Raw genomic sequence first — 121,482 nt, 5'->3', positions numbered from 1 at the left:
TTTTGTGTGTTTGTGTGTGTGTGTGTGTGTGTGTGTGTGTGTGTGTGTGTGTGTGTGTGTGTGTGTGTGTGTGTGTGTGTGTGTGTGTGTGTGTGTGTGTGTGTGTGTGTTCATGAGGGCTCTTTACTGTCTGTCTGTAGAGGAAAATAAACTTACTTGCCAAGTTTCCAAGTTGCCAGTTGATGGTTCGTGAAGTGAACCTTTGATCTATTTCAGAAAACTGGTTGGTCATTGGCTGATCTAATGCTTTACATAATTCACTTCATTGGAGAAAGTCAAGGTTCACCAATTATTCATTTTAACTTTTCAATAAATGACCATACAACTTCAAGTTTAACCAAAACTACATGCAAGGAAAACTTAAAGACTTGGTGGATGATCTGAAGAAAAGCTCAAAGTCTTCACTTTATTAAGTTATTGTTATTAACCTTTGCATGGGAGGTGTGGCTTCTGGTATTCTGTGTTAATCTTGTTATGTTCTTCGTGTTTTTATGATCTTTTATGATTTATTGTTCATACTGTGCAGCCTGTCAGAGAAATGTTTTGGAATTAGAATCCTTCCTGAGTTGCTACTGATTTTTCTGTATAACAAAATAAAAAACAACTTCTCAGCGATGTTAAGATGACATGGCTGGTTTAATCCAATACCTTGTGCTTTGTACTCTGAAAAGACACAAATATTGACAAAATGTATTAGAATACACAGGTTGATGAAACGGACTTACCTTGGGTTTGTCATTACTCAAAGGATGAGCGTGTTCAGTGACATACTCACAAAATAAGAAAGTCTGTCGTCTGTTTGCTCTGACTGCTCTTTGGTGTTTGGTCTATGCTGTCATTAGCATGACTGGACTTGCTGAAGCACCTCCTGTTATCTTGACTTCTTTACGACATGCAAATTTCTGTTCATGCTCTCATTTTTCTTCCCCCCTCTGACCTGTCAGGTAGTTGTCTTGGTTTTTTGCCAGTCTGGGATACAGCAGTGCTGCAGTCAACACAAGCTTGAAGACGACTTAGCATCCAGAAAAAGTAAGTCACTTATGTTTTAGTGCAGTTTTTAATCACAATTGAACTTCTTTTCAGCCCAGTTCAAACATCTGACTCATCTGACTCCTACAGGTGTATCTGTTCACCAGCTAACCTCAGACTTACCTTTCTCTCCCTCTTCCTTTGACTTTCAGATCTTCCACATTCTCACCATGTTTGACCCACCAGTAAGCCACCATGAAGAGGCCTACGTCTCTCTGGTGAGAGGTTTAAAAGAGGTGGACCTCTGTGGGACCAGTGTTCCCTCTATACTGGTGCTGACTGGACACCATTCCTTTCCCATCGTGACGAACAAGCAAGGCCAGGTCCTTATGGCTGCTTCACTGTACGGCAAAGGAAGAATTGTGGTCTTTGGTCATGAGAGCTACCTGACCAAATGTCCTTCTTTGGTGGAGAACGCTTTGGTCTGGCTGAGAGGAGATGGATCTGACAACCCGTCTGTGGCACTCCACAATAATGTCCAGGCAGTTGCCGATAATCTCAATAAATCCAGCTTCCAAACCAAAGTTGTGGGGGGCTTTGATAAAAGTCTAGGGGCTGGTGTGTATGTGACCACTGCCTACACTGTGGATGAAGAGGTGAAGGACCTGGTGGCATTTATGAAATCTGGAGGAGGAGTGCTGATGGCTGGGCAGTCATGGTATTGGGCTTCATGTCACCCAAAGGCCAACACACTGCTTCAGTTTCCTGGAAACAAGGTGTCTGGTGTGGCAGGGATCTACTTCTCCAAGCATTACGGTGTGGCAGAGTGCATACCTGTCCACCATCAGATCCCATCCTCCTGGATGGCTGTGGTGTAAGTGTACACTAAACTTTCATTTTATTGCACATTTATAACATGTTACACCATGCAAAGATGATGCAACCTGAAGAGTTACTCACAGAAGTTTTAAAACCATGCCTTAAGCCATTGGTAATGAAATAAAAAAATATCTGGGTTACCCAAAGGTTTAGAGAGTCATCAGACAGTTATGTTTAGGGATGTTCAATAGCACTTTTTTTTCTGACTTTTTTTTTCTGACCAGTACCAAGTACAAATACCATGAGTACTCCTGATGCATAAAATTTCAATTGACAGTGAGAGATAGTTTTAAACAAAGACAGCAAGCTCCCTTTTACCATTGTAAACAACACTTGCTAAGTTTATGATTACTTTTAATAAAGTAACAAAAGTTCAGAATAAAATTTACAACTGTCAGAGTTTAAGGGATTGTTTTGGGATAAAAAAGTTAAAGCGTTAACTCTCCCCACCTGATGCATGTTTGTTTTGGTATCAAACCTTGACAATGTAGCGCCAACTACTGTTGTGGAGGACTTACTCAACATAAGATGTTTTTGCCTTGAGTATCAGCTGATCGTATGGCAACCTTTGGGAGCCCCCGGCACCTTAAAATAGGCTTGTAATGGCCAGATACTGAGGCCCCGCTTACACGGAGACTTCCGCAACAATTCTTCCTTTGCGTTTTCAAAAGCCACTCGCGTTTACATGAGGACGGCGTAAAAACGATCCGCGTTCATACGACTCCAGGAGGACAAGTCTCCTCTTCTGTTCTTTCTTTTTCTGCCATTTTGTTGTGTGAGACGGTCGGCAATCCAACCATAATGCGCATTACCGCCACCTACTGGCTCAACTGGAAATGTGGCTGAGTGCGGAGCCTTCGAGCCTTCACCTGAAACTGCGAGTGCGCATGCGGTGACGTCAGCGTTTCACCCTGAGACGCTCCGCTCTGTGTTTACACGAAGCTGGATGGAGGAACGGATTCATATCTTTCCACTCTGGGGAGCGTTTTCAAAAGTTTGCGTTTTCAATGAAAACGCAACGTGGTCTCGTCTAATCAGAAGGCCAAAATGCAACGAAATGTTTGCGGAATTGACCGTTCTCTGCGTCATGTAAACGGGGCCTGATACTTAGTACTAGCACTAATCCATCCCCTATTATGTCATAGTCACTCATTGATTTATACAAGCTGTAGATTAAAGACTATTGATCAAACAACCAAGCTTCATTAGAAACACACCTTCATGCAAATCAAGTGTAAGCCAGAATGGCCTGAGGCAACTGAAGTCAAGAAAGGAGAAAAAAGAAAAAAGCTGTATCTGTAACAGTAGACTTCAGGGCCGTTTACACGACAACAGTTTTAGGGTGAAACGCAAAAGTTTTGTTGCGTTTCAGCCTCGTGTTTACTCTGAAATGGCGTTTCAGCCGACCTAAACAAGCAAACTTTTGAAAACAGCCTCCAGAGTGCGATTTTTCTGAAACGCTCCCGTCACCGTTGCCTTGTAAACAGTGAGCCAACGTTTTCAGTGGAAACGCTGACGTCACACTCTGCCTCGCGCATGAGCATTCAACAGGACAACAGTAGATCGTCGTGAACTACCGTGTTGTGCTTGTGCTGGTTAATCTGCAGAATCTGCAGACTGTCTTTCAACAAAATGTGCATCTGTTGCTCCACTTTTTAACTTAGTATTCACTAATAATCAGATGATCAGGTCAACTCTACTTCGGTGGAGATCTCCCAAAAGCAGCTTATGGACAAGACAGTTATAGCACCACCTACAGGCCTGGCATGCTTACTACAGCGTTTTCAGTCCATCAGCGTTTCCGTGTAAACGCAGTTTTTTTCACTGCATTTTCACAGCGTTTTAGCGTTTTCAGATGAAACATCGTGTAAACGGGGCCTTCCTCTAAGGGCCTGATCTACTAGAGGTTTGCGTGTATGAAAACACATGCAAATTTGATAGCACTTGCAAAACTGATTTACAAACTGAGTGCACCAAGGATTGCATCTGTCAAATGAGCAAAACAGCACATGCAATACATTTAGCGTGCTTGCTTTCATGAATATGCAGAATATATGCAGATAATCTGAATGTGCAAAATTCTGGGAGGAGGAAATTAAAATCTTAACATTCAGCGCCCACAGAGTGATTTTTCAAACCTGAAACTGTTAGCAGACACTGTTTTTGAATCTATATTCAGCAGGTTTGAAAAGTACAAAATGGCAGTGTTACACAAAAAGGGCTGCTGTTATTGTGGTGAAAAGGAGGATTAGAAAGGAAGAAAATGTGACCAAGAATGTTGTTGTTATGTTTTCAGCCGGAAGTTTTCACTGAGCTCTTGGAATGTTGCAGGATAACATTCTCTCAAAACATTCTAAAAATGTTGGGTGGTATCTCTCTTTAAATGGTTGGTAACAACCTTGTTGAAATGTTAGTGACAACAGTTTAAGAATATTTTGCCCTAATTTTCTTCAGAACATTCTGAGTGGGAAGTTTTCTTGAAGTTCACAGAATGATCCTGGATAACAATCCCTACAAACCTTCTTGCACAGCAAAAAGTTTGTTTGGCACATGTTATGGAACATAAGCAAATGGTCAGCCAGTCTGTGCTATGCAGCACACAAACAATCTGCGCTTTACAGCACACAGACAGCCAGTCCATGCTTTGCAACACACACAGACAACCTGTTCGTGCCATGCAACACACAAACAATCTGCGCTATGTGGTGGACAGACAGCCGGTCCATGATATGTAGAGCAAAGACGGTCCAATGCATTGAGCACACACAGCCTGTGCCCTCATGTAAAGTAGGGCATCATACCCATTGCAGTCTGTGCAGTGTAGTGTAGTTTTTATACAAAACCTTTAAAATTTAAGTTGCACGTACTTAAACCTTTTGTTTAGTTCATTATGACTGAGATCATTTGAGTGTGATCACTTGCCTCAATTCCAAAACAATACAGTTGTAGGCAAAAACTTCAGTTTCATTTTGATTGAATTAAAAGTTATAAGTGGCCCACTCCTAATTTTTAATGAAAGTTGAGACCTTTTACCAAAAAATATAAAAAATGCATTTTGTATTTCATTTAAGGACTTTATTTACATTCTCACAACATCCTTTAAATGTTACAGACATAATGTTTTACCTTTCATCGCATATCGTATCAAAGGGAATGTTCTGGAAAAAAAAACTTTGTCTTCTGAGGCCTTAATAATATCCCAAAATTATTTTCAAAATGTTGCTTTCAGAATGTTCTCCCTTTGATGCCATGTAACATTGTGGGTACTTTTCATAAAATAATTATTTTTATTGATGCATAAAGTACATCCTTGTGACATTTTTTGAATGTTGCTTTAAGTGTTCTTCACTTGTTACAGGTTAACATTGTAGGAATGTTTTAATAATAGCTCTATCTGTTTAAAGGTCAAAGATCAAAGTTAAAGTTACCATTACTCTTTAAGTCTTGATAAACTTTGAACAGAAACCAGTGCATGAGGACACAGCAACTGTATCCAAATTTTGGACACAATCTTTGCTGCTTACATTGTAATTATGTATTAATGCACCAAAGAAAAAAAAACAAAATCTGTCTTTAATGAGTTCACAATTATTGTTTCAGGCTTCCTCTTCTGCTTTTATGAAGCTTCTTCTAAAAATAAAGAAGTCTTTGTTAAAGTAAGAAATTACTGATGTGTGCACATGTTTTTGATTGTGATACTGTAATAGACTGCGCTTCCCCTTTCACAAACAGTGTAGGTAAAGACTTTGAAGATGACCTGGAGTTCTTACTGGATGGGGTTCCAGAGTTTGACCTGCCAGGTGATTCCTTGTTTTCTGAAATTCTGATCCATGGGCCCCTGGCTTTTCCCATCGGGACCACAGAGGATGGACAGGCATTCGCTGCAGGAGCGTACTACGGGCAGGGACGTGTCATTTTGATATCTCATGAAGGATTGCTGGGGCAAGAGGTAAAGATAAAGTTGTTTCATACATTTAGACAAGTTGTCTTTATGCTCTGTATTTGACTGTTCTTCAAATAATCTTTAAATTGATATTGTAACTTTACCTCTAACTTTTGTATATTAACTTTTGGTCACCAGCAATTAAATCTATAAATATGATTAAAATTTACTATCTTGCAATATTTCTCTTATAACAGAGCCTGTCTAAATTCTGGAGCAATGCAGGACGTTGGTTGGGCGAGAGTCGTCAGGGGGTCATTGGTATAGCACCAAATGCACAATCTGCACTCAGAACTCTCAGCAAATCCGGCCTAAAGTGTGAGGTATCTGGCTTCAGACAAGACCTGGGGGTGTATGTGACCACAGCATACAGTGATGATCATGCAGCAGAGATTCAAGACTTTGTGGCAGAGGGTGGAGGTCTGGTGATAGGTGGACATGCCTGGTACTGGGCACAGACAAATCAGGGGAAGAACGTCGTCAAGGATTTTCCAGGTATGATGAAGCACTTATAAGATGTGACTGAGATGCATCCATGACTGAATAACATAAATGCATGTTTATCAAAGTGAAGATGCTTTCTTTTCTTCAGTGTTCTTGCACATTTAAAGTCCTGTCACAATGTGAGATACTCATATAGAGTTAAAATTAGATAGCGTTTGTCACAGGAATTCTACCATACATAAATAAGGAAGAAGGCATAATTTATTCTGCAAACACAAAACAACAAAAGACATACTCATTCAGGCTCAGTCAATAAAACAAGCATTTTAAGACAAACAAAAGCTGGGTCCAGACTCATCAGAATAACACCACAGAGGTACAAACAAAGTAATCAATTGCTAATCAGGTGGATGTATTAGCTGAATCCAAGTTGGAGACCAAAAAAGCAAACGGAAATTCAGGCCGATGATAAAGAATTGCTGGGAGATAAAAAGAAAAAAGAGGGAGAGCGCATCTCAGCAGTTACGTCAGCAAGAGACCTGGCAGATGGACCAATGTGTGCGGGCAGTGCTTGTAGTGTCATAGTCCCATATTGCAATGTATATATATATATATATATATATATATATATATATATATATATATATATATATATATATATATATATATATATATATATATATATATATATATATATATATATATATATATATATATATCTGCCATCAGCCAGTTAACATCCATGGGGTGGACGTGGAGGTGGTGCCAACCTACAAATATCTTGGTGTACATCTGGACAACAAGTTGGACTGGTCCCTTAATACAGATGCACTCTTTAAGAAGGGGCAGAGCCGTCTCTTTTTCTTAAGGAAGCTCAGATCAATTGATGTCTGTGGAAAGCTGCTGCAGATGTTTTATCAGTCCGTGGTAGCCAGTGCTTTGTTTTATGGTGCAGTCTGCTGGGGAAATAGTTTAAAGCAGAAGGACAAGAGGCGACTGGAAAAACTGGTGAAGAGAGCTAGCTCTGTGGTTGGATCCAGTTTGGACTCACTGGAGGCTGTGGTGGAAAGGTATACACAGAAGAAAGTGGAGGCCATCATCCGTCACTCTGATCACCCACTTCACAACATCATAGTCCAGAGGATCAGCAGCAGGGGACGCCTTACCTCTGTGCGCTGCAGGACCGAGAGGTTCCGAAGATCATTCCTCCCTGCAGCCATCAGAGTGTACAATTCTCTGCTTGGAAGAGTGCCCAAACAACTTGAATTTCCCTCCGGGGATTAATAAAGTATGACTTATCTTATCTTATCTTATCTTATATATATATATATATATATATATATATATATATATATATATATATATATATATATATATATATATATATATATATATATATATATATATATATATATATATATATATATATATATATATATATATATATATATACACAAGGGAACATTAATAGAGAAAAATCCCTCATCACACAAACACAAATGAATAAAATAAAATAAATAACAAATAGTGTTTTACAAATGAATTAGCTTGGATCATTTAAATAAGTAAATCCAAGGTCAAGCCTTAAATTCCCTGAAGAAGGTGAAGGTAGGTATGAGGTCGTGCTTGGCCACATACAAGTACAGGTTTAAAGTACAATCTAAAACCTGACTTTGCTAGCCTTCTTTGATGCAATATTGTCAATAACGCCATCAAGTCCAGAGAGAGGCTCCTGTGACATAGAGGACCTCTTCTGTTTGTTTTAAGTGTGTATATTTTGTGTGTGTAAATGTTCTTAAAAGTGTAAGCTGTGTTAAACCATGTGTGTCTGTAAATGTCTGCCTTTGTGTGCAAAAATAGGTCACAAACAATTTTTTATTTTATCTTTCCTTGAGCCTAAAATATGGCCTACATCACAGCATCAGATATCTGTGAATATATGTGTTTCTGCACCTTTAAGTTTAATGATTTATAAGGCCCAAAACCTCATCTATTGTCCATACGATATATTTTATTATTTTTATTTTTCAGATCAGATGTGCTGTTATTTCTTTCAGGGAATCGTATCCTGAACAAAATGGGCCTGACCCTGCTGGGTGGAACAATCAAAGGAGGTGTGTTCAAGACTCCTGAGCCCAGCAAGGCCAAAGAAAACTACCACTTCCGCAAGTGTCTTCAAAACTTTTCTGACCACGTTACTAAGGGGGAAAAACTGAGCAAGGAGGACGAGGAGAACCTTAGAAAGTTGGGCCAAGACTGCTCCAACTTTTTGCACATGAACTCTCGTGACTGCTGCTCCTACTCACAGGTTCTCTCCAACCTCACTGCAATCCTCAAGACATCTGGCTTGCCTCAAGTGAGTACAAAATTGCATTTAAAAGGACAGCAATCATGATACTGTTTTGATGATATTATATCCTTATAATATTATTATTGTTGAACATTGCTTATTATTTTAAGGTATGTGAAAGCCGCCCTGCCAAGAGTCCCAAAGACCACCTGCTCCTCACTGTGGGGACAGATGTGTATAAGGCCAGTCCAGATCCTGATGCCCTTCTGCCCCACCTCATCAAGAACAATCCCTCACTGCAAGTTGTCCATAACCACGAGGTTGTGGTGAATGTTGACACAGCAGGTTAGGAGTCACGCTGGTAGACAAACATGCAAAGCATTTACGAGCTTCTGTCCAAAACTGGATTTATTGTGTTTGGTTAACAGAATTAGTTACACAGAGATCACTGTTCAGAAGTAAACAGTGTGTGTGTGTGTGTGTGTGTGTGTGTGTGTGTGTGTGTGTGTGTGTGTGTGTGTGTGTGTGTGTGTGTGTGTGTGTGTGTGTGTAAGGAGGGGAGGAGTGGGTGAGCACAGGTCTTTACCTGTCTCCTGGTATGAGGACCTTTATGGCGCTCCCAGAGAAGATTGTGAAGAAGGGATGGAAGGTACTGAACACAGACTTTCTTTCAGCATCACCTCATGGGGTTTCTGTCAGGAGGACACTTACAGGGCTGAGAAATGAAGACATTCACATACCATCCAAAAATCTGATCTTTAGAAGCATTAATAAACATATATATAGCCTGGATCAAAAATGTCTTGAGCCTGAGTAGCTCATTTCTCTGTCAGCTTACACATTTTGGAGAAGAATTTTTTTATATATAGCTATGCAGTTTAGAATATATTATTATGTTTGGCCAATCAGAGGCAAAGCTCACCTGACTGGCAGGTGGGCACAGGTGAGGAGGTTCAAAGCCTGCCTCTTTTGACAGCATTTCTAATATGGCTCTCCAGCTTTGAATCTTGATATTCACTGAACAAATTCTCAATCAGTGACACATGACTCATGTCATCCTCAGATCCAGATAGGCTGTCAAACAGACAGGCTGAATAGTGATGTGCTGAAGAGAGCACCATGTGTTTCTGAGAGATTTCCTGTTGACTCAGCGATGCTGCAGGTATGGAACCTGTGGGGCGGACTCATCTACCTGGTGGCTCCACCCAAAACCAAAGAGGAGGGGTTGGAGGTCACCGTGGAGATAGCTGTACCTGCACCATACTATAAATCTGGTGAGTCTGCTGCTGATGTGTTTTTGTTGTTTTAGATTTCAGGTCAGTGTGAAGAAGGCAAACTTCAAGGCTAAACTGTTAAACATGATCTTTGCTCAACCCCCTGGTGTTCTTTTCAGGTGTGACCACAGCAGCTGAGTGGTCAGTCCTGCGCACAGCTCCCTCACCCTGGGCAGAGCTGGAGTTTGCTAACCTCATCATAACAGTACCCTCAGAAGTTGTCCGAAATGTGGACCGCCCTGATGAGCTGGCAGTTCACTGGGACAACATAATGAAGGCCGTGGCTGACCTGGCTTCCATTCCACACAAATTTCCACGCAAAGAGCGCTTTGTAGCAGATGTACAGATTTCTCATGGTGAGCTTGGTTTTGGCTATTTTTCAGGTTTCTTAGTCTAAGTCCTGTTTTTTATTTGCATTTGCTGTAAGGAACCCTGTGGAGATAAAGTGCAAAAGTACACCATTTCCTATTGTTAGTCTTTCAAAACAATCACTTGTCTGTTTTTGCCAGAATCATGTCAGATATTGCAAACTTGCAAGTTTTAGAGTTAAATGTAGAAAACAGAGTTTAGATACCCCAGTGAACCCCTTAAGGTGCTGTAAATTTGTCCGAAGTTACAACATAGAGGGCTCTAATTTCGTAGACCAAGCGCAAGCGCAAGCGCACCTGCCCTGCATCGGACTTCGCCATGCGGACAGGGTGTGACCGGCACACTTTACAAGTTTCCTGCAGTGCCAAGAGAGGCGCAGTCAAGGCGCAGAGGAGCGTGTCCACTCCTCCCTCCATGCAAATGGCAGAGAGGGAGGAGGCAGCCTAACTTCTCCTAGGAGGAAACTGATGTACTGGTCCAGGAGGTTCAAGCCCGCAGTACCAGAATATATGGTACTGGGAACAGACCTCTACAGGGTGATGGTTCAAAAACAGCCTGAGATGAAGTTACAAATACTATTAACCAGTTTTGCCCAGATATTCTGAGAACCACCGCTCAGTGTAAAAAGCGGTTCAGTGATGTAAGGAGACGGGGCAAAAGAAAGCTCAGTGATCAAAGGAGGCACATGGTGGCCACGATGCGCGTCACCATGTCGACCACCTCACGGGACAGATGTAATCTGTTCCTGTGTCATGAATAGGAGTGAAATGAAGGGACAGTTAAATTTGAACACTCAAGTGGGCAAATAGATTTATCGTGCTTGTGATCCACCTGCATTCCTGGTCTGTCATTGGCAAATAGCAGAGCCTTTGTTGATATATCCTCTCCCGGTACTTCCTCCTCCTCATCATCCTCCTTGCAATAATGCACTCCACCCATTTAGATCACGTTCAGAATAAAGATTAATACAGAGATATATTGGCAATCACAGGTAAATCCTTAAAACAAATCTGAGTATCTTACCGTTATTCAGCAAGCAGTCTTTTATTCTCTGAGTTTCATGAGATAAGAGAAGAGAATATACTCTGCCTGGGATGCTGTGGCTGTTTGTCATTGGCTGAGAGATGTGAAGTCGTTAGTTTGCATCTCTGCTCAAGCTAATTTCAATTAAACAGCTTCAATCCGACATCGGATGTGATGGGTCAGTTAATATAGATATAAATGTATATGCCGGTTGAGACAGTTACATTAAATAGTGATTGCTGTGATGGTTTGTTGCATTAAAACGTGCCTGATACTCTGGAAACCTGCCTCTGAGGCTTTGTTGACGTGTGCACTCATGTGCGCCTGTCACCAAATTACGGCTGCAGAGGGTGCCCTTCGCTTTGCACCGAGAATAGACCAGGTTGGAGCTGGCGAGCTTTCAGCGCACTTTCTGCACTGTTTTTGGCATGAAATTGTCACTGCGCCAAAATGAATCTGCCTATGCCTCCCACTGGTGTGCTATCAACTCCCCCTGGTGTGCAGTCACACCCATCTCTGTGCAGACGGTCTACCAAATTGTCAAATCGGCGGCGCATCACCGTGCACTGCACGAAATTAGCACTGCCCGGGGTGCGCCAGGCTTGCGCCCTTGCGCTGCACCACGAAATTAAAGCCCAGAGTGTTCATCACTGCAGTATGCTCACCTCACTCTTTCAGTATTTACTATCATAGTTATATTGTATATTTCTGTTTACATGCACTTAGTCTTGATTGTATCCACTACACAGCATATTTCTGTTTTCATTCATTTCACTGCACATAGCTTTGTTTACTTCTGATTTAATTTTTTAGCCTAACCACTTTTCACTTACTAAAGTCTCTTTACATCCTTTCATATTTTCCATTGATATTTTAAGTTAAGGTTAAGCTTTAAGTGGCACTTAAATTGACACTTTGTATTTGGGTGATATATTTGTTTAATTCCTTGCATTTACTTCATTTGCATGCATTTGTCCCCCAGTGACAAATAAAGTTTTTAGAATTCTATTTTGAAAATGAATCCTAATTGGAAGTGTAAAAAACTGTAATTCCTGAAGTGTCCACTAGAGGCTGGGCACAAAGGCTGAAAATCCCTGTTAGGTCCTGTGTTAAAATGATCTTTACACAGTGTTATCAACCAAGTGAACAGAATGAGTCATTTTGAAATTAGTGATACAAATTCCAGACGATAGAAGAATTTCACAACTCAAAAGAGGTCCATATTGGTCCCACAGTCCATGAGAAACAAAAACAAAAGAAAACAAAACATTCATATGTCACTTTTAGTTTAAATAACTCAATATCTTGTATGTAGGGGAATAAAAACTGACCAGGACTCTTAGAAAATGGATTAAGCATGTGCAAAATGAAGTGTTAAGTATAAAAGTGCATCCTCAGGCGATTAAAAGGCTTAAGCTGTGGTCTTAATCTTTATACTTTTTTGCATGTTTTAAACAGCAGAAATGAAGCCTAACAATCTGTTTCTCCTCCCAGGTTGGATGCATGCAGGTTATCCTATTATGATGCACAAGGCATCAGCAGGTGCACTGGTCAGCTTGGAGTATGATCAGACTGAATACCTGTGGGGTCCCATTCATGAAATGGGACACAACCAACAGAGGGGCTGCTGGGAATTCCCACCTCACACCACAGAGTGTACATGCAACCTGTGGTCTGTGTATGTGCATGAAACTGTGCTTGGAATAAGCCGGGAGAAGGTAATTTAATTATTCAAGTGCATTTTGATGCAACTTCCATATCAACAGAGGATAAAATGGAAAAACACTTTCTTTCTTTATGGTCACATTTTTTGAAAAGTCTTAAATTTTACATGGATTAAATACAGTTGAAATTAGACGTGTAACATTAAATCAGATTAAACTTTTCCTGTTTTAGGTCACTTACAATTACCAAAATTATTTCTATTTACAAAATCCCAGAGATAATGACAGAGATAATTTTTTTTTTTTGACAATTACTGCAATTACTTTCTTGAGAGTCAGTTAACATACATTTCATTAGTATTTAGTAGCATTGCCTTGAAACTGTGTGACTTGGGTCAAACGTTTTGGATATGCTTCCACAAGCTCCTCACAATAGTTTGCAGGAATTTTGGCCCATTCCTCCTGATAGAGCTGGTGTAACTGAACCAAGTTTGTAGGTCCCCTTGCTCACACATGCCTTTTCAGCTCTGCTCATATTTTAAATTGGGCACATTCAGGGCTTTTTGATGGCCACTCCAAAACATTGACTTTGTTATCCTGACGCCGCTTTGTAACCAGTTTGGTAGTATGCCTAGGGCCATTGCTCATTTGGAAAACCCATTTTTGCCCAAGCTTTAACTTCCTGGCTGATGTCTGCTGCCACCCTCACATTTTACAGTTGAGATGGTGTTCTCAGGCTTGCAAGCTTATCTCTTTTTCCCCCAAATCTAACAATAGTCATTTGGCTAAGAAGTTAAATTTCAAAATGAGGTCTCTGTCCCTGTCTGCATTTGGAAACTGTAATCTGTATTTTTTTTGTTTCTTTTGGAGTAATGGCTTCTTCCTGGGAGATTGGCCTTTCAGCCTATGTCGGTACAGGGATCATTTCACTGTTGATAATGACCCACTCTTACCAGCTTCAGCCAGCATCTTCTCAAAGTCTTTTGCTTTTGTTCTTCGGTTGATATACACATTGTAGGCCAAAGCCCATTCATTTCTGGTACACAGAACCCGTCTCCTGGACATTCCCATTGTGCTTATACTTGCGTATAATTGTTTGAATAGATGAACGGCACTTTCAAGCATCTGGAAATTGCACCCAAGGATGAACCAAACTTGTGTAGGTCCACAATTATATTCTGAATATTTTGGCTGATTTCTTTTAATTTTCTATGATGTTACACAAAGAAACGGTGTGTTTCAGGTATGCCTTGAAATACATCCACAGGTCTGCCACTGATTAACTCAAATGTTGTAAATAAACCTGTCAGAGGTTTCCAAAAATATGACATCATCATCTGGGCTTTCCCAGATTGTTTAAAGGCATAGTAAACTTCTGACTCTCAAGAAAGTAATAAAAAAATGTCTAAAAAATTATCTCTGTCATTATTCCGGCATTTAGCAAATAGAACTAATTCTGGTAATACTGACCAAAAACAGGAAAAGTTTAATCTGATTTAATGCTACACAGTGAGAAAAAAAGGTTATGTGTCTTTTTATATGGCGTAGGTAAACATCTGATTTCAACTGTAGCTTCACATAATTTCTTCTTCTGAAGGCTCACGGTTCAATGACTCCTGCAAACCGAACCAAACAAATCAAGAAGTATGTCGAGGGAGGAAGGAAACTCAGCAGCTGGAGCGTGTTCACGGCCCTGGAGACATACATACAGGTGAGTGAAGGTGTAAGGCATGGGTACTTTGTTTGATTTCATTCAGTGAAAAAATGAAGACAGAAATACATGCCCTCTTTTTTTACACTGTGTGTGGGATTTTGATCTCTGAATGAGTTTATTTTGGGTGGCAGTAGCTCCATCTGTGTCTGAGAATGGAGCAGGTTTGGAAATTGGGCTGGTAGCTGTCCCCTCCTCACTTTTTGTTTGGGCCTCTTTCAAACCACTCACCATGCTGGCATGGAGGGTCAGCATCATTCAGATCAAATCCTCTGAGTTTGAGTTATTGTTAAACCACCAACAGCAGGTCTGCACCAAGGGGCAACACCCAGTTTAGAGAAATGAAGCCTATGCAGAAGTGCTAAATATGAATCTGCATGAGGCTGGCTGCTGAAAGACCAGAAACCACTTACACCAAGACAAGCATTAAAAAGCATTTTTACAGCCTCTATAACTGTTAGAAAGGAAGCTTAAAGCCAGCGTTATGTCCAAAGAGGCTGCATCCACCGATTGGCTTCATTTCCCTGTTATAGGAACAGATGGGTGATGTCACAGAGATTGTAAAGATAGAAATGTGTATACGAAACAATAACATTTTTTTTAATCACAGCTGTTGACTAAAATGAATCTTTTTTCCTAAGTTATTTTCTTCAGTCACTTAAAAACATGTGAAATATAATCTCAATCGTATCAAAATGTGACTATTCAACAAGTCTAAGGTGATCATGGAGGGAAAAGGCCAACAAGTCTGTTTTTATTTTCATTTTTAAACCAGATACAATACCTGGCAGGACAAGCATCTTCTACTTAAAACTGATTGCACAAGATAAATCATGTTGATTTAGTCTGGTGAGGATCAAGGACAGTCCATTTAGATTTGATCAGAGATGTGAACTGTGTACAGTGTCTTCAATAAACCACAAAAGGCCGGAGAATTAATCTAGTCAAGCCTTATTATTTCTATTTTGGTCTGTGAAACTTACAACAAAGTGTAAATAAAGTAAAACCTTTTCCTTTAATCTAATCAGAAATATGATGTTAGGATCAAATGGTTGTATCATCTTTCAGGAAAATTAATCAACATACTGAATGTTATACAAACACAGATTCATGAGTGAGAGCAATGTGTGTATCTCTCCAGTCTGAATAACAACATCCACTGAAGGTGTTTAGTAAGAAAAGAGACTGTTGGCCCATGACACTTTTAGCAACTTTAGTTACCTGACCTGTTGAATGCATCTCACACACCTGACACCTGTTTTCACCTTTGTTCTCTTTTTTGTAGCTCCAGGAAAAGTTTGGCTGGGATGCCTTTAAGAAGGTGTTTGCAGCTTATCACAAGATGAGCAACTTCCCACAGGATAACCCAGGAAAGATGAACCTGTACGCTGAGACCTTCTCCCAGACCGTGAACATGAACCTGTGTGGATTCCTCAAAGCCTGGGGCTGGCCAATCGAAATGGCAACAGAGGAGAAGCTCTCAAAGCTGCCCCCCTGGGATGACCATCCCATGGTGAAGTACAACTGAGCTTCAGACTTCTGCAGAGAAAAGAGGAGGAGGAGTTCACTGACAATCATATATCTGAACTTAAGGGGCCAATTCACAAAAATCATGCATGACTTGTTTCTGCCACGTTCTAAGTCCTGAGGGTTAAATACAGTGTAATGATATTCTCATGCACAGACAGATAAATATTTTTCCACCGACAAAACAGAAATATCTTGATTCACAGAGCTTTGCTGGAACTAAAGTATTATATATTTTATGCAACTTTAGCAGCACTGTCTTTGAGAATTTGCTCCTTGGAGTTAAGAGACAAATGAAGTTCAGTGGCCTCTTTTTATTTGTGCTCCAGCTGTACTTATCGTAGTAGTTTAGACTAAGTATGAATGTTCGCTCTGTTGAATACTTTAAAACTGAAAAGGTTTCGAAAACATAAAAAATGTGTGATTAGAAAAAGCAGCTGTTAAGCCTACTGCAGTGACATGAACCTGGACCCTAATCCCCGGCGCTTGAAGATAGATCTGTAGACTATTATAAATCTGAAGTTGTTTAAATACTGATTTCTTTTATTTCCAATGTTTCTTATCCACTGTCTTCCATTGTACCTAGTTTTTCAGCTCCACAGAAAGGCACTTAAAGCAATTGGAGCTCTTATTATTTCACTACCAATATATTTGCATTAACTGACAATAAAAAAGGACATCAATGACAGTTGACTGTTTCACTCTGCTTATTTATTGTGTTTATCGAATGTTTCTGAAATTAGTATGAAAACACGCAGTGACTCAAAGCTGGAAGCAGCGTTGGATGGGTGCTCGCTCTGTTGCCGGTCCCTTATGCTGGTTTTACCTCCACTGCCAAGGTTTCATCCCTTTCTGACCCTCTTAGAGGTATCACTGTTGAGGTGATGTATTGTGTTGCTAGGTGTCGCCCTGTTGGTTGTGGCTGCGTAATGCAGCAGCATTTTCTTCTTTGTCTATTTCTTGTCATTTTTTCTTTTTTTTTTCTTGATCTTTGTATTGGATCATTGCTTTCATATCGTTTGTCTGTAACCATGGCCACATTATTTACATGTGAAATCGGCTGTTAGCAGCCTGTAGCATGTTAATGCTGACTGGTGCAAGGCCTGATGTTTCCCCACAAGGTGAGGAGAAAGAGGTGAGGACAACATACTGGTTCTCAGCTGAGTGCTAAGAAGTGCAGACATCGACCTGTCCTTCCATCCATCGTCATTTGGAACATAAGATCTATCTCCAATAAGATGGACAAGCTACCGAACAGAGGGAATACCAGAAGGCACAGTGGCACTATGCTATTCACAGACATGGCTAACGAAGTTAACACCAGACACCAACGCCACATTGGAAGAGCTTCACCTGCTGTGAGCAGACAGGATGCAGGAGACAGAGACTGGACAGACTGCTGAAGAAGCTCAGTCCTGGACCCTGTAGAGGTGGAGGCTGGCTGAACTGGAGAATGATTGACAAGCTGTCATCATCTATTTTCTTATGGACCACACTTTCTTACTTTTGTCTTCTTGGTTGCTGCTGTGATTCCTGAATTTCCCCTTGGGTATATACAAAGTAGTTTCTATTCTTCATTCCTTTTCCGAATCGCTTAACCTGTTCAGGATTGCGGTTGGATGGAGCCTATCACAGCTGTCACTGGGCAAGAGGCGGGGTACACCCTGGAAAAGTAAGTCTTGTAGTAAATTTTGTCAGGAATCCATCCATGTAATTGTTAAAGCTGTATGACTTAAACGTTTTTTCGTCTAGAGGCCAAAATCCAGCAGCTTATGAGGAGCTGGATCATCGTCTCTAGTTCAATTTAATAGTGGGAGCTGAGAGGGCTTCACCGACTTTAAGTGCTCGTCATTCAAATACCATTTCCTACACAACAAATCCCCTACATAATTATTACATATCAAAGACGAGCAAGATGAGCATTTTGACATTGGTTTGATCTATCAATGACATTCCTACTGCTGTAGAGACATTTTAGAGTGCCTATGTGGTGCTAGAGAGCGAATTCTGGCATTTTGGGGGTCAATCTGTGTGTTGTATTATTATACTTTTTTTTTTTAATGTTTTTTTTTCTTTTTTTTTCTTAAAGAAAATCTGATACGTGAAAAATTCCACTTTGATTTTTGAAATTAGTTTCTTATTTTTTTGGTAGAATATTCCATTTTTTATATTTAAAATAGGCTTTGTTTATGTGACAGAATCCACCTTATTAAAGTTATAAGCTATCCCTCTGCAATTATAATGGAATACCCTGGATTTTAGCACAGTTAATAAAGTTTTATAACAGTTTTTAACCTTTAGATCACTACCTTCAATATTTACGTTTGGTACTATTGATAAGAGTTGTTACAAAAAAAATCACAATCAAGCAGATCAAGGGCACAGGAATTGTTTCATATATTTTGTTAAAGTCTCTATAAAAACAATTTCAGTTATATTTTTCAGCAAAGTCTGCGTGACTCTGAACAGAACCATTACAATCAATTCAATCAGTCACAAATATGTCTCAAACCAGTTCCAAGGTAAGATAAATTTCCTGTTAAACCTATGGCAAAATCAACAGTAGTTGTTATTTTCTAGCACCTTCATCACTGCAATCTTGAAAAATCATTTTCAATAGTAACTTATTCAATGCAGTGAGAATAAAACCCAGCGCCCACACTGACAGCCTCAGATAAACAAGAAGTAATTGTAAATCTTATTAACACCACACAACAGAAAAATACATGAAAATATATACAGCATTTTAAAGTGTATTTTATTTTTTGCATGTTGGGGTAGTTGAAAGTCTACTTCTTGCTGGCCACTCAGAACTTTTGTATGATGACAGAGCTCCTGTGCTGGGCACAAATGACCTCATCGATGTAAAGAGAGTTTGCTGACTTCTCGATTTTTTCCTGCAGGTCCAGCTGACACCGGACCAGAACCCTCTGCTCCTCCTCTGACCGGGAGACTGCCTCACAAAGTCTGAACGCGCAAAGAAGAAAATGTGGCACATCATGATTTATGTTATCAGGTAACAGCTTTACATAACACACCATGGTGAAGAGGTGAAAGGAAACAAAACAATGATTTTTTGGTGGTGTGATTGAAGTTTATCAGACTTATTCTGTTATTGTTGCTTAAGAAAGTGTCTTAAGCAGGTACCTTTTCACACCAAAAGCCAGAGTGTGTGTTTCCTGGACTTACTTGTTGATATGCATGGGAAGCTGCTGAGCCTGGGCAAGGAGCTGAGCCTGTGCTGGATCGTAGCATTGCTCTTTGCCAGGCCTTGTACGGCGCAGAGTGAGCCGGTTCTGGGCCAAAACCAGAGCATGTTGGCTCTCACTGATAGCCAATTGGAGATCCTCTCTGGTTCTCTGCTGACCAACAATCTCAGACAGAGTCTGGTGGGAACAGAGCAGTCACACCAGAGTGAAAACAATGCTTATCTGAATAAAGACAACTCACAACATTTTTTTTTGCCTGTTACTGTTAGAAGTGCTTGGAGTGACCGTGGATGAAAAGTATGCAACTAGTTTTCATACAAGTGAACTCATGAGTTTTGGTATGGGCCAAAAAACTTTTAAGAGAAAATCAGACCAACATTTCAGCCTTTCTATACAACTTTTTCCTGACTTTGATTTTCTTATAGAGGTTTCCTATATATCCCCTTCAACAAACCGACCTTGGTGCATTCCCTACCTTGGCCAGTTGATCCTCCACCTGACTCCTGACTGTTTTGATTTCCTGGATGTTCAGCTGAAAGGCTGTGTTTGTGGCCTGGACCTGCCTCTCCATGTCAGCAGCTGTCTGCTCCAGGATGGACTCCACCAGAGCCTGTAAGGACATAGAGTTGGTCTTCTGCTGCTCTGCTATGGCAATATGGATGTCAGAGATGTTCTCCCACTGCTCTGGAGTCACTGCCAAGCTGAGGTACAGGGATGTTAGAGAAATACAGAAAAAAAACACCACACAAAGTATAGAACAGATCTGGTGTTCCAAGATCTGTGATAGCCACATGGTGGTTCACCTTGGCATGATAGATCCTGTGTGTTTGGAATTTTGCAGCATGTCAGCTGAATGTGTGGTCATTAAAGCACACGAGTTGTCAATGCACTGAGCCTCAAATTTCTCCTTCAGATCCTTCTCCAGCTGATTTTTGGACTTTCGGTTCATTCTGGAACACAAACAAGTGCTTGAGGGCTGCAGAACACAGTAAATGTTCTTAAAAAAGTCCAAATAGTCTGCATGTTTTCATGAGCTCCTTGATCCAGTGAGCATATAATCTCCCATGCTCACCTTATCTGCTCAGCGATCTGCTCTACCACACGCTGCAGGATGCCCTGTACTCCTTCTATCATGTCCCTCTCCTTTACAAGCTCACTTTCCACATCGTCATTATGCCTTTCAGATGGGAAACGTTTAATCCTGCAGGCCATAGGAGACAAAAAGAAAAATTCACCTGCTGTTAATGAATTATATAAGGGGTCCAACCAAACATTAAATATCACACTTTGTTATATTTCATGGGATACATGGACATAGACAATTGCCACAAAACTTTGTGCTTTGGTTGCTATGATTGAGTCATCTTTTATTCTTTTGAACTGATACCAATATTAATGTATTACACGTTTAATTAAGCTGTGTAGATTAGGCCCTGTTTCTACGGCTTCTGTTAAAACCATAAATCTATGACCACCTTGTTTTTAGAGAACCCCCTTACTAAATCTGGTCTTACCTCTCCTCCATGCAGAGAACAGTAACCCTCAGAGGCTCTTTGCAGGCCTCCAGTGCTTTTGCCACTCTGCCATGCAACACCACAAGGTCATCAATCCCCACAATAATCTCCTCCAGCTTTATCTCCAACTCCTTCTTCAGAAACTGGATGTCTCTGACTCGCTGATCTAAACAGCGGAAGAAAAAGACAAACAACAGTCCACTTCTGTAATTGTGCATCATTTTCATTCAGTGCTGCACAGAGTTGAGTTTGTTTTGTCTTGTTTTTTCTCTTACCAAGTCGCTTGGTGGCATCACTTTGTATTTTTCTACAAGCTTTTTCAGTTTCCAGGACCAGCCTCCTGCATTCTGCCCTGAAAAGCTCACAGTGGTTTCGTGTGATCTCCATATTTTCGAGGTTGAGCCCAGTGGCCCGTTGGAGACTGTGGTGCTGGACAGACATTGTTCCCTGCTGAACAGTGGCCCTGCATTGACAGGAGGGGGTGAGAGCTTCAATTAAGAAACAAACAAACAAAAAACTCGAGAGGCTTTAAAACTACATGGAGACTGGCTTATTGTTAATAATCTCACATAATACAAATGTACCGCTCTGAAGTGTCTATGCATTATACATACAAAGAGAGAAAGAGGGTAGGTGGGTATGTGCATAAAACATGACATAGTACAGTGGAGCAAGAGAAAATAGTATGTTACTCTATTCTATTTGTTGCTACTTACAGAGAAACACAAAGGGCTTTAATGTGTGTGTGTGTGTGTGTGTGTGTGTGTGTGTGTGTGTGTGTGTGTGTGTGCAGTGTGTGTGTGTAAAATAAAATAAAATAAAATAAATACAAAAAATGTATGTCTTAATTTTTGTGTTACATACAAAAACACAATATTTCCTCTCGCTGGTAGCTACGACTTCGTACAACTGGAAGTCGACTCTGTTTACATCATTTTGAAACTAACGTCGTGTTTTGAACTCTCGAGCGTTTCAAGCTCTAAACTAAAATATACAATAAAGCAAAATACGATAGATTTCCATTCCACATACCTTAATGTGTTGCTTTTAAACCTGTCGACCTCAATGTATCAGTTGACAGTCTTTAGCCTCTAGCTCGAGCTTAAATGCAACCAAACAAACGGTTTCTGTAGCAACGGATGACACATGTCCAATGCGGAAGCGGCCCGTTGACATCATGAGCCAATCAAATTAACCTCACATCACCTCCAAGTTACTGAGACGAGAGAATGGGAGAATGGGGATGAGAGTTTAACCTCTTGATGCCTGATGTCGAAAATTTGCGACATACCCTGCCAGGTCTTGATGCAGCTGAAATGACCTTTGTGTCTCATTATTGATTCATATTCCACTGATACTTAAGATCGTATCAGATCCACTAGTCACAATATGTTGGTCAGGGGATGAACTTCTCATATATGTAATATAACTTAGTTATTACTATTGTGTGAACTGTACTCAAATTTACAATCTTCACTTAATTTAACATCTGTAAAAATGCAAAGACACATAAAAGCAATCTATTTTTATATTTGTTAATTAAGTCAATTGATTGGGTTTAAGCTTGTTAGGGTAATCAGAGAGAATGTGGCTATCAGTGAGATCCAACATGCTCTGTTTTTTTTTTTTTTTTTTTTGTTATTAAAAAAAGTCCTTCGTTAATTTTGCCGTATGTTTAATAATACTGTCCCAAGGGTTTGCCTTCATAACAGATGAATTGTGACATCCTCTAAATGTGAATTAATTGGAGCTAAAAACATCTTTGAATGGACTGGCCCCTCAGTACATCACAGACTGCCTCCAAATTTACATCCCGGCGCGCCCTCTGACGTCTGAGGGCCACTCCCAGCTCGTGGTGCCTAAGACGAGACTTAAAACCAGAGGGGACAGGGCCTTCTCTGTAGTCGGTCCCAAACTCTGGAACACTTTGCCCCTCCACGTGTGAATGGCCCCCACAGTGAACTGTTTTAAGTCTCATCTTAAGGCCCACTTTTATATCTGGCTTTTAACACCGGATGAGTTGTGTGGTCCTCTGTGTCTTTTAATTTATTTTATCTTATTTATCATTTTAATTCATGTTTTTATTTTTTTTATTTTTTTATGTTTTATTTATTTTATGGTTTTTACTTTTGTACAGCACTTTGGAGATGTTGGTCTGTTTTTAAAATGTGCTATATAAATAAAGTGGATTTGGATTTGAAATAACTATGAAGACATTTTGGTGTCTTTAACACAGTGAAATTGAAGGTAACAGTCTTAAAAATTAATTTGTGCTAGTGCAAAACCCCAAACACCCCAGACAGCATTGCCAGGATCTAGCTTTTTGAAAGACATGTTCTTTTGCAGGTTGGTTTTCTTGTTTTGTTGATATTTTTTTAATTTGATTTCTTTATTTATCGCAGAAGTCTCCATGAATTCACAGTTTTCACTTGTGATTCACGCCCTAAAGTACTCATTAAAGTACTCAGTCACTTCCAATTCCAATTCCACCTGATTAGTCCAGTAGGTGGTGACATGGTTACAGAATAAAGACAGTTTAGGCCAAAAACTCAGGTTCAAATTGAGCAACGAGTAAGGTTTGGGTCACATGAAATTTGATTTTTTTTTCCCATCAGAATTGAAAAAATGATACATTCCTATGTAAATCCAAGTCACAATTAAGGTTTAAAGTAGGTATTCACCAATACTGATCGGTGGTATCGGTTATCAGTGTATCGGTGACCCTCAAGGCTTCATTGGTATCGAGGAAACAGATTCATGGTGCCGATGTAGGCAAACAGCTCTATGCCTTTTTTTTGTTTGTTTTTTTTACCAGCGCTTTTTGCTCATTGATTTGAAATGTTACCTCTGATGCACTTGCTTGGCTTTTAGCTGAATTACCAGTCAACAGGGTATAAAAGTTTACATTAAAAATAACTTTTATATATTCTGAAGAATTGTTTCATAGTTTAAATAAATATTAACTTCAGTAATAGGTAATAGTAAAATGCTAGGCGCTACCCAAGTAGCTGCCTGTTGCAGCAGCTCTCTCGTCTTTGTCCGTTTCTTGTAATTTTTTCGTCTCTTTTTTGTCATCTTTGTATTTGGTGTGGATCATCACTTTGTATGGTTCATTGTCGGTCATGGACACCAAACTTTTTGTGGCTTCGGCGGTATTTTTTACTACTTTTCTACTGTGTTTGTCTGGAGATCCTACATGTAACCATGGCTGCATTGTTTACATGCGAAATTAGCTGTTAGCAGCCTGTAGCATGTCAATGCTAACTAATGTAGGGCTTGATGATTTCCCTCGAGCTGAGGAGGAGGAGGTGAGGACGACGTGCTGGTTCTCGGATGTGAGCTGGGAGGTGATGACGTGGACCTGTCCTTCCATCCATCCTTGTTGGGAACGTGGGATCTCGCTCCAGGGGATGGACGAGCTAGCCGTGCTAACCCAGCGGCATCATGCTGTTCACGGACGTGGCTGACGGAGCAGACATCGGACGCCGCGACACATCGGAGGAGCTTCGCCTGCTGTGAGCAGACAGGATCCAGGAGACAGAGACTGAACAGACTGCTGAAGAAGCTCAGTCCTGGACCCTGTGGAGGTGGAGACTGACTGGGCTGGAGAGTGGTGGACGAGTGGTGGACGGGATGTCGTCATCTAATTTCTTATGGACCTTTTTGCACTTTCTATATTCTTTCTTACTTTTGTTTTCTTAAATGCTGCGGTCACTCCTGAATTTCCCCTCGGGGATAAATAAAGTATTTTCTATTCTATTTCTATTGTATTCTAATTTCATAAACTCATTTTTGCCTTTACCCAAAGCATCACCAGTCTTATCCCACAGTAGGGCATGCAGGTTATAATTCAGCACTGGCATCGGATTGGTATCAGATTTCGGGACCATAAAAGTTGGATCATTGCGCTGAGAGTGTAGCACCATCACTCTGTCCTCTGTAATCAGTAGGGATGGGTACCTTTCACATTTGAAACAATACGGTACTGATGCCTGGTACCAATTTTCTGTACTTTTTTGTGTTTATGTAATATATATATATAAATATATATATATATATATATATATATATATATATATATATATATATATATATATATATATATATATATATATATATATATATATATATATATAATTTTTAATTTAACAACAACATAACCTTGCAATGCTGTGTTCATGTCCAGCATGGAAAATCACCTGCTCTTTCACTCCCTCACAGTCATAAGGATGCATTTAGGTATCTAAACATGGTACTTTTTGGTATTACAAGAATCGGTACCTGGTACTTTTGATAGAATTCGGTCCGTACCTAATAAAGTACCTAATATGGTACACATCCCTAGTAATCAGTGCACGTTTCTGTTCAGAAGTGCTGTTTGTGCACATGTGTATTTATGGCATGTTTTAGAGTGTCCCCCAAGAGGATTCATATATTAAAGTATATCTTCTCAATGGGAGATTAGGAGAATGACTGCTCACTGGACAGTGAAAGCTGATAGTTTGGATTAAACAGATATTCCCCTCTATGACTGGACAAAAAACATGTTCATCCAGTCACTAAATGTCAATATTTTTTGGATTCAGATGCTGGGGTTATAAATCCATTCATGCTAAAGAAAAGAAACAGACAATGAAATGATCCTTGCTGGTCAAAGATATCAAGATACGTCTTGATGTGTATTTGTTTGTATCTATGTGTTTAAGTAAAGCTTCAAAGTATGGAGCTTAAAAACGTTAGATCACTTCTTAGTCACAACACTTTACGTTAATGAGAAAAGTCACAGCGTTTGAAACGACTGATACTGAAATACTGACACAAAAACATTCAATTAAAAAAAAATAAGCAGAGTAAACAGTCAGCAGTCATTGCAGTCTTTTTTATTGTCAGTTAATGCAAATATCTGTAGTGAAATAATAAAAGCTCCAATTCTTTTTAAGTCTGAGTAACTTTCTGTTACACTGTGGAGCAGAAAAAAGGTACAATGACAGACAGCAGATAAGAAACACAAGAAATTAAAAAAAAAAAAAAATCAGAGAATTAGAATTACAACCCTTTTTATCACAAACAACTTTTCAAGTTTTTTTGTGTATTGTAATGAAACCACAAAAAGTTCAGAGAAATATCATCAAGTCATCATTATTCAAGAGCTGGAATTTAACTCAAAGGGTAAATTTTAGCTCAATTCACTCAGCTGTACAACATTTGTCTGCATGTACGTAATAGAATATTGTTACATGATATGCTAACAGATCTTAGAGAGGGTCAAATAACTGTGAGGGATGTGTGATCTATGGTGCTGTTTGAAACTAGATCAAATCTTTTGTGAATTTGCCCCTAAAGTTAAGATATTTGGTTGTCAGTGAACTCCTCCCTCTCCTCTTTTCTCTGCAGCAGTCTGAAGCTCAGTTGTACTTGACCATGGGATGGTCATCCCAAGGGGGCAGCTTTGAGAGCTTCTCCTCTGTCTTCATTTCGATTGGCCAGCTCCAGGCCTTGAAGAATCCACACAGGTTCATGTTCACGGTCTGGGAGAAGGTCTCAGCGTACAGGTTCATCTTTGCTGGGTTGCCTTTTGGGAAGTTGCTCATCTTGTGATAGGCTGCAAACACCTTCTTAAAAGCATCCCAGCCAAACTTTTCCTGAAGCTACAAAGAAGAGAACAAAGGTGAAAAGTGCTAAGAATTTATTTTGCATTTGGTGTATAATTAAGTTCATTATCTCTTAACAGTAGTCTACATGTATGGAGGGTCGTTCCTGACAACTGATAAACTGCCTTTCACCTTCTCAGTGAGTCAGCTCTGGTACAGAGCTGCTTTTAGAGGGTTGAACAACCACTCACACTCAGAGGACTGAGACTCAATAATGCTGACCCTCCACACCAGCATGCCGTGTGGAAGTGTGTCACATGGTGAGTGGTTTTAAAGAGGCACAAAGTGAAGTGAAGTGAATGAAATCAGACTAAGTACCCGTTGCTAATACAGTCAAAAGTCATTCTCTCACCTGTATGTATGTCTCTAGGGCCGTGAATACGCTCCAGCTGCTGAGTTTCCTTCCTCCCTCGACATACTCCTCGATTCGTTTGGTTCGGTTTGCAGGAGTCATTGCACCTTGAGCCTTCAGAAGAAGAAATTATGTGATGTGAAACTGTGTGATCTCTGTAAAATTTAAGACCTTTTGCAAAATCTAACCATAAAGAAAAAAGTGTTTTCCATTTTATCTTCTGTTGATATAAAAGTTGTGTCAAAATGCACTTATAATAAAATAACTCTACCTTCCCCTTGCTCATTCCAAGCACAGTTTCATGCACATACACAGACCACAGGTTGCATGTACACTCTCTGGTGTGAGGTGGGAATTCCCAGCAGGCCCTCTGTTGGTTGTGTCCCATTTCATGAATGGGACCCCACAGGCCTTTAGTCTGAGCGTGTTCCACGCTGACCAGTGCCGCTGCTGATGCCTTGTGCACCATAATAGGATAACCTGCATGCATCCAACCTGGGAGGAGAAACAGATTGTTAGGCTTCATTTCTGCTATTTAAAACATGCAAAAAACATTTTAGTTTATTTATTGATGTACAAGTATAAAGATTAAGACCACAGCTCAAGCCTTTTAATCGCCTGAGGATGCGCTTTTATGCTCAACACTCTATATTTCATATGCTAAATCAATTTTCTGAGATTCCTGGGCCAGTATTTATGAACAGTCATTGAACAGAGTCCTACATTAGTCCTAATGGAATGTTATGGAAAAGCCTGTTTGGCTGCAGCATTAGTCACATACACGGGTGCTAATAATCAGCTAGTTTACTAATTACACCATGAGAGTGTCGCAGGTGCAGATTACGCCATAACTAGAAAAGCAGTTTCTGAAGAAATTGGGCTGTGAATGCAGAAAGCTGAAGCAGCTTGCACTGAACTGCTGATGCAGAATGCTGAAGCTGCTGAATGACTGTAGTTAAGTCTAAATAATGGTTGAATGAGTTGTTGAAAAGCTTGCGCTGAACTGCTGAATGCAGACACTGATCCAGCCTGTCATGAACCCATGGATGAAAGGAAATGAATGGATGAATCAGTGGAGAGGATAAATGAATTGAGAAGTTTAAATGGCTGAATGAATTCAAAAACTAAAGGAATGCATTATAATTAGAGAAAAATCCATAAAAGTAATGAGCTAGCTAAGGGAAAATGGAAGTCTGACCTTGAAAATGATGTTGATGTGTGTTACTTCGTCCTGTTTGTGTTTAATCTGTATAACTAATGGACATAGTCTCCCTGACATCACCCGTCTGTTTTTGAAATGCATATTTGAAGCAAATCAACTGGAACAGCCATATTGGAGGTGGGGTGATCTCTGAGTCTCCAGCCTGGTACAAAAAAAAAAAAAAAACACGCCTCCTGTCTAAATTGCTCATTTCACTATCTGCACATACTGAAAGGGGGCTGAATTTTTTAAAAACTTGGCAGTTTACAAGATATGAAGATCACAAGTTTGGCCAATCAGAGGCACAGCTCAGCTCTCATGACTTTCTGGTGCCCTATAGCTGTTACTGCGGAGGCTCAAAGCCCACCCCATTTCCAATATGGCCACACCAGCCAATTTACTTCAAAAATCTGTTTCAGAAACAGACGAGTGACGTCGGGGAGACTATAGCGATTAATTTTACTGTTCTCTCTCTGCTTTGTATCCTGTGTCTGAGTTTAATCATGTAAATCTGTCAGCTAAGGCCCATCCAAAGTCAGGTGTTGCCATGGCGATCAAAGGTTACCAACTGCCAAAGTTGGTTCAGACTGTTAGTTTCCATGAACTTACCACTGAAATCATAGTCTGAAATGGCCTGCATTGGTAACAAAACCATAGGAGTGACTGGAAAAAAAAATCAACCGTATGGATCTAAAGACCTCGAGGAAGCTGCCCATGTCAGTTTCATGTCTGTAGAGCCAAAATTGTGGCAGTGAAGGTGAGAGAAAAATTAGTGATCCCTCACTGATCTCTGAGAAAGACCATCAGGAGTTAACACGGGAGTAAAGAGGACTGTGCCTGACACTTGGTCATTTTGTGACTCAAGACTTCATCCATTTACTTTGAAAACCACTTTGAAATAAATGTTAGAAAATTTCCTATTCATTAAATTGGGGCCAGAATTGTGAAAAAAAAAAGAAATATCTCTGAAGGTATTGGTGAAACAGCCGTGAAAAGTCATAGTGGCGTAATCCTGAATGAGCTGAATGTTTTGAAGTTTGAACAGTTTGAATGTTGAAGTTTGTTGGAAGAGCAGCGAATAAAAAGTGGGTGGAAGAATACTTTTTTTTTTCAACAGAAGAACGCCTGCTGTGAATGCATTGCTGCATTCATAGCATTAACCAAAGAAACCTGAAAAAGAGCCAAAACCAAGCTCACCAAAAGAAATCTGCACGTCTGCTACGAAGCGCTCTTTGCGTGGAAATTTGTGTGGAATGGAAGCCAGGTCAGCCATGGCCTTCATTATGTCGTCCCAGTGTACTGCCAGCTCATCAGGGCGGTCCAGGTTTCTGACAACTTCTGAGGGTACTGTTATGATGAGGTTGGCAAACTCCAGCTCTGCCCAGGGTGAGGGAGCTGTGCGCAGGACTGACCACTCAGCTGCTGTGGTCACACCTGAAAAGAACACCAGGGGGTTGAGCAAAGATCATGTTTAACAGTTTAACCTTGAAGTTTGCCTTCTTCACACTGACCTGAAATCTAAAACAACAAAAACACATCAGCAGCAGACTCACCAGATTTATAGTATGGTGCAGGTACAGCTATCTGCACGGTGACCTCTAACCCCTCCTCTTTGGTTTTGGGTGGAGCTACCAGGTAGATGAGTCCACCCCACAGGTTCCACACCTGCAGCATCGCTGAGTCAACAGGAAATCTCTCAGAAACACATGGTGCTCTCTTCAGCACATTACTGTTCAGCCTGTCAGTTTGACAGCCTATCTGGACCTGAGGATGACATGAGTCATGTGTCACTGATTGAGAATTTGTTCAGTGAATATCAAGATTCAAAGCTGGAGAGATGGATATCGTATTGACTGTGGTACTTTCAGAGTGAATATTGTTTAGTGGTGTGGCCCAAGACATTTGTCTATCACGCTTAACATCATCAACCATTTGAAATAAAGGAAACAAGACTCTGATATGAAGAAGAAGTCAACACAGAGGACAAGTAACCACACTTGTGTTTTTCTGTAATATTTTTAGTTGTGGAGCAAAGACTGTATAACATCCATGATATCACCTCTGTTTATGAATCAGAGTTTTGAAGCCAATCATCAGATGAACCTACCCACCTAAACCACTGTCAGGTGCCGACCTGTCAGTCAGGTGAGCTTTGCCTCTGGTTGGTCGAACATCATAATATATTCTAAACTGCGTAGCTATTTATTAAAAAAATCACTCCAAAATGCATGAGCTGCTAGAGAAATGAGCTACTCAGGCTCAAGACGTTTTTGATCCAGGATCAGATTTTTGGATGGTATGTGAATGTCTTCATTTCTCAGCCCTGTAAGTGTCCTCCTGACAGAAACCCCATGAGGTGATGCTGAAAAAAAGTCTGTGTGCAGTACCTTCCATCCCTTCTTCAAAATCTTCTCTGGGAGCGCCACATGGGTCCTCATACCAGGAGACAGGTAAAGACCTGTGCTCACCCACTCCTCCCCTCCTTACACACACACACAAACACACACACACACACACACACACACACACACACACACACACACACACACACACACACACACACACACACACACACACACATACACACACACACACACACACACACACACACACACACACACACACACACACACTGTTTACTTCTGAACAGTGATCTCTGTGTAACTAATTCTGTTAACCAAACACAATAAATCCAGTTTTGGACATGAGCTCGTAAATGCTTTGCATGTTTGTCGACCAGCGTGACTCCTAACCTGCTGTGTCAACATTCACCACAACCTTGTGGTTATGGACAACTGGCAGCAAGGGATTGTTCTTGATGAGGTGGGGCAGAAGGGCATCAGGATCTGGGCTGGCCTTATACACATCTGTCCCCACAGTGAGGAGCAGGTGATCTTTGGGACTCTTGGCAGGGTGGCTGTCACAGACCTTAAAAGAATAACTGAAAATGATGCAAGGGGTTGATGGTTTTCAGATGGTTGCTGTACATTTAAATATGGTTTTGCGTTCTCACTTGAGGCAAGCCAGATGTCTTGAGGATTGCAGTGAGGTTGGAGAGAACCTGTGAGTAGGTGCAGCAATCACGAGAGTTCATGCGCAAAAAGTTGGAGCAGTCTTTGCCCAACTTTCTAAGGTTCTCCTCGTCCTGCTTGGTCAGTTTTTCCCCCTTGGTAACATGGCCAGCAAAGCTGTGAAGCAACTTGCGAAAGTGGTAGTTTTCTTTGGCCTTGCTGGGCTCAGGAGTCTTGAACACACCTCCTTTGATTGTTCCACCCAGCAGGGTCAGGCCCATTTTGTTCAGGATATGATTCCCTGAAAGACAATATAACAGCACATCTGATCGAAAAACCCCAAATAAATACATATACATACCATATAGACAATACATTTCAAAGCTGTCTACCTGGGGTCTCTCATCCAGGTCTACACTCCTTCTCACCCCCTAAGCTCTGCTGTGGTGCTCCCAGCCCATTGTGGCTCTGAATCTCTAACCAGACTCTTCTCCTCTGTTTTTCCTAAACGTTGGAATCAATTAACTATCCATACATTCCTCAGTGTTCCTTCCTACTTTAAGAGATGTCTGAAGACTCATCCGCTCAGGGAACACTTAGGCCTTTAATCTGACCCTTCTCCTCTTTGTCTTTAGGGGTAGAATGAGTCAGAGGGTCTCAGACGCAGCTCTTAGTGAATTTTCAGTACTTAACATTGAATGTTGTTTAAGGTTGAACTATACTGAAAAACAAACAAAAAATTCTTGCACTTAATAGCAGCACCTGCTGCCAAACAACTTGTAGCACTTTGTCGAGCTGACTAAGGTTTTACCTTCTGTCAAAATTCTTGCTTGTGTTGTACATTGCTTTGTACAAAAGCGTCTGCTAAATGAAACTGTAGAACTGTAGATAAGTCAATAGAACAGAATGGATTTGTGGTGAATCAAATTGCGCTTTGGGCCTTATTATGAATCAAAGAACTGAAAGGCACAGAAACACAGATATTCACAGATATCTGATGCTGTGATGTAGACCATATTTAAGACTCAAGGAAAGATCAAATAAAAAAAAAAATGTATCCCCCCTCTTTGCACACAAATGCAGACATTTACAGACACACACACAGTTTAAAATAACTTATACTTTTAAGCACGTTTGTTGACTTTGTTCATCTAAAATTTACCCACTGAGGGTTACACTGTCTGCCTTTGATGATGGGACAGGTGAGTTTGTTAGCACTCTGTGTGATTGTGCCTTTATGGATCTGGTTTGATATCTTTGAGTTGAGTTCTCTAGCTGAGACAATAAGCTGTGCTGTCCTTATACCATTCAACAATTGTTGTGGTTCTTTTCTGTTTCACAGCCTTGTAGAATTCTGTACTAACTTCCTTGAGTACTGCTGTGCCATGTTTCTATCTCTGTGTGATGGTTGCCCTGCTTTCTGACAGCTCTTTGGCTTAATTAGAAACAAACCTGCCTGACAACATGTTTGACATGTCTAATGATTAATTTCATTTTGGGCACAACCCAAAGTTAGTCTTCTAAGCTGCTGGTATCTGGACATACATTTGTTGTTCATGTCTGTTGATCATCCCCAAGAATAACCTACAGTTTAATATTTCTTAGTCATATTTTATGATTACTTTATCATACCTGGAAAATCTGTGACAACATTCTCCCCCTGATGTGTCTGTGCCCAGAACCAGGCATGTCCAGCTATCACCAGACCTCCGCCCTCTGCCACAAAGTCTTGAATCTCTGCTGCATGATCGTCACTGTATGCTGTGGTCACATACACGCTCAGGTCTTCTCTGAAGCCAGATACCTTACACTGTAGGCCGGATTTTTGAAAGATTGAGAGTGAAGATTTTACTTTAGGGGCTATACCAATGACCCCCTGACGACCCTCATCCAACCAACGTCCAGCATTGCTCCAGAATTTAGACAGGCTCTGTAATAAGAGAAATATTGCAAGATAGTAAATGTATTCGTATTTATAGACTGAATTGCTAGTGACTACAATTTAATGTTCAAAAAATGGACGTGAAGTTACCATATCAATTAAAAGATCAGAATATCTGAAGAACTGTCAAATACAAAGCATAGAGACAACTTGTCTAAATTTGAAATTTATCAAACAAGTCCTGTGCTTGGATCATCTTTACCTCTCCCCTCAGAAATCCTTCATGAGATACCACAATGACACGTCCCTGCCCGTAGTACACTCCTGCAGCGAATGCCTGTCCACCCTCTGTGGTCCCAATGGGAAAAGCCAGGGGCCCATGGATCAGAATTTCAGAAGCCAAAGCATCTGCCTTCAGGTCAAACTCTGGAACCCCATCCAGTAAGAACTCCAGGTCATCCCCAAAGTCTTTATCAATACTGTTTGTGACAGGAGAAGAGGGAGATTTATTGTCTTCTTGAGACCCAGCCATGCATTGTTTTCTGAAGAGGACAACACTTTCAAAGCCTCATTTAAAAATGTGGTATGTATAGGACATCCTGGGCTTTCCAATGATAGGTGATTTGTTTAAATCTATCCATTAAACAAAAGATTGTATTTTTCAAAGTGGCCATCCTATTGACCATTGTGATTTATGATCGTAAGATGAGAAAGATATCAGATTTTATGAAAATGCTGTTATAAGTTTTTTTCTCAAAACACAAGTGTTAAAGCTCTACTTACACCACAGCCATCCAGGAGGATGGGATCTGGGGGTGCACAGGTATGCACTCTGCCACACCCTGATGCTCAGAGAAGTAGATCCCTGCCACACCAGACACCTTGTTCCCAGGAAACTGAAGCAGTGTGTTGACCTTTGGGTGGCTTGAAGCCCATTGCCATGACTGCCCAGCCATCAGCACTCCTCCTCCAGATTTCATAAATGCCACCAGGTCCTTCACCTCTTTGCCTACAGTGTAGGCAGTGGTCACATACACACCAGCCCCCAGGCTTTTATCAAAGCCCCTCACAACTTTGGTTTGGAAGCTGGATTTACTGAGATTATCAGCGACTGCCTGGACATTATTGTGGACCGCCACAGACAGGTTGTCAGATCCATCTCCTCTCAGCCAGACCAAAGCGTTCTCCACCAAAGAAGGACATTTGGTCAGGTAGCTCTCATGACCAAAAATCACAATTCTTCCTTTGCCGTACAGTGAAGCAGCCATAAGGACCTGACCTTGTGTGTTAATAGCTATGGGAAAGGCATGGTCTCCAATCAGCACCAGGTCAGAGGGAACACTGGTCCCACAGAGGTCCACCTCTTTTAAACCTCTCACCAGAGAGACGTAGGCATCTTCATGGTGGTCTACAGGTGGACTAAACATGGTGAGAATGTGGAGGGTCTGAAAGTCAAAGGAAGAGGGAGAGAAAGGTAAGTCTGAGGTTAGCTGGTGAACAGATACACCTATAGGAGTCAGATGAGTCAGATGTTTGAACTGAAAAAGTGAGTGCGAATGGAGATTAAACATTAACACAATCGATGTTTAATGTTTTGGTGTGAGACGTGTCAACAACGAGTGTTTTGAGTGGTCGGATGTGTAGTTGTTGCAAGCAAAACTTTAGAAAAATCCAGCTCGGTCCAAAAAAATAAAAGCCACAATATCACTCAGCGGAAGAATGTTGCTGGTGTGAAAGCTTGCATTAAAAACAGTGGGTTCGAAAAAAGATAAATAACATGCCAATAACATGCTAATAACATGCCAATAACATTGCGTGAAAAATATGCATCTGGTGTGCACAGGGCTTAACCCTAAAGGCACCAGGCCTGGTTATACGCTCTGATTATTGAATATAAATGTAAACACGCAGGACAAAGATGAAGGAACAGTCTGGTTTCCATGGTGATGGATCATTTTCCATTCAATTTATTCATCTATAAGCTAATTTTTGCTTTTAATGTTAAATATTAAAAAAAAAAAAAAAAAAAAAAAAGTAAGACGGTAAGATATCTAAGTGGTAATCACACAGTTTTCCAGAACATTGTGAACAATCACAATTTGATTGGTGAAAATCTGTAATTAGAAGAACTCCTGGTAGGTAATCTCCTGTTATTTAAACAAAACGTGGTTGTACAGTTTTGTTACAAGAACAAATTAAACTGGGATAAAATAGGTGAAGATTTCAATTATGATCAAAAACTGCTCTAAAATATAAGTGACTGACTTTACCTGGATCCCAAGTCGTCTTCAAGCTTGTATTATTCGACTGCAGCACCGCTGTATCCCAGACTGGCAATGAACCAAGACAACTACCTGACAGGTCAGAGGAGGAAAGATAAATAAGAGGATGAACAGGAATTTGAAATGAGATGAAAATGAGAACAGGAGGAGGTGCTTTGGTAAGTCCAACCATGCTACAGACATTTAATGACAGCCAAGACCAAACATGGTCAGCGCAAACACTCAACTGTCATTCTCATTTTGTGAGTACAGTGCATCCAGAAAGTTTTCACAGCACTTCACTTGTTCCACATTTTGTTGTTACAGCCTCATTTCAAAGGGAATAAAGATTTTTTTCCCCACACCCCATAATGACAATTCAAAAAACGTTTATTCTTTATCATTGCAAATGTTTTTTGTTTTCCTTAAAAAGAAGAGAAACTACAGCTCAAGATTGAGCTCAGGTGTATCCTGTTTCCCCTGATCATCTTTAAGATGTCCCTTCAGCTTAATAGGAGTCTACCAGTGGTAAGTCTGTTGATTGGACATGAGCTGGAAACACACACCTGTCTTTATAGGTTCCCAAAGGTGACAGACTCTTAGAACCGGCCCCCCATCTGAAATTAGCAATCAGGGGAGAGGGGCCATATGCTGCACTCCATTTGTACCCAGAACAGAGAAGTCAGGAGTGGGGATGAAAAACTTGCCCTAACAGCAGTATTTTTGTATATAAACATCGAATAATATTATATATACAGCTGATTAATTGCAACAAACACTAGTCAGAAATTCTAAAATAAAAAGAATATAACAGAAGTTTAATTACTGTTAACCCCTGAATTTGGAATTCCCTACTGGGAACTCAAGGGTGGTGTGGGTGCTCCGACTTACAAGTTGGATATTCCAACCTTGGGGGGCATTCCAGCTAGGTTTCCCCACTCGGCACTCAGACATTCTGACTCCCCGAGTATGAATGGAAAGCAGCATTAGTAAGGAGGTGACCAAGAGCCTGATGGTCACTGTGTCATTGCTTCAGAGGTCCTCGCTGGAAAGATGAGAACCTTCACAAGTGCAACCATCTCTGCAGCCACCAATCAGTCCCATATGGTAGAGTGACCAGACAGAAGTTACGCTTTAGTAGAAAGCACATGACAGCCCAGCGGCAGTGTGCCAAAAGGCACCTGAAGAACTCTAAGACCAAAAGAAAGAAAAATTCTCTGGTCTGATTAGACAAAGAGTGAACTCCTTAGTGTGAATGCCATGCATCATGTTGAGAGGAAACTAGGTACAGCTCCTCACTTGGACCATACCATCCCTACAGTGAAGCATGGTGGTGTCAGCATCATGCTGTGGGGATGTTTTTCAGCAGCAGGAACTGGGAGACTGGTTGGGATTGAGAGAAAGATGAATGCAGCAATGTATGGAGACATCCTGGATGAAAACCTGCTCCAGAGTGCTTTTGACCTCAGACTGGGGCGACAGGTTATCTTTCAGCAGGAAAATGACCCTAAGCATAAGATATCACAGGAATGACTTCAGGACAACTCTGTGGATGTCCTTAAGTGGCCCAGCCAGAGCCCATACTTGTATAAGATCCAATATCTCTGGAGAGATCTGAAGATGGCTGTGCACCAATGCTTGTCATCCAACCTGATGGAGCTTGAGTGCAGCTGCAAAGATAAATGGGCCAAACAGGCTAAAAATATTTGTGCCAAGCTTGTGGCATAATATTCAATAAATCTGCAAAAAAAAAAAAAAATACTTTTTGTGACATTTGAATTATGGGTTGTTGTGTGTAAATTTTAAGGAAAATATATTTATTCTGTTTGGAAGGAGGCTGTAACTTGACAAAAGGGGAAAAGTGAAGCATTATGAATACTCTCTAGATGTACTGTATGTTATCAAACACACACGTTTTGAAAACAGCAACACACCCAGGGTGAGACTGTTTTACCAACCTGTTTATTCTGACACGTGTCAATATTTGAGTCTGCTCAGAGCACTGTGGAAAAATTTGATAGTGGTTTAAACTAGCAGCAGTTTTAATAAAAATAACAAAGATGCTGTGTTCATTATTGTCTCTTTACAACCCTGGGAAGTTTTTTTTTTTTTTTTTTTTCGTGTTGTACAGTTGACAAGTCAGTAGCAACTCAAGGAATTTCAATGCATCCAATCTTGTTTTATTTTGGAGCTATTACATAAAACAATGACGTCTTTCACAGCTGTCTGATGAAAATAAGAAAGCAAAAATAAAACACAAAAAATCAAACAAAACATAAAAGCATGCAAGAGCACAATGACTAAAACAAGATTTAAAAAATAATAGAAGCTATATGACTCTCAAGCTGGGTTAGCTGAAATAATTCAATTTAGGTCAAGTAAAAATGAGGACTTTTAGCTTTTCTTTAATTCATGTTCTTCAGTGTGCTGACTTTGTTTTTTAACTTTTACAAGTGAACCTCCACCAAGGATTTGTAGGACTGTGCGGGCTGCTCAGGCTCCACCCCTGCTCATGCAGCTCCGTCCACTAGAAGACCAGCCACAGAAGCCTTTTCCAATTCCTCCTCCTAGTCTTTAGCTGAGTCAGACAAAATATGTGTCTTGAAAATGTCATCTTGAGATCTCAGAGGTTTAAATAGTTTTGGTTTAACTTCTGATTATGTATTCAATCACTTGAACAATTGAATTTAAAGCGAGTGCAACATTTTTATTGAAACACTTCTTTAATGAAGTCCCAATTTAATGAAAAGACAGATTTTCTCACTTTTGACTATGTGCATATTGAAAAGGATTTCTAAATGTTAGGAACAGGTTACATAATAATAATAATAATAATAATAATAATAATAATAATAATAATAATAATACTTTTTGTTATTATTATTATATTATCATTTATTATTATTATTATTATTATTATTATTATTATTATTATTTTACAACGAAATGTTTAATAAGTGTTAAAAAAAAAAAAAAAAAAAAAAAAAAAAAAAAAAAAAAAAACAGAGAAAAATATAAATGTAAGAAACATTAGAATACAACTAGGAAAACAACAGAAGAGAAACCATCTCCTCTGGCAGGTTGTAACATAATGTTGAAAGTAACACGGGATTTATGCCAGACGCCATTTTTAATGTCGTTCCTACAAAATAAAGCTACGATCTCTTATCGTGAGTCATTGAACACGAGGCCTGACCTTCCTGTTTTGCATGAGTCGGCTTATTCATGATTAACAAGTAACATTTGGTAAGCTGTGAGCTACAGAGAGCGATTACGAACGGGTCGGTATTATTATTTAGAGATAAATTCATAGATTCACTTAGCTTGAACTATCCAGACTACATACTACTTTATGTTTTTTAAATTGTGTTTACTTTTACCCTAATGCTTGTTGTCCTGCAGTGACAGACTGGGTGGAGGAGCTCATAGGTGAGTCACTCTGCATGCACACTCACTGCTCATTGCGTCGTAAACCCAAACAAATATAAAGTTACTTAAAATTTTGAAGTTTTTGCTATTATATGTTTTCTCCAAGATGACCGAGTAGTTCTCTGAAATTCACGATTCGTCAAATGAACATTTTAACACTAAACGCCTTATAGTTAAACAACTGAAACCTATGACTGAAACCCGGAAAAGAAAACAGGAACTATAAAACGAGTGATGTTTCTGAACGGCTGTATTTTTCCACTGGACCCGCGGGTACATTACAAAAATAATACCCCCGGTGGTTTCAGGTCTGTTTGACTTTACTGGAGCAGTTTAGCAAATTGAGACGAACAGGAACCAACTCACTTCGATTAGTGATTAAATTTTATATCTCGGCCTGTCGTATCGTAACACAGGTTGAACTCAAACACCACTAAAGCTGTGAGTGCAGCCTTGCCGCCGTGCTCGCCCGTTCAGATGTCGTGCTCGCTGGTCAGTACCTCCGGAGCTCGGATCCTCCTAGAGGATGGACGGGCTGTGATTTTAGGCCGGGGTCCGGACACCTGGGTCACCGATAAGAAATGCTCCAGGCACCAGGGTGAGGAAGAGTCTAACACAGAGGCAAACGAAAAAATAAGACCCCTGTTTAAAAATACTACAGCTAAGTAGCTCGTTCAAAGACGATTTATAACCACTTGAGAACTGGTCCTTTCATATGCAACTTGAGAAACTGATTCCAAAGAAGTCTTATATTCATTGTTCACTAAGGCAGCACCTAAATAAACATCTGAATCGCAGCTCCTGCTTCGGTGGTTGGTAGGTACGTAGACTAAAGAAACCAGGTCCCACTCCGGAACAACATTGCCAGGGCCGAACATAAATAACCCAAAGTCGAGAATAGCGATGTCCAAACTTTTTTTTTAAAGAGGGATTTGTGCAAAATTGACCAAGGGCCATCAGCTCTTCTTTGACATATTTGATGTCAAAGAAGACATCAAATAAGTTGTGAATTTTAAGTTATTGAATTAACCTCACCTGTTCTCCAATCGTCTCTTGACACCAGTCAAGCAGTTTAACGTGCTTTGTAAACATCACGAAGGCTCCCGAGCAAGGAAATAGTTCTCCATTAGGGGCGATGTGGAGAAAAATAGGTCGGACTTATTTAATGGCAAGATTTTTCATGGTTTAGCTACTATTTTAAACCACACCCAACATTTTCAGCACCACATTTTTTAACCTTGTGCTCTGTCCTCTGTTCTTTGAACTTTGGGTGTTCATGAAGCATATTTCTCCACTATGATGAATTCATTGATTTAAAGACATCAGCTGTAAGAGTTGTTGGATTTCTGCAGAATATACAGAGCTTTGGCTTTGTTCAAGTAGCCAATGCACTGTCCACATGTAGTTATGTGAGATGTTGATATAAACACTTTGTTTTTTGTGACCTTGGCATAAAATGTAAACATACACATAACCTAAAAATAAATTTATTGCAGTGCTTTAATTTATACATTGTAGGATGAAGACTATGGGCTCTAGGAAAATGAACTTCAGGCAACAGTTAGGCTTGACTTTGGACTTTAAGTTGCAGTATTGTGAAACCTTTATTGTTAGAAATGAGAAAAAAGGTAGATTTCACAACTTTTTCCCACATCTACACTCAGGTGGGCTAGGTCTTGATCCAGAACCTGCCCATTCAGAATTGTAACAGAAAGATGAAAATTTGTGACTTATTGAAATTGTGTTCCATCTGGCTAGTTAAGGCATTAAGTGGATCAGGACCTGGTCCAAGTGGATTTAGACAGAAAAAAAAATGTTTTTAGCATTTCAATAAATTGTTAAAGGTTCCACAAAACTGAAACTGTATTCTAAACATCTGTAGCATCCCTGGGATAACTGAGTCAAGGTCTGACTTGTCTAGACATAGTTTTGAACTAGGACCTGGTGCTGGGTCTCTTAACCCTCATTCAGGGGCTGCAGATTGACTTAATAACACCTTAATTTATCATGAACATAAATACAAGATTTAGAGGGTTTGGGTTTACACATCTTGGGCTGAAAATTAGAATATTAATCTATTATTATTATTATTATTATTATTATTATTATTATTATTATTATTATTATTATTATTATTATTATTACTTTTATTATTATTTACCATAGAATGAAGTTGGAACAGATTTTATCAATATGTGTTGAGTCACCTTTGTGCAAAACTTCATATTTTTGTGAATCTGAATCCTAGGATGTGTGAATTTTAACATTTGGAGCTCTTTATATTTCATATCATTGCTCGGTTTTGTAGTGTCGATCCACTGTAAGACATTTAGGTATGTCACATTGGATTGTGTGGCACTTTACTAGACTTTTACTGTTTCCAGGCTCAGTGAGAAATCACAAAAATAAACAGGAGACAATGGAGAAACTAAACAATGCTACAGCCCATTAGCAATCATTTATGTTTTTTTTTCTCTATGGAACACTTATGCTTTAAAAAAATTTATGAGTAAAAAAAAAAAAACAGACACAAAGGTTGCAGCCCTTTTGCAGACTGAAACTTTGAAAAATTAGTTACTATAATTCTCAAATCTTTAGCATCATTGATTCATTTGAAATAAACTTATTTGCAAAGTTAATAATCTGATTCATTAAATGTTGTATGCAAAAAAAAATGTCAATCTTTGTTTAACTTTCTGTAAATTATCCAAATTTTATGTGCAGTCTCTGCCAATTTATTTGTGTACCATGAGTACCAAAAGTTTCAGTTCATTATATACATGTGGAAACGCATGTGTGTATGTGTGTATGAGGGATGGTAATAGACTTTATTCTCTTACAGTGAAGGTGGTGGCTTGCTATGCAGACCAGGATGTGCTTGTTACTCAGGTATGAAATCAAACACTGAGAATCCCTCACAGTGTCATGGGACATATTTTAGCTCATCTCCTTTCCTGAACAGCTCTCAGATCAAAAACACTCTTCCCGTCCACACCCCACAAACACCACACCGAGTAAATATTTGATGTTACATAACAACAATATCTGTTGGTTGTTATGTCTTTAATATCTTACTGCAGCACACCTTTCTCTTTGCTGCCTGGACACACCCTGATTATCTCAGTCTTGTAAAGTCACTATAAAAAATTACTGCAGTCCAATGTCCATGTATGTCCCTTTTTATCCCTCAGCTGGGTCCCAATCCTAGTTCTCTAGACGGTGAGCAGCTGAGCCGTGGCCAGTCTGGAAAACTCACAAACGGAGGCACACTCTACCTGGTTAACAAGAACCATCCATTCAAACTGAACTTCTCTCTGAGCTCTAACGGCTCAGCCTCCACTGCTGCAGAGAAAGGTCTAACGGCTGCAGATAAAACAAGAGGAGGAAGAAACGAGGAGGACAAAGAGGCACAGTCCAGTCAGAATCCTAAACGCAGTATAAAGGATTTTTTCCCTGCCTCCCCCATGAAGGTAACAAACACGCTGTTTAACACTCTTTGCTTTTTGCATTGATTCCTGTTGTTTTATTCACTTCTTCTAAAAGGTCCCATATTCTGCTGCTTTTCTGCAGTTTAATATGGATCATTGATGTCTTCATGAAATGGTAGTAACATGTTTTGGTCCAAAAAGCCAATAAATCAAGCACAGCAGCATTGTTTCCAGGCTCTCATAGCCCCTCTGTTCAGAACGCTCTGATTTAGTGGGCGTGACCTTCGTATGTAAATGAGCCACCGCTGATACCGCCCCGCTCTTCCGCTTCACTGAGAGCAGCGCCACGAGCTCTGAGTGCACAATGTTCAGAAAACAGCGAAGCTTGTTTGCCGAAACATTACAGGCTAAAACAACAGGCTAACTGTAGCTAAAGTTAGCATCCTGAAGCTAACACACAGATGGGGGGACACTTAGGAAAAGCTCTTACATCTGTTCCACAGCACACAGCATTTAAAATACTCACATTTCCAGAGTCCGAGGTTTGTTGGCGGATGGTTGGTAAGGCTCCTGGATTCAGGACCAGTCTATTCGCTAGCTCTCCGTTGTACTGTCCAAAGTTGGAGAAGCAGTCAGCCGTGAAGTGACTAGCACACACATGCACAATTTTACTGAGTGTAGCTGGCACATTTCCTTGATTAATGAACTCTAGCCACTTAGTCTTGTCTTCTTCTGAGATTGGAAGCTTGAGCATGGAACTATGTGGCTGTTTACAGCCAAAAACAGAGCAGTGATGGTTCTTCAACTTTGGCATTCTCCTCCCCTACAGCAACGGGGAGGGGAGTGGGCAGGGAGGGGGTTCGGGGGGTATCTGGTGGACCAATCAGGTCAGACTTGCTCCTGATTGGTCAAAAAAGGGAATCGCTGATGTCGCCAAATCCCTGATTCCAAACCTCCCATCTTAGGTCAGGATTTTACATTCACAAGCACTACTAAGTACAGGTTTTGTCATTAAATATCACATTTTGTGGGCTGGGGGGAAAGACAAAGACCCACAAATATCACTAAAAGACTTAATAAAGTGATTTTTGCATAATATGGGACCTTTAAGTGAAAGTAAACAAAGCTGTTTTGTTGTATTTTCATGTTTAGTCTTCAAAAAGAAAACAGACTCCAGTGAAAGAGCAACCCAAAAGGAAGCGCCGCCGAGGAGATGAGGAGGAGGAGGTCGATGAGGAAGAGAGACTAGCAGAGGAGAAGCTCAAGGAACTGCAGGAGTTGGCAGCGATGACTGCGAAGGAGGAGAGCTCAAGCGCCCAACCTTCATCTTCTTCCTCCTCAAAAGGCTGTCTGAAGAGCAACTGGCAGCAGATTGGCAAACTGTTGCTCTACACTGCTGCTGGTGTCAAAGGGAGTGACAAGGTGAAAAGTGTGGCAATGGAACGCTTTGCCCGCTCATAGAGACGCCCCATTTAGGGAAATCAATGCCAATATTGATTCAAATGTTAGAGATAGCAACTGAGCAGATAGCTGATTCTGATAATATTCTTTTCTTAGACTAGAGGTTTTTAATGTTTTTTTTCTGTTGTTGTCAAGAGTTGCCATCATTCTAACTCAGCTGCTGTCATTTTGAAGTTTATTAGCCGATTTGAAAACAGTGGGTTTGCCTTTTTTTTCTATTTTATTATTCAAAACAACCGACTTATCATCTGGTTCAAAAACTAGTGAGTTTTTGAATAATGGAAGTGTTTTTTGTTGGTTCAGTTCCTGTTGTCCAGATTGTCCCAGGCCCTCTCAACACACTGACACTGGGGCCACTAAGAGAAAAGTACGGTGGCCCTGTGAGCTCACAGCAGTGCAACTTAAGAAAACACATGCAAAAAGACAAAACACAAGAAAATTAAGAAAACATCTTCATCTGTTTGACAACACGTGCGCAGCATTTGGAAACAAGCCACAAAGATCACAACACAACACAACTGAAGCGTTTCCAGAGGACACTTAAAAGTGATGCACATATCCAGACATGCTTGATGTTGACACTAATTTAAAGTCACAGCTCTTTTATAGTTTCCTTCCATCAGTTGTGTTGAAAAATGAGGTAAAAAGTACATGATTTTGACTGAAAATCTGCGTGAACAAGCGTGTCTGGACATGTGCATCACTTTTAAGTGTCCTCTGGAAACACTTCTGTTGTGTTGCAATTTATTTGCAGAATGTTTTTCTAATGTGTTGTGTTGTGCGTGTGTTGTCAAATTAATGAAAATGTTTTCTCAATTTGCTTGTGTTTTGTCTTCTTGCATGTGTTTTCTTAAGTTGCAGCACTGTGATCTCTCAGAGCCACCGTAGAAAAGTCTGGTTTATAGTTTTAATGATGGTTCCTTTAAAAGAAGGTTGGGTTTTTTTTAAGTATCAGAAGATTCTCAGAGCACCTTTCACAAACACACAAGACATCTCACCATGTCTCACTCTCACTCTGCAGATAGCTGGGTTCGACATTGACGGCTGCATCATCACCACCAAGTCTGGAAAAGTGTTTCCCACTGCCCCAGATGACTGGAGGTAAGTCTGCAGTCTTGAATTCTCACTTTTAATTGTTTGCCAGAGATGAAGAATGGGACACATGCTCTCTTTCTTTTTGATCCTGGTTCCAGCTCTTAAATCTTTCATGTTTGATGTCCTGTTTTTGTCCCTCTGCTTTTTTTTGTTCAATGTACAGGATCCTTTATCCTGAGATCCAGCCTAAGCTGGCCAGCCTGCTCAAAGACGGATACAAAGTGAGTAAAAACAACACATTAGAGTTAATCACTTCAAATAATTTTTTTGAAGTTGACTAAACAGATGAACAAATTTCTCTTCTTGAAGGTGGTGTTCTTCACCAATCAGATGGGGATCGAAAAAGGCAAACTGAGACCAGAAGTCTTTAAGTCTAAAGTGGAGGACATCCTCGCCACGCTGAAGCTGCCTGTGCAGGTTTGAAGCTTTGAGTTTTACCTGCAGACTACCTTTATCATATTTCTATGGGTGTGTGAAAACTTGCTGTTGCTGTTCTACACTGGTTTACATCTGATAATAATAATGTGATAATAATTTTATTTATATAGCACCTTTTAAAAACAAAAGTTTACAAAGTGCTAAATGACAACAAAGTGCAGAAACACAAAAACAAAACAAAATACACAGTTCTAAGAGGCTCTCGAGCAGAAAGATACCATTCATGAAGACATCAGGAAGCAAAGTTAGGGACCCACACAATACAAGAACCATACAACATAAAATGAGCCCATGAGGACAGAGATAAAAGCTAAAAACATACAACTCAGTAAGAGAAAGAAGGAAGAGGCAATGCAAAGGGCATTTAAGGTAGTTACAGACGAAATCAGAACATTAAATATAAATATATAAAATTGTTTAAAAAAATATGGACAAAATAATGAAAGAATAATTATAATTAAGCAAAGATATGAGCAAAATATACAACAATTAAAGGCCTAAAGGGTAAAAGTGAAAAGGTTGAAAGTGAAACAAGCGTGAAACATAAGTTAGGTAAAATCAGGATGTAGTAGAAGGTATTTACAATAATGTAAAAATAAAATAGAATAGATAAATAAATACATATAGATAAAAGAGCATGGACTTAAAAAGGTAAAAACAATAAGAGTATAGAAAGGCTAAAAAACAATAAAGGCAAAATAAGAGAGCAAAAAATGAAAGACAAAAGACTTTCCATCTTTCCACATCTGTCTGTTGCCAGCTGTCATCAAGGGCAGCCACGGCCTAAGAACACACTGTTTTACATCTGCTTGACAATTATTTAGACTGTAGTTTCGTGAATGAACATCAAAGAAAATTGAATGTAACAGCTTTTATACATAAAGAACTTTTTAAAACTGAAGGTATAGTTCTTTATCAGGGGAGCAAAACCAAAACAAACAAAATCAAAAACAGGCAGATCATGAAACCAAAGGCAAATGTTAAGAAACAATAAATAATTTTAAAGGATGGAATTAATTTAAAATTATTCTGAAAGAAATAAAATCTGTCTCCAACTCAGCTGACTATCCATTTTTCCTAAGGCGGTGAATCAGTCAAGTTATTTCCCAAACCTTAATACACACAGACTTCCATTTTACTCCAGTGATATATATCTTTTACATGTATCTTCAATGATTAATGTAAAAATGCTGACATTTGCATCCCCTTCTCTCTTGTCCTCAGGTGTTTGTAGCAACTGGTCCTGGTATCTACAGGAAACCCGTGATGGGAATGTGGGATTACTTGTGTGAGAAGGTAGCTGCTCCCACACCCAAACTGTTTACAATCCACACCTGACACTTGCTGTTTGCTTTGAACTCCTGTACGGAATTTATTATGAGTCACAGAAAACTCCTTTAACTGCCCCTCCCTGTATGCGCACTGATGTCTCGTGCTCTGTGTGACAATCATCTGTGTGTGTGCATGTGTGTTTTCTGCTCAGGGGAATGATGGTGTGGCTGTTGACAAGACACAGAGTCTTTTTGTGGGAGGTAAGTGAAGCTTGGCATGATCAGGTGTTGATAGTACAATGCGATCCTGTAACCACAGTTGGTTGGGTGTATCATTTAGTTATGTAATGTGGTGTCATAAAGATGCACCTAAATTAAACTTTACTGCTACCATGTTCCCCTCAACTAAAAAGTCAAACTCAGAGAGCGCAGACCTCTGCCAAGCAAGTGTCATCAACACTTTAGTCCTACTTTAATGTTATACTCCCTTTCAGCAGACTGTCTGCTACAATTTGGTGTTAGTTGCAGGTTTGTACAGTAATTTGATGAAAATTATGATGACCCAGTACATATTTCATATTCCAGATCTTAGTATCCAGAATATTACCAGGATCTGGATCCTACTTTTACATCTGTCAGAAATTATGGTGACCTTGTCTTGTATTGTTTTGCAAAGCAATCTGACCATTTATCATGGAGTTATAAACACATATGGTGAAAACAGCCCTATCTCAAAATGATATTAATGCTTTAAACAAATCCTGGATCCAGACGGTGATCCAGATCACCTCTAAAATTTAATCACTTCTTCCTTATCCCATTTTGAACATTTCCTGAAAATTTCATCAAGATCTGTGTGTTACTTTTTAAGTTATGTTTTTCACAGTCAAACAGACAAACTCCCAAAAACACAACCTCCTTGGCGAAGGTAATCGTACCCATCATAACTCTTTATAATAACTCTTGTGTAACCCTAATAGAAACTTTTGAGAGTGTGATAAGATCTAAAACTTTTAAGAAAAGTAGGTCAATTCAGTTTGTTTATAGGCTACTTGGGGGAGGGGAGGATGCGGTTATCACTGATGGATTTTCAAACTGTGTGCTGTTAAGAACAGCACTTGCCTAAAAAAATGTAGAGAAAGGGAAAAACTTTCAACAAAAGGCCATGGCCAGGAGTTAAACCAAGAATGACAGCTTCAGCACATACACTTAGGCCAGCTCGAAGATGCTTTTTTTTTGTTTTTAAGTTATTTTTTAGGCTTTTATGCCTTAAAATACAGAGGACAGGATAGTGGATAGAGCTGGAAGGGTGAGTGAAGGGAATCAGTGACATGTGGGAAAGAAGCTGCAGATTGATCCTGGCCTGGCTGCTGGAGGGCTAGCCTCATGGGACACACAACCTAACTCCTATACCAGAGCCTTGGAACATGTGCTTTTAATAAATCTACTTTCACCTCCTACACCACCCACACGTCTTACAGTTCAAGTCCCAGAAGACTGTGTGTTAAAGTTCAATTTGTGGAGGAGCAAACAGGTGCAGCTTTCAGCTTGAGCAAAAAAGGATTTGCTATCTTTTATTTCGGGACATCAGATCTGGTCGAAGCACATTCCTAAGATTTCTAAATGAGGCTTGACTTTTATTGAAAGGTGCTCAGCGGTGACAAAAGAGGAGCATGCCAAACCACACTGTCTGAATCAAATTGTAAGTGGCACAGTGGGCTAATTAAAGAGTTAGCTTTACCCATAATCCCTTTGCAGCAGAGAAGACTAAAGGTACCAGGATAGTTAATGTTAAAAAACAGCTTTGTTTTCACAGTTATCATTAAGATAAACAAGTAGCAATAAGGAATCAATGCAGGAGAAACCAGGCTCTGTGTTACTTATTAATTGTTAATTGATTGTTGTACAATTTACTGTTTTTACCCTCATCTTGTTTTTACTGATGACTTATTTTTTTCTGGGTTTTAATGAGGGTTACCCTGTTAGTGAGGTAAGCACTGTCATAACTTTGTCAGGCCTTGCTGTTATCAGCTCTGCCAAGGAGGTTATGTTTTTGAAAGAGTTTGTGTGTTTGTCTGTGAACAACATAACTCAAAAAGTAACAAACAGATCTTGATGAAACTTTCAGGAAATTTTCAAAATGGGATAAGGAAGAAGTGATTAGATTTTTGAGGTGATCAGGATCACTGTCTGGATCCAGGACTTTTTTAAAGGATTCTTTATCATTGTGAGATAAGGCTGTTTTCATCATATGTGTATATAACTCCACTATAAATGGTCGGATTGCTTTGCAAAACAATACAAGACAAGGTCACCATAATTTCTGAAAGATGTAAAAGTACGATCCAGATCCTGACAATATCCTAGATACTAAGATCTGGAATATGAAATATGTATTGGGTCATCTTACTTTTCAACACTGTCAGGTAACAAATTATCATACAAACCTGCAACTAACACCAAATTGTAGCAGACAGTCTGCTGAAAGGGAGTATAACATTAAAGTAGGACTAAAGTGTTGCAACTGTGGGTACATTTAAAGTGACTCTACACATCTATAGATAAGAGATCCAGGTTTAAAGCCAAACCCAAACCCAGAAATCATTCTTTAAAATGCAGAGAAGAAGTAGTTTTATACTGAGGGACAGTAGCACAATAGCAATCAGACAGGCACACACACACACACAGCTGCTGACTCTTCCCTCTGTGCTTAGATGCTGCAGGTAGACCAGAGAACTGGGCTCCAGGGAAGAAGAAGAAGGATTTCTCCTGCAGTGACCGACTGGTAAGACTTTCCACTCTGGATGTTTCTTTTACCACTTCGTGCTGTCTCTCCTCCTGCTCTGACTTTTTGTGTGTGCTCATGAGTATCGTGTTATTCTGGGACATGATGTGTCATTAATAGTCCTTTTAACAGCTCAGTGTTTCTGGGACCAGTCATTGTTTTCCCTCCTGTCGTTGTAGTTTGCTCTGAACATTGGGCTGCAGTTCTACACCCCAGAAGAGTTTTTCCTGGGCTGGAAGAGCGCCCCCTACAACATGCCTAGTTTTGACCCTGTAAGTACAGTGAACTTACTCAGCCATGACGGAGACCAGCAGTGTGAAAGAAACACAGATTTTCTGATTCTTTTCTTCGATCTCACCTCTAGAGGAAGCTTGACGCCAATGCACAGCTGTATGACCCACCGTCTGCCTCTCTCATCTCAAGCAAGACAGAGGTCATCGTGGCTGTGGGTTTCCCTGCGTGTGAGTGAAATGTTTCTGCTTCCTTTTTCTCTTTTTCATCCCTAAAAATAGTTTTCTGATTATGCCTCTCATCTCATCTCCCTGCCCCCCACAGCGGGTAAATCCACCTTCTTCCACACCCACGTCATTCCAAAAGGCTATGTGTACGTGAACCGGGTGAGTGGGTATCCGTCTAGTTCTGCTCCAGATCTCAGGACACCTTACATATGACAAGAATTAACTGATGTCCTGATAGGTGGATTTGGTTTCTTTAAATTATCTATACACTTGTGTAATGATTGGGAAAATGACAGTTTCCAAAGAGTTGTAACTTTTTGTTTGTTTTGTTTCAGGACACACTTGGTTCATGGCAGAAGTGTGTGGCAGCGTGTGATAGTGCTCTGAAAGAGGGCAAGAGTGTCGTCGTAGACAACACAAACCCAGATCTGGAGTCTCGCAAACGGTAAACCATGAGTGTATGAGAACATGCTGTGGAGATGCATTTCTGTTTTTCTTTATGCACACCAGCTTTAAGACACATCAGCACACAGAGGGGTACTCAGTAAAGAGTAAATCCGTGAATACATGAATGTACTTGCAGGCAGGACAAAGACACCGGTCATTAAACCCTCATTTTGTCCACTTCAGAGCTGACACCTGGCAGGAATGTTTGTAATCCTCTGCAACAACTTTCAGCTCCATGTAAAAGTTTGCTGCCAGCTGAAGCTGCAGATCTTGGTATTTCCAACTTTTATCTGCAAACTACAGAAGCCCTAAGATGTCGTGATTAAACATTTTATTTTCTGTTTTCTAGAGATAAGATATTTTCTCAATATCATGAGAAAACAAAGTAATCTGGACAAGAAGATAGTTTTTTGCTGATCTAAAAATCAGATCAGTCGGTCAATTGTGATAATTAGCCAGAGGATGGCGTGTCTAGCTGCCTTTCTGGTGCCTTTCTGAAGCACAGCAATCAGCTTTACTTAATTCAGTCATTTAGGCAGAGGCAGAAAGGCAGATTGATCAACATCTTCTAGCCCATGATATCAATCAACCTACTGAGTTGATTCATAGATCAGCAGAAAATTATTTCCGTACCTTAAGGAAACAAGTTTCAATTTCTCAAGCTAATGAGGTAAATCATCCCATGAAAAAACTAAATCTGGATCTTTGCAAAAAAAAATAAATCTCAAATTATTCACTATCTCAAGGAATCAAAGGAGATAACTTGTTATCTTGAGAAAACACAGAAATGATGTGTAATTTATCATGGCATTTTAGGGCTTCCATAGAAAATAACAAAACTATCTCACCAATATGAAATTAGATGCTCTTTTGATGAGTTTGAGGGGCCGTTTGCACGACAATGGTTTTGGGGTGAAACAAAAGTTTTGTTGTGTTTCAGCCTCGCGTTTACACGGCAATGGCGTTTTAGCCGACCTTAACTGCTAACTTTTGAAAACAGCCTCCAGAGTGGGACTTTTCTGAAATGCAGCCGTCACGGCTGCCGTGTAAACAGTAAGCCAAACGATATCTTCAAACCACCACAACAATCAGACGTGAGAAACATTTTTACAAGGAGTATTAATTTTTTAAAGTTTGACCACAGCCCATCTGGAATGGCAGGAGAGCCGGATTTTTTTACCTATACTGCAGCCAGCCGCCAGGGGGAGCAGTTGTTGTGGTGACCTCACTTAAAGCTGAGCAAGATGACGTCCATTTTTTTACAGTCTATGGTTTTTACCAAAACACCAGATGATTGGCTAAACTCTACTTCGGTTGAGATCTTCCAAAAGTGGCTTCTGTAAAAGACAGTTATAGCATCACCTACAGGCCTGGCATGCTTACTACAGTGTTTTCAGTTCCTCAGTATCTCCGTGTAAACACAGATTTTTTTCACTGCGTTTTAGGGTTTTTAGATGAAACATTATCGTGTAAACGGGGCCCAAGTGCGCCAGTCATTTTCTCTTTATAGCAGATGAAGTCACGAATAAAGTTTGTTCAGTATCTACAAACAAAGATGGACAGATATAAGTTTATGACCATATTAGAAACGGTGCTGAGTATGCAAACTTGTTGTACCTTTGACTGAAGACAAGCTTCAAATTAACACTTCAAATGATTTTTGTCATTTTTCGGTCCCTGATTATCAAGGTCATATGAGTGTAATGGCAATTCCTTTGGCCATGTTAAAGTGATAGGTTGTTTTCAGTTGAGGTCATATGTGGTGCTTTTCAATAGCAAGTGCATGTGTATGTCTCCGTATCCTGGTAAATAATCTGAAAGGCTCCTGTTTGCAGAATCAAGAGGCTTAGCTGGACATTACCCCAGGGTCACACACACCACTGACATTAACCACTCATAAAGTCCCACACAGAGAATTTTTTTTTTTGAGTGCACTTTGTATTTGTAGATTTTTCCACTGTTTTTCTTTTGCACCAGACAGCCCCTCCCCTCCCTCTGCAGTGTCTCCCTTTACTCAATGGCTCTGTGTACTGACACATGCAGCAGCACAGAGTCAAAACAGCTGTTCTGTTCAGTGGCTCTTAGAAGAGACATGACGAAAACAAAAATAATGACAGTTTTAAATGAAGACACAGTTGTCTTTAACAGCTAAATTGGCTGCACTTTTGCAGAGTCAGATTAGTGCCAAACACACAAAAAGGTGTTTTTTAAATTTTATTTATGGTGACATTTAAACACTGTCTACCAGAGTTGTTACCACTTATTTTAAATGGATGAATTACATGTGTTAATACTGATTATATGCTGTGTTTCTTTATACTGTGGTGAGACAATAATTCTCTCTGTGCAGATATTTGGACGTGGCCAAGGCTGCAGGCGTGCCGTGTCGGTGTTTTCAGTTCACCGCCACTCTGGAGCAAGCCAAACACAACAACAGAGTAAGACTGGACTCTTAAACACTTCAGTGTTTGGTTTTAATCCTAGCTGAGATCACAAGTGTGTGTTTTTTTTAATGGTTAATTATCCTTTCCAGTTCCGTGAGATGGCTCCTTCAGACACCAAACACGCCAAGGTGAACGACATGGTTTTCCACAGTTACAAGTAAGAAAGAATCATTTCTTTAAATAGTTTTAAAACTCAAAAGTATGGGCTAGTAGTTGAAGGCTTGAAGATATTTTGACAGTTAGAGCTGGAGTTAAATGCTTAATTTTCCTTGAACTAGTACACGCCCCTGTACCAATCACCTCTCTTTCTAAACAGGAAACACTTTGTGGCTCCTGCACTCTCCGAGGGGTTTTCAGCGATTCTTCTGATCCACTTTGTCCCAAAGTTCAAAGACAGCCAATCAGAAGCTCTGTTCCAGCAGTTTTCAGAAGGCTGATTCTGATTGGACAGCTGGCTCCTCTATGCTTTTGGCTCTTGTTTTTTTTAATGGTGCCTACTCTCTGGCTGCTTTTATGTCTAATAAATATGCACAGTCTTTGGATAAGCCGCTTGATGATGATCAGACTAGCTGTAAGAAATAGTGTTTGCTGAAATTTTAAGAAACAACCTACCATGCTCGAATGATATATTTGCCTTACACCTGCAACTCAGGAGCTGATTATGTGTGTTTTTACATCTTTAGTTAATAAAAGGAGGAAAAAATAGAGGAAACGACTGTTTCATGATTTTTTTTTTTATGATTTGAGTTTACTGCACCACAACTGCAAAAATCAACACTTTTACATTTGATGATCACTTTGAAATGTTTCCTGGATGTAGTCTGTGGTCTCTCAGTTGATGTCCGGCAGGAACTGGATCTCCTTACCCAGATGTTGTTTCAGCCACGGCATTATCTTGAACAGATCGATGTGAAAGTCTCGGGCAGCCGGAGGTGGAGTGTTGCCCCGTCTCAAAGATGGGTTGGTGCATATGTCGATGGTGCCCCAGGTCACTACCCCCACCTGGTGGTAAAAGCAGAAGATTTTTTTGTGTGAAGGCAATCGTTTTCAGTGAGGAAGGAGCATTTCCTCTATTTTTAATGGTACATGTATCAACCTGGAAGAAGCGCTTTCTCTTCTGTAGAAACAGGGATCCCCCAGAGTCTCCTAAAAACAAGAGAAAAGTTAAATTTAATTTGAAACCAAGTCGGTCATCACTGTAGTAGCACTGACTAAGTAAGTTTGGAGTCCTGACCTTTACAGGAAATATCGTGCTTGTGCCCTGTGGATCCCCCTGAACAGAGAAATCTTTCAGGAACATACTCCTCTAAAGTCACATCAGTCGGCTCTTTGAAGGTTTGCTTTGCCTTTTCCACACAGTCAGTCCTCTGTGAACATTAAATCAGGGTAAGTAACACCATTTACTGTAAAAGCTGATTTATTTTTCAGCATGATCAACTGAAATCTTACCCGACTTCCTGTTTGAATATACGTTGCTTTGCGTTTGGCATTTTTATGGATGAAAAATGCAGCAGTCTGCTCTTCAGGAAGTAGTTCTTCTCCTGTGGAGACACATTCATTTCACTGAGATTACATCAGAACACAAACTGTGTTTCAGGAAAAATTCTCCAAACATGAATGTTTCCTGCAGAGAGTAAAGGTTCAAAGTTCACACACTGTGCTGCTGGCAGGTAGAGTTGACTTTCTTCATGGCCCGGCTGGCTGGCACAGTACATGGCAGGCAGATAGGCCTGTTGTGGGTGACACAAAGTACAAACATCAAACTCAGCTCAAAACCTCATGTTCATCTTTTCAGCTTCACAATGAGGGGAATAAAATATGATGTTTAAACTAGGCATGCACTGATCGATTGGTGCTGATTTGCTTAATTTTGGGGGATCGGGGATCAGTGATCGACCTATCTTTACATATGAAACTGATCTTACAGTGGGGAAAATAAGTAATGAACACGTCAACTTTTTTCTCATCACATTTATTTCCAAAGATGCAATTCAAACAAAATTTCTACCAGACATTGGTATTATCTCAAATAATCCACACATTAATAACAATCACAACGTTCAGTTCCATAAATAATGATTATGTGGAATTAATTACGATAACACATGGAAAAAGTATTGAACACACTAATTGAGACTCATCTAATACTTAGTGGAGTAGCCTTTGTTTGCAATGACAGCTTCCAGAAGCTTCTTGTATGTTTTAACCAATCGTCCACACTGTTCAGGTGTGATTTTGGCCCATTCCTCTGCACAGATTGTCTTTAAATCTTGAATATTCTTTGCTGCCCTCTGGTGAACTCTTTTCTTTAGTTCTTTCCACAAATGTTCAGTTGGATTTAAGTCAGGTGATTGACTAGGCTGTTCTAAAAGATTGATTTTCTTTTTTTGAAACCATTTGAGAGTCACCTTTGCTGTATGCTTTGGATCGTTGTCCTGCTGGAAGGTCCAGCCACGTCTCATCTTCATCATCCTGGTGGATGGAAGCAGATTCATATCAAGAATTTCCCCATACAAGGCTCCATTCATTGCTCTGTCAGTTATATGAAGTTTGGTAGTACCATGAGATGAGAAACAACCCCATGTCATGATGCTTCCACCTCCAAACTTCACTGGTGGTGTAGTGTTTCTTGGGTGATGTGCAGTGTCATTTCTCCTCCAAACATGGTATGTAGTATGACAGCCGAAAAGTTCAATTTTGGTCTCATCTGACCAGACAACATTCTCCCAGTATTCTACAGGCTTATCAAGATGCTGTTTAGCAAACTTTAAACAAGCTTCAACATGCCTTTTCTTGAGGAGTGGAGTCTTGCGGGCTGAGCGTCCATAGAGGCCATGGCGGCGGAGTGCATTGCCTTTTGTTTTCTCTGTAACAACTGTACCTGCTGCCTCCAAGTCTTTCTGGAGCACTTTCAGGGTGGTCCTTGGCTCTTCTGACTATCTTTCTGGCTCCCTGGTCAGAAATCTTGCAAGGAGCTCCTGTGCGTGGCCTGTTGATGGTAAGGTGGTGCTTCTTCCACTTGTGAATAATGGCCCCAACGGTGCTGACTGAAATATTCAGGTGCTTTGATATAACCAGTTCCATTCTGATGCTGAGTAACAATCAGGTTGTGAATGTCTTCAGAGAGCTCTTTGCCTTTACCCATCATGAGGTGTGTGGTATTTAACTGCTTGGTGAAAAAACAACCTTTTATCCAAGGACCATCAATTTTCTCTAGCCCAGCTGATGTTGGTTTGCACTTATTGGAAGTTCAAGTAATAATTACTGACAGATTTCAGGTGGTATGGTGCATTTCCTTGCCAAAGTATACAGCCTTTCCATGGAGTGTTCAATACTTTTTTTTCCTGTGTTATAGCATTTAATTCCACATAATCATTATTTAAGGACCTGAAAGTTGTGATTTCTTTTCATGTGTGGATTATTTGAGTTGATGCCAATGTCTGGTAGAAATTTTGTTTGAATTGCAGCTTTGGAAATAAATGTAATGAGAAAAAAGTTGATGTGTTCAATACTTTCTTTCCCCACTGTATACCTCTGCGAAGGTCTGATAGTCAGCCATTGTTGCTTTTTGCTCTGAGATAAAACTCAAGACACTTCATAGGTTGTTTAAGTTAAAACCTAAAGATTTCATTCTTTCACAGGTATTGCTCAATGATTTTCAATAAAATAAGATTGCAACATTGAAGGTATAAACTCTCAGTTATTTAAAAAAAAAAAAAAAATTGGTATCGGCCCCAATCAGTATCGGCAGGTCAGGCTTTTTTAAGATCGGTGATTAGTGATCGACCAGAAAACTGTGATTGGTGCACCCCTAGTCTAAACACATGTTTCAAAACACTCTTAAAATGACTCACCTTGCTCTCCAGGAGAGAGGGATACTCTTGTTTACCCGAACTAGAGCAACATCATAGTCGTAGAACTCAGATACATTTCTGTGTTTGAGTGCTCTGGTGTTGTATTTTGGGTGCATGATCACATCCGTGGAAACTACTGCGTTCTCACCTGGGAATCGACATTGGTTCGGTTTATTAAAATAAGGGCATGAAGTCAGTAAAATGATGATCAAAAGGAAATGGGTGAAAACTGCTGCTGTTCTTCATCTCAACATTAATCCCCTGTATGGACACTCACCTGTTTCAATGAACACCTGTCGATTTACACTTTCTGTACTTGCTCTGGCAAAGCAATGAGCAGCCGTCAGTATCCAGTGCTGGCTCACAATAGAGCCAACACATGACTGGAAGGTAAAAAGGGCTTAGTGTTATATTTCTGAATAGAAATAAAAATCTTTATTGTGGCTTTACTGTTATCTCAAAGGTCTCACCTTGTCAATTGTGACGTGCCAGGGTCTAGTGTAGAATCTTGAGTCAGCTCTTGAGTCAGCTCTTGGGTCATTTGGATCTGAGGTGTCTTCCTGAGCTATCCCACACATTGTTACACTCTTGTCACCTAGAAAGTGAATCATTAGCATTCAAAACCAACATTTGGCCTTTCATATCTAACACAGTATTACAGCTTGTGCTTAATGAGTCCAACAATGACATCAGAAAAAGCACAAGCCCTTTTTGACAGTAATCTGCGACTTACTTATGATGCTGTTGAACATCTCCCCCAGACTCTGAGGGTCTTTCAGAACAAAGACATGCTCCTCATCTCGTTTCTTCGAGCCCAAGGCATTCAGCTGCTCCTTATTTACTTCACTCCCAATGCCAAACACATAGACATCTGAAAACAGAAGAATCCCCATGGCATAAATAACTTTGAAAGCTCAGACTGTACATTACAACAGATAATTTATTATGAGGGGTGATTGAAAGTTATTGTAACTTATTTCACATTGGTATTATATAACATTTCCAAAAGGTGATTTGTGATCTGTTTTTATGTGTTAAGTCATTATTTCTTGCTCCCCATTGTTGAGATATGTTGTTGTTTTCAAATAAAAAAAATCACCCTTTTCAGCCCTGCTGTTACTTCCTGCCATGCCCCTGTTTGATCGCAGAGGAAACCCCTAAGCTGAGCTGAGATAGTTTTCACTGAGTGTGAATCCACAACTTTGTCACTGTATTCAAAGTTTCCAAGTCATAGTATAATTGTTACATTGTTCATTGAGTTTATCTTTTTTTTTCTTTCAATTAATAAGTTGAAGTTGTTTTTACTGATGGAAAAGGCATCACAAGTAATCTCTGTAAATCATTTACCTAAAACTGATTTCTATGAGCCTGCTGTAACATACAGAAACTTGACCTATCTTTATCCAGTTTCAATCAGCCAGGCAAATATAGACCCTGATCAAAATCTTGAGACCATTTGAAAAATTGCCAGAATTTACCTTTTGCACATTTGGATCTTAATGAGTTTTTAAGTAGAGCTACAATGTGCAAAAGCAAGTAGGGGGACAAAATGCACTTTGAAGAAATAGTTTATTGAAAACAACAAGTATCAAAGCAACAAGCCATTTTCACCACTTGGAGCAATGTTACCAAAAGCTTCCTGGAAACACTCACATCAAGCATACCCAAACAATTTTTTGAAGTAATTAACAAGAACGGTGGAGCTACTCATTACTGAGTCCTACTGAGAAAAACTTTTTTTATGAGCGACGGTCTTAAACAGCCTGTTTCAGTTTACTTGTTTTCAATAATTTACTTTTTCAAAGTGCTTTTTGTCACACTCCTTTTTCTTTGCTTTTGCATATTGTAGCTCTACTTAAAACCTCATTAAGATCTGAATGTTCAAAAGGTAAATTCTAGCAATTTTTCAACTGGTCTTAAAGGGCAACTCCATTTTTTTGACACCTGGACCTTATTTATAGGTGTGTGCATGCTCATATACTCACTCAGACAAACATCATGCAGCTCGGAGTCCTTCAGAAGTTATATAGATCCAATCGATTTTAGCCGCATTTAGCGGGGGCCACGGCAAGGGAGCTTCAGCGTGGGACATAATCTCTGCAAAATCGCTCATTTCAGCTATATTTTTTCATCCATTGACAGTGTTATCTTAAAGAATGGATAGCGATGGATGAAAAAATATAGCCAAAATGAGCGATTTTGCAGAGATTATGTCCCGCGCTGAAGCTCCCTTGCCGTGGCCCCCGCTAAGTGCGGCTAAAATCGGTTGGATCTAAATAACCTCTGAAGGACTCCGAGCTGCACGATGTTTGTCTGAGTGAGTATATGAGCATGCACACACCTATAAATACGGTCCAGGTGTCAAAAAAACAGAGTTGCCCTTTAAGATTTTTGTCTGTCAACAAACTCAGCTTTTCATGCTTGTTTTATGATTTTGTGTATATTGGGTGATTTGATTATGTTGTTGCACAGAATGAAACTCAGTCTTCAGAGTGTTGAATGTATCTATGTATAGATGAATGTTAAGATGTAAGGATGTGTGAATGGACAGGTTGTACCTAACATGGTCTCTGCTGTATGATCTGTAGATGAGTGGTGATAACCCAGCAGGTTTCGGATCCTGGCCAGTTCATTCTGAGGCTTGGAGCCCGTGTTACTGTTACCTGCAGACAGAGAGGACAAGAGGACTTTACAAACACCTAATCTTGAAAATTGAGTTTTTTTGTGTTCCATGTTTTAACATTTAATAAGCTGTATGGGATATCTGTTATGGGCCATTTGTTGTATATTTACCATCTGTTTCTATGACGATAATGTTCTGAGTCTCATTAAAACGGTTTTTGGCGTTGTTTTGCTTTAAGAAGCCCATCATCTCTCTGACACGCTCTAGAGCAGCATGAAGGTTGGTGCCTGTTTTTCTTCCATGACCTGCAAATGTACAAAAGATTTTCAGACATGTTCGACTCATGTGGACATCCCCTTGCAGGCCTTAAATGATGAAACACTGTAAATAAATGCAAAGCAACGTGACCAAGCATCCTACTGTTGTAGTCGAACTCCATCAAATTCCAAACGACCTCGTCAACGTTGCCACTTATATCTGAGTCCCTGATGTTTACAATATCTATGGCTTTACTGGCAAATGACAACACATGGAAGTTCATCTTCACCTCGTAGCTCTCCAGCTAGAAAAACAAAACAAAACATGTGGGATGTTAGGCAAACTGAAACATAAATGTGATTCAGTGTTTTATTATATCACAGACCTTTCTAATTAGTGCAATTGTTGCATCCCTGGATTTTTCAAAGTCCTTCTTTGTGATGCTCCCTGATGTGTCCAGTAATATAAAGACATTCATGCGACTGCCCTCAGCCACACGGAAGGTTCGTCCAAAAGATCTCCTTTCATTTCCTTTCACACACACAAAAAACTTCATGTTTTTTTTACTTGATTTCATATCGCTGCTCTTTAAAGGTCCCATATTATGCTCCTTTTCTGCAGTTTAATATGGATCCTTGATGCCTTCATGAAATGGTAGTAACGTGTTTTGGTCCAAAAAGCCAATATATCAAGCACAGCAGCATTGTTTCCAGGCTCTCATAGCCCCTCTGTTCAGAACAGTCTTATTTAGTGGGCATGACCTTCATACGTAAATGAGCCACCGCTGATAACGCCCCGCTCTTCCACGTCACTGAGAGCGGCGCCACAAGCTCCAAGTGTACAATGTTTAGAAAACAGCGAAGCTCATTTACTGTAACATTACAGGTTAAAACAACAGGCTAACCGCAGCTAGAGTTAGCAACCTGAAGCTAACACAGAGACAGGGGGGGCACTGAGGAAAAGCTCTTACATCTGCTCCACAGCACACAGCATTTATAATACTCACATTTCCAGGGTCTGAGGTTTGTTGGCAGATGGTTGGTAATGGCCTTGGATTCAGGACCAGTCTATTCACTAGCCCTCTGTTGTACTGTCCAAAGTTGGAAAAGCAGTCGGCCGTGAAATGACTAGCGCACACATGCACAGTTTTACTGAGTGTAGCTGGCACATTTCCTTGATAAATGAACGCTAGCCACTTAGCTTGTCTTCTTCTGAGATGGGAAGCTTGTGTATGGAACTATGTGGCTTTTTACAGCCAAAAACAAAGCAGTGATGGCTCCTCAAATTCGTCATTCTCCTTCTCTCCAGCAGTGTGGAGAGGAGTGGGCGGGGAGGAGGTTCGGGGGTATCTGCTCCGATGGACCAATCAGGTCAGACTTGCTCCTGATTGGTCAAAAAAGGAATTGCTGACGTTGGCAAATCCCCCAAATCCAAACAACTTGTTTCAGGTCAGGCTTTTACATTCACAAGCACTACTAAGTACAGGTTTGGTCTTTAAATATCACATTTTGTGGGCTGGGAGGAAAGCCAAAGACCCACACATTTCACTAAAAGACTCAATAAAGTGATTATTGCATAATATGGGACCTTTAAGTTAGCAGGCACTGATAGTTATTCCATGAGGATTTTACGAGGAATACAGAAGCACAATATCCACCTGTCCGTTGGGCGTCTGGTGTGAAAACATCCATGACTCCTGCAAGCGACCCTGACATGGCTGCTGCCACTACACTGGGCGAGTCAAACATATGTGGGGCTGCAGTGAACACAAAGTGGTCATACACTGATGTTACGTTTTATTATACTTCCCTGATCTGTTCTTTAAGGGGGGAAAAAAGTGTTTCATTAACTGCAATTAGAATCCTGTTCTTATTTAGTATCCAAAAAGATGTCAGTCTGCACCTTGGCAGCGTGGAGTTGAGCCACTCCACTCTCTGTTCTCCAGGCAGACCCTCTCATCCGACCCCAGCAGAACTGTACCAGCCTGACAGCGGTAGATCACTTTCTCCCCTTGGTAAAAGCGCCCTGATGACCTCTGGGCCCCTGGTGGGATGCCTGGGTCATTACAATCGTCAGATGCATCTAAAGACAAAGAAGCAACACAGAGGAAAAAAAGCAGCCAAATTTACACAATGATTGGAAAAGAGGTATTTTATGAATGCTGATACAGAGTGTAACACCTGTTTTAGACAACTGTCTGGTTTCAACCAGTTTTAATGGCAAAGCAAAATAATACAGTGAGTCTTAGTTTAAAAACGCTGGATGTGGAGTGAAGCAGAATAAATGCATGTATTCATCAAAAGCTGCTTTACATTGTAAACCTCCCTAAGTGTGAGCTTAGCCAGTGCATGCTCACTCTACAACTATATGCTCTAATTCACCCAATGAACCAGGCTAAAGGCCCCGTTTAAGCTGATACTCTCAGTTCTTTGTGGCCTCCATGAGGAAGCATGTCACAATGAAGTGTGTGTGATGTTATCATCAGTGTAATGTAATGTTGTCTGTCCTCACCAAGACTCTGACAGACAGGAGTGATCCCCGTCCACTCCCCTGTCAGGGTGCAGTTCCTCTGTGCTGATCCATGCAAGGTGAACCCATCCAGGCAGGAGAAGCTCTGCGTCACCCCAACACCAAGCCACTGGTCCCTGGGCCAGAAGTCTCCATGATCGAGCTGGAGCTGAGCTGGACACAACATATCTGGGAGAAGGAGAGAAGCACTTTAAGTGTGAACCAGGGACGGAGCCAGGACTTCAATTTTGGTTGGGCCTTTAATTACAAAAGTTAATAAATAACTATTACTATACAGATATAGATATATTACTGTAACTACGTAAAATTAAAGTCGATTTTGTTGCTTGTTGATCCTTTAATACTTGGTAAAATCCAAGTGCATCAGATGGCAATGGCGCTCAAAGGTATTAGCCAAAAAGTCGTGCCGTAATGCACCAATGGGCTGTGCCGCCTCAACTTTCCATGTACTACAGGCTGTAAGAGTCAGGAACGTTAACCACAGTTAAATAAAAGACGAAAATCTACAGTCTTTCTCAAAATCATCCTCTAGTCCTACCGGTTTAACATGAGGCTGAGTGATTCATATATTTTTTACCATCAGGCTGAAGGATTGCCAATCTTGGTTCTTTTTTATAAAGACAGGGCATCCAACAATAACAAAAGAAGCACAAAATGATGTTCGATTTTTTTTTTTTTTTTAAATAAATAAATGAAGAAAAAAAAACAAGAAAAGTTTGAGGTGGGTCTGTCAGAGAGTGGGTGGGCCTGGGGCCCCTAGGCCCATCCATGACACCGCCCCTGGTGAGAACTCAGATTATTACAAGGGCCGTGCTGAGGATGTGCACAGTTCCATCGCTAACAAAAATATAACCTTTGCATGAAGCACGAGACACCGCTCTGCCACTGGGTAACCTCATTACGGACCACTCCCCATCACTGCAGGTCCTGGTGCTGACAGGGTAAGGGTATTTGCCCAGGTCACAGTGATAGGTGAGCACACTGTCCTCCAGCCCCCCCTGCAGAGGAAACACACAGTCACTGGATAAAGTGTGTGACATTTTTAGAAGAGAAGAGAAGAGAAGAGCAAGTTGTTTCACTTTCCTTTCTGTGCAGTTTCCGTTTTTTACCATGACTGGATTTGGAAAGTTTCACTTCAGTATTGTACCTTAAAAGGTACATACAAAGAAAAAAAAAAGGCTTTGCTTCATACTCCAGTATTGTGTCTCGTGTATACATGAAATGACCTTTGCCACTCTTTGTTTTGTTTATTTTGGCAGGTTGAACGTTTTGCAGCCTCTGTTGCAGAGTTTGAAATTTTAGTTTCCATAAACAGTAACTTAAAAAAAAAACTTTCCTCTGAGTTGCTTTTACAATTCATTCATGCTTCATAGAGCATCAATGTATCTGAAGATTTCTCTTTTCTCTATTTTTTTCCATCAAACTGAAATTTTCTTATATTCAAACAATCATTTTGGGGGGGTGGGGGTAGAGTAGTTCATGTGAATATTATCTCACCATCAACTGTATTTTTTCCATTGTTGCAAGATGAACCTGGTTTTGATGGTTTTGACAGACAGTATCTTTGAGGCATCTGAAACATTTTACCTTTTTGCCATCAAATAACAAAAAACCTGTGACATCATAAAATTCCAAATAGCATGAGGAACCATAAGTGCCAGATGAAAGTAAAACAGCTGCACTAAGAGACTTAGAAGTTGAGAAAAACAGAGATTTCTGCAGCTCCAATTTCTAAAAAGAAAAAATAGACAAAATGAGGTTAAGTACCACTATATAAAACTATAAAATAAACCCAGATTACATCCATTCATATATTATATCTAAATTGTCTACAACAACATTGCACATTTACCAAATAGATCTCAATCTCCTAATGTGCAGGTGGGACAAGGAACTATTTGATTGATCTGCAAATAGTATTTTTATTTGAAATACTCATCAGTACCCCTTATCATCTCTGTTTTTAATACCTTATATGACTTTAATGAGCGTGTTCCACTGATATTACATAAATATTTGTTTATAAATCTAGACAGCACACGAACCGTCAGAGCAGCGATTTTTTAAATTCACTATTATTCCTGCCTGCGACCGTCACACTATACAACTCCTTTCTTCTGCCTTTGCGTTTTACGGTACTTAGTCTAATTGTGCTATTACTGTGATATTCTTATTTATTGAGTATAAGGGCAACTGTAATAACCATATTTTGCCCTGTGATAATTTAAGTATTCTTGACTCTGATTAAGAACCAAGATGTCCTTGTTGAGAATATTTGAAGTAGTAACCAAACTCTGAAGACCCAAGTTCTGTCCACCGGGGAAGTCAAAACAGCAAACAGAAGTGCTTTTTCATTGAATGACAGATGAATCAAACATTAAAATACTTTAGAATGTCCACTTGAAATTACAGCCCCTTAAAGGTTTGATTTGTTTAAACAAGCTGACCAAAAATCTTTTTAAAAGTGACAAAATAACAACAGAGAGAGAAGCAGCAAATCACTTTGGTGAAACTAAAACCAAAGAGTAATTTTTTTAAAAATTTTTTTAAAGAAGGCTGACACATATTTATTTGACGGTGATTAAACTACAAACAAAACCTCCAAAACCCTAATTTGGTGATAATATTCTGTGTATTATCTTCACCTGTGAGTAGGTGACATATCCACCTCTGATGACCTCTGTTGTCGAGCAGTTCAGAGGCTCTTGGTCGTCATATGTTTCATAGTCATACTCCTCCTGCAGAAACACTGGAGAACAAATAAAAAAATTGTTGGAGATTACCATGCATCTCTGCTAAGAAACTCAGGCATAGATGCAGTGCCAATAATCACACTCCAAAACGGAGAAAATGCTTGAAGAAATCAAAGTACTCACCCTGCTGCAGAGAGCTGAAGAAAAGGATCCAAATTAAAGGTTTGACATACATGACCAGGCTCTATACGAGCGGGGTTATCTGTGTTATGGAGTGACAGAAACAACAGTACGTGTATCTGTATCGACCAGCAGTCAGCTGCTTTATTTGATGACCGATTACCCATTAACACAGCAGCAGAAATCCGGGAAGGAGGAATTGAGAAATTCTGGACAGAAACCAAATTTAACTCACTTTCGTTTCTGTCTGCACTCATTTTCTTCTCATTCTCTTCCTGCTAAGGAACCCTTTCATTTCTTTGGAGACACTTTTATAGAAGTTATCAGTTTGATTTTTATCTAGGAGCTACTCTGAGGCTTTGGGATGAAAATCTAATCAAATATTCAATTACAGATTCATGAGCCACTTTTGGGTAGCTGATCCAAATCTGGTTTGCACTTGTGGCTGTAAAATGTCATTCTCAGACCAAATCAAATTCAAACTGCGGTTTATCCAAGCCAATAAAAAGAGCCAGCAGTGATTAGGGATGGGAATTGATGAGATTTTGTTGATACCGATGCCCTTATCAATTCTGCTTATCGATCTGATTCTTTATCAATTCCTGTTGTGAATTTTCTTGGTACAAAAAGTAGCTTTACAGTTTTTCTGTGTCAACATTTAATTGAGTTTATACTGTGAGTGGATAAAATGTAATTGGTCCCTGAGTCTGGACATTTCTGGGTATAATTATACAGAAACAGGTAAAAATTGCACACAATGTGACGTTGATGTACTGTGTTGTAATATATTAATAATTCAAGTAGGCCATCTAGTGTCTCGAAGTGGTTATAGCAATGGTTTAAGCTGTTTGGAAGCTTTCCGTAGTTATGAAGTCAGCCATGAGCCTTTCAACTGCCTGTTAGCTTTTTACATTTGAAATTCTCAGTATTTTTTACCAAGACTTGATGTGATATGTTTCTGTGATGACAGTTGAAATTCTCTTCAGGAGCTGAAGTTATACTAATTGCTATACTTATGCTAACTGCTAGCAATGCAGTTTCCCCATATATGTTAGCATCAAGCTTGCGCTATTTCGTTATTTTGGTAAATAAGGTGATTCATAGGTGATTCGAATGTACTGAATATGAATCTCCTGAGAGAGTAATGTACATTTCTTTATGAAGTCAGTTCTTCAGTAAAACTTCAAGCTGAAAATCCTGATTCAGAGTTTTCTTAGGAAATGTTATCTAAAAGCTAAAATAGCTGCAGCAGACTATCAATCAATCAATCAATCAATCTTTATTTATATAGCGCCAAATCATAACAAATGTTATTTCAAGACACTTTACAAAAACATTTACAGGTCTAGACCCGTAAATGTTAATAAAATTTTATTAGCAGAAACCCAACATCAAGACAAGATAAGGAGTCTTATCTTATCTTAATCCACCATGAGTACAGGACTTTGCAGCATTTAGCAAGTTACAATGGCAAGGAAAAACTTCCCTTTAACGGGCAGAAACCTCGGACAGAACCAGACTCATGTTAGACAGACATCTGTCTCGACTGTCTTCTTCACCGATCCCCAGGAACCTACAAGACAAACTCAGACCCTCCCAGAGAGGTGTATGGTCTTCATTACTTTTGAATTCTTGCTGTCGGATTTCTCACCTGCGAACAAAATCATCTTGTCCAGGAACTTGTCTGACAGAGCTGTAGACATTTTCAAGGAAGCTATTCCTGCTGACTAGTTGAGGTAAGGCCTGGCGGCTCCGGCACAATGAAAATAATTGATAAGGGAATCTTTAAGCACAAAGGCTAATGATAACGATATCAATGGATTGAAACATTTCTTATCAATTCTCAACAGGAACAGGTTTTCGATTTCCATCCCTAGCAGTGACTCAGTCTGCACTCTCTGTGGTACTCATTTTAAGAGTTGTTTAGTGCTCATGCGTGTCTGTATTTGTATGTTTGTGCACCTGCTCGCTCAGGTTTTGTTCATGCAACAGTGCGTGTGAATAACATCTCATGAGCTTAAAAGATCATTATGGAGATTATAGAGATTTAACAGGGACCCCCACCTACACCCCCACCTCCGTCCTCATCCTCTCCCCCATTCCCCCCTCCCCTGAGTGGCTCAGTCCTCTCAGCTGACTCGGCTTTGTCCAGCACTGTGAAGGAGTTTCTGAAACTCTTTTGTAACCACAAACTTAGATTCAGAAATCAGGAGAGGTGCAGTTAATGCTGCTCAGTAAGAGCAAAGGTAGAAGAAAACTTGGATATTTCAGTGATTCTACTGTTATTTTTTTCATTTTTATCAAGGTTTTGTTGATGGATCTGCAACACAGGGCTACACTGTGTCAGAGGGTTGAAGGCCTGAGCACCCGAGAAAGTTTCTACTGGCAGGAAGGATTGAAGAATGGCTTAAACTCCCTGTAGACGTCTGTTTGAACAGTTTCAGATGAAGAATCTGATCTCTTCGCAATGCTGCCACGGATATATTTCTTCCATCTGACTGTATTAGAAGAGGAGCAGTGAGAGGGGGACGGCAGGCTGAAGATGACTGACCTCAGCCAGGTTGCAGTGTACTCAGACTCTACAGACATTTATAAGGTGAGTGGGCCAACTTTTACAGAGGACGTTGTTCTCCTGCAAGTATATTTGTTGCCATTAGTGTCTTACATTAAAGCGCATGATAATGATTACTGAAATAATCTTCTCCTTAGTTGGTGAAACTTTTATTTACAGTTACAAACTCCTAAAACTACTTGTAAATCAGGGTGTACAGACCTGGAGCCATGCATTGTCAGTGAGTTCACGTGTTTTGAATCTTGAAGCTTTGTCTTCGCTTTTCACTGAGCCCAGTTTTACATTAATAGTGCTACATCAGTCACTCATGTCAGTGTTAATGTTTTGGTTATGTTTGCTTGGCAGGCTATGTAGGTGTAACGTATTCAACAATTGATTTTTAGCTCTTTATTTATCCATACAGTTTCATTAAATCCATCTGCTTATATTATTTCTATCCATTTATAATGCTCTTATCTCTGTGCTGTCATCTTTTAATGTTATCAATTTCACTCTTGTCTCATCTTACTGTATAACTCTCCTCTCTTCTTGAGATTCCTGGTCCCCTTGTCTCAATTCATGTTGTTCAGTTCTTGTGTTGACAGGGTTTCTGGGTCCCTGTGTCAGGCCAATATGTCGCTTTGGTTAAAATTATTAGGGTTTTTCTTTATGTGTCTGTTTTCTGTTTGGGATTTCAGGATTGGATTCCATCTAAGTTATTTTGTGTCTTGTTTTTTTTTTTTTTTTAATGTATATTTTTTATATCATTTTATAAACTGAATTTTAAGGGTTCTGGATAAATGAATGCATTATTATTAATGTATTATTCAATGTAATGTTATTAACATAGCCACATGCAGTACATGTAAGATGACAGAAATTTTAATTTCACCTTAATTTCCCAAATTTTTCCCCTGTCAGCTGTTTAAAGTCTTTTCAAATAGAATGTTTAGCCCAAATAGCAATGGATCGAACCCAAACTTACAAAGAATCTGTGGTGCAGAGACTATTATTTAAACCAATAGGTCTCCACTAAGCTTTACAGTTTGCTGCAGGGGCTAATTTTCTCAGTATCACACTTGAACTCTTGAAGTGTAAACATTATGCAGCAGACACTTTGAAAGAGTTACAGAAATCAAAACTGAGCCTAGAGGATGCAAAAATTGATTTGTGTAACGCAGGCAGGTTTATAACGCTCCCTAACTCCAGGATGTGTTAAAAAAAAAAAAGCATCATTTCTCTACAGTAACTGTTGAGAGTACTGAGAAGACTATGCCATTTTTAAAAAATAGTTTTCAATGTCTCAAGGTGGTCAAAGAATCTATTCACAGCCAGTTCAGACACAAATCATCGCACTAAAAAATTGTGTTCACAAACTGCCTCAGTTGTCATTATACAGGAATACTATTAGAAAACTATAAATCTTAATCTAACAGAAGTAATAATAAGCCTCTGGTTGTGAAAATGGTTGAACTGCTACAAAAAATAAGTTAGTCAAAGGGGAAATAATTGTATTTCTTTTGTGTGTGAATAAAAGGACAGTTTGCAGAATGATGGATATTTCTTTGAAGGTTGCAGTCTGCTAACCTGTTTCTGTCTTCAAACACTTTCTCCACCTTTTCTTCTCATTTTTCCTCTTCTCTGCAGAATGTGTTCTGTAACCCTGCCTTTGAGCTGGAGGGGGAAAGAGAGGAGAGGGTGGAAGGATTCAGGACGACGTCATCAACCCCTGAACCAATCAAACCTCCAACAGCAGGTGAGTCAGCCAATCAGCCTGCAGCACTCTGTTCACCTCTGTTAACTGTTCAATAAGGAATTAAATTCAGTTTGTTTTGAAAACTTTTATATGACTGAGTTTTGTTTTCATCTTATAACCAAAAAGTGTTTATAGGTAATCAAACTCAAAAGTGGTAAGCTGAAATATAGTTAAATAATAATAGTGCAAAAATGTTCTAAGTGCAAAGTCAAGAAGCTGATTGTTAGCTCTATTTGATTTATTGTAAAGAGTGAGAGAGGGGCATTTGCTAAAGGGGTTGCAATTGTTTTTTTACCCTTAAAATGCACCTCAAGCCACTTCCTTTAACACTGAATATTATTTAATGCCCTTGATTAACAGCAGGTCAGTCAGTCAGTCAGGTTGAACAGTGTTTTTTTTATACCTCTGCTCTCTTTTCCAGGTCTTGGCTGGGGTCTGTTTAGTGTGTGTGCGATGCGTCTGCGGGGCCCGAGTTGTGGCTGGGGGGTGGTGATGATCGCTGCTGCCACCGTGCTCCTGGTGACAGCTATCGGACTGGCGCTTGCTCTCATCCTCACACGTGAGTTTCCACAGCTCCTGGGATCATCTGATGTAAAGGGAATACAGTCTGATTTTTTTCATTCCACACATTTGGATTATTGAATCACAGAGTGTTATGCTTAGAGAAGAGAAAGTTAATGGAATATATGAAGTTATCACATCTTGTGTCTTGAGTTTAGAGATTAAAGGCCAAGAAGTGGACAATCAGTCGTTGTCCACCAGCCCTCCAGACCCAGTAAGTGCAGGAGATGGAGTGACCCTTTCTTTACCCACAAGCTCTACAAACAGAAGTCAGCAGGAAAGTACACCGTCACCGCAGCCAACCAGGATCCCACCATCAGACAAACGTATGAGACACAGCAGAATGGTCTTTGATATGATGTATTCTAATGAAGTCATCTGCAGTTCACATGTTATCTGTGGGTTTTAGTCTAAAGCACATGAAGTTTTTCTTTCTTTCCTCAGGTTGTGGAGGAGTTTTGACCGACTCTGAGGGAAGTTTTAATTCTCCAAACCATCCCGGCTCCTACCCTCCAAACTTGCTGTGTGTGTGGGTGATCAGGGTTCCACCCCCTTCCCTGGTCCAGATCCACGTTTCCTCTCTGACCATAGAGGGTCCATCTCCCTGTTTGTTCGACTGGCTCGAGCTGCAGGAGCAGAAAGAGCAGAACTCTGTGGTTACCAGGTTGGTTAGATCTCTTCTTTTCCATCCTTTTCCATGCCTTCTGGTTGATAAAGTTTCTGGTGGCTCACTGTGCAAAAAAAAAAACAACTGCCTAAAGTTCCCATGCAGTGGAAGAAATCTGATTAAGTTATGTTACTGAGGAGGAAATATGACAAGTTTCTGCTAAGATGTTCATCAACGTGATGTCCCACTGTGTGCTGTTCCACAAGATTTCATGAAGAATTGTTTTTCTTACACGTCGAACCTTTGGCAAAAATATGGCAAAGTTCCCTATATCTAGTGTTGTTCTCATAAAAATGTCAAACTTAATTAATTTACACCCTTTCTGGTGGAATAGGCGTGTTTTATTTTTTTTTTTTCAACAAAAAGATAGTGATGAAGTTCCCTCTTGGCTGCCTTGCAGCTGAAGAGTGACAAAACAATTTTTTTATTTAATTCAATGTATTATCTCCACCAAGGAGGTCATGTTTTGAGAGAGTCTGTTTGTCTGTAAACAACATAACTCAAAAAGAAACAAACAGATCTAGATGAAATTTTCAGGAAATGTTCCAAAGAGGATAAGGAAGAGGTGATTAAATTTTGGAGGTGATCTGGATCACCGTTTTGATGCAGGACTTTTTTAAAGGATTCTTTATCATTGTTATATAGGGCTGTTTTCACCATATGTGTTTATAACTCCACCATAAATGGTCTGATTGCTTTGCAAAACAATACAAGAAAAGGTCACCATAATTTCTGACAGATGTAAAAATATGATCTAGATCCTGGCAATATTCTTGATATGAATTATGTACTGGGTCATCATAGTTTTCAACACTGTCAGGAAACAAATTATCGTACAAACCAGCAACTAACACCAAATTGTAGCAGACAGTCTGCTGAAAGGGAGTATAACATTAAAGTAGAACTAAAGTGTTGGTGACAATCACAATATGCTTTGAGGTCTGCGCTCACAGAGTGCTTTTCTAGTTTATAAATGGACCACATACAATATTTAACATAAATGTCATCATTTAAAGCATTGAACTAGAGTTAGCTTACAGCTAATTAACATCTGCAATCCCTTGGCAGGTCACATTGTTTCTATAAGGTGTCCTTTCAGGGAAGAAAAAAAATGAAAAATTACAATACTCCACATCCTCTTTTCCTTTCCTCTTAAATAGGCTGAGTTTGCCACAAGCATGAATCTAATACCTTTACAGCCTTTGGCAGTTTTGATTCTTCTATTCATGCTGCAGTTTCTGGTGTCGACTTCTACAGAAGCTTCTGTTGCAAAACAGCCTCAACTGTGCACTCCATATTTTTGGTCACTTGAGGTTTAATGTTGTGCTCACCATTTCTCTCAAGAGTTACAGAAATACTTACAGTGCAAACTTAATAAGTTGTGTTTTACTTGCCCAGTATTGTCAAAGTTTAGAGAACTTGACTATTAAAGGAGAAGAAACATTTTCATTTGTGTTCTTATTTGGAAATTAAATCTGAACTTAAGGGTTAAAAAATGTCCAATATGTCAGTGACGTACCACATCCAAAGTTTTGTCATCATTGTGCTCCATGTGGTTACCTCAAACTATCAATAGATGGCACTAAAGATCTGCTTATTTAGAAAGTACTTCAGGGGGTCTTAGAAATTTTCCAGAGCACATGAAATAATTGAACCTTTGGCCTTGTTTCATTCTTAGAAAGTTTTGTAACATGATTCATGGGATTCAAAACTTTAACTAGCCCACAAATCCTTTCAAAGACTTAACCACGCAAAGTTCAACATCGAGCTGGAGCTGAGTTTGAGAAGGATTGCCTGAATAAAAGATTATTTGAGATCTTTCCTTTTCTCCAGGTTCTGTGGAAACGTGGCTCCACCAACAGTCAACACAAACAGCAGCACAGTGTGGGTCACCTTCCGCTCTGACAGCAGCATCACAGGCAGCGGCTTCACTGCACAGTACAAGGCCGTACAGCCAGGGCACAGTCAGTAGTCAACATGTTTGTGCATCTAAACTTAAATTTTCTCTTGTACATTTAAATCAATCTGTGTTCGCTGATATACCCTCTGTGTTTTCTCAGAAAGCTGCTCCAAAGAAGAGTTCATGTGTGACGGTGGTCGCTGTCTGCTCCCTGTGTCTGTCTGTGACAGTCATCCAAACTGCCAGGACCAGACGGATGAGGAAAACTGCAGCCACAAACACAAAGGTGGGAGCAGGTGGACAGAGTTAAACACAGCAACAAACAAAATAAATAAATAAATAAATAAATAAACTTTTCTGTCTGTTTTTGTTTTTTACAGAATGTGGCGGGCAGAAAACCGGGCCACAGGGCTACGTGTCAAGTCCTAACCACCCCAAGCCTTACCCTCACCAGCAGGTGGACATCAAACTGCCAAACACACTTCAAACTGTTTATGACGGGCTTTTTAAATGTGTCTTAACATTTTTCCTGTCTGTTTCCCACTAGTTGTGCATGTGGTACATTTCTGTTGAGGAGGGTCACGTCATTACATTGAGCTTCAGGAACTTCAGCCTGGAGACTCAGGATGTGTGTGAGTTTGATTATGTGGAGGTTCATGACAGCGCCGATCCTGGAGCTGGAAGAGTGCTGGGGAGGTGAGAAGCTCTTCAGATGCTAGATTAAAAATCACAGTAATGAAGAACAACAGAATACATCCCTTTGTTGAGAATGAACTCTCGTTGTCATTTGAGTGAGTTATGTCACCTCAGTGTTGTGGAGCAGCTTTTGTCTTTCTGCTTTTCTCAGGTTTTGTGGAACCAGCCTCCCCACTGACCTGACCTCCTCTGGCCCTCACATGACAGTGATCTTTGTGGCTGATGAGGGAGTCGCTGACAGTGGTTTTAACGCAACATACCAGGCTGTGTCTGTTCTGGACAGTGAGTTATATAACCTCTGTGCTTTTTGTTACTTCTTTTCACTTTGATTCCCCTTTTTTCTTCTATTTTCTGCACGTCCTCCTTTTTCAGTTTTTCCTTTATTTTTCAATCATACTTTTTTGCACATGGTGAAAATAGAGTATCAGACTTAAAGCTCCTGTAAAGTTATTTTACTGCTTTAGAAACAAAAAAAGTTAATACAGACACCTTGATTTTACCTATGAAAGCAAAAAAAAATAGCATTAGAGAAAAGACTGATCATTTTATGTTGAAGTTTTTGAAAGTATTATGGGGAAGGTGCCATAAAGTATCTGAAGAGGCAGCTGCACATAGTGGTAGAGTCTGTTGTCTTACAGTCAGTGGTGGTAGTGGTGGTTTAAATCCCAGGGTCTTTTTTACCATTCCAAAGTGTCTGATGAGTCGCTTTAGACATTGACTGTATATAGAGTGGATTCGCCTTTTACCATTGTACGGTTTTGAAGCCAGAATACCCCCGTCACAGGCGCCATTATTGGTAGCCATTGTGCAGCCAGAGTCTGTGCAGTAGAGGCTACGAGGGACTCAGAGAGAATCTGAGAGGAGACAGGTGACAAAAATATATATGACGTTTCTCTTTCAAGAGTCTAATCACTTTTTGACTCTACCTCCTGACATATTTTACAATCCCCTGACAAAAGAGACAAAAAGACAAAAGAGGACTTGAATACAAGGCAGCCAAGTGATATCTTCAAATAACCACGACAAAAGGATGTGAGAAACATTTCTATGAGGTGTATTCATTTTTTAAAGTTTGACCACAGCCCATCTGGAATGACTGGGGAGATGGATTTTTTTTAAACTATACTGCAGCCAGCCACCAGGGGGAGCAGTTTTTATGGCAACCTTACTTCCACCCAAGCAAGGTCTTTTTTTTTTTTTTTTTTACAGTCTATGGCTTTAGATAGCAGCTTCTGTCATCAGTGTATCCTTTAATCTTTATCAAATGTCCTGGTTACAAGCACAAACTTAAAAGTATTTTATTGGGATTTCAATGTACCTCTAAGGGCTTCACAGAACAAAAGTGAGATAGATGTACATGCAGGTGAACTCTGAAGGCTGTTTGGTTGTCATATATTTTATTTAGGGGTTTCAGACTAAAGGGGGATGAATACATAATCATGCCACACTTTCAGGTTTAAATCGTAAAAAGTCTTGGACATCATGTATGATTTTCCTTCCACTTTACAATTATGAACTATTTTGTGTTAGTGTTTAAAATCCTAATCAAATACATTAAGGTCTGTGCTTTTAATGCGACACAGTGTGAAAAAGCTCAAGGGGTGAGAATAATTTTGCAAAGCACTCCATGAATATGGTGTGAATGGGAATATGTGACACATTATACAATCGCACTCAGAAGATGAGTAAAAGAATCATATACATACAGTCCATTCAACAATTTATCCACAGGGGGCGCCACAATCATGCTGCAAATTTTCCTCTGAGGAGCTTCATGTCATCCTCACTTTGACCACACACAAGATGATTTTTATTCACAAAGTAAACTGACTCAGTCATCAACGACCATATTAGGATGTAATTAACAAATAGAGGGAAACACACACATACACACACATTGCACCCTGCTCTTACAAAAAGCCTCTTTTCTGATGTCATGATGGGGTTGTTGTTAAGTTTCACTGACCAGTAACTGCTGGTTTAAAATCAGTAGATTCACCTGTAGGTCTAAAGACAACAGACGGAGAATACTGCTGTAACAGTAGAGGTATATAAAAAAACTTTTGCACTGTATTTAAATATTTATACTTAGGAACATCCTTTCTGTCTTAGAGACCATTTTTCCTTTCTTCACTGTTAAACTACATTTACTCTTCAAAACTGACGTTTACCCTTGAGCCTCTATTTTTAACCACAGTCTTTTGTTTTCTTCTCCAATCATGACACAAGGTTTCACCTCCTCTAATCCTCTCTTTGTGCTTTATTTTTGTGAACAGGGACGTGTGGTCCCAGCCAGTTTGCCTGCAGTACAGGAGAGTGTCTCCAGCAGCAGTGGTTATGTGACGGATGGAACGACTGCCCTGATGGTGCAGATGAGCAGGGATGTGGCAACTCCACCTACCCAACCTTCAGTGAGGCCCTGTTATCTCTTGCCTGGATCAGTTTCCCTGCAGAGTCACAGATCCAGTAGATTTTATTGCATTTTCTGTGCTGAAGTAACTCGTGATACAATATGCATGATGTGTTCAAAGTGACCTGTATGCAGATACGTCCTTTCTTTCTGAAAGTCATAACGATTACAAAAATGTAAAATGAAAATGGGTAGACTTTCTGCTCTCCCTGCCTCCAGTTTCTTCATGTGAGTCCATTGAAGTGGAGATGTGTCAGGGCCTCAGCTACAACCTCACCTCATTTCCAAACATCTGGCTGTCGATTGCTGATCAGAAAGAAGCTGCAATACTTCTACGACCATACCGGGTGAAAACAATCTTCATGCCCTAACATGCTTACGTTTGTTGTACTTAAGCTTACTTTAAAAAGCTTTCATGCCTGACATTCAGCCTCACGCTTACCTTTTCTCTTCTGCCGTGCAGGTGCTGATGGAGCTGGCATGCTTTGAGCCCCTGCGGAGGCTGGTATGTGGGATGTTTCTGCCCCAGTGCAGCCCTCAGGGTGGTGTCCTGCAGCCGTGCCGCTCAGTCTGCACCTCCGCTCAGCAGCAATGCAGCCATGCACTGGATCTTTTCTCCTTCAGCTGGCCGTTCAACTGCCACCTCCTGCTGGACTCGCAGGACCCCATGGAGTGCTCTCTGCCTTGATGTTTCAGCTTGAGCTGATGGCTCACATGCTGGTTGACTTTAAACTAAACAGATTTACGGAACAAAGACCAAAAAGGACTGCATTTTTCGCAGAGTCAGGACCTGTATGTAGATCAGCATGAAAGAGTTGTTCTGTCAAACGTGGATGAATTATTAAACGTTGCGCTTTAAGGCTTGTGTTGAACGTACATTGTGGAACAGTAGCTGTTTTGCAGAAAGTCATCACAGAACCAACATGGATCAAATCCAGAAATGATTCAGTTACAAGAAACAAAATGAGCCTCCCCGTTTGGCAGAAATCAAACTGTTGTAAATTATATTTCAACACTATTTATTGCTGTGATTTCAAGTGTGCAGAAACTTCATTTCTGACAGAAGAATAAATGATACTGTGAGAGTAACTTAAAATAATATTTATTGCATTGTTTATTATCACTGATGTGCTATAACTTGTGTTTTTCAGTCCACATTTGATCTACAGTGACAGACTGAAATGGTTATGATGAATCACACTGGAAATCACAACATGTTGCAGGTATGATTATAAGTTGAGGTATTTGGTTTAAGCCTTCTCAGGAATTCATTGGCTAAACATGTTAAATATGTCAACACTGTGGTCTACATGATATCTGAGACAGATTTGTAGGATAAAAAAAAGGCAGTTTGTTATACTGACAAGACTGATCGATTTCAGGTATAAATCAAATACAGTGTGTATAGGATTATTTATAATCATTAGTTTAATTGTAACCTCACTCAAGATGACCTCCAGCTCCTGCTCTTTATCAGTAACGTGAATAAAATAATTGTCTCAGGTGTGATGCTAACCAGGGTTGAGTAATTCATCATTTTAATTCATTAAAATGAGTGGCCATAGTTTTTATTTGAGCATATCCTGACTGCAATTTTCGTCACCTGATCTTCAAGTCATATGATTGGTAAGATGTGCTTTGGTAATGTAAATGAACCTCAAACTTCATAAGTAGCTTAACGGGCTGCTAACGTGGGACAATGACATTCAGGGTCTGGTCCAAGGCCGTGGCTGTCAGTCCCCACACTCGGTGCTTCCCGTTACAAAACACTGGGAGAGTGTATCCAAACTTGTCACCGGTGCGGAAGTGTGTGTATCCCCGGTTCTTAGGGTTGCACAAATGAGACAGGGACAAGGTGAAAATCTCCTCCACCTGGAAGGGAAACAGGAGGGAACAATTTACAACTTGAGATTTCAAAGGAAATCAACAGATTAAAAAGCTTTTGCCTCCAACACGTTTATTGGTAAGACTAAATTTTTGGTTGAATATTATGAAACCAACTAATCAATCTTTTTTTTTTCTATTCATCTGTTCTGTAATGTTCTCTAAACATGCAGGCCTAAGGTGTGACATCTTTCACCAGCTAAAGACATTTTGCTTTAATTTGCTGCTTGTTAGAATCTGTTCAACATCAGCGTATTAGGGCCACTCAGAGAATTAATACCTTTGAGTTTTTGAGAAAAAAAAACTTAAAATTTGAGTTTGAAAAGTTGTAATTTTTGAGTTTGCAAAGTTGCAAATTTACAACTTTGTTACTGACAAATTTACAACTTAATACCATGTTATACCTTTTATTTAGAGAATTTGGTCCTGTATCGTTGTGATGCCACTGTCTGAGGTGTTATGTTCTTCAATTCATCCCACCTTTAAGATCAGTTAAACTTGTGATTTGACATATTTTGTCTCGTTTTACCACATCTCGACAGCATGGAGATGTAAATATATATCTTTGTATCTGCCCACTACTCTGAATCTCTGGTAGGATCAATGTGTTGCTTTCTTTGGGACAGCCCCGATGTCTTTTTCATAGTCCAGATGCCTTAAATAATGTGATGATTCTGGGCTAAAATTAGCACTAAGTGGGTCTATGACGCAGTGAAATTGGCAAAGGGCAGCTCAGTATCAGTACTGATTTAAGTTTTCGTTTTATCGTATAACTTAAAAGGATTTTGAATTTGATTTCTCACAGATGTTCATCTATAATTTTCTAAGCTCATAAAGTTGTAAATTCATGACTTTAAACAGTCACAAATTTGCAATCTTACAAACTTGAAAATTTCAGGGTTTATTTCTCAAAAACTATACATTTTTCAATTCTTTAAGTGGCCCAAATACAAAGTCATACTGTAACAATGAAGTTTGAAAAAAAATGAGAGAAAAATTATAGTCTCAATCTTCAAGATGTTTAAACTTAACCAAAAGCAAAAAATAAAAATAAAAAAATAAAAATAAAAAATACAATACCTCTCCAGGATTTGGCTTGAAGGACAGCTCCTCCAAGGGACCAAGGTTTGCCAGCACAGGAGCAATAAGCAACCCAGTCTAGAGAAAGAGAAATGAAGAACACATGAGATTCAAACACAGATTTAATTTTTAAAATGATTTCTGACAGGTGCCTCATACAATGCTAAAAAGTGGACATGACAAGGTATTCTGCCTCTGTACATGTGGTTTGCAGTAAAACTGCTTAAAAATGTTTTAAAGGCCTCAGTCATCACAAAAGTTAAAAATATCTACCACTGATTTAAAATGAGCAAGGATTGAAGACAGCCAAGTGATGCTTTAGTGAAGTGTGTATTAGCTTTAGCTCATTCTTTCATAACATGGCTTAAATAAAAAAATAAATAAAAGTAAAATAACTTTATTCACTCACCCTATCCCTGAGAGGCTTCATGATGCCCCAGACGCTCTCTGCTGGCACATTTATCCCCAGCTCCTCCCTGGCTTCCCTCAACGCCGTGGCCACCACATCTTTATCTGAGGGATCACTTTTTCCTCCTGCAAAGCTGTAAATGATTGAAAATGAGGGGATGAATACCACTCAGGTGACAAAGGTTTCACTTACATTTAGCCAGCTACTAACCTGACGTCTCCCTTGTGTCTGCCCTTCAGTGTGCTGGAGCGCAGAGTGAAGAGAAAAGATGGCTCCCCTTCAACAGAGCAGAGGCAGACTAGGACCGAAGCCCATCTCACCTGGTTCTTTCCCTGGTTCTGACTTTGACTTTTGTTTAATTTGTCCAGATCATACAGTTTCACGTTGGGCCCCAGACGCTTTCGACATCTTTGTTCGTTTTCCAGGGACAAACAATGTTTCCAGCCGTCAGCCACGCGAGGAGCAGCCTGATGAAGAGCTCTGTTTTGGAAAAATTTGAAGCTGGAGGGGTGTGGTGTACCGTGAGAGTGTGTTAAAATCCACAGTGTTTGTGTGAATGAGCTAAAAGGTTTGATTAAGTGTTGTCTGCTAAAAGAATTGATGTGAGGGTGTTTGTATAGAGTCTTACTGGTATAATGAAGTGAAGGCTGGCAAGAATCCCAAGGCCTTGTCCTAGAATGAAGGCAAGTTGTGTTGACTAAAAAGTGTGGGTCAGTGCTCACAGCTTTGATTTTCTGGTTCAAATCTTCCACAAAAGTGCATTTCTGAGAATCAGATGGTTTGGCTTTTAGAGCAGCAGCAACCTGAGCTGGGTGTTGTTGAAGGCTAGATAAGATGCCTTTGGATTGAATGTTTTGAAATGAAGCTTTTCTCAACTGATGATTTTCACAGTACTGACTGCACAAAGACAACCGTGATGAAGTGGATTCAGTCTTTGAGGAAAACGGTGACCTCTCCTTACTTCCACAGATCCTGTCATATCTTTCCCTTTTGAAGCCTTTTGCTGCTCCAGTGTATTCAGACAGTGTGGAGAGGTGGGATTCCCTCGATATCAAAAATGGTCTTGTGGGGCAAGGCCATGTCAGGATCAGAGGCCTTCTAAGCATTCTATGTAGAGAAAAAGAAACAGTATTAAAACTTTGAATATATCATTTAAATCACTGTTTTAACCTTTTTTAGCCACCCATGACCAAGCACCAGTGTTCATCTCAGCCTTGCTCCATCCCTGCTTCTGCTACGGTAATATAAAAAGCGATATGCTTAAAATGGCTTTTGATACTTTACAGTAATCCCATTCACTTGTTACTGTTTGTTATCATCTTTTCTGCATTGACTTATCCTCCTGTTTAGTGTTTTGAGTATATACTGATGTTACATGAAGTACCATGTGACTTTACTCTGTGAAAGGAGCAGTATCAAATTGTAATTCATGGTACTTAAGTTTCCTTTACTTGAATCCCCATTCAAATCCTGTGTAAATCACGTTGATGAAATTGATGGTTTTATACTGGATTTCTTCTGATTTTAATAACACATTTTCTGCCTGTATTGACTGACTGTACAGGAAACTAGACTGATGAATGACAGTAAGAACAACAGCAGGCTCCACTTTCAGAGAAGGGGGTGAGGTGATAAGGTGTTGGTTGAGTCTTGAGGTTCAGCCACACCTAACATGCACAAGCATTTACTAGACAGTCTATGCATACACCACACTAACACTTTGGAATTGTTCCCAAGCGCTCCACTGTGTTCACTACAAAAAATTAAACCGAGAACAGTTTCAGGTCCAGCAAAGGTCAGCTGTTTAGTCTCTGACTTTGCCATTACTTCCACTGCTGTCAAACTTTAGCTCAACAGTTTCACTGCTGGTCGGCTCGCTGTGTACATCCATAATATCTTTCCGGCCTCCTTACAAAAACAAAAGTTATCCTGACTTCTTTGCCACCAGAGGTCTGTTAGTTTTGTTCATGAAGATTTTCTCTGGCCTATAAGTCATTCGTTTAAGTTTAGCAGGCTAACTAGCATGCTAGCACATTAGCGTAAAGATAGCCAAAACAAAGCTAGGTTTTTGTCAACGGCCGATACTAAAAAGCCAAACTGGTGAATGGCAAGGACTCGGTGTGGCCTCCACGAAATGAGAATGCATGTCAAAGTAATTTCATCAAATTCACAGCGTAAAATGAGAACAAGAAACGCTTACCTTTAAAGTTATACCCCTACTTGGCTGGCCTCTCATCCGGCTAGCCGGCTGCCAGTAGTCAATATGGCGCTGAGTAGCTTCATGCGCGTCAGCGTTGCCCTCACTGCGCAGTGTTGCTGTTGTGAAATTCTTACTATTTCGCTTGTATTCACTGCTAAGTAATAGAGGGCTTGTGGAAAAATGCATACACTGTTCTCTGCTAAGTTGTAAAGGAGCCCCCCTGTTTGCCCTTAACTACACACACTATGTAAAACCAACTTAGTTCTGAAATAGCCTCGGACCAAAGCATGTGTTCATGTAATTTAGTTTGTAATACATCTAAACATGAATTTTGACTGATGTAGATATATGGATCTGGTTTAATAAAAATACATTTTTTATGACTCTTTGATGTTTCCAGTACTCTGAGAAACTTAGAGATTTGCCCTTTTAGAAACTGGGAAGCACCTATGACATCAACGAGTGAAACTCCTCACTCCACCTGTTCTACCAGCCACACCCCGAGACCAGGCTGGTTTTTAAGCAGCATGTTAATCATGTGAACTGGCATTTCAGCCTTGCCATCCTTTGGAATATTTTTTTAAAACAGGCTACAAGGACTAAGATATAATCTCTGGTTCTGTGAACCATTTAAGAAGGATTGTGGTCATCCATAAACCCAGGTTACACCGCCTAGAGAATTAGGTACTGAGCACCACATGGCCTCTGCCTGGTCAGAAGAGGAGACCTTTGTCTGCTCAGTATGCCTGGACACCCTGAAGGACCCAGCCACCCTCCCTTGTGGACACTCATACTGCTTGGCTTGTATCCAGAACCACTGGGACAAGAAAGACAGCAAGGGTGAATGCAGCTGCCCCCAGTGTAGGCAGGTCTTCAAACCTCGACCCTCACTGGCCAAGAGCACAGTGCTAGTAGAAGCTATGGAGAAACTGAGAACCAACAGCTTCAAGCAGAGCTCCTTCACAGCCTCACCGTCTATACCCATGTACCTGGAAGTCCTACCGGATACTACAGTGCAGCGACAGGGCAGCATATATCCTCAGATTCCCACTGTGGAACCCAGATCATGCCCTCAGCACAACCGACCCATGGATCTGTTTTGCCATGAAGACAAAGAGTGTGTGTGTGAGGTGTGTTGCCAGCATGGGCACAAGGGACATAAGGTGCTCAAACCAGAGGAGGAGAGGAAGGAGAGACAGGTATGTTGTGGTCAAGGTGAATAACCCCAGGTCAACACTGCTGGTGCTCCTTTTAAGTTTTTCTGTCTTTTGTCATGGTGTATAAGGTGAGGTCACGGCAGTTGGATCAAGAAATGTGTTTTCACAGGAGTAGCATTTCCAAAATGTAGCTGAACTTGAAGTACTTGCGCAACTACCACCTTTGCTCTGTTTTACCATGAATGAAAGTGTTGTTTATCTTATTTAAAGGGATATGTAACGGCAAGAAATTCTTTATCAACAATGATTCTGCGTAATCTCGGGACGTTTCTGCAAAAATAGTCAGCGTTTGATGCCTTCTAGTTAATTTTTCTAGCCTTAAAAGTGGGTTTGTTTTTGTGTGTTTAGAAAGAGCTTGTCCAGATGCAGGCTGACATACAAAAGAGAGTCAAGGAGAATGAAAAACAGCTCAATGTGCTCCCACATACTGCCCGCCAACACAAGGTAAACAACCATTAAGATTTTTGCGTATGAAACTTTAGTATCAAGCTTTGCTTTCATGCAGTTTTCTCTGTGACTGATTTTTTTTTTATTTTCATAATGCATCATTTTGAATCATTTCCTCACTTCAGCTCTTCCTTAAATCCTCTTCCTCCCCTGGTAACATTCCTAGGCCTTGGTACAGGCTCTTGAGCAAGAGAGCACAGATTTATTTTCAGAGCTTGTCAAGAAAGTGAATCAAACAGGCATCCAAGTGGGTGAGCTGCTCAGCACCCACGAGGCCTCCTTGGGCAGTCAAGTCGAGGGGCAGCTCCACAGGATGGAGCAGGAAGTGGCACAGCTGCGCTGGAAGAGTGAGGAGCTGAGTCGGCTGGCTGACATGCAGGACCACATCTGCTTTTTGAAGGTAGTTACTGCAGCTGAGAACAGACTGAAAAAAAAAACAATAACAAGGTTTACTGTCAAAAAAAACTGTAGTGTTTGTTTTATTTGTGGTACCAAAATGTTTCTTTTCTCAAGAATTTCTTCACTATGGAGCCGCTGAGTCAGACAGGTGGGACAGGGGAGTTGTTACTGGAGAAAGCAGAAGTACCGTCCATCCGCTCAGCCCTGAAAGAATTACAAGAAGCAGTACAGGAACAGTGCAAAGCAAGCCTGGCCAAGATCTGCACGTTATGTTAGTATTACTCCTTTTCCATCCTTTATTTTGCCCTGCCCTCTACTCTTATTTTCTCTTCTCCTTTCCATCAATATTTTCACTAGTCAATCAAAACAAATATCTGATTGCAGTGAATCAGGACCTGGTGGCAGCCAACGGCACAGAAGAAGCAGCATCTGACGCTACTGAAACTAATGACAGTGGTCAGCCTAGTGCAAAAACTCCAGGTACAGTGATTAAACTACTTTCACACAAGCACAAGATCAAAAGTGAAGAAAGCAGCAGCCTCAGAAAGCTCTCACGACCCATTCCTTCTTTTCTGTAGTTTATGAGATGATAACAGACCCTCCACCTTTGCCTCCTCCACGACCTCAAGGTAAGTCAATCCAGAAGCTTCATATTCCACATGTGGTTCATGGGGAAAATGTGCATGTCTCATTTATTGATTCCTTCCCCCTTAGAGAATGGGTTATCATCCAAATCTCAATCCCTACGTTCTGCAAGTCCACATGGTAAGAAAGAAAAGGCCAGCTGCAGTTAACTAGACAAATGCTTGACTGATGTTAAAAGGTTTGGTTTAATGGTTTCTTTTTTTGCTTTTCTTCCTCTCTTTCAGGACATGAAGCTTCTGCCCCTCCTGCACAGTACTTCCCTCCTGAACCACAAGGTAATGTACAAGCTTTAAACCCTGGATATCCTAGTAGTGAGAGTAGATATGGTCTGCAGTACTTATGATGAAAAAGGGTAAGCCTGAATCCTTGTACACTACAAGAAAAATGGTGTATTCAATTAAAATTTTTTGCAAATCATTAAGCTGTCAAGCTCCGAAACTAAAGTTGTTGTACCCCTTTGTGAATGTTCTGTGAATACTTGAACATAGGAATACAGAAATATATATTGGAAAAATAGAAAAATCACTTGTGAGTTTAAAGAGAGGGGGGTGGATCTAGAGGGATGACCTGCAGCAACATGCTAACCTTTTGAGATTTGGTTGGGAAAAGATCAGGTCTAGACTCCTTCAATAAAAAGTTTAGATGGATAAATGAGTACTGGCGAATCACGTGCTGCATTCTCTAAAAAAAATTAGAGAAGTTGACATAGATTCATATCCAGATTGGTAATGAATATAACCAAAAATAACTTATAGGTAAGACCCCAAGGTGTAACCAATACTAAACATTTTAAAAAAATATTTGCAATCACAGTTAACTGGTTGTTCAGACCTCTTGGTCTGATTTTAATCATTTTATTTTTGTCCCTGATTCAGTTTTTGTTTGCTCCTTTCAGCAGCTCCTGTGACAAAACTAGGACTTGCTCATCCAGACCCAAAGACAAGAGGAGAGTTACTGAAGTGTGAGTACTTCATTTTTTACAATAAATATGAGAGAACTAAGTGTGAACTCTCAAAGGAAGTTCCAGGGTCTATACTAACTGAATCGTTTTCTTTCAGTTCGCTTTGAACCCACCATGGACCCCAACACAGTGTTTCGCCACGTGCAGCTGTCCGATGGAGGTCGCAAGGCCACGATGCGGGCCGAGAACCTGAACCCACCAGATCATCCAGAGCGCTTTGATTTCTGGAGACAGGTTCTCTGCAGAGAGCCGCTGGCTGGGAGTCCGTACTACTGGGAGGTGGAGTGGACTGGACAGAAGGTGAGCAAGTTCAGCTGAATGACTCTGCCACATGCACATTTTAGTTTTTTTTTCTTTTTCTATTTGCTGTTTTTGCCAGATGATCTGTATAAAATCTGATATTTAGTTCTAGATTGAAGATTTGAATTACTTTAGTGGTTCACTCACTTTTCACTTAAACCATCACGTTTCTATCATTTTTGCTGGTTTGATTAAACGGATGAATTTGATACATCTGAGGATACTTATCTTTTCATTATCATTTAAAAGTGTAAATTTCTCCTATACTTGAAAAGTTATTTGACTTTTTTTTTAACATATTTTTGGAATACCTTTCCACTAGCCTCATTTTTTTTTGCAGGATCTTCTTATAGTCGTCATGACAACCTAACTCTTTGACTATAATAGAAATTTATATAAATACACAAATCTTTCTAAACTCTCAGAAAACACAAGCGTTTACATAACATAGCTAGTGCTTAAAATAAATTCTAATCCCTCACCTCTTTTCCCTTCCCCTCTTTCTTCTTTTTTATGCTTCCGTCCTTCTACACAGGTCACTGTTGGCGTAGCCCTCAAAGAGATGGATCGTAAAGGTAATGCTGATAAAAGCCGCTTGGGTCACAACAATCAGTCCTGGAGCTTGTACTGGTCTGGGACCGGCTTCTCCTTCTGGCACGACAGCAAAGAAAAACTCCTGGGCTCACCAAAGGCCCGACGGATCGGCGTGTATCTGGACCAGCATGCAGGGGTTCTGGCCTTTTTCCGAATCTCCAACAACCAGGCTGATCTCATTCACCGCCACCAGACCCAGTTCACTGGCCCACTGTACCCTGGGTTCAGGTTCTGGGCAGGAGTAGGAGCAGAGGTCACCATTTGTCCACTGGATTGAGTTTCATATGATATTTTATATATATATATATATATATATATATATATATATATATATATATATATATATATATATATATATATATATATATATATATATATATATATATATATATATATATACATATATCAAATCTTCCTGCCATCTGTATTTGAAGATACCTGCTGTCTCATTACCATTTACCAATCTACAGAAATGTTCAGGAAATGTCTGTAATTTAATAAAAGAGCTGTAAACACATTTTAATTTCACATCTTTTCTTTCAACAATAAAAGTTTCTGAAAGAAATATTTCTGTGACTGAAAGAACAATCAGAGCATAATCAGATCTTATCTCTGCTTCCAACACAGCAGTGACCCAGATGCTTTTAGTTACCTCTCCATTCATGTGCTATCTGTGGCATACTCTGTATTCCCATGAGGATTTGAAAAGGATTTTTGACCTTTCGCAACACTTTGTCCAACAGTTACTGTCTCTGTTTTTATATATTTTCCATCAAAGATTTTATCAAAGAAAAGTGTTTATTTTATCTTCCCAATTACTTGAAAGAAACATCCTCACTTTTCATTCCAAACTTTTAGCAGCTTCACAATGTGCTGGCAAACTCAGTAATCTGACTCTTCATGGGAGGACAGGAAAGCTCTCATTTTAGACGTGGCAGTGACACATTAGGTCATGGTCTGATTAAAAGGTTGAATTAAGAAAGAAGATGGAATGGAAAATGCTGGATATCAGGACAAAATATCTACTTCAAATTAAATAATTTAAAATACAGTGTCAGAGTAAGATTGAGGGAAAATGAGATCAATCTGGACACAAATCCTCGCCCTAGCAATAAGCCTCCTGTTAAACCTTTGCAATCAGATCCATGCGATTAAAAGCGTGTTTCTGCATCTGAATCCAACCATGTTTGGCACACTGGTTAACATTTCCTCCCCATGTAAACACAGGAAAGACACTGTCTTTGTGTGTTGTTGGGAGCTGTGAAACAGGTGGACACTCTTCCACAGAGGATAGTTGATACCTGACCTACATCTACGCCACAAAGGTCTGGAGGCCATGTTTTTGTGAGTGTTTGTGATGATAAAGAAAATGTACACCAACACCAACATATACGTATACATTTTGGAAGAAGAAGGCAATACTATAGGTCAGACTGGGAGGAGCTGCTGAAAGCTGGAGGTCTTGAATTCATTGGAAACATATATATACAGGTGTGACCCTGGACCAGCCCATCACAACCTTCTGCCCTTCTGGAGCCAGCATCACCATGAGAGGTGAGAACAGATTTTTAAAAAGCTGCAGTTAGTAAAGTACTACAACTACAGGAGCATTATATTTTGTTCATGTTTTCTTAGTGACACATTTTTATGTTCTTTACTTTTTAGCTATTCTATTCCTGTGTCTGCTGGAAGCAGCATTCATCCATGCTAATGATTACTCCTGGCGTGGACCTGCATCCACAGGAACTGGACCTGTTGATCCTTCTACAGAAAATGGTGAGAGAACATCAAGGAAATATGTGGTTCTATTAATAATTTGTATAAACAAACCCTGATCTTAAACCCCTTGTTATTTTTTTCTGTGTGTTTAGTGTGTCTCACAGACCAGGCGTCATGTGGCTGCTGTCTGATGCAGCAGCAGATACACAGGATGAAGGAGTTCTTCAACATGAGTCTCAATGAGCTGGAGAAAGAGCTGGTGAAAACTAAGACAGCTCTCAATAACGTCAGAGGTGAGAGGCAATGCGAGAGTAGCACAGACAAGGGAGGAGTAAACACTGTTAGGACAACTCAAAGTCTCCTGGAAACCCAGATCTAAATATCCCTCTAGCCAAGCGATGTTAGGCAGATGCACATAATAGAATGAAATATTGCAAATTTCTTTCAATTCAAAACTGAGGTGTTGCAAATGTTCAGAAAAATAATAAACAAAGCATAGTCTGAAGGTTTTAAATACATTTAAAAACCTGTTCCAATCAGTGCTGTGCATGTGCAACACTCATGGATAGAAATGAAGTAGAATAGCACATTTTACATGACGTCACACTTTTTCTTTCTAATGCAGGATTTATGTACATCGTGGTCACTCAGAGGTTGTCTGCAACCCTAATTTTCCAAGGTCTAAACCATTTCCTGTACAAAGTGGATTAGAATACCAGTCAACCCATGCTTAGTTTAAACTTCTAGAGCTCCCCCTGGTGGCTGTTTGTGGCACATGTTCTTATCTCACCTACCCCGTCGAAACAGATAAAACTTGGGTCAAACATACTCTACACATTCAACGGTCTAACTCCAACATAAGCAAAATATTCTCTGAAAGTCATGAGGTTTTATTTATTTATTTATTTATTTGCTCAGACTGTCAAGGATGCTCAAATATACCCTTTAACTTTTACTCCATGCAGCTTTTCTCATAGCCTCTCTGTATCTCTGTATCTGCAGCCAGCCGCAGCGCCTTCTCCGTCGCTCTGACCAATCAGGAGAAGCTGAACTGCTTCGGCCCCTTCCGTGACGACAGGCTCATCCCTTACAGTCACATCTTCATCAACCTAGGAGGCGGCTACAATGCAGTTACCGGTATCTTCACCGTGCCCCGCTCTGGGGTCTACAGCCTGGCCCTCACCGTCTATAGTGACGCCGGGTCTCCTGGGAACACCTTGGCTGCCTGTGCCAGTCTGCTGGTTAACGGGCAGTTAGTGGCAGGACCCAGAGAGAGGAACATGCAGGACCAAGAGGACAGTGCCAGTATTGTGTTTGCCCTTCACTTGAAGGCTGGGGACAAGGTGGCTGTCAACCTGCCGATTGGATGTTTCCTCTGTGATAACAGCAGCCATTATAACACGTTCACTGGTTTCCTGCTGTACGCCACTGACTAAGTTAGAGAAACAAGGCTGCTCTGAAATTTGTTCCAACACACACAAGGTGTGAGAGATACACAAAACCGTTCAGAGCTGGCAGTGTTTGAAGCTGTTTATTTAACTGCAGTTTTTACCTGTATCCATCTTTGGATCTCTTCTATTGTTTTCACCTGAGGAGGGTTTGTATCCATGTACATTTCTAAATAAATCTGTGATGAAAAAAAGGTCAACATGTTGTAGAGTATGTTTATTTCTCAACTTCCCTGATAGACGGATTGAAGTCAAACAGTAACTGTCAGACTGAAGAGTAGCGGACAATTATTGATAAACCTATATGGGTGTAGGCAGTCCAAGATCTGGTCAAAGATGCTGCTTTTATCCAATTTAGTACATAAACAATTAGCTCCTCCATTGTTAAAGGGAAGTGACAAAAATCTCTCTTTGGTTTGATGTGTGTGCAGATGCAGTAAATGGATTACAGATTAAGAAAAAATAACTTCATCCAGAGGTGTCTCAGCCTTAAAAGCTGTGTGAAAATGAGAACCCCAAGTAAAGCCAATAAGAGGATCACTCCGTTATTGAGAACTAAGCAAACAGGGAGGAGAATATATCATCAAGGAGGAGCAACATGTGCAGAGGAGGAATTAAAAAAAAGATCTAATAAGGGAGGGGCTCTGTAGAAATATATATACACCAACAGTTTTCTCAGGAACAGCCTGCACACCTTCATTCCTGATTTAATGCATATTTTGGGCATCAACATGAAAGGTGAGAATTCATTTAAGCAGATTATAGTTTAGGCAGATGGTCAGTTTTATAAACTGTGGGAAAAGTTCAAGAAAGAACAGCAAATACTGAAATTCAAGCAAGTGTTTGCAACTTATTCTTAAAAATTGTGTTATAAGACTTAATAAGAGCCACGTTTACTTGAGAAGTTCAGGAAAATGTCTTGTTTTAATACATCGAGACAAAAAAAAAAAAACCTGAATGGATTCTAAAAAGATCAGTCAAAGGGGTTTCAAAATAGCTTCTTGCACTAAGACATTAATACTATGTCAAAGACTTGACACACATTTTTCTAACCTTGTTGGCATTTTTGACTGCTATTTACAACTATTAATTTGCCATTTTTGTCTTTTAAATTTTTGTCAAGCACATGTGGCTCATATTTAGTCTAAAAAGAAAATTTCTCTGTTAAAAATAATTTTATTTTTTGCTGAGAAGAATACAGATTGAAAGTATTTTTCTTTCAATTTGGGAAACAAAACATCCATTTCCCATAATAAAAAGTATGGGGATGAAATTCGAGTCTATTAGAGTAAAGCGGTGTTATTGTATAGATAATCTGTTTCCTATCAAGGCTCTCCTTCCTCTGTAAATCACAAAACAGTAAATTCCCACTTGGTTTGTTTGACACAAACACAAAGAGTTACACCAAGCCTGTTGTGTCTTTTCTTTAAATGCTTTTTTTTTTCTCTCCTCCAGCTGTTTTACTGCTGTGTTTGCTGCATGCAGCTTACATTGAGACGTTTGATTTTAGCTGGCCAGAATCTGAAGACCCAGGGTTTACAGAGGTGGTTGAAGAATATGGTGAGAGATTGTTGAAGAATAAATCATTTCCATTTTCACTTTATATTCTTTTCTGTAGCCTCATATCTAAATGTCTCAGTGTGTGTACGTTCACAGGGTGTGAGTCGAGCCGGCCGGTGTGTGGCTGCTGTCTGATGCAGCGGGAGATACGAAGGTTTCGGACATTTTTTGACCATATGCTGGAAGAAATGTACATGGAGCTTTCATCCCCACAGATGACTCTCAGCAACCACAAGAAAAGTAAGAGATGATCCCACACAAAGCAGAGATAAAGTAAAGTAAAACTTCTTTGACCTTAAGCCTGACTTTCTTTCTCCTCTTTTCTGTATTCCCAGCTAAAAGCAGCGCCTTCTCTTTGGCTCTAAACAGCAATGACAATCTTCAATGCATTGGCCCCTTCGGTACCCCGATTGTCATCCCCTACGACCACGCCTTCATCAACATGGGGAATCATTACAGTGTGGACACTCATATGTTCCACGTACCCTTCTCCGGGGTCTACAGTCTGACTGTCACACTCTACGGTCACCATTCCTCTGAGAACAGCTCGCCCACCTGTGCTCAGCTGCAGGTAAACAACCAAGTGGTGGCCTCACTCCCCAAGACAAATGGTTCTGCAGACACAGAGGATAGTTCAACAAAGGTCATGGCGTTAAAACTCATGGCTGGGGACCAAGTGGCCGTTATTTTGCCTCCAGGTTGTATCGTCTGTGATGACAACAGACACATGACCGTCTTCACTGGTTTCCTTCTTTATGCCACTGGTTAAGTCAGCACATGCAGCTGTTTTAGACTTTGTATCAAATTCACTATGATCTGCTATTTTTCCTGATTAATGTGATTTCCTTACTTTGACAGATAAACCATGATTTTAATCAGCTTTAAAACGTACTTCTCATACTGTTCAGTACATTGTTTGTATTGGCTGTTGATCTCTAACTGATGAAACGTTGTTACTTTTAATAAAAAATATGTATAACAGACATGCTTTGCCAAAATTTCAAAAAACAATAAAACACGCTGACAAAAAAACCTAGTTCATTTCTTTGTTTCAGTCACTTAAAAAAGGAAAGATACTGAGGTCATCATCACATAAGATTAGCAGATATTTAATGCCTGCCTCCTGCAGTCCAGAGCTGATTTCAACTACAGAGGAGCTGCACGATGATAGAGTTTGCAAAAATCAGTTTTCATGAACTAAAAACTCTATCTTCTTAAGCTAGTTTCCCTGGAAGAAAAACAAACAAACAAACAAACCATATGAATACAGAAAAAAATATCATGGTTCATGAATAAAGGTATAGACATACAATAGACAATGGGGACCATCTGAAAAAAAAACATAAATTAAAAATTGAGATTTTCAAAATAAGTCAAAGTAATATTAGAACATAGTAATAACAGGGGGGGGAAAGGTGTTCAAAAGGTGAATTCACAACAAAAACAAATCCCAACTCAATAAAGCTGCTCTTTACTTGCAGCCTGTATGAAAATTAGAAAAGTAGTTTTACTCTGGGTTTGATGAATAACTGAAAAGTGAGTTTTAGTATAAAAGTAATGGATAAATGTGTAACCTCTACTACAGAATTACTTGATTTAATATAACTGAGTCCTTTAAATTGACATCTTAAATGTTTTTGATATTGTAAACATATATAAATTAACAGTCATAGTTAACATTTTCAGATTCATGTTTCACACTTTTTAGGGACTCATAACAGAATTAAGATGGGTCCCTTTTTTTAGACCACAGAAAAAAGTTAATTAACCCCAAGTTATACTGATGTCAGCTGAATTTATGTTCCTTTTATCATCAACTTGTCAAAATACGATTATGAAATTAATAAAAAAATATATGTATATCGTAATATAAATAAATATAAACGTAATAACATAGTGCCTCAAGCTGAGATGCACAGATGTGTTGCGCATCACAATGAATATGACGCACACTTTTATCCATTGTGGTGCATTGGTTTTATGTAGAAAACCCTGATATATTTTATAACTGATCCTGGGAGAAGAGGTTTCATTGGGGAAAAGTTAGCTGTTGATCTATCCCAGAATTGTTTCTATAAATATGAAAGATACCAGCAGGATGCATTATACAGAAAAAAAGGGGGAAAGGAGAAGAAGAAGAAGAAGAAGAAGAAGAAGAAGAAGAAGAAGAAACATTTGGTTCAAAATAAACACTCACCACTCACAGGTTTTTGTGTTTAGAGTGGGATCATTTAGGGAATAAAGGGACGCTGGGATATGGAAAGACAAAAAGAGCACAATCTAACAGTGCAACAAACAACCCTACTTCTGTAAGAGTCATGAGACTGTGCAATATGCTGATCAACAAATGAATTTAGAGGTTTGCAATTTTGTGAAAATCGAAGGAAAGTAGTGCAAAGACATCCTAGACATGTTGAAATATCACCCATGTCAAGTGCCACGTTTATATATTCCAGCAACACTTTTTAAGACAGCAACACACTGATGGGTGGATAAGCAAATAGTTCAACAGATCCAGAAATATGTTATTGAGCATCAAGCTGCAACTATGAAATCTAGAGAAATCTCTGCGACTGATAACCTGTACTAGACAATGGCGATCTTTGGCCAACCTAGCAGGACATTGTTCAAAAACAAACATCATTCTGCATTGGAAATCATGATATGGACTCAAAATTACATAAAAAAGAAAGAAAATGAAACCCAAACTCATATAATTGCTGCATCTAATCAAGATTTAGCACTCTTTTTGGAAATCATGGACATCACATCACCCAAGTCAAAGAAGAAAAAGACCACCTGGTTTGAAAAAAAGATTATAACTTTATACTCCCGACAGTAAAAAGTCTGTGATCTGTCCAATATGTAACCAGTAACTTATTATTGTGTTAAGTTTTCAGCGGCTATACAACTTGCTCCAAACAAAAGGTGAAATCTGGCCTGTAACTGTCTGCACAAAGCCTCAGAGGGTGTGTGCCCCTTGCTTGATTTAAGAAAGTGAGAGTACACAACAGGGATAATAAAGTGTTCTTTGGTTACAGTCAAAAAGGCCAAATTGGGAGGATAAAAAGACTGGAACAAGGTGGAGCAATAACAAGAGGTGGAATTAAAAAAAACTTACAAGGGAGTGGTTTTGTGAAAAATATATACCTGTGATACTTTCACCACTGGTCAGATCGTCCCTTTCTACCCTGAAGCTGCTTTCACATAGTGTCAACATGAAAGGTGAGGCTCAGCACGCACACAGAGGATTAGTTAAGATTTAAAAATGTTGATATTTAACCAAAACTTCCTTCTCTCTCTTTTTCTTTTTTTAGTGTTTATACTCCTGTGCCTACTTCACTCAGATTTTGTACAAGGCTTTTTTGGTGGGTGGAACCCATTCAACAACCCAGAAGCATACAGTGGTGAGTAATCCAGGACATACAATCAGTTTTTCTAAATATGTTCATACCTGCTAGTGCACTGTATCAATGTGTATATCTATCCAGCATGTAGGGACAACCAAGGCTCTTGTGGCTGCTGTAAGATAATTCGCGAGGTCGAGCGTCTGAGGAACTACACCATTTGGAGTCTGGATGAGTTGGAAAATGAGGCCCAGAAAGTAAATAAGAGTTTTTCCGACCTAAAAAGTAAGTAGACACATTGATGTGTAGGATTCAAAGCAGTTAATAAAAGATAAACATTTCAACTTATAACCTGCTGTTCTGTCTTTGCCCATCCAGAGAGCTACACTGCCTTCTCCGGCGCCATATCTACAGATGGTTTTAATGAGTGTAAGGGGCCCTTACGTGAAAAAAAGGTCCTCACATATAATCATACTTACATTAATATGAATAATGGCTATGATCTTAGCACAGGTATCTTCACCGCTCCCTACTCAGGGGTCTACAGCATCGCATTCACAGTCTATAGTGATGCTGGAGCTAAAGGGAGTCCGATTGCAGCCTGTGCTGTTCTGGAGGTTAACCAGACGCCTATAACCAGGACATCAGACATAAACAGTGATGACCAAGAGGACCAAGCAGCTCATGTTGTTGCACTTGAGCTTCAGAAAGGGGACCAGGTGACTGTGTGCCTCCCTGCTGGATGTTTTGTCTGCGATAAAACCAGCCGCTACAACACTTTCAGTGTCTTCCTGCTTTATGCCACTGAATAGGTCAGGGAGGTGTAGTGAGCTGGTAAATGTCTCAATGATTTTCATAGTAATCTTTAGCTTAAGTCTCACTTTGCTCCTTTAGAAGGCAGAATAAAAGCTTCAGACGATAATTATCTTTGTTTTATTATTGCTTGTTTTTATCTTCTTGATGTAATGGAGACCAAATAAAAGCTGTACAGTAGCAAGGTGATGTGACAGACACTGAAGTTTTCCCACAGTAAGCTCAGGTCTACATAGAGACTGATAAATGAAGTGAAACTACAACCATACTTTACTTTCTATTTGTAATACAGTTTATTACTTTGTTGATTTAAATGAACCTCTTTAAACCCATGATTTGAAATTTAATGTATGTGTAATGAATTTGAATAAAGCACTTTAATCCCACTGCGACTTTTTATTTGAACCTTCATCACTACACTTGAGGGGTGAAATTAAATTAACCAACAACTTGGAATTTTTAATTAAGTGTTAAATAAATATGATATATTTGTTTATTGCTGTCTGTAAATTGCACATTTTAGAGAGTGAGGTTTAGCATGCAGCATATGTTATATTGTATCAGAGGTGGAGGAGGTGGGATTCATTTCCATCCTGAGAGGATGCATTTTATAAAAACTCAGACCTCTGATTGAATGCACAGAAGAATAGGTTTCCTTCCTTCCTTTTTTCCTTCCTTTCTTCCTTTATTTATTTATTTATTTATTTATTTAGATAAACAAACACCACAGTTGTCCTGCTATATCCTCCTTTCTCAGGGCAAATGATCATGAATATCAATGCATGCTTTAAGTTTATGTGAACACATCAACAATCAAATATAATCTCCATCAACATATCTCTATAACCAATCAATCACAGTGCCTTTTAAAAAAATAAAAATAAATAAAACAAAATAAAATGAAACAAGATGAAATAAAATAAAATAAAATAAACAAGATGAAATGAAATAAAATAAAATAATAAAATAACATAAAATGGTTATGGCTAAATTATTTGAACAAAATGGGATTAAATAAGGTTATTCATGTTTTTTTCTTGATGGTAAAGTAAATATATTTTTTTTGCTTTTTAATTTAAATGTATTAATTATAATTACAACTTGTAATGGGAGTTTTCTTTAGTCATGGGTAAGCGTCACAGTTTTACAAGTCTTTCCAACAGACCAATCATTTTGTTTAAATCATTAAGCAAAAAACAATGTTTTTGCTTGAGGGAGTGTGGAGCAGTGTAGCGTGACTTACTTCATGTTTTCTGTTTTTTTCCATCCATTCAGTATTTTTGGAGAACACCTGATTTCAGAGATTTTACAAACATTTTTTGATTTTCTTTCATTTTTTATACCTTGGAAAAATACCTGAAAGCCTCAGAAAGAGATGTATATCTCCTGAAGATTTTTTTTTGGCTGCAAGTATGACAAAAAAAAAAAAAAAAAAAAAAAAAAAAAAGCTGTCTGCAGAAGAACCCTCTGTCTATTAAACTACGTAAAACAATAGTAACTCCTTTCACAGTATGGAAAAAATGACTTTTGCTCTTTGCCTTCAGAAGGAGAAAGGAAATAAACTGTGGGAAAATGGGATGGGTCTACCCACACATTTGTTTTTGTTATTTATCGTGCCTGTCAATAATAATTAAGTTTTACTTAATTTTCCTGACTGTAAAGTTATGTTCTAGTCCTTGCTTGATCACTGTTATGTTTATATAACACAAAATAAAAAATTGAAAGAAAAGAAGAAAGAAAATAAACAAAGAAACCATAACCTCAATCTCAATCTGAAAAAGACAGCCAGGCTTTCTTTCTGCACCATAATGCTGTAATTAAAACCTCTAGTTTGAAATCATACCTAAGGTCAGGACAAAGTGCCCGTCACTTTATTTCTCTGTAGCTGGATCATTTTGAGGACAGAGCCGTCTAAAGGAGTGTGTGAAAAGCAGACATGACAAATGATACACCCCGGCCCCTGTCTTGCAGGAAAGCAAAGTGAAGAACCAGGCCAGCTGACTTGGGACTCTAAACACACAGGTGGTCATCTCAAAGCCATGGACAATGCACCACCCCAGAGGCCAACACACGTTTTCAAAGATAGCTGTGAGCTCAGGTAACATGCTGTTATCTAATATGCCAGAGGAACAACACAAACAGTGACACACACCTGTGAAAATCCAGGCTACAACAGCAAGATTACAAAGAACGGATGTAGCTGTTTAACATAGGTGTCCTTCAGTCAACTCTGAGCTATCAAAATTTATTGACAGCGACGCACATGCAAAAACATGAGAGAGGGCCTAGTGGGTTTGCTACACAACCAAGGTCAGGGTAAGGTGTGCAAATTGATGTTGTATGTATGATTAGAGACCTGACAGAAGCAACTTTTTGACACTGACAAGACGCTAATTCTACCTGGTAACTGAAAATCCTGACCATATTTTGACAGAATACCATCCCTAAGTTTCATGATGTATTAACACTTCATAAAGCTATTCAGCTTTGATATACTATCAGCTGCAACTGAACTAAAAGAAAAAGATCATTAGCAACCTGTTAGCTAGGTTAGCAAACTATAATGTGGTCACTTTGTTTTCTACTGGATAAGCTCAATTATTTGAATGTTCAATCCAATCTAATCCAATCCACTTTATCTATAAAGCACATTTTACAGAGTGTTACCAAAATGCTGCACCTTAAAAACATAATAATAAAAACAGTAAAACAGCTCCACCAGTTCTCATTGAAGTAATAAAAACAAGTAACAGCAACATATATATATATATATGTGTGTGTGTGTGTGTGTGTGTGTGTGTGTGTGTGTGTGTGTGTGTGTGTGTGTGTGTGTGTGTGTGTGTGTGAAATTTTTTTTTGAGGAGCAATATTGGATCTGGCGCGGGCTTTGAGCCTTCACACAAACACAGCTGCTGTCAATCAGCTGAGCTGTGCCTCTGATTGGGCAAACGTGCTTATAATCCTATTTTCCCTAAAAGTTAGTCATAAAAAGTGTGTGCCTTTAGAGATAAAAGCCATTTGTATAAGATATATATATATATATATATATATATATATATATATATATATATATATATATATATATATATATATATATATATATATATATATATATATATATATATATATATGTTCCTGATACTTCTGGAGCCAGCCTCATGCAGACACTTGACAAACTGCAAATCTTAGCACCTTTAGACAAAACCCCTTCACACATATCCACACAAATCTCAGTTTTGTTGTGCTACAAAGAAAGACACAGAAACACAAATTAGCCTTATATATTCATGAAAACATGGTGATATTGAGTTTAAAGCATATTAGTTATGAGCTGAAAACACTCTTCAAATTCAGGAGTTGTCACCATGACTCATCACTTTATTTAGCCTGGGTGTGAATGGTGGGGGGAATTTGTTCACCAATTTGCAAATCCTGGTGCTAAACTCTGTAAATGAAAGTTTTATAAACTATATACATCACCTGACCTTTATATCAACCATCTTCATTTTTTTTTTCTTTTGTCCATTTTTCCTTTTTTTTTTTTTTTTTTTTTTGTTCATATCCGGCTTTTGTTTCACCTTTGTTTTCGATTTACCAATTACAAGCAAGCTGATGTTGTATGGGAATCAACATTTCCTGTACCAGAGTACCAATTTCCCTAATAATAGGAACAGTCATGTTTTATTCCAACAGAGTTATCAAATGAAAGAAGAACAACTAAAAGCCCATGTGACAAGTCTATATCAGAATAAGAGAGGCTCCTAGCTTCTTTTGTGACAATGGAAGCTGCTAATACTTCCTCCAAGAACTGTTTTTCTCTGAACATTTGATCGAAGAAAACAATAAACACTTGGCAGCTCCCTTAGCACCTTCAAGACTTCCTACTGAGAAAGTTTTGGCACATGGGACAGGGTTGTTCCTCTGATAAATCTGTAGTCCACCTATGACACAAAAGTAGTTCATATCCACAGTCAACACACCTGAGTTTGGATAATCCAAAGAGAAAGTAGTTATGGGAACACATGGTGTCATTTGTCCCTTCCTTCTGTCTCTGTATGAGAACCAGGGGGCGCTGCGCATTGTTCTGGGATGTAGGCCTGTATCGATGAACTGATAACATCCCATCAGCCTCATTTGTCCTCTGGTCTGTTTAATTTTACATCCTCAGGGACCTGAAAACAATATCCTCCATATCAGTATTTCAGTAGCTGATGTCCTGTCAATGGGGGGTAACTCGACACTACTGCCCCACTAAGGAGCATTATGATCACAACAATGTGAGCTCAAAGTTACAACCTGATTGATTCTTCTTCTTTCACACCATGAGAAAGCCTTTCTGACCTGACGTACTGGGCTTTTCTTGAGTGTCGGTGTCAGTGTTTGGCAGCTGAGTAGAGGTGAGCACATGTTTGTGGGTCTCAGGTCTGAAAGTGGGTGGAGCTTCTGTCACGTAATCTCATCATGGGGAGGATCACCTGTCCTGCCTTGACGGTAAAAGTATGTCCTGCTCAAAACATTTGCTCTTAGTTTCACAACATCTCAAGAAGTTAACTTAATCTTTCAGATCAAGAAGAAGGAGGAACCAAAAACAGTAAGTTTGACTTATTTATTCAAGAAATCACCAACTGTACATCTAGAAAAAATGCTAGGATTAGGCTGTAATTTCCCCAAAAATGTAGCTGCCTTGAGAAAGATGTGGCATGTTTCGGCATAATTGAGAAGAATGGACTTTGTAAAGAGGTGCTTTTGTTTTCTTCCCCATCAAGTGTTCTCATCACACAGCAATGATAAAGGCTATGGAAAGCGCCCATTAGTATTAACCCACACATTAGTATTAACACATTTACACCTGGGAGACTTTGGGTTCAGTGTCCTAATAAGGGATGTTTTGGTATTTGAGTGTTGGAAATGGGATTAGATCACCAATGAACAACGAAAGCACAGCACTACCTCTGAGCGTCAGTCTTTAAGTTCACCTGTCTCTTAAGTTTTCAATTCCTTTTTAAATCATCATATATCTTCATTTTTGTCTTACTGCCAGAGTTTTGGCCTCTAATAAGAAATAGGCTGCTACTAAACCTGGAGGCCTAAACACTCTCAATACTGTAAGTTTAAAAAACAAACCCCACTATTTGATTGGAAAAGCTACTCTTACTTTAGTTAGTTAACTGAATATTTGATCACTTGATGGAAGTAGAGACTCAATTCAGGCTATTTTCAACAAGACTGCAGTGGCTTTGGTGTGATTCATTCCAACAGTTTTTCTAAACAAAGGAGATTATCATCATACCGGCTGAAATCACTAACTGTTAAATCGTTTATACAATTTGATAGTCTGGTTAACCACTGGACCTTTGACATGCTTGTCTGAGTCACCTGAAGGGTTAAAAAAGTATTTAAAGTATTTAAAAAAGTATTCCTGGGAAACGGATTTGACCCACAGATAGTTTTATCATTGACCAGTAGGCAATGCTGACTATCAAAAGAAGTGGAAGTAGATCTGAGTACCTCTCTGGATCCTGTCAGAGATTCTAACATCACAACTCGTGAACAGGTGCAAAGTCATCTGTAGTTATTTCTAAACTGAATGCTGTTTTTTCAGATGTTGCTGTTACCACTTTTGTTCCTGCTGAGGTCGCTGTTGCTCTTTGGAGGCGTGGAGGCCCAGCCCAGCACTGTGGAAATAATGAAAGAGGCTGCATGTAAGAAACACAAGCAGACAAACATTTCAGCTGGGAAACTTCTGTGAAAACTTTTACTTTCATTTAATGACATAAATAGCCAGCAAAACCATGTTTAGAAAAATCTGTGTAAAGAGAAAGTTAAAAACCTGTCCTGTTTTTTCAGCTGGCCTCTCTGCCACAGAGCCATCTGTATCCTCTCTTTTGTCTTGTTAACATATCTCACTCTCATATTTCAGTGTCATTGAAGGAACCTCTGACATGTGAGAAATGGGACTGCAACTGTACCTTCAATCGGCAGCGTAGTTGCTGCTGTGCAGCCAATGACTTGTTTGACCTGGAGGACAGCACCTACATGAGGATTAAAAACTTGTGGATGGGGATTAGCACACTGAAATACAGTGTGATGGAGCTCTCGGGTAAACAAACATGCAGGGATATGCATACTTGGTTTACTGTTCTCTAAATGAGTTGTGAATAAATTAAATTTGAGATTTTTTTCCCCTCAGAGAGCTATAAGGTTGCCTTCACAGCCAGCATGGATCCCGGTAAATACCGATCTACAGGAGGCTGCTTTGGTATCTTCAGTACTAACGTGCCAGTCCCATACTCCAAAGTGATGCTTAACGAAGGCTACGGATACAACCCTGTCATGGGTATGACACACACCCACACTTTAAATTTACAGAACTGCTACTCAATAATACATTTTTTCTATAAAGTAGATTAATTTCTACATGTGGCTTATCTAAATGATCCAAATCATCCTTAAATGATTTTTCTCCTCTCCAGGTGTTTTTACTGCTCCTCGTGCAGGTGTTTATGTATTTTCTGCCACAGTTGCCTCAGCTGTGGACACTCGTGATCGTCTCTACCACCAAGTAAGATTTCTTTGAGGAAATATTAACCACATGTTGAAGCATAAGCAAGAATCTTATATCTTTTTTCTTTTATTTCAAGATCCAGATGATGCTGAACTATGAAGTGGTAGCCAGTGTGTGGGAGAATAATCGGGAGGATCCTGAGGACAGTGCCACTCAGGTGAACTTTGACTCGAGACTTTGACAAGATTTTCTGACTCCTTTTTAAAACTGGACTAATGTATGTTTTGATTATGTGTGTGCTTTCAGACAGCAGTGCTGAAGCTTGAGAGAGGTGACCAGGTCTACATGAAACTGATGTTCGGCAGGAAAATCTGTAGACACATGGATCATAATGTCTTTTCTGGTTATATGCTGTACCCTAAAACTGAGTACACCGAGTAAAACACCAGCTGGATCTGCTTTCTCCAATCAAGTTTTCCCACTACATGATCCTAAATGACTCCACTGTGGTCCCCCTGAAGTAGGTTTGTGACCCATGACTGGCCCAGTTCAGTAGACTGAGTAGAGAAAAACAGGATTAAAGAGTGCACATACATCTAGGTATTGCTAACTACACAAAAATCTGTGCAGAATAATATTTTTGTATGTCATGAAGTACCAAAAGTGATTTGTTTATTTGAACAGTCGCATCATTAAAATAATGCTAATAAACTGCAAAACTAAAAAATGTAATTCAATTTCAAATAAAGTGTGACTCTTCTCTTTAAATTGCATGCAGAGAAATGTGTTAGAAGTGATGAGTTTATTTAACTTCAGTGTGCATTTTAGCTTGTCACACACATACACACTCTCATGCATATACAGTTGCACATAGTCCATGAATGGAAATCAGTAGCAGCCTGAGCTCTGGACATCGTCTGGGTATGATAACAGCGAGTCATAACGTGCTGCTGCTAACATCCAGCCTATGACTGCAAAAGAGTAAACATGCACCTTTTATGGAAGCTCATAACAAATTATTATAAACCACAGCCGGACTGAGCGAGCCTCTTTCCGTACAACACATAAACACATGTAGCTGCTTACACATGGCCCACACATTTCTACACACATGCAAAAACGGATAAATCTCTGACTTTAAACATTCTCTCAGAGTGAGTCATTCCTGATGCTTCTGAGGTAGATAAATCAGGCTGTTACTCTAAATGAATCACTGCCGATTCAGAAAACATGCTCCTGGTTTCTATTAAAGGCCCTTTGATGATCAATAATGAACAAAGAGGAACTAGAAAGAGCCACGATTTAATTTTGTCCTCCAACAACAGACAGTGTGCTACATTACATCCATCCACTCAAAGTAAAGGTTACCATCCAGAGAGAAAGCACATGAACCTGGTCCAAATGGCAGAGGCGTCCCTCACAGAAGCCAGGCTCCTCCTCCTGTTTTTTCTTTTTTTATATTTTACCAACCGTTACATAAAACACTTTGTTCAATAGTGTAAGTGATTCTTTTGTGTTGCTATATTTAATCTGCATTTCATTTAACTACATATGTAAAAACAGTTCTGTGGTGGGGGAAAGGTTTCTGCATCGAATAGAATAGAATTGAATAGAATAGAACTTTATTGTCATTGTAACAAGTACAACGAAATTGAAGTCACAGCAGTAATCAAGAAAACAAAAGTAAGAAAGTGTATAGAAAGTGCAAAAAAGTCCACAAGAAAACAGATGCTGACAACTTGTCCATCATTCTCCAGTCAGCCAGCCTCCACCTCCACAGGGTCCAGGACTGAGCTTCTTCAGCAGTCTGTTCAGTTTCTGTCTCCTGGATCCTGTCTGCTCACAGCAGGTGAAGTTCTTCCAATGTGGCGTTGGTGTCTGGTTTTAGCTCCGTTAGCCATGTCTGTGAATAACATGATGCAACTCTGCCCTCTGGTTTTCCTTCTGTTGCTGGGTGAGCACAGCTAGCTCATCCATCTTATTGGAGATAGATCTTACGTTCCCAACAACAGTGGATGGAATGACAGGTCCATGTCGCCACTTCTTAGCTCACACCTGAGAACCAGCACGTCGTCCTCACCTCCTTCTCCTCACCTCCTTCTCCTCACCTTGTGGGAAACATCAGGCCTTACACCAGTTAGCATCGACATGCTACAGGCTGCTAACAGCTGAGTTCACATGTAAACACTGCAGCCATGGTTACATGTAGGATCTCCAGACAAACACAGGAGAAAAAGTGGTAAAAATATCGCTGAAGCCACAAAAAGTTTGGTGAGCCAAACAAAGTAATGAACCACTCCAAATACAAAGATTATGAAAAAGAGACAAAAAAATTACAAGAAAAGGACAAAGAGGAGAGAGCTACTGCAAAAGGCAGCCATTGCCAACAGGGCGGCGCCTAGCTGATTTAGATATAGAGCTATGCAGACATGTAGTGGGATACAGTGTAGATAGGATGCAGAAGTTTGATCCACGCTTAAAGCTTATTATTTTAGTGTCATTACAAAGGAACTTGATGACCGAACTTTCAATACATACAAAAGTTGCACAAGAGAAACACAGGCAATTCACTAAAAGATAGTAAACAAGTGTAAACAACACCATAAACAAAGAAGAGAATGTATGTGAAAAAGTTTAGGAATCTGTCAAAACTAACCTTTTTTTTTTCATTCAGTTGAGATCACAATCATTTGTGCTGAAACATCATACAAACAAGCTGATTGTGAAGATATCTGACAGGAAAATAAATGAAACCAAGTATTTAAGAAAGTCTACAGTGGAGTTTATGTGGTGAGAAGGAGCACACACTCAAAGGTGTGGTATGGAAATTTTACTTTTACAAAAGGAGAGCCAGGCAAGCCCAAAATGTAACAACTACCCGAAAATGTAAACAAACCCCCCCCCCCCCCCCCCCCCCCCCCCCCCCAAAAAAAAAAAAGTTAGAAAAAGTCAAATTCAATAACTTTTCTACATAACTTAATATAGCATTTATTAAATTTCAGGCTCAGCACTTTTGTTACATTATTGACAAGTTATTACATTTCCAGCTTTATTACAGTTGTTTTTGTTTGTTTGTGTGTGTTTGTTTTTTTGTCTGTTTGTTTGTTTGTTTTTAACATTTGGGGTTATTGTTAGGTTTCGGGCTCTAACAAGGCCACTCCAGGAGTTTCACTCGGGGAAACCTTTCGATAACAGCACACTTAATAAGGCAACCAGGGAGTGGTTGTTGTTTTAGCTGGAAGGGAAGAACCGGACACTCAGAGCCAAAGAGCAGGAGCACGACAATATGGACAGTGCTTGCCAGTATAGAGTGGCCTCCTGAGCTGATTAGCTGACAAGAGAGCACTGGGAAGCATCATCACAAAGAGAGCAGAGATGAGACAGCTCACCCTGCTACATTTGGAGCATTGTGACATAAACATTTGGGGGTATGAAGAGATTTCTGGCACCAAATTAGAACAAAATTTCTTGTTCTCAACATCCGAGGCAGTTAAAGCAAATACTTCAACCAGAACAGCCAAGTGAAACATCTTACCTTGAAATAACATCCTGTTCTATTACACTGGATTACCTGCAGAAGCGGTCAAAACTCATTAGAAGAGAAATGTTTCTTTTAACTGTTTGATTTTTTTTGGTGCTGTACAGCTCTGTATGTAACCAGCCAAAAATGGAAAATTCATCACAAATCCACACACCCAATAAAATACAACATCTGGATCGCTTCATGTTACAGGTGACTGAAGTATAATGAAATTAAAATACCACATCTACAGTCTGCTGCTTATAATCACAGAGCCAAAAATGGAAACAAAGAGGAGAGGAAGTTCATGTTAACATCTCTGGCAGTAGCAGGGACAGTTGGGATGAACTTTTAGTTTCAGAACTTACCAGAGAAGCTTACTGGTGCATACCTGTCATGCATGAGTGGAGGATGATGCAACATTTCTGGATAAAACTAGCAGATCATCAGTCTGTGGGGTATATGCATTAATGTGCATTAATATACAGTGGATTAATAAACCCTGATGCTAACATTTGGTGCTGATGGGGTCAGAGTCTGCACAGAAAGGATGGACATACGGAGGTCATCAGTTCAAGTAGGTACAGTATGTTGTTGAAGATGTGAACCACCACCACCAACCAATTCAAACACTCCTATAACCAACCAATGCAACAGGTCTTTGCATTGCATGTTAGTTTTCTCTCCCTGCTTTGTACATCTTCTCATCTGAAAATTCACGAACGCAAGATCTGTGCATACAGGGCCGTTAGATTTGTCAACACAGCTGTCAAGTACGGCTGTGTACCTCCTTTAAAGCATCAAAAAGCTCATTAATACTAAATTTTTTTTAAAAAATTCAGACTTGAGTTAACCAGGGGCGGCGTTATGGGTGGGCTTAAAGGTGCTGGTCCACTCTAAACTTTCCTGATGATTTTTATATTTAAAAAAAATTTTTTTTAAAAGAGCGTGGTAAAATTTTGTCCCTTAATGTTTGTTTTGATGGTTCGTATTTGTAAAATGTGCCATGATTTTTTGCCTGTTGAAAAAAAGTTATGAAACATTTGTCTTCAGATGGGCAGGATCAGAACATTACTTTGGGAAAGACTGTAGATTTTTATGTATTTAATGTAACCATGGTTAACGTCCTTGCTCTTAAAGCTTATAACGCAGAAATGCAAAGTAAAGGTGAAAACAACCACAAAATCTACTTTTAAACTATACTGGTTTATTGTAATTTTTATTCATTGCACCAATGATCTACAAACTTTTGTGACCTAAGGCCCTGCCAAAATTTGTCTGGCCCGCCCAGAACGGAAATCCTAGCTCTGTCCTGGGAGATAACCGTAAAAAGCAGTGGCATGGCGTTTTTCTTGAGGAAGCCAAGTGAGACAAAGCCTCTAATCTGTATGATTTTTAGGGAGTGGGGTACATAAAATACTATGTTGCAGCTTGTATATCGCTATTTCATGTAACGGAATGACCTGTTAGAGCACCCAGAGAGCTCACATTTTACTTACTTTGAACACCCACACAAGCCCTTTAGCTCTCCCACCCGAAGTCACTCACTCACACACGTACATTGTCCTCTTGACTTAGCTTAAACATTGTAATAATCTACTCAACCGCCTGCTCAAACACACAACCGGCCGCTTCGTGCACACTGCTAATGTGCTAATCACCCTGATTTCATTCAGTGGCTCGATGATGACGATACTGTGATTTGATTGGTTTGAGGCCAAAGACGGGGTGGCTTCCCTTGACACAGTCTTGGCCAATCACAGGTGAAGACAATCCTTGCAGACAACAGCGTGCAATATCGTATTTTCACCACTCATTCGCCACATAACATTTAGGAGGGTGCTGTTTTTCACATCGTAAAATGCTCAATGAGTAGAGGAGAGAAATAAGGAGGAGATGACAGTGATGAAACACAGAAGAATTATCGAAACTGTTAAAAATGAGTATTTTCATTTAAACACAGCTGCAGTCTAAAAAAAGAAAGGAAGCATGGCTTCCCTTGGCCTCCGGGAGAAAACGCCACTGGTAAAAAGTTGTTATATATATTGAAGAAAAATGTCCAGTTTGTTAATACAGATGAGGCAGGCTTTGGGCTTTACGCAGACAGCCAGTTGGCATAAGGTCGGGGCTGGAGGGGCTGAAAATATTTTGGCTTCATTTTAGAGAGTTGTCATGCCATCCATCTGTTTGTGTAAACTTGTTGTTTCAAAAACAAATGTTTAAAAAGCTTTAGAAAACATAAATTTAGAAATAAACATTTAAACTGATCTAAACGGGTAAAACTATCGTTAAAATCTCATCTAAGGAAGTTAAGAGAACAACATCATCAGCATAAATTTGTGTTGCAAATGTCAAACACTTGTGTTTTACACACACACAAACACACACACACACACACACACACACACACACACACACACACACACACACACACACACACACACACACACACACACACACACACACACACTTTTCCACTTTTTCCTTCTCTTATCCTCTCCTTGTTCTTTCTAGCTCCTTTTCTTCTGCCTTCTTTTACTCCTTTATTCTCTCCTCTCCAGTCTCGAGCCTCTCCTCTCCTCTCCTCTGCTGTTGGCACTCCTGTCTTTCTCATCATGGTTTTTGATTCATCTCCTCCCTCATGTCTTCCTTGTTATCTCTCCTCTGCTCTTTATTCTTCTGCCAGTTTTACTTTCTCTTTCTTCCTTTTTCTCTTTCCTTTCTTTCCTCTTTCCCTGCTCTAATCCTCCTTATTCCAACACCTCTCCTTCTTTCTCATATTCTGTCCTCTTTTCATCACCCTTTCTCCTTTCCTCTTGTCTCATTCAATCTTGACCTTTCAGGCCTTTGATTTCTCTTCTTCACCCTTAACTTTTATCTTCCCCCCTTCCTCTTAGCTCCTGTTATCTCACCCTTCCTTCCACTTTCTTTTCTTTTCCTTCCTTTTTACCCTTCCCTTTGTCTTGTTTCCTTTCCTATATGCTCAGCAACTCCATCCTCTTCTCTTTTCCTTAACTACTCCTCCCTTACTTCTTACTTTATCTAGCTCCCCTAACTCCCCTCTTCCTCCTTCATTTATTGGATTCTTGTCTCCCCTTCCTCTTCCACTTCTTTCCCCATTCACTCTCTCCTTGCTTCATTACTTTTCATTCCCTCTCCTACCTCCTTTGCAACTCCTCCTTTTTTCCTCTCACCTTGTTCATCTTCCACCTCGCTAACTTTCTCCTTTCTCCTCCTGTCTTTCACTCTAATTTTCCATACTTTCACTCTTGATGTTCTCTTCTTCATCCTTTCCTCTGTTTCTCTTCCTTCTATTAAAGTTTTCACCCCCCTTCTCCTCCTCTGTATTGTCCCCCATGTTCCATTATTTTAATCTTTAACTAATTTTGATCTTTGAATAAATTGTTTTCATTTTCCAACCCAATAACCCCCTTTTCTCCTCTCTCCAAGTTATGCATTTTCCTGACTCTCATCTTCTCTTCCTCCATCTCTCCTCCTTCCCTTCCTCCCTCCATCTCAATCAGCCCCCATCCGCTCCCCTCAGCACCTTGTTTCCACTTGGAATGAGTAGCGATGTGGTGAAAGTATTCAGAGAATTTCTGCTGACCGAACCCGTCCCTGCCTGGCTGCCGTCTCCACACGGAGCAGCTCTACCCAAATAAGGCCGGGCTTCAAAACTGGACGTGAGGGGAAGAGACGCGCAGACAGGAAGAGCCAGCTGCTGAAAGGCCATTGCCCTTTTAAGGATGAACTTCCTTTTTTTTTCTCTCCTCTCCCTTCTTTTCCTCCGTCATGTTCCCTCCCTCTTTCTCTCAGTTGAACGGTGAAGTCATCTCTCCTCATCTGCTCCTTTTAAGCCGGCATTTTTGGGAGGGAGGTCCCCACCAAGCATATACAAACACTAAGTCAGGCTTCCACAGTCTGAGCCACACGCTGAGGTAGTAAGCAGCAGAGAACTGACCTTTCCCCTTCACACAGTGAGTATGCTCTTCTTTAATTCTCATACATGTAGAAAAAAATGAAAGTCATATTTATATTTTAAATTGAAGTTAGTAGTAGCAGAGTTTGCAGTCATATGGAGAAAATATTAATTTCATCATTCATCTTTAACTTTGGTTCATTTTTTTTTCACCTCAAAAAGTTTTCTCCCATAGAGTGGCTTATGTTTCGTTACAAACACATTTAATCGTGCATGGGATTACATGAGTGAGACTACTGTAAATTTCATGTCAGTAAAAAAAAATCACACCATTTGCATTTACAGTAGCAGTAAAAGTTGCACACATTTCAAAATAAAAGCATCATTCTTAGAAAGGATCATGGTGAGGTCTGCAAATTTGCAAACATATTTTAACTTCCCTTTTACATTGGAAAATAAATATGCGTGATATCCGACAAGATTTATTCATCTTCAAAGTATTTTTTTTAAACTGCACCTGTAAATTCCCTCTTCAATTGATGAGGAAGTTATTCAGTGTTTCTCTCTGATAACTTCAGCAGCTGTGCAGATCTGCCATTTGACTGAACACAACCAATAATTTACTGAAATGTCCCTTTAAACTTCACTGTTACTGGAGGTATTCTGAGTCCAAATGTATTCATTGTGATTCAAAGTATGATCTGTTGTTTCTGGAGGGTTTCCAAGCAGCTGGGGAGGCACAGAGCTGGAGAACCAGACTTTGTTGCATATCTCTGTCAGTAAACTTTTATTTGCACAGGCAAATGACCCACGACCATATATGGGCTTTGGGAGCCACTGTGGATTAAGGTCGTATGAAAAACAGTGACACTTCCTCATGAGGGCAGGATATATACTTAAGGGTGTGAGTTAGGCAAACTGAGTATTATTAACTTTACTGTTTCTGTGTTGAAAAGTAACTAAGTCAGTAAATCAAGAGTAGTCAGTTACTTAAGAAACTTACTCTACTTCTACTTTTTTTTTTTTTTTTTTTTTTTTTTTGCTTTATGTATCTTAATAATCCCCCTTCATTTCACTTAAATAGTAGTAGTTCCCTGAAAGCAGCAGACTCAGTAGTTTAAATGGAAAATTTTTGCTCTTAACACACCTTACAACCAGTCAGTTTTGTCATCTTGGCCTGGAGATTGTGGAGCTGGCTAAGAGTTCTCCTCCTCCTTCTCTGTCAGGTAAATGTGAGCTGGTTCCATAGCGTGACGCTCTACTGCATCCATCTATGCTGTTGGTATAAATCATTGTCCATTACTTTAAGGGACGAGAAAATGACAGGGATATTTTCTAGACAGAAAGTATGATGATCAACCGTTGCAGTGTTCACACAGTGTGTGTGACATACTCTTTCTCCCAGGATGCTTCACTTAACCTCCCAACAAGCCTTAAGCCTACAGTCCCATGTAGTCCTCAGGAATGTGTCCTTTAAAATTTCAGTAATTTCATTTTATTTAATTGAAAAATTAACCAAACACACCACTTTTTGCTGCAAATGATGCTAAGACAAGAATTTGTTACTAAGTGGATTAGTAGTACCTACAACTCTGCCAAGGACAGCAGATACATGGACAAAGACACTGGAGAGATTCTCTACACTCAAGCAAACTAAGACTCAAAAAGTTCTCTGTACTATCCAAAAGCATGCTGAGATGTTTGAAATGAGGGTTTGAGATAAATTAGGATTAAAGGCAGAAGTAAAAGCAGGGCTGGAGCGACAGAAGGAAAACATCAGTGAGCATCTCCAGCAGCAGTAGCAGCAGCACTGGGAGCAGATAGCATTATCTCTGCTGCCAGTCCTGTGGCTGCACAAACCCAGCAGAAAAGGGAGGCACACTATTATGTAACCACATCCACATTACAGTTTAAAAAAGTGCTCTGCAGAGTCCAACAGAGCTTCAGAGTCAGTTTAACTCCAGCAGCACAGACACACACTAGCTTTCAAGTTTGGAGGAGTTATCAGGGCTTTTAAGGGTGTTGGCAGTGAGTCCACAAAGTACTTTCAGAGCCCATGTACATCCAAACAAAGCAGAAGATTTTGTGCAGCTTGTTTTAACCAGTCATGTCACAAAAGCACTCACTCACACTCAAAAAATGGAGTTCACCCAAAGTGTAACAGCTAGCTTGATTTCATCAATAACACCAACACTCTGACAAAGTTTTAGTGGTTTAGTAAGTCATCAAAACCTCAGAAAAACTCACAGAGGGGGACTAAATCATCACATTTACTTTCAGAAGAACAAGTCTCGGTCAGTTTGTTCAGCCCAAGTCATTATACGGTGGTTAGGTGGTAAACTGGAAGATGGAGGTGAGGCTGCATGACGCCATGAGCCCTCAGCCTGAGGCGGCTGCCACAGCCCTCAGACTGGTTTCCTGTTCTGGCACTGGGCAGATTTACCATGGAGATCAGGAAACAGAGCAGGAAAACACAACCCAGAGAGATGGGAGGACGGTGGGAAAGAGGGGATGAAACACAGCTGTCTCTTATTTTGAGTATGCTAATGTATGCTTAAGTATACTAATGGTCATTACGTTTACTGTAAAAGCAACTTAGAAAAATATTTTTAAGTTTTATTTTTTAACAACTCATAGTTTGAATAAACAAACCTACTTTAAAACTAGAAAAATATGTGTTATTTAAAGAATATAAAAGAATAGTGTGATAGCTCCGGATCAGTGGCGGCTGCTGGTCAGTCAAGGAGGGATGCTCTTTTTTTTCCAGCCTACATCATAAATTTGTTTATTTACTTAAACATAAGTTTTTTCCCCCATGTCAGCTTGCTCGCAGCTGGAGCTGCTATGTGAGACTACGACAGGCTGTAAGTGTGCGTGACAGATGGCTGATTTCACTGTCAATCAAAAAGGGATTCAGCCTCAGACAGATCATCCAATCATCATGAAGAAGCCCAGTGTCCAGGCCAGCCCATTGTCTCATAGACCCCCAGAGACGCTGAGCGTCTGATGGGCAGGACAAAGCCCAGTGTTTATCCAATGACCCTCCAGTTTCCACAGTGGAACAACCCACTCTACGCTTCCCCGCTGAAGTCAGAAGACGCTGAGCATCCGACTATGTTAAAGATGAGACACTGCAGGATGAATGAGAAGGAGGTCGAGCCAGTTACCTGTGATAGGAGCTGATTCTGAACAAAAGATGAAGGAATTCTAGCGCAGATGTTGTCAATGAAATGTACACACAGAAGTACATATCACCACTGTTTTGGGGAACATTTTAGGGGAAGCTGAGCTTCCCAAGCAGTCTCAGAGCAATCACCACTGCTCGGGATGCACTAAACCAGCTTTTAAATTCTGATACCATTGATAACTGCACTTTGGTATCATTCAGTACTAATCCTGATACTGATCAGTGCAGTACAAGCATATCATTGTTGTTAACACAGAACAGCAGAAAACTGATTTAAATAGATGTGACCTTTGGATGTGCTCCTTGTCACCAATATGCCATTTAACCCTATAAGTCTGTCTGAATAATACCTAAATGAAAGAAGGAGTTCAGAAAAAGTCCAAACCGTTCATTTTTAGAAAACATATGCTCTAATACTGCACTAGTACTTGAAACATGCTGTATAAAATTAATGCATCTCTGTCATTACTGCAATTCAATGGTTGAAAAAGAAATTGTAGAATTTACACAATGGTGAAAATAACTCATTCTTTCTTAATAATTTATTTTAAAGCTACTCTGGAAAACTTGATTAAGGCAACCCCCGTGAAGAGTCACAATCCAAACCTCGTATTTAAATATAGCAGATGAGTTTTCGGACATAAATAAGCCATTGGCTTTATATACATGTCAAACATGCAACCCCCCCAATAGGGTAAAAAGTTTTTATTTAAAAGCATATTTCAACAGCGGTCTTTCTATCACCCCTACTACCAGCTACTCTGCAGCATGGTTAAAGACAAGAAAAATATCCGCAAGCAGAAATGATTAATCTTGTCCTTATAATTGTCCCTGTTGTATTTTTAACTCTAACAGGTGTCTGTTTGATTTTCAATATGTTTCATGAGTAGCTAAAATTTCCTCTCCTACAGTAAGGGCCTGTGTCCATTAACAGTTTTTGTCTCCTTTTTTTTTATTTATCTATTTTTTTTTTTAACAGACAAAAGTTTATTGAGTTGCAAGGTTACAACTCATAAAAGTGTTAGTGTTGCTTCTGCACAGAGTTATGACATTGTTGTCAACCAAGTTAATATGTGAAGTCCCACTCCTGGAAATTGATTCTTTGGCAAAGAAAAAGTAAGATTAAGGAGCTTAGTGGTGCTCAATAACTTAGATTATTTTCAACTAGGGATGCATGATGTTGTATATTTTGTCAGTATCCAATATGTCAATTATTTACAACTCATTTAGCCAATTACAGATACAGATTTTTTTTTTCGCACACCTAACTGCATAGATCATAGTAATTTATTGAGCAAATTAAGAATAATACTTAAACCTGCATATTCATTTAAAATAAAAAGCAGATCAGGTATTTAATCAAATTAGCAGCATCCCATTATTATATTGCTCTACTATATCAACATACATCTGTGTTTTGGCTGATTTCCAATTTTTAACCTAATAACATGTGACACAGATAAGATGCCGTTAATATCATGCATTCTTGTATTCAACTAAGGGCGCTGTGAGTGAAGCAACAGAAAACATCTCATACTTGTATCCTTCAAGTGCTGAGAATGCTGAACTGTTTTGGTTTTGTATTGGAAACAGACTCTCAGCACCAGTGGACACAGGCCCTAAATACTTAGATTTATGAAGAGGAAGCCAGACTTCACAGAAAGTTGTTTAGCAGATAGTTTAGAGTTAGTGGACTAAAGCCCGGTCCCATGGCTTACAGCAGGTCCCTTGATGCACATAAATACCAGACTGAGCGATCAGGTCATAACAGACTTATGTAATCTCAAAGATAACATCTGATCTCTGCATGCTTGCTGTGTAATAGACACATACAGAGTGATAAAAAAAAAAAAGTTTCTCTCAGTGTAAAACATGAGAAGTCAATGGGTGCAAAATGTGATCAACACAATCTGTACTTCTCCCCCTACAGAGAACATAACATGTGCGATTTGCAGATGTGGTTCAGAGAGTTCTTCATGAGGCCAAGAATTAGAGGCCGATGGAAGGAGAGACAAGTTGCTGGCATGGCAGACAAACATTATTCTGTAATAATAATTATATAATGACGCATGTCAGTGAGCGTATCAAGGGATATATGTGTGTGTGTGTGTGTGAGGGGATCCAGAAAAGAGGGAGCGGCAGACAGCTGGGTATAAAATACAGTTTTTGGACTCATGGTTGTGTGTAAGTGAGCACGTTGCCCGGCATGTGTGTTTGGTTTCTTGTGGTCTGGAAGAGCACCACAGGGAATGAAGGGAATATTAAACAAGGCTGATGGTAACGCTCTGCGGACGCTCTGGGCAGGGATCCATAAATACTGCTGGCACGTACTTTCTAATATGTAGACATTTAGATTAACTGTCTGCTTTGGTGGAAAAAGCTCAATCGAATGCTTTATCTGACATTACCACAGAAATAAATGACCAGGGAGTCCTGGCTGAGGCTGTAGCATGAATGTCACATAAAAGAGCAAACAACAGAGTGCAAAAGTCCCAAAGCGGCATTCAACAATAAAACAGGAGTATGAAAGTAGGGTCTGTGCATTTAAAAGTCAAATGATACTCTGTCTAACTTCTTTAAAAACCTCCATACTTGAAATACTTTAATAACAATGACAGCAGCTTTGATCAATGTTTCTACAAACTGTGGATCAAATGACTGTGATCTGAAAAAGGACTCCAAAAAAGTATTTTATTGCCTTTCAGCTCATTGTTTTACTGTCTAACCTTAACTCTTTTTATTTAATTCTTCTACATTTTACATCAAAGTGTTTCCAGATGCAGCGATGCTAAATGCTATCAGAGCCAAAATTTCCCTCAGGAGTTTGGGAAAGTCAGAAACAGATCTCGAAGAAGAGTGAAACTCTGAACTTGAATGCACCGCTTGGACACGGCCATGTTTTCAAATCACAGCTGTTAATTGCACGGAGACATTGTCACATTGACGTCACCCGGTGGTACAAAGACTGCGCCATTAACTGGATGTAATTTAGTCATTGAGTTAATTACTGGAAATGATGACTCTGAACTTAGTGTTGTAAAACTTCTTGCTGCCATTGTTCTGGGGAAGTTTCTTTTTTGATTCCAGGCATGAAGCCATCTAATCAGCCATGTACAATAGCTCAGAGGGAAACAGAGGAAGGGGTCTGAGTGCCGGTGTCCATAAGTTTCAGTTCAGGAGGTTAAGTCCACAAGACAGTGTATCTCCCAGCTTTCAAAGAACATTCCAGTTGGAGTTTTAAAACTATTGTTAACTGCACATCGTTTTTATGACATCTTAAAATGTAGACACATCTTTATACCAGTGACATTCTTCAGGATTGAGTGCTGTCTGAAGAATGCTTTGTAATTATAGAGTTGGGAATTTGCGTGCCCTCAATTTAGCTGAAGGAAAAAAGGATGGAAGGAGAAGGGAAAGAATTGAGGAATTTAGTTAACTGAAAAAGAAAGTAAAAAGTAGGAGAGAAGTTAAGTAAAGTAAGGGGAAAAACTACACTGATTGCCACATCTTGAGTTTTTGAATGTGTCTCTATTGTTGTAAACAAGTAGTGATCTCTGATGTTGACAAATGCAAATAACCTGTAGCACCTGAAATGTTGGTTTGAGCCTGAGCACAAAAATAAATGTTCATCTGTATGGCACAAGAAAACATTTTACAGCCTGGTACATTAAATAAATAAATAAATAAATAAATAAATAAATAAATAAATAAATAAATAAATAACTGCTCCAGTCAGGTCATTTTTTAAATTGTATGAGACAAACAGGGGGCTTTTTTAATTTATTTTATATTTATTTTATTTTTATTTATTTTTATTTATTTATTTATTTTATTTATTTTTATTTTTTTAATTTATTTTTTTATTCTTTTACTTTTCTTTGCCCAATTTTGGTTATTATCAAACAAAGAGTTTTAAATGAATTATCATGTTTGGGCGTGGGTGTGGCTGAGTTGACAGACTTGTTGGTGCGCTGTAGAAGGGAAGAAACCAGACTTTTCTGACAAGGACAGCCAAACTAAGGCACCCACTTATTGCAGGGGTGGAGTCAATTTCTACACAGAAATTAATTACATATATTCAGATTTATCCAGCGCGATTTATCTACTTTCACCAACAACCTATAGGCATCATGGCAGTGTTATATTCCTGTGAGTATGTTAAAAGTTGACACAGCTAAATGGCAACATTTGAACTTCTTAACTTGATCCTTTAAGGTCTCAAAATATTAATAATATTTAATATAATTCTATAATACCAGCAGCCTGGATTTTAAGCCCAAATCTGAAGGATCAGCAAGGGGTCACATTTAAGGAGAGGGCAGGACCTCCACTGGCCACCTCTGGTTCTGCCCCTGTGTTGTTGCTGTTTGCCAGTCTGGCTTCAGTCTGGCTTCTGCTCCACCTCTTTGCTGGTGAAGTTAGTTTGAGTAAGCATTTCTAAATTCTGTCAGTGGGTGATTTCGCTGAGACCGTGTCCATGTGTTTTACAGTGGTTGTCAGTAGCAGAAGAAGAGTGGTTAATTTGAAACCCAAACATTTCACTTATCATCTACGGAGACATTCAGTCAGTTTCTGTTAAAAGCACTACATCAAGTTGGAAAAATCCAATGACGAATGGAAAAACACGCAGCATACACCCGCCAACACAAAGAAAGGCCTCTCTGTCTGATGACAAAACCGTCATTCTTTCCCGTGGTGACAACATTCACTCTGCTGTGCCAGAGATGACACTCTTCCAGACATAATCCTGGGCTTTCACCGTTAACTTCTGACCTTTGACCCTTCCCCTAGGAACAGGAGGTTGAGGTGACCTGACATCAACATGGCAACAAAGGTTTGATGGTGCAGACAGCACTTTGTTTCAGGGTGTATGCACTTGGCTGTTGGCCCAAAGGCAAATTCAGAGGCATAAGGCAAAAAAAAGTGCTGGCAGTGTTAAGAGGCAGTGTGATGATGGAGATCCAGGAGAGTATATATTTATGTGCGTGCGTGTGTGTGTGTGTGTGTGTGTGTGTGTGCGTATGTGTATATATGTGTGTCTGTCCGTGTGTGTCTTTGTGTGAAGGAGAAAATGTGCAAAAAATGAGCTTGCTGGTACAGAGCTCTCTTTGTACACCACTTTGCCTCAGACACACAGGTCCAAATAAGGCTCAATGGTGTGCACTGGGAGACAGCGCTGGTCATACCATTTTTCTGGAGAGGGGGGTCAAATTAAATGCTTAACATTTATGCTTAAATACACGCTCTTCACCTGCATGTCACCAATGTTTTATTTCTGTATATTGGTGGCAGATAAAGATGGAACCTAAAAACCCAACCATATGTCTTTCCTCTTCCTTTTATCTATTAACTTGTCATGAAATATTCTAAACTCTTACCCAACCTGTCATCTACACCCCCCATCCACTTCTCTTTAACAATCTTCAATATTCTCACCTTTCAGGGAGTCGGTATGGCTAACAAAGGTCCATCCTACGGCATGAGCCGGCAGGTTCAGGATAAGATCGACAGCAAGTACGACCCGGAGCTGGAGCTGATCCTGGTGGAGTGGATCAGTCGTCAGTGTGGTTCTGGTGTGGGAAAGCCAGAGGCAGGCAAAATGGGATTCCAGGCCTGGCTAAAAGACGGCTGTGTGAGTGTAAACACGTTATGAAATCCTGAGATTGATGGTTTTAAACACATCTTTTTATATTTACCCTCTCTGTATCTTCTCTACAGGTCCTGAGTGAGCTGATCAACAGCTTGTTTCCTGGAGACAAACCCGTGAAGAAGATCCAGAGCTCAACCATGGCCTTCAAACAGATGGAGCAGATCTCACAGTTCCTCAACGCTGCAGAGAAGTATGGCGTCACCAAGACTGACATGTTCCAGACGGTGGACCTCTGGGAAGGTGAGGGGGGCTTGGTGTCTTCATTCCTCAGTTAGTGCAAATATTAACTTCTTCAAGTCAAGTCCTATGTTGGGTAAAAGCTGCTGGAAAAGTCAACAGCTCTCTAGTTCTGTGACGTTTAATTTGAAGCTCACTTCAAATTAAATTTTAAAGTTTCAAAACATTTTTAAGATGCTACAAAGTTTCACTGACCTTTCCTTATATAAGTTTAGGATTAGTCACGTAATATCATGTCTTTCATTTATCCATTCATTCATTCATTGGAAAATAAGCAACATAACTACCAAACTGTGTACTAGTGTTAGTGTGTGCAGTTCAAGTAAAAATGGTCAACCAGGGATGATTTTCATCTTGGGAGTGTTGCCTTACCTATATACTAATGGTGCAGCTTCATCTTTTCAATCAGTTGTGCCATCTCAGCTACAAGTCTATGTGCTTGCTACTTATGCTACAGATTCCTGACTTAAGCCGCGCTTCCACCAAGCAGACCAGTTTGGTACGTCTCAGTTTGTCTCGGTACAGCGAGTGGCGTTTCCACTGACTTACCCTGGGACAGATCCCCAAATGACTGAGATGAGCCGTCCCACTTTTTGGGACCCTTCCATATGGGTGCCAGACTGAACCAATCGATTCTCAGAGGGTGGAGCTACAACACTGCAGACGGTTGACTGGTCAAAAGAATCATCTCTTACCCCGACAGCGGCTGCATTTCTCCTGGCGGCACACAGACTTCTCTGAAACAAAGCTTGATTGCTGCGGCGCTCGGCATCCGGCTTACCTGCCGCCTGCCATGAGAGGGCACAGTTTGTGGTGGAAACGCAAACGGGATCAGGCTTAACTGTACTTGACTGCTTGGTGGAAACGCGGCTTGAGACTGTTTGAAACAAGGTCCCCAACTGGTTTCTAAAGAAGTTGTTTTGATGGCAGTCACCATGTTGGAGATGCTAAATCCAAAAATGTCATGACAAGTCTGGAAACTAGCAAAGAGATAGAGTCTAGTGCTGTGTCCCAAATCGAGTACTTTTGTAAACTTACATGAGTGCACTGTGTACACTCTGTGCTTACCAGAACAGTGCAGTAAATGTAGTTTTGTCACAAATCAAACACTGTTGCTTCTGATTACCAGAACCTATGACCGCATTTCACAACAGTTCACAGGTGTTCTTCTACCTTTTTTGTTAATTACATTTGTCAACCATAGCTTGATCTATCCTTAGCCAATATGGCGACCATTAAGTGTGAGGTTTCCAGGGTTCCACACTCAACTCTTTGATTGTTTTGAGTGCACCAGCTAAGAAATCAAAGTGCACTGTGTTTTTCCATGCTGTTGGTGTAAATGCTCTTCTGCTCTCAGAATAGGAGTGTAAATGCAGAAGTGTGCGATTTGAAACACAGCATAGGCTTAGTCCCTGCTCCAGGCAAACAAATACATGCACCCACCTGTTGGTCAAACAAGCCACGCCCCCAATCATGCAAATCTCTTGGCCTTAGTTTAATCAAAACAGTTGAGTTAAAAGAAAAGTAACCTCTGTACTATTTTTCTTTTGCTCTCTGATAACATCTTCAATCCCAGTATGAAATCAGTATTTGAATATGGAGTCTAGGAGGATGGACTTTGCTTTTAGAGTCTGCATGAGCAGTGGAGCTGCAGAGCATCGCTTCATTTTTGGAGAATGTTGCTGTTAAGCAAACATTATGATCTGCCCCTTATGCAGTCCAGAGAAATGGTCAGCAAATTTTTGTTTGTTCTGTTTTTTAGTTATTTGGGACTAAAATATGTAATGTTCATCAGCTTTCCCAACTCATCAAGCCTAATCCTAGACACTTTAAGCACTCAAGAAATTCACGAGGGAAAAATTAGCTTGAAAACAGCAGCATATGTGTAAACATATTATCATGTGTTGGATGTGATGGTAACAATTCTGGCTGTATTTGTGTCACTGTGCAGGTAAAGACCTGGCAGCAGTGCAGAGGACCCTGTCAGCGTTGGGCAGCTTGGCCATCACGAAGGACGAGGGCACATACAACGGAGACCCCAACTGGTTCTTCAAGTAAGTCCAGTACATAAAAGTGATGATACAATTGGGACATTTGCTTCTTTGTTAAACAGGATTCTAATAATGTGTTTCAGGAAAGCACAGGAGAACAAGCGAGAGTTCTCTGATGACCAGCTGAAGGCAGGCAAAAATGTGATTGGTCTACAGATGGGGTCCAACAAAGGAGCCAGTCAGGAGGGCATGAGCTACGGACGACCCCGACAGATCCTGTAAAATCACTGTGCCACAAACACCCGAAACATCCTCCACCCTGCAACTCTTTAGAGCCTGTAAACCTCCAACTGGTTCACCTAACTTCTTTCATCACGAAAGCCTTTCTGCCTTTCTGAGTTTAGTTCTAAGAAGAGCCCCATACTTCCTGACACTACCCCCAACCCCTTATGCTGACACTGGTGTACCACTACGAAGACCAGAGTTTACATTATTTGGATCTTTCCTTTAAGTTTGGTTCAGTACAGTAGAGTTTTGTAGTCTTAAGTGAAAGTAGTACAGTTGAATGACCAAAGTTTTGCCTTGAAGATTTAAAAAAGTCAAACTGTTTGTGTGAAAGATGAGCTGTTCAACCTTAGACAGTTTTCATTTGAGGCTTGAGATACGACCAATTCTATCCGGCAGGTTTCATCTTCCACTTCCCACAATGCTATGCCTGCTGTATCCGCGCCAATATTTTTTGTACATTGTCTTATTAAATAAATGCCTTTGAAATACGTTTGTGACTTGATGGTGTCATTGTGAGAAACTGAAATATTAGGTTAGCATGGGTGCTGGGGATTCCATAGCACTTATTGTGGATATTGTGAAACAATACTGAAACGAAACCTGAATGAGTCCCAGTGGTGTGGTGTGCAAATGTGTGTGAGTGTGTGTAAATGATAGACTATAGAAAAAAAAAATGTTGTAGCCTCTGTGACACCACCCATTGGTTTCTGAAGTGGTTTAGAGGACGAACACTGACAGCCATTGCACTGGGAAAACTGACCAGACCTAAGCAGATGCAGATGGGCTGAGCCAAAGCCTTGGGCCTTTAGTAAAACAGCAATGATCAACCTTCCTCTCAGACAACTCAGCTGTGCCCCTGATTTGACAAAATTATGTTCTAGTCCTACTCATTGAATTGTTTTAAGCTTGTATAAATACATAAATTAACTTTGTAAGTCTGAACCAAGCAGCAACCTACAGCCATAAATGGAGTCCATGTGGAAGTGCTAAAAACTGCAAGTCTTTGAGGCTCTGCTTGAAGCAGACACCTCAACTACACCAAGCCCAAAAGCTGATTTTTACAGCATTAATAAACATTTTTACAGCACAGTATGGGAGTTGTATTTTTCTAACCCAGCAATTGGGAAGATAGTAAGATCTAGAGTGCCAAATCAGAAAACATTGGGAAACAAGCTAACCTGACTGTCAGGTGGGAACCCAGTAGCCGGTAAACAGTAGCTGCTGTCAGACGTGAGAGAGCTCAAAGCCTGCCACTTGAGTTTAGCATTTCCAACATTGCACTGCCATCGATGTGCTTCAAATTCTGTATTAGAAACTGATGGATGAGGTCATGGAGACTACCTCCATTTATGATACAGTTTATGTTCTGAACCAAAGCCTTGAACAGGCGGCAGACTTCCATATCTGCTGTAGAGTCCTACATTTTTTCATTGGACCTGCTGGAATGTCTTCAGCTGACTGATGGTCTCAAGTGAGCAGTTTAGGAACCACAGCTTTTAGGTAAGTGGTGAATTGACTTCTTAACATATAGGGCTTTTCAAGTTGTAGAATAGAATAGAATGTACTTTTTTAATCCACAGAGGGAAATTCAGATTCACAGCAGAAATACAATAAAGTGTACAGTGCACAAATATTCAAGAATGTAAGAATCTCCAGTCAGCCAGCCACCACCTCCACAGGGTCCAGGACTGAGTTGGACTTCTTCACCAGTCTGTCTGAGAAAAGCATGATGCTACTCTGCCTTCTGGTATTTCCTCTGTTGCAAGGTTAGCACGGCTAGCTTGTCCATCTTATTGGAGACAGTCCTAACATTCCCCATTACCATGAATGGAAGGACAGATCCATGTCATCTCGTCTTAGCTCTCACCGCAGCACCAGCACGTCATCTTCACCTCCTGTTGCTCGTCACACAGAAAACACCAGCTCTAGCACTGGTTAGCACCGACATGCTACTGGCTGCTAACAGGTGAAATTTTGTGAGTAAACAATGGTATGATGCTGTTCCAAGAGGGACAAGTAGATCTTTGGCTGCACTACCTAACAAGAGCAAGTCT

The 121,482-nt window shown here is 39.8% G+C and overlaps 11 protein-coding genes across 13 annotated transcripts; 7 read left to right on the top strand and 4 right to left on the bottom strand.

The window, feature by feature from the left end:
- Positions 1 to 1,199: 1,199 nt before the first annotated feature.
- LOC141798006 (TRPM8 channel-associated factor homolog) lies at positions 1,200 to 16,117 on the top strand. Its single transcript, XM_074679765.1, has 11 exons — positions 1,200 to 1,843; positions 5,581 to 5,797; positions 5,989 to 6,286; positions 8,293 to 8,591; positions 8,696 to 8,870; positions 9,080 to 9,174; positions 9,589 to 9,799; positions 9,919 to 10,155; positions 12,686 to 12,909; positions 14,453 to 14,566; positions 15,852 to 16,117. The coding sequence occupies exons 1-11, from the start codon at positions 1,200 to 1,202 to the stop codon at positions 16,092 to 16,094; spliced, it is 2,757 nt and encodes a 918-aa protein (XP_074535866.1). The 3' UTR covers positions 16,095 to 16,117.
- Positions 16,118 to 18,662: 2,545 nt separating this feature from the next.
- tekt1 (tektin 1) lies at positions 18,663 to 21,947 on the bottom strand. Its single transcript, XM_074679766.1, has 8 exons — positions 21,849 to 21,947; positions 21,092 to 21,279; positions 20,817 to 20,982; positions 20,375 to 20,503; positions 20,106 to 20,252; positions 19,778 to 20,003; positions 19,283 to 19,479; positions 18,663 to 19,060 (listed from the first exon to the last, which is right to left on the bottom strand). The coding sequence occupies exons 2-8, from the start codon at positions 21,255 to 21,257 to the stop codon at positions 18,901 to 18,903; spliced, it is 1,191 nt and encodes a 396-aa protein (XP_074535867.1). The 5' UTR covers positions 21,258 to 21,279; positions 21,849 to 21,947; the 3' UTR covers positions 18,663 to 18,900.
- A 4,060-nt stretch (positions 21,948 to 26,007) lies between these two features.
- LOC141798045 (TRPM8 channel-associated factor homolog) lies at positions 26,008 to 39,707 on the bottom strand. Its single transcript, XM_074679813.1, has 13 exons — positions 39,639 to 39,707; positions 35,184 to 35,267; positions 33,697 to 34,358; positions 33,176 to 33,392; positions 32,664 to 32,961; positions 31,034 to 31,332; positions 30,774 to 30,948; positions 30,408 to 30,502; positions 29,574 to 29,784; positions 29,218 to 29,454; positions 27,091 to 27,314; positions 26,820 to 26,933; positions 26,008 to 26,464 (listed from the first exon to the last, which is right to left on the bottom strand). Exons 3-13 carry the CDS (start codon positions 34,338 to 34,340, stop codon positions 26,222 to 26,224), a joined length of 2,757 nt encoding a protein of 918 aa, XP_074535914.1. The 5' UTR covers positions 34,341 to 34,358; positions 35,184 to 35,267; positions 39,639 to 39,707; the 3' UTR covers positions 26,008 to 26,221.
- On the top strand, positions 38,846 to 52,917 carry pnkp (polynucleotide kinase 3'-phosphatase). Its single transcript, XM_074679816.1, has 18 exons — positions 38,846 to 38,911; positions 39,020 to 39,201; positions 41,446 to 41,492; positions 41,795 to 42,073; positions 43,184 to 43,453; positions 44,514 to 44,593; positions 44,751 to 44,808; positions 44,897 to 45,004; positions 46,250 to 46,321; positions 46,509 to 46,557; positions 49,011 to 49,081; positions 49,261 to 49,353; positions 49,446 to 49,542; positions 49,637 to 49,698; positions 49,875 to 49,984; positions 52,337 to 52,424; positions 52,520 to 52,587; positions 52,747 to 52,917. The coding sequence occupies exons 2-18, from the start codon at positions 39,081 to 39,083 to the stop codon at positions 52,865 to 52,867; spliced, it is 1,794 nt and encodes a 597-aa protein (XP_074535917.1). The 5' UTR covers positions 38,846 to 38,911; positions 39,020 to 39,080; the 3' UTR covers positions 52,868 to 52,917.
- A 201-nt stretch (positions 52,918 to 53,118) lies between these two features.
- Positions 53,119 to 64,710, bottom strand: LOC141798046 (complement C2). Its single transcript, XM_074679814.1, has 19 exons — positions 64,571 to 64,710; positions 64,340 to 64,443; positions 62,548 to 62,692; positions 61,677 to 61,862; positions 61,068 to 61,247; positions 60,823 to 60,921; positions 59,551 to 59,696; positions 59,328 to 59,469; positions 59,078 to 59,212; positions 58,843 to 58,947; positions 57,018 to 57,155; positions 56,755 to 56,879; positions 56,562 to 56,667; positions 56,285 to 56,432; positions 54,087 to 54,160; positions 53,880 to 53,971; positions 53,665 to 53,797; positions 53,527 to 53,576; positions 53,119 to 53,432 (listed from the first exon to the last, which is right to left on the bottom strand). Exons 1-19 carry the CDS (start codon positions 64,620 to 64,622, stop codon positions 53,262 to 53,264), a joined length of 2,331 nt encoding a protein of 776 aa, XP_074535915.1. The 5' UTR covers positions 64,623 to 64,710; the 3' UTR covers positions 53,119 to 53,261.
- A 2,247-nt stretch (positions 64,711 to 66,957) lies between these two features.
- Positions 66,958 to 75,891, top strand: mfrp (membrane frizzled-related protein). The gene is made up of 13 exons (XM_074680256.1): positions 66,958 to 67,163; positions 68,766 to 68,874; positions 69,296 to 69,433; positions 69,594 to 69,761; positions 69,880 to 70,099; positions 71,936 to 72,066; positions 72,163 to 72,288; positions 72,383 to 72,459; positions 72,550 to 72,698; positions 72,850 to 72,980; positions 74,975 to 75,109; positions 75,328 to 75,455; positions 75,572 to 75,891. The coding sequence occupies exons 1-13, from the start codon at positions 67,110 to 67,112 to the stop codon at positions 75,794 to 75,796; spliced, it is 1,791 nt and encodes a 596-aa protein (XP_074536357.1). The 5' UTR covers positions 66,958 to 67,109; the 3' UTR covers positions 75,797 to 75,891.
- A 233-nt stretch (positions 75,892 to 76,124) lies between these two features.
- Positions 76,125 to 80,765, bottom strand: nudt8 (nudix hydrolase 8). Its single transcript, XM_074680257.1, has 5 exons — positions 80,682 to 80,765; positions 78,692 to 79,588; positions 78,482 to 78,614; positions 78,073 to 78,150; positions 76,125 to 76,980 (listed from the first exon to the last, which is right to left on the bottom strand). Exons 2-5 carry the CDS (start codon positions 79,585 to 79,587, stop codon positions 76,795 to 76,797), a joined length of 1,293 nt encoding a protein of 430 aa, XP_074536358.1. The 5' UTR covers position 79,588; positions 80,682 to 80,765; the 3' UTR covers positions 76,125 to 76,794.
- A 392-nt stretch (positions 80,766 to 81,157) lies between these two features.
- ftr86 (finTRIM family, member 86) lies at positions 81,158 to 85,532 on the top strand. Of its 2 annotated transcripts, none has more exons than XM_074680255.1 (11): positions 81,158 to 81,880; positions 82,247 to 82,342; positions 82,512 to 82,745; positions 82,859 to 83,015; positions 83,129 to 83,224; positions 83,323 to 83,373; positions 83,459 to 83,509; positions 83,614 to 83,664; positions 84,288 to 84,350; positions 84,448 to 84,650; positions 85,186 to 85,532. In XM_074680255.1, the coding sequence occupies exons 1-11, from the start codon at positions 81,380 to 81,382 to the stop codon at positions 85,519 to 85,521; spliced, it is 1,839 nt and encodes a 612-aa protein (XP_074536356.1). In that variant the 5' UTR covers positions 81,158 to 81,379; the 3' UTR covers positions 85,522 to 85,532. The 2 variants fall into 2 exon arrangements, with proteins under 2 accessions (XP_074536356.1, XP_074536355.1); XM_074680254.1 differs by having other exon boundaries at positions 84,285 to 84,350.
- Positions 85,533 to 86,791: 1,259 nt separating this feature from the next.
- On the top strand, positions 86,792 to 88,399 carry cbln20 (cerebellin 20). The gene is made up of 4 exons (XM_074679493.1): positions 86,792 to 86,798; positions 86,910 to 87,020; positions 87,116 to 87,256; positions 87,966 to 88,399. The coding sequence occupies exons 1-4, from the start codon at positions 86,792 to 86,794 to the stop codon at positions 88,397 to 88,399; spliced, it is 693 nt and encodes a 230-aa protein (XP_074535594.1).
- Positions 88,400 to 99,923: 11,524 nt separating this feature from the next.
- Positions 99,924 to 101,077, top strand: cbln18 (cerebellin 18). Its single transcript, XM_074679491.1, has 6 exons — positions 99,924 to 99,939; positions 100,052 to 100,231; positions 100,322 to 100,468; positions 100,605 to 100,693; positions 100,773 to 100,853; positions 100,943 to 101,077. The coding sequence occupies exons 1-6, from the start codon at positions 99,924 to 99,926 to the stop codon at positions 101,075 to 101,077; spliced, it is 648 nt and encodes a 215-aa protein (XP_074535592.1).
- A 6,887-nt stretch (positions 101,078 to 107,964) lies between these two features.
- tagln (transgelin) lies at positions 107,965 to 119,917 on the top strand. Of its 2 annotated transcripts, XM_074680357.1 has the most exons (6): positions 107,965 to 108,133; positions 116,054 to 116,096; positions 116,706 to 116,894; positions 116,981 to 117,152; positions 119,101 to 119,203; positions 119,284 to 119,917. In XM_074680357.1, the coding sequence occupies exons 2-6, from the start codon at positions 116,085 to 116,087 to the stop codon at positions 119,420 to 119,422; spliced, it is 615 nt and encodes a 204-aa protein (XP_074536458.1). In that variant the 5' UTR covers positions 107,965 to 108,133; positions 116,054 to 116,084; the 3' UTR covers positions 119,423 to 119,917. The 2 variants fall into 2 exon arrangements, with proteins under 2 accessions (XP_074536458.1, XP_074536459.1); XM_074680358.1 differs by lacking the exon at positions 116,054 to 116,096 and having other exon boundaries at positions 107,969 to 108,133.
- Positions 119,918 to 121,482: the final 1,565 nt, after the last annotated feature.

This window comes from Halichoeres trimaculatus, unplaced genomic scaffold (assembly GCF_033239565.1).
Source record: "Halichoeres trimaculatus isolate MK-OKI-2021-1 unplaced genomic scaffold, fHalTri1.1 fHalTri1_scaffold_9, whole genome shotgun sequence".
Classification (NCBI taxonomy): Eukaryota; Metazoa; Chordata; class Actinopteri; order Labriformes; family Labridae; genus Halichoeres; species Halichoeres trimaculatus.
Note: the sequence above shows the minus strand (reverse complement) of the source record. Positions and strands in the feature narration are given on the sequence as shown.

Excerpts from the sequence above, each read along its gene's own strand:
- pnkp (XM_074679816.1), top strand. The coding sequence starts at position 39,081 with ATGTCGTGCTCGCTGGTCAGTACCTCCGGAGCTCGGATCCTCCTAGAG. Across the intron at positions 43,454-44,513 it reads GTGTCAAAGGGAGTGACAAG|ATAGCTGGGTTCGACATTGA; the intron begins GTGAAAAGTGTG and ends CTCACTCTGCAG. Across the intron at positions 49,354-49,445 it reads ACATGCCTAGTTTTGACCCT|AGGAAGCTTGACGCCAATGC; the intron begins GTAAGTACAGTG and ends TCTCACCTCTAG.
- cbln18 (XM_074679491.1), top strand. Across the intron at positions 100,469-100,604 it reads CGGATACAACCCTGTCATGG|GTGTTTTTACTGCTCCTCGT; the intron begins GTATGACACACA and ends TCTCCTCTCCAG. Across the intron at positions 100,694-100,772 it reads GTGATCGTCTCTACCACCAA|ATCCAGATGATGCTGAACTA; the intron begins GTAAGATTTCTT and ends TTTTATTTCAAG.
- LOC141798046 (XM_074679814.1), bottom strand. The coding sequence starts at position 64,622 with ATGTATGTCAAACCTTTAATTTGGATCCTTTTCTTCAGCTCTCTGCAG. Across the intron at positions 61,863-62,547 it reads GTCTCGTGCTTCATGCAAAG|ATATGTTGTGTCCAGCTCAG; the intron begins GTTATATTTTTG and ends TCCTTCTCCCAG. Across the intron at positions 56,668-56,754 it reads GGCACGTCACAATTGACAAG|TCATGTGTTGGCTCTATTGT; the intron begins GTGAGACCTTTG and ends TTTACCTTCCAG.
- cbln20 (XM_074679493.1), top strand. Across the intron at positions 87,021-87,115 it reads TGATCCTTCTACAGAAAATG|TGTGTCTCACAGACCAGGCG; the intron begins GTGAGAGAACAT and ends CTGTGTGTTTAG. Across the intron at positions 87,257-87,965 it reads AGCTCTCAATAACGTCAGAG|CCAGCCGCAGCGCCTTCTCC; the intron begins GTGAGAGGCAAT and ends CTGTATCTGCAG.
- LOC141798045 (XM_074679813.1), bottom strand. The coding sequence starts at position 34,340 with ATGTTTAGTCCACCTGTAGACCACCATGAAGATGCCTACGTCTCTCTG. Across the intron at positions 30,503-30,773 it reads GGTGAATGTTGACACAGCAG|GAGGGGAGGAGTGGGTGAGC; the intron begins GTTAGGAGTCAC and ends TGTGTGTGTAAG. Across the intron at positions 26,934-27,090 it reads TTGGAATGAGCAAGGGGAAG|GCTCAAGGTGCAATGACTCC; the intron begins GTAGAGTTATTT and ends CTTCTTCTGAAG.
- LOC141798006 (XM_074679765.1), top strand. The coding sequence starts at position 1,200 with ATGTTTGACCCACCAGTAAGCCACCATGAAGAGGCCTACGTCTCTCTG. Across the intron at positions 1,844-5,580 it reads TCCTCCTGGATGGCTGTGGT|TGTAGGTAAAGACTTTGAAG; the intron begins GTAAGTGTACAC and ends TTTCACAAACAG. Across the intron at positions 5,798-5,988 it reads AAGGATTGCTGGGGCAAGAG|AGCCTGTCTAAATTCTGGAG; the intron begins GTAAAGATAAAG and ends CTCTTATAACAG.
- tekt1 (XM_074679766.1), bottom strand. The coding sequence starts at position 21,257 with ATGTCTGTCCAGCACCACAGTCTCCAACGGGCCACTGGGCTCAACCTC. Across the intron at positions 20,983-21,091 it reads TGATGCCACCAAGCGACTTG|ATCAGCGAGTCAGAGACATC; the intron begins GTAAGAGAAAAA and ends TCCGCTGTTTAG. Across the intron at positions 19,061-19,282 it reads CTTCCCATGCATATCAACAA|ACTTTGTGAGGCAGTCTCCC; the intron begins GTAAGTCCAGGA and ends TTGCGCGTTCAG.
- tagln (XM_074680357.1), top strand. Across the intron at positions 116,895-116,980 it reads CCTGGCTAAAAGACGGCTGT|GTCCTGAGTGAGCTGATCAA; the intron begins GTGAGTGTAAAC and ends TCTTCTCTACAG. Across the intron at positions 117,153-119,100 it reads GACGGTGGACCTCTGGGAAG|GTAAAGACCTGGCAGCAGTG; the intron begins GTGAGGGGGGCT and ends GTCACTGTGCAG.
- nudt8 (XM_074680257.1), bottom strand. The coding sequence starts at position 79,587 with ATGCTTAGAAGGCCTCTGATCCTGACATGGCCTTGCCCCACAAGACCA. Across the intron at positions 78,615-78,691 it reads AGACACAAGGGAGACGTCAG|CTTTGCAGGAGGAAAAAGTG; the intron begins GTTAGTAGCTGG and ends AATCATTTACAG. Across the intron at positions 78,151-78,481 it reads TGAAGCCTCTCAGGGATAGG|ACTGGGTTGCTTATTGCTCC; the intron begins GTGAGTGAATAA and ends CTCTTTCTCTAG.
- ftr86 (XM_074680254.1), top strand. The coding sequence starts at position 81,380 with ATGGCCTCTGCCTGGTCAGAAGAGGAGACCTTTGTCTGCTCAGTATGC. Across the intron at positions 81,881-82,246 it reads AGGAGAGGAAGGAGAGACAG|AAAGAGCTTGTCCAGATGCA; the intron begins GTATGTTGTGGT and ends TTGTGTGTTTAG. Across the intron at positions 83,225-83,322 it reads GCCTAGTGCAAAAACTCCAG|TTTATGAGATGATAACAGAC; the intron begins GTACAGTGATTA and ends TCTTTTCTGTAG.
- mfrp (XM_074680256.1), top strand. The coding sequence starts at position 67,110 with ATGACTGACCTCAGCCAGGTTGCAGTGTACTCAGACTCTACAGACATT. Across the intron at positions 69,434-69,593 it reads GCTTGCTCTCATCCTCACAC|AGATTAAAGGCCAAGAAGTG; the intron begins GTGAGTTTCCAC and ends TCTTGAGTTTAG. Across the intron at positions 72,981-74,974 it reads GGCTGTGTCTGTTCTGGACA|GGACGTGTGGTCCCAGCCAG; the intron begins GTGAGTTATATA and ends TTTTGTGAACAG.